Source organism: Salvelinus namaycush, chromosome 14, assembly GCF_016432855.1.
Source record: "Salvelinus namaycush isolate Seneca chromosome 14, SaNama_1.0, whole genome shotgun sequence".
Lineage (NCBI taxonomy): Eukaryota > Metazoa > Chordata > Actinopteri > Salmoniformes > Salmonidae > Salvelinus > Salvelinus namaycush.
Window position 1 is genome coordinate 35,791,832 of NC_052320.1, and position 144,179 is coordinate 35,936,010.

Genomic DNA, 144,179 nt, shown 5'->3' on the forward strand with positions numbered 1-144,179 from the left:
ATGATTATGGCAGCGATTCTGATCTAGCCATAAATGAATATGTTGTGCCACTGGCCTGAGACGATTGAAGTTCAATGTATAGCCTAGATGTAGACTAGTAGGCTCACATTAACTAGCTAGCTAATTTAGCTGGTTCATTGTTGCCCATGCGAGGAAGTTAGCCTAGCAAGCATTTTAGCTAGGTAGCATATGACAGCAAAAACTTAAAGCATACTGTATGACAGAGCCATAGACCGTTTTGCCAACATGAAAGAGAGGAGGATGGCATTGGCGTTCAACTAGTCTACAAGAATGGTCAGTCAACATTTTTTGTTTTACTTGTTCGCGCACACACACACAGACGGACAGAAATCAGTACCATGGACAGCCACAGGATATTTAGCAACATTGATTGGACTTTATTGTTTTTGGTATCTCTTAAGTTTGTTTTCAGTATATTAAACTAAGCATATATAGCCTTGTTGATTTGATGATGTTTAAATATTTAAGTGTAAATGGTGCTGGAATAGAGGAGGCAGTGCTCCTGTGGTCTTTGTGCTGACTTGCGGTAACTCTGTGGCTCTAAATCAGTAGTTGTTCAGTAAACTGTCTAAAACATTAACTTGCTTGACCATGCTGACGGTGATATAACTGTTTGTACTCAATATATGCTTTGCGGACTTCACGAACAGATGCTGCTCTCCGGTTTTGTGATGAAACAAACGTGAATTTACTCCGCCACTGTGTGACTGATGCATTTTTTTTGTCACGGCCTTATTGTATATTACAGTGACATATGGACTAATGGGTTATAGGGCAAACAACGCAATTATCATAACATAGGTTATAATATGGCTTTTTTACTGGCTTGGCTTCCTCAGTGATTTTACCCACGCACCGCTACTGGGTTGCGGATGAATGGGACGTACCAGCCCGGTACAGTTGTAACCGGGATTCATTCGTGAAGAGCACACTTCTCCAGCGTGCCAGTGGCCATCGAAGGTGAGCATTTGCCCACTGAAGTCGGTTACGATGCCAAACTACAGTCAGGTCAAGACCCCGAGGACGACGATCACGCAGATGAGTTTCCCTGAGACAGTTTCTGACAGTTTGTGTAGAAATTCTTCGGTTGTGGGGTCTCAGACAATCCCACAGGTGAAGAAGCCGGATGTGGAGGTCCTAGGCTGGCATGGATACACGTGGTCTGCGGTTGTGAGGCCGGTTGGACATACAGCGAAATTGGAGGCAGCTTACGATAGAGAGATGAACATTCAATTCTCTGGTAACAGCTCTGGTGGACATTCCAGCAGTCAGTATGCCAATTGCACACTCCCTCAAAACTTGAGACATCTGTGGCATCGTGTTGTGTGACAAAACTGCACATTTTAGAATGGCCTTTTATTGTCCCCAGCACAAGGTGCACCTGTGTAATGATCATGCTGTTTAATCAGCTTCTTGATATGCCACACCTGTCAGGTGGATGGATTATCTTGGCAAAGGAGAAATGCTCACTAACAGGGATGTAAACAAATGTATGTAAAAACAGTTGATGTATCTTGTGTCATTGGGGCTAATCAGCTGTAATGATAGACATTTTAGAAAATTCAACAACTACTCTGTCTGCACAGCTTCCCAGGCAACCACCACAGCAGGAATGGTGTGATACAAAAAAATCTGCCTTCCCAAGGTAAAGAAGGGGGATATGCTGTGAAGCCTGTGAAGACAAACCCAACATACTGTAAGTCAACTCAATTCAAATTGTATTTGTCACATGCGCCAAATACAACAGGTGAAATGCTGGGTGAAATCCTGGATGGCAGGAAGCTTGGCCCCAGTGATGTACTGGGCCGTATGCACTACCCTCTGTAGTGCCTTGCGGTCGGAGGCCGAGCAGTTGCCACACCAGGAAGTGATGCAACCAGTCATGATGCTCTCAATGGTGCAGCTGTAGAACTTTTTGAGGATCGGAGGACCCATGCCAAATCTTTTCAGTCTCCTGAGGGGGAATAGGAGTTGTCCTGTCCTCTTCACGACTGTCTTGGTGTGTTTGGACCATGATAGTTCGTTGGTGATGTGGACACCAAAGAACTTGAAGCTCTCAACCTGCTCCACTACAGCCCCGTCGATGAGAATGGGAGTGTGCTCGGTCCTCCTTTTCCTGTAGTCCACAATCATCTCCTTTGTCTTGATCACGTTGAGGGAGAGGTTGTTATCCTGGCACCACACTGCCAGGTCTCTGACCTCTTCCCTATAGGCTGTCTCATCTTTGTCGGTGATCAGGCCTACCACTGTCGTGTCATCGGCAAACTTAATGATGGTGTTGGAGTTGTGCTTGACCATGCACAGTCATGGGTAAACAGGGAGTACAGGAGGGGACTGAGCACGCACCCATGAGGGGTCCCCGTGTTGAGGATCAGCGTGGCAGATGTGTTGTTATCTACCCTTACCACCTGGCTTGTCACCAGATGCGCAATTGAGAGCATCGAGTCGGGCTGTATCACCGCCTGGTACGGCAACTGCACCGCCCACAACCGCATGGCTCTCCAGAGGGTGGTGCGGAAGGCACAACGCATCACCGTGGGCAAACTACCTGCCCTCCAGGACACCTACAGCACCCGATGTCACAGGAAGGCCAAAAAGATCATCAAGGACAACAACCACCCGAGCCACTGCCTGTTCACCCTGCTACCATCAGGTGCATCAAAGCTGGGACCGAGAGACTGATAAACAGCTTCTATCTCAAGGCCATCAGACTGTTAAACAGCCATCAGTAACACAGAGAGGCTGCTGCCTACATACAGACGTGAAATCATTGGCCACTTTAATAAATGGATCACTAGTCACTTTAATAATGCCACTTTAATAATGTTTACATATCTTGCATTACTTATCTCATATGTATATACTGTATTTTATACCATCTATTGCATCTTGCCTATGCAGCTCATCCATATATTTTTATGTATATATTCTCATTCCATCACTTTACTTAGATTTGTGTGTATTAGGTAGTTGTTGTGGAATTGTTAGATTACTGTTAGATATTTCTGCACTGTCGGAACTAGAAGCACAAGCATTTCGCTACACTCGCAATAACATCTTCTTAACATAACATAACATAATAACATGGTTATGTGTATGTGACCAATACAATTTGATTTGACCAAGAATCCACTTGAACAAACCACATTTCTATTAAAAGTGTAGTTTATTTTGGTGTGTGATTCATGTTGCGTTATACCTTATTCCCATGACCTGTGTGAAAATAACTTCTACTCCTTGGTCACTTAAAGACTGACTGAACATTGCTGAAGGGCTTAAGCTACATTCTCATGTGACCCACTAGAATCAGCCATGCCAAGCAGCAGTCAGTCTAGACAGGGGCTTGAGCCAATCAAAAGTTGTTTTTGAATCACCTCATACAGTAGGTGTTCTCTGCAGACCGAGGTCAAATAGATAAATACTTGCACTTGATTTGGCTTGCCTACAATGGAACCAATGAAATAGTCCCAAAAGTGCAAACGCCAAGTTAATTGAGCGCACTTCAAATACAGTATTGGACCTAGGTCTGGTGCTTTGATGGTTTTGGTTACATACAAGATGTTGATGAGAGACTGATGAAAGCTGTTGGAACAATGATTAAGGATCTGTCGTTTGTATTCCTCAAACTGAAAAAAAAACTCTGGAACACTAACTGCTGTATATGTTGTATGGTATATATTGAAATTGCGTGTGACCACTGAGAAACAAGCAACTTATTCAACTAGCTAAAACCTATTCAAACAATGTTACAAATAAACCTTGACTGTTGAACTATCTGACCTGAGCTATTTCCTTGCCTCGTTTTCTTTTCTAAACTGTTGACTGATCACTAGCAGGTCTGTCACTATGGGGATGGTGGGAAGTGAGAGTTGCTTGTCTGTTTGATAGCTGGGAAATTATTATGAGATTCTCATCAAGGATAGCCAAGGCATCAGCAAGTAGGTTATTATAGTAAATTGACAAAATGTACAGTATTTAGCACTAATTATCCAAGTTGAACAATACGGTCCCTGTACCTGCTATGTAACATTACACATTGGCCAATAGATGGCGATATAATGCCACATTTCTCCCAGCCATGTAAAGGGATTTGTCTGGCATTTCTGATTCTAACTCAACAGACACAACTACGGAAATCCAGAGAGGACATATGAATAAAAATAAATGGTTCCCTCATTATGTCGAGATCACAACTTATTAACTCATGATCACGACATAACAAAAGTTGTTTTGTTGAGATCACAAGATCATTTTCTGGTGATCACTACGTAACAAAAGTTGTTAAGTCGAGATCACAAGATAATCACAAGTACTACGCATTAGCCATTAGTTTGTTCAGTTGCATGATAACCACTTCATCAAGGAGCCCTGTGGCTGCGTAGATCACAAATGTTATTTATTTATTTATTTATTAAGATCCCCATTAGCCGACGTCAATGGCGACAGCTAGTCTTACTGGGGGCCGACACATAATAACAAATACATTACAGACAAAATGCTTTACAATTTACATACATTTAAAAACAATAACATGTAACACAATGCGGGGCATTTAAGCCCTGAACGATGCCTGCCAGGCATCACCGTCTCACAGACTGCGTGCCGCCCAGATCAGATCAGCCTGCCAGGAATAGAGTGCACCAGTCTTGATCATATACATAATGCACTGACTGCTAGGAGCTTTACCTATGAAACAGCCTACAAGTTAGGATCCTGATTTATCAGCTTCTGAGACTGCTATTGAATCTGATCAAGCTCTGAGGCTGAAATTGAATCTGATAAGCACTATGTAAATATTATTCAAAAAAAAAATTGTCACTGGCCTACAAACAATACCCCATAATGTCAAAGTGGAATTGGTGTTTTTGGAAATGTTTACAAATGAATAAAATATGAAAAGCAGAAAAGTCTTGAGTCTTGAGTATTCAACCCCTTTGATATGTAAATGACATATTTCTGCATTTCATTTTCAATCAATTTGCAAACATTTCTAAAAACATGTTTCCACTTTGTCATTATGGGGTATTGTGTGTAGATGGATGGGGTAGGAATACTTTCTGAAGGCACTGTAGCGGTGTTGCTTGCATGCGATTGGCTGTGGTCTTGGGGGTGGCATACAGCCTGGGAGACAGTGTTGCCTGTCAGTCATCACTGAGGGCTTAAAATCCCTACAAGGGCTTAGATTCCCCAAGAGCTCTTAGGTCAAGGTAACGGACATTTAGCTTGCTAACATTCTAACTTATGAACTGACAATGAGCTCCAAACACAAATGAAAGCATGATGCTAGCATGCCATACTGTCAATCTATTATCAATGCATCCACTCCTGTTCATAGAGTTTATCTCGTGATCTCTACAAAACAAACTTGATTTATGTTGTGATCATGCGATAAATAAGTTGTGATCTCGACACAAGGGCTTTTTTCCCCCTTCATATGTCCTCTCTGGACTTCTGTAAACAACTCGCATAGATAAACATTTCAAACATTAAACAAATACTTATCATACATGAAAATCAATCATCCTGTAACACGCCATATCAAGGTACAGAATTGTAGTGTTCCCTAAAGCGATTTTGTGAATTGTCCAGTCTTTTCATGATATGGGGTTGACACCACTGATGGCATATTGGGAGCACAATAGAATGGTAAATGCAGAATGGATGTCGGTGATGAAATCCAAACCCATTAGTAAGTCTGGCTGTGTCCACCTTATTCCACTGTTTGGTTCTCTTTCAATCAACAAACAAACACAGTCATGAATAGCCAGGCCTTACTGTCACACTATATACACAGACTGCTGGGACCCACATTACCGTAACGACAAACCCTAAAGCCTTGATTCTAAAAAAAATAATAATAACAAGGAGCGCTGTGAGCCAATTGGAAGGGTCCAAAACATCTGCATCCCCATCTGTCACTGTCAATTATTCTCAGTGCTGCATCATTTTTACCCAGTAAAAAACAAAAACAGAGCCTGTGCCAAAAGATGAACCTCCCCAGGGAATGAATGAATCACTGTTTTACCATAGAGATTAACCACTAGTATTATGTAGCTCATTTTACAGGGCTTGGGAAATATTGTTCAGAACGACACTGTTGTTGTAGCATAACTATATACTCTTTGGCTATTGTACTACTTTATCCACCAGAGGGAGACTGAAGGCAAGACTCTACAAGTGGTCGGTTAATCTGAGGATTTGAAGTCAGCCAGTTCCAATGTGATCATGGCAAATGCTTTAACTATGCCTCTGAGGTAAGGGAGACCAGGAAAAGGCTGCATTATATTTGCCATACAACCTGTTGCATACATGTGGGAAAGCCATCCATGAATTGGCTCCGGTGATTATGTGGGGAGATTCTTAACACAGTTGTAAGAAAGGCCACAACTAGGGTCTGTTTGATTTGGCCCATATAGGCCAAATATGGTCAAAATATATAGGGCCTAAATAGACAGGGCCTACCTGTTGGGCCCCAATAAAACAGACAGGGCCAACTACAGGTAATACAAATACTGTTGTCTTGAAAGAAATACAAATACACTGTATTCTTATTGAAATGCATTGACCAAATATATATATCGATTATAATACAATTGTGTTCCCAATTCCTTCCCTTTGATATGCTTGGTGCGCCACTCTAAGGCCGTGTTCGAGAGCATCAAAACCATGATATTTCATGGGTAAATTTTGACCGACAGTGATCTACAAACAATACTGAGTAGCTATTTGAGTAGTTATTTCTGATGCACGGTGATTTGTAGATTAGTCCATCTTTACTCGCCTTTAAAGCCGGCTGCAATATCGAACGCGCCCATTCAGACAGACGTCACTGGTCAGCGTCTGTCGCCCCTCCTTTATCGTCCTCCGCTGTGCACGCCCCTTCGGCCTTAAAACGAACGCAATAAATCCTTGCGTGTCATGAGTCTTCGAGGGGATTGGTCAATCAACCGTGTCTTACGTTCATCCCTGTAAAGTGACCACGCCCCCGAAATAACGCTCGTGTGGTGGAGCAAAAAAAAAAAAAAAGAAGAGCCTCAACTGTAGGCAGAAACGGATTTACCGAATATCACAAGTGACGATACCCAACATACCACATTTTTATTTTACGTTTTTTGAAACACTGGGTAATTTGGATTCAAGGTAACGTCTAGGTTGTCCCTGACGCTCCTTGTTTACAGGAGCTTGGGATACGCCGGTTTCGGATTGTCTGAACTGTCTGCAATCGTAACATCAGACGCTTCTAGCTAGCCAGCTAGTTTAGTTACGGGTAGCTAGCTAAAGTAACGTGATCGATTAGCTATAACCGCCGTTTTTTATGCGTACAATACTAAGTCAGCCGTCGTATTTAATTATATGTTCTAGTTAGTTTCTTTAATCGGAACAAACCGGTTAGCTAACCTGGCTAGCTAAAGTTAACTGTTACTTTGGAGGGTGGGACTTGTGAATGTATCATTAATTATATGCTAAATTAGCTGGATAGTTTGCTAGCTGGTGTAACAGTAGTAAGTAGCTACGTTGTCTGTTCGCTAGTTAGTTTAACTCAGATTGGATATAATTAGTTCGCTATCTAGCTAGGTACATTTTTCCGTGCTGTTGATATTGATCGGCTATACCATTAGCTGGAGGGGTTGAGTCGCTACCCTGGCAAGGAGACGGGCGAAAAAGAGGAGGCGAAATACAGAGAACAGGGAGGCCAGCGAGGGAACCAGCTAACGGTCGTTATCATTTGTGCTAACGTTTACGGGTCAGCTGTCATAAAAGCATCTAGCGAGCTATCTAACTAACGCTAACTTACCCAACTTGACAGCTCAGTCAGATATCATAAACTAACGCTAACGTCACTGGTCATATTTCATTCTTTACACAAGACCGACCTCCCTTCGAAGTGTCACTATTTGCTTGGACATTGTGTTAGCTGGCTAAACTAAGCAACCTCTCCAGTGAACTGCTCATCAATGTCAGCAGGCTAACCCAGTTTCTCTGAAGCTATTACCAGTGTCAGCTATCTCACAGTAGCAGTAGTTAACTAGCGTGCTACACATGGACTGATAGAATTCGTAGCTAGCTACATTTATATTTTTGTAAGAAAAACACAGTATACCTGAACATATTTGTAGTTAGGTAGCGCCATCTAAACACAGTCATGAGTATCGAGATACCGGTGGGATTGACGGAATTGCTGCAAGGCTACACGGTGGAGGTGCTTCGACAGAGGCCACCGGACCTGGTGGAATTCGCCGTGCAATATTTCACGCGCTTGCGGGACACCAGAAGCCAAGATGGGGCGGGTGCTGCTGTCAAGCTCGGGAAAGGAGTGATGTTTGATGGGGAGCCGATGCAAACCGAGTCAAATGGAGACGAAGACGGGTCCGACGAGTCTGATTTCGAGCGTAAGTTACTGCCTGATAAGGCCTTTCACCTAATATGGCCCAGACTGAATACGATCATGCTTAGTTGGTCATTTGAAACAGATGTGATAGAGATGAGTACAGATTGACTAAAAGTCTGTACTTCAGGACTGTAGTTGGAGAGCCTTAGTTAAACTAGTTAGTCTTATGACTGCAACTGTCAGTGACATCCTATAGGCTACACATGTTATCTTAGATCCCACTGCTGATCTTATTTGGTTGTTTAATTGTTTTCAATGATGACATAAGTGCATGCACCACAGACGCATGCCATGAAAAACATATTTACATAAAAAAGATGCGGCCAGCTAGTGTCTGCCAGCCCTGGCCGGACATAAGATACCATGTTTAAGTTGTATTGTCACATGCACAAGTACAGTGAAATGCTTAACTTGCAAGTTCTACCCAACAGTGCAGTAATCAATATCAAAATATTATAACTTATTCAAAGTAAAAATAGTGCCTATAGTAATCTACACCCCATTGAATAGTTTCACATTTTGTTGCGTAACAAAGTGCAATTGAAATGGATTTTTAACGGGTCCTTATTACATAAGTAATTACACTGTAACAAGTATTGTAATTATTTGTAATAATTCATAGCTACACTGTAATTGCAGTCTAATTATAGTGGTGTAACAAAGCATGTTACCATGCTTGTTACAAAGTGTAAAAGTGTCCTATAGCATCCCAACTCACAATATTTCTGCCTGCACAAACCACGTGATAATTGTTAGCCAATTGATAACCTACCACCTCCCTGACACAACTCTGCAATAAGGGCTCTGGAGTCTTGATGGCAAAAACGGAGCCAGAAACTATTTTTTATTTTTGTTATACTTTAAATTGTTGAATCATTTGACTGTGCATTTGACAATGGGTCGATTTATTTAATCATCAATTACAATTTTGACACATTCAAAAAAGTTATGGTTAGAAATGTGAGTCATTCGTGCTTGACAAATTGTATGCCTATAAAGCTTGGTTGAATAATGGTTTTAGGGCTGACACCAATTAGTTGACTGGTCGATTGTTAGGCTGTTGGTCGACCGAGATTGTTTTAGTCGAGCAGTTATATATATACATACATACATACATACATACATACATACATACATACATACATACATACATACATACATGCATGCATGCATCGGAAAGTATTGAGACCCCTTGACTTTTTCCACATTTTGTTAGGCTACTGCCTTATTTTAAAATTGATTAATCGACACACAATACCCCATAATGACACAATAAAAACAGGTTTTCAGGAAAAGTTGCTAATTTATAATGAATAAAAAAAACTGATATTACATTTACATAAGCATTCAGATTCTTTACTCAGTACTTTGTACTGAGGCAGCGATTGTAGCCTCAAGTTGTCTTTGGTATGACGCAACAAGCTTGGCACACCAGTATTTGGGGAGTTTCTCCCATTCTTCTGTCCAGATCCTCAAGCTCTTGTCAGGTTGGATGAGGACCGTTGCTGCACAGCTATTTTCAGGTCTCTCCAGAGATGTTATATCGGGTTCAAGTCCGGGCTCTGGCTGGGCCACTGACATTCAGAGACTTGTCCCGAAGCCACTCCTGTGTTGCCTTGGCTGTGTTCTTAGCCACTCCTGTGTTGCCTTGGCTGTGTTCTTAGAGTTGTTGTCCTTCCTTTTGGAAGGTGAACCTTCGGCCCAGTCTGAAGTCCTGAGCGCTCTGGAGCAGGTTTTCATCAAGGGTCTCTGTATTTTGCTCCGTTCATCTTTCCTTCGATCCTGATTAGTCTCCCAATCCCTGCCGCTGAAAAACATCCCCACAGCATGAAGGTGCCAGGTTTCCTCCAGACGTGAAGCTTGGCATTCAGGCCAAAGAGTTCAATCTTGGTTTCATCAGACCAGAGAGTTGTTTCTCATGGTCTGAGATTCTTTAGGTGCCTTTTGGCAAACTCCAAGTGGGCTGTTATGTGCCTTTTTACTGAGGATTGGCTTCGGTCTGGCTACTCTACCATTAAGGCCTGATTGGTGGAGTGCTGCAGGGATGGTTGTCCTTCTGGAAGGTTCTCCCATCTCCACAGAGGAGCTCTGTCAGTGACCATCGGGTTCTTGGTCACCTCCCTGACCAAGGCCCTTCTTCCCCGATTGCTCAGTTTGGCCAGGCGGCCAGCTCTAGGAAGAGTCTTGGTGGTTCCAAACTCCTTCCATTTAAGAATGATGGAGGCCACTGTATTCTTGGATCTTCAATGTTGGAGACATATTTTTGGTACCCTTCCCCAGATCTGTGCCTTGACACAATCCTGTCTCGGAGCTCTACGGACAATTCCTTCGACCTCATTGCTTGGTTTTTGCTCTGACATGCACCGTCAACTTTGGGACCTTATATAGACAGGTGTGTGGCTTTCCAAATCATGTCCAATCAATGAATTTACCACAAGAATTTACCACAAGACTCTAATCAAGTTGTAGAAACATCTCTAGCATGATCAATGGAAACAGGATGGACCTGAGCTCAATTTCGAGTCTCATCGCAAAGGGTCTGAATACTTATGTAAATAAGGTAGTTCTGTTTTGTCTTTCTAAACCTGTTTTTGCTTTGTCATGTATAGATTGATGAAGAATTGTATTTATTCAATTTTAGAATAAGGCTGTAACGTAATAAAATGTGGAAAACGTGACTGGGTCTGAATACTTTCCGAATGCACTGTAACCTTGCACGGGTTTCACTGTTGAGGAACAGTCTCAGTTTTGGATGAGATTCCTTGGTACAGAATAAATAACCTCGCACAGAGAAGCACAAGATTGAACTGAACAAAATGTTCTAGAGTTTTCCGCCTTAGTTAACACTATCAACGTTTCCCTTTACTTTGGGAATTGTGATAGAGTCAACGCAATATTAGCCACTTTCAATGCAACATACCGAAACAAAACGAACTATACAAGAGATTTTGTTTTAGGCAGAACATATCGGAGTAGGATTCAATTGTGTGAACATGCTCGACCCAGCCTGTACTCTACGCAGACCGGTGCGGCATAACCAATCAGAGCTGCAGGACTTTATGCAAATAGACCATTGCTATAATGGATTTGTGCCATTCACTTTGAACTGGACTGTGTTTACAGCATGAGCGGTCGTGACTAGATGTGCTTGTTTTGATATCAAAGCCAGAGCTGCATGTAGCCATGTGTGCACGTTTGTTCATATCCTTTGCTAATTAGTGAGTTATTAGTCCAGTCCTAGATCATTTTCAGTCAGCAATGGGGGAGTGATTGTTTCTTACAAGGGCACAAGACATCTTTGAAACGTGAGTCGGGTAAAGATTTTTTTTTTTAAATTCTTTTTCTTAAAGGGGCAGTTTTGTATTGAGACGGGCTTGAATAAGCCCAGTAGCCAATAGGCAGAGGGTAGCATCGTTTGTCTGATTCTCTCTAATAATGGCATGTGAATAATAATGAATTTTATTTTTGTAAAGTGGTTTCTTGCATCAAACAACACAAACCTTTTAGTCACCTCCTTGTCTGAAGGACAAGTGGATAAACAGGTTACAGTCAAGCTCTGCATACTTTTTTTCCTTTCGAAAGTCTCATGGAATGTAGGCCTACATTGAAAACCACACATTGGCTGCTACTGTAGGCTGAATGATAAAACAGCTATTTCCACGTTAAAATGTTATGGGATGTGTTTTCTCCATTGTTTTTTATGGCAGGCCACTCTGGCAGCCACAGTAGCCTACTTGACCACTTTCTGAAACTGTAACTTAATGTGGGTACAGCTTCAGTTCACTGTAAACGCACGCTGGAATTTGCACAAGTTTCACAACATTCAAGTTTGCGCTCAGCCAACCTGAAATTTGCTCAGTGTTGAACAAAAATTTGAGGGAGCATTGATCTGCACAACTCGCTCGAAATAACGACCACCTCAAACAAGCCCACGTGTTGACATCGACATCATGTAACAAGTGTGCAAAGAACGGGGTCGAGAAAGTCAAAGTACAAAATCCAGACATTGCAGTGAAAGAAACAGTGTTGTAGGTCCAAAAACGTCAACACGGGAGAGCGAAAGTACGTTTTTGTTTTTGACGGGCTTGCCCATTAGTCTAGCTAGCGTATTACCTAAAACAGAATAGACTTTCCATGCAATCGGGAGTTCAACTTTTTTTTATTAGCTAGCTAGTTTTCTAACCTTGGCTAGCTAGTTAAAGGTGGTGAAATAGCTAAAGGTTGTGGAATATGGTATGGTTGCTACTCTCTAGCTAGTTAACGTTAACTGGGCTCGATGGTCTTACCTTCCCTGAACCTTGTTCTCAGGGTATCCATTACCCAAGGTTATTACGTGAGACACACCCAGCATCTTAACACTAGCTTGCTAGCTAGCTACTTGTGTCAATACACTTAGTTCATTTTCAATGCAGGTAACTTATTTATTAGTGTTAGCAAGGACTATTATTTTTAGCTGGGTAACACCACAACTAGCTAGCTATATGCCTAAACTATATAAATCATGATGATGATAACTAGATGTAATGTAGTGTCTATGCTAAATTGTCATACATTTATCTTCTCTACCACAGATTCCCACAAGGTCTGACTCCAGGATAGGAAAATGCTTACAAGAAAGAAACCGATGAAGACCGAGTCAGATAGAGTTGTCGATTTCCATTTTTACTTGTAATGTAAAAAGGGAAGAAAAATACAATCCCATTTTTCTAAATCTACACTACCAGTCAAGGGTTTGGACACACATACTCATTCAAGGGTTTCTTTATTTGTACTATTTTATACATTGTGGATTAATAGTGAAGACATCAAAACTATGAAATAACACATGGAATCATGTAGTAATCAAAAAAGTGTTAAACAAATCAAAATATGTTTTATATTTGAGATTCTTCAAAGTAGCCACCCTTTGCCTTGACAGCTTTGCACACTCTTGGCATTCTCTCAACCAGATTCATGAGGTCACCTGGAATGCATTTCAATTAACAGGTGTGCCTTGTTAAAAGTTCATTTGTGGAATTTCTATCCTTGTTGCATTTGAGCCAATCAGTTGTGTTGTGACAAGGTAGGGGTGGTATACATAAGATAGCCCTATTTGGTAAAAGACCAAGTCCGTATTATGGCAACAACAGCTCAAATAAGCAAAGAGAAATGACAGTCCATCATTACTTTAAGACAGGAAGGTCAATCAATCCAGAAAATTGCAGTCGCAATAACCATCAAGTGCTATGATGAAACTTCCTCATGATGACCAACACAGTAAAGGAAGACCCAGAGTTACCTCTGCTGCAGAGGATAAGTTCATTAGAGTTACCAGCCTCAGAAATTGCAGCCCAAATAAATGCTTCACAGAGTTCAAGTAACAGACACATCTCAACATCAACTGTTCAGAGGAGACTGCGTGAATCAGGCCTTCATGGTTGAATTGCTGCAAAGAAACCACTAGTAAAGGACACCAATAAGAAGAAGAGACTTGCTTGGGCCAAGAAACCCGAGCAATGGACATTAGACCGGTGGAGTTCTTTCCTTTGGTCTGATGAGTCCAAATGTGAGATTTTTGGTTCCAACCACCATGTCTTTGTGAGACGCAGAGTAGGTGAACGGATGATCTTAGAATTCAAGGCACACTTAACCAGCATGGCTATCACAGCATTCTGCAACGATACGCCATCCCATCTGGTTTGCGCTTAGTCCCACTATCATTTGTTTTTCAACAGGACAATGACCCAACACACCTCCAGGCTGTGTCAGGGCTATGTGACCAAGAAGGAGAGTGATGGAGTGCTGCATCAGATGAACTGCCCTCCACAATCGACCGACCTCAACCCAATTGAGATTGTTTGGGATGAGTTGAACCGCAGAGTGAAGGAAAAGCAGCCAATAAGTGCTCAGCATATGTGGGAACTCCTTCAAGACTGTTGGAAAAGCATTCCAGGTGAAGCTGGTTGAGATAATGCCAAGAGTGCAAAGCTGTCATCAAGGCAAAGGGTGGCTACTTTGAAGAATCTCAAATATATTTTGATTTAAAACGTGTTTGGTTACTACATGATTCCATGTGTTATTTCATAGTTTGTATGTCTTCACTATTATTCTACAATGAAGAAAATAGTTTAAATAAATAACTCTTGAATGAGTAGGTGTGTCCAAACTTTTGACCGGTACTGTATGTGACCGGCGCAATGTTCCAAATGCCCGTATCGCAAGAATCAAGTATTATTTTCGTTTTTTATGATTATTATTTATTTTTGGTCTCGTCTCCTTCGCTCCTTCTGTGAGCACTATGGAATTTCTCACTCGTACACAGACACCAAGACCCCTCCCCCTGCCACTTACAACAGCAAAGACGAAAGATCACTTCTTCCTCTCTGACAACAAGCATTTTCAACTCGCTATTTGCATTTGAGGTTTGGTCCAACAGCAACAGTATCAATGAATATGATTCTGGGAAAATGTATGCTCAGTTTCTGCTGCGTGCGGCATTGCGGTACTGCTTGCTGCATTTTAGCCACAATACTATTATGTGCTAGCTGTCTAGTCTGTGTTTTATGAATGTGGTCCATGTGGTTGTGGAAGGCTTATATTTAGCCTAGGTATAATTTTACAAGCCCTGAATTCATTAGATTGTTCCTGACTGTTTGAAATGCAGTGTATTGTCTGATAATTGTACAACAAAGCTTATTTAGTTCTTTGCACTCAGGGAGGGGGGCACCGTAGAGTTGTCGATTTGATGGAGAGGTCTTTGAGCGGGCAGGCCTTCCCCGGGAGGAAGAGCAGCTCAGTCTTGTTGAGCGTGAGGTGCTGGGCCCGACATTCAAGCTGAGAATTCCTCTCTTGGCGGAGAAATGCATAACACCACTACTTTCAGCCCACTGACACGCTTGGACATTTTCTTAAAATGTTATTGGCATATCATCAAACTTGACACTGAGACGGGATAATCACGTTTTGTATCTTGTTTATTGTGTAAGCGACCGTAGCTGCAGTAATATTCAGCGCCATACTTAAAGTGGCGATTTGCTACATCTATTTATTGACTAAATTCATGATATATATACTCATTGATTCTTAAAGAATATAAATGCCTCTTGCGCTGACTTCAATTGTCTTACCCAAAATATGCTTGTTTGACTTAAACACTTACGCCGGGTAGCCTCAAAACATGGTTAAAACTGTCATTTTGAATTCATGGATGGTCAGTCCTTGGTCCATAGTTCTGTATGAATTTGAGTGGTTACATTTCTCTTGCCCTTAGGAGTGACCGCTTTATTGTTTGAACTGCAGTTTGCCCCTTCAAGCTAGTTAAAGGTGCTACAAATAGGATTTCTTAAAATGTTTGCGTTGTAATTTCAGAAAATGACCATATATCTGCAGTAATAGTGAAATTATGTTTTAAAGTGTTACTTACCCGCCAGTGTTGTGATTGTCTTGTGTTATTCGCTTATTTATTTCTCCTGCTAAAGTGGCATCTGTTGTCAAAACGGGAGAGCTGTTTTGACTATTTACAGTGTAGAAATCGCTGTAATTTCCTGGTTGCTAAAATTCTACGCTGTTTGCTCAATTTCAGTTTATGTGAGAAAACGAGCACTGAATAGTGTAGGGAGTCATTGTACTGTCTAAATCCCTGTGAAATATATTTTCAATAACAACAAAAAAACATTTTACAGCTGGGAACCAAATCCATCATGTTATGGGGAAATGGGATGAGGGGAAGATTTTGTTTTGAATGCAGCATAGTCCTGTCTCAATTCACCTAGCTTCCACATAGTGGAGAAATTCAGAGAAATTCTAAGTGTAGCAGCTTTTTTAAAGGAATTAAAATATAGTTTTGAAAACAAACTGTTGCCTCAATTCTATTGTCATCGAAGTAGAAGTGCCATTAGGGCTCGTTTGAACCAATAGCCTCCTAACATTTTTGCACATTTCGTTCTTTCTTCACTGACCTTGTTTTATTATTCCGAGGAGGGCGAAATTAATGAATAATGGTATATTGATGTTTAATTTTTTTATAATTTTTTAAATGTTGCTGAGAGACAGAAGAGGAATAGATGGGCTGTAAAAGATGGGGGGAGGATAAGACTGGCTGTATAGAGAGAGAGCCTGTAGGAATAAGAAGAACAATTTACACTGGCACTTCATAACTTGTCTGAGTGCATTACAAGGCCCTGTGAATAGAGGAGAATCACCTGAATGAAAACATGACAGACTGCAGGCGATTGTCAGGACACTTTGCAGCTGGGTTGCTGTGACCAGATTTTGTATCACAGGGGTCGTGTTAACCCAGAATTATGTTTTTCACACAGAGAAAAAAAAAAAAAGATGACAAGCATAAGAAATATCTTGCTGCGTTTTGCAAACGCTGGTCTAAAATGATTCTTATTGTAATTTCTGCTTGACTTCTTCACACTTTTGTGCTTCAGTTGCACTTCTCCACTCAGATGAGAAATCTTTGCTCATTGGTCTAACAGCCAAATTCCGGCATTCACGAACGGGCATTCTATCAGCAGACAGCGCTCTGACTGATGGGTAGCTACTTTTCGTGACAAATGTCAGTCACTGTACTCATGTGGAATGGACAGAGATTGGGCTTACTATAATGCCTAGCCCTAGTGTGCGTTATTGCCCCTATGCCTTATTGAAAACGGGGGCAGCAGGATCGAACGCATGCAATGACATGAGAATAGATGACTGTTTTCAAGCATGATTTTGTGCCATTCACTGAAGTAAAGGAGCAAATGTGGTCACTATCGGTTGTCCCGACAGGTGACCTAATTACCAGGCCCGACTGTGCATGTAGGATAATCTAATGGTTAGCATCCCTCGATACCCACACTCTAAACTGGCTTTAAAATCGCTCCCCGTCTCCATGTGAGCATGAATGGGGAGGCAAACTTCTGCATGCAGTTTACTGCTGTATTTTCAGCCACGTTTTGATAAGCATCTGAACTGTTGGCACTTCCTAATTCCCTGTGCATCTCCTGTGGCAGGAAACTGAGGGAAAGCCCACCCTCGCTTTTATTTGCAGTTCATACGGCCCCGCTCCCATGCCAGGTTGTGCATTATGAAGTCCCCACGTTGAGCACGAGCAGTCAGTGTTCAGTCACTTGTTCATGGATTTTATGCGGCTTGGCCCGCTCTACGCTGAATGATATGGAAACCATCCTCTTTCATCATTCTAATTACACTGAACAAAAATATAAATGCAACATGTAAAGTGTTGGTCCCATGTTTCATGAGCTGAAATAAAAAAAATCCCAGAAATGTTCCATACGCACAAAAAGCTTTTTTCTCTAAAATGTTCTGTGCATATTTGTTTACATCCCTGTTATTGAAAATGTTTTCTTTGCCAAGGTAATCCATCCACCTGACAGGTGTGGCATATCAAAAAGCTGATTAAACAGCATGTTGCCAGATAATTGAATGTTCATTTCTCTACTAATAGATCCCTACATCATTTTAGAGAATTTGGCTGTACGTCCAACCGGCCTCACAACTGCAGGCCACGTGTAACCACGCCAGCCCAGGACCTCCACATCCGGCTTCTTCACCTGCGGGATCGTCTGAGGGGAGGTGGGGTGGTGCTGAGGAGTATTTATGTCTGTAATAAAGCCCTTTTGTGGGGAAAAAAGTCCTTACTGACTGGGCCTGGCTGCCAAGTGGGTGGGCCTATGCCAACCCATGGCTGCACCCCTGCCCAGCCATATGAAATCCATAGATTAGGGCCTAATGAATTTATTTCAATGGACTGATTTCCTTTTATATTTTGGGGTATTTTATTAGGATCCCCATTCCTGGGATCCACATGAAACATTGTACAGAATGAGCTAATACAGAACATCAATAGACAAGAACAGCTCAAAGACAGAACTACCTACATTTTTTTTAAAGGCACACGTAGCCTATATATCAATGCATACACACAAACTATCTAGGTCAAATAGGGGAGAGGTGTTGTGCTCCGAGGGGTTCCTTTATGTTTTTTTTTAAAGCCAGGTTTGCTGTTAATTTGACCAATATGAGATGGAAGGTAGTTCCATGCAATTAGTGCTCTATATAATACTGTACACTTTTTTGAATTTGTTCTGGATTTGTGGACTGTGAAAAGACCCCTGGTGGCATGTCTGGTGGGATAAGCGTGTGTCAGAGCTGTGTGTAAGTTGACTATGCAAACAATTTGGGATTTTCAACACAATGTTTCTTTATAAAAAGAAGTGATGCAGTCAGTCTCTCCTCAACTCTTAGCCAAGAGAGACTGGCATGCATAGTACACTGCTCAAAAAAATAAAGGGAACACTTAAACAACACAATGTAACTCCAAGTCAATCACACTTCTGTGAAATCAAACTGTCCACTTAGGAAGCAACACTGATTGACAATAAATTGCACATGCTGTTGTGCAAATGGAATAGACAAAAGGTGGAAATTATAGGCAATTAGCAAGACACCCCCAATAAAGGAGTGATTCTGCAGGTGGTGACCACAGACCACTTCTCAGTTCCTATGCTTCCTGGCTGATGTTTTGGTCACTTTTGAATGCTGGCGGTGCTCTCACTCTAGTGGTAACATGAGACTGAGTCTACAACCCACACAAGTGGCTCAGGTAGTGCAGCTCATCCAGGATGGCACATCAATGCGAGCTGTGGCAAGAAGGTTTGCTGTGTCTGTCAGCGTAGTGTCCAGAGCATGGAGGCGCTACCAGGAGACAGGCCAGTACATCAGGAGACGTGGAGGAGGCCGTAGGAGGGCAACAACCCAGCAGCAGGACCGCTACCTCCGCCTTTGTGCAAGGAGTAGCACTGCCAGAGCCCTGCAAAATGACCTCCAGCAGGCCACAAATGTGCATGTGTCAGCATATGGTCTCACAAGGGGTCTGAGGATCTCATCTCGGTACCTAATGGCAGTCAGGCTACCTCTGGCGAGCACATGGAGGGCTGTGCGGCCCCACAAAGAAATGCCACCCCACACCATGACTGACCCACCGCCAAACCGGTCATGCTGGAGGATGTTGCAGGCCAGTACATCAGGAGACGTGGAGGAGGCCGTAGGAGGGCAACAACCCAGCAGCAGGACCGCAGCAGACTCTGTCACGTCTGTCACATGTGCTCAGTGTGAACCTGCTTTCATCTGTGAAGAGCACAGGGCGCCAGTGGCGAATTTGCCAATATTGGTGTTCTCTGGCAAATGCCAAACGTCCTGCACGGTGTTGGGCTGTAAGCACAACCCCCACCTGTGGACGTCGGGCCCTCATACCACCCTCATGGAGTCTGTTTCTGACTGTTTGAGCAGACACATGCACATTTGTGGGCTGCTGGAGGTCATTTTGCAGGGCTCTGGCAGTGCTACTCCTTGCACAAAGGCGGAGGTAGCGGTCCTGCTGCTGGGTTGTTGCCCTCCTACGGCCTCCTCCACGTCTCTTGATGTACTGGCCTGTCTCCTGATAGCGCCTCCATGCTCTGGACACTACGCTGACAGACACAGCAAACCTTCTTGCCACAGCTCGCATTGATGTGCCATCCTGGATGAGCTGCACTACCTGAGCCACTTGTGTGGGTTGTAGACTCCGTCTCATGTTACCACTAGAGTGAGAGCACCGCCAGCATTCAAAAGTGACCAAAACATCAGCCAGGAAGCATAGGAACTGAAAAGTGGTCTGTGGTCACCACCTGCAGAATCACTCCTTTATTGGGGGTGTCTTGCTAATTGCCTATAATTTCCACCTTTTGTCTATTCCATTTGCACAACAGCATGTGCAATTTATTGTCAATCAGTGTTGCTTCCTAAGTGGACAGTTTGATTTCACAGAAGTGTGATTGACTTGGAGTTACATTGTGTTGTTTAAGTGTTCCCTTTATTTTTTTGAGCAGTGTATTTATATCAGCCCTCTGATTACAATTAAGAGCAAAACGTGCCGCTCTGTTCCGGGCCAGCTGCAGCTTAACTAGGTCTTTCCTTGCAGCACAGGACCACACAACTGGACAATAATCAAGATTAGACAAAACTAGAGCCTGCGGAACTTGCTTTTTGGAGTGTGGCGTCAAAAAAGCAGAGCATCACTTTATTACGGCCAGACCTCTCCCTATCTTTACAACCGTTGAATCTATATGTTTTGAACATGACAGTTTACAATCTAAAGTAACGCCAAGTAATTTATTCTCAACTTGTTCAACAGCCATCCCATTGATTACCAGATTCAGCTGAGGTCTACAATGATTTGTACCAAATACAATGCTCTTAGCTTTAGATGTTCAATACAAGTTTATTACTGGCCACCCATTCCAAAACAGACTGCAACTCTTTAAGGGTTTCAGTGACTGCATTAGCTGTGGTTGCTGACACATGTATATGGTTGAATCATCAGCATACATGGACACACATGCTTTGTTTAATACCAGTGGCAGGTCATTGGTAAGAATAGAAAAGAGTAGAGGGCTTAGAGAGCTGCCCTGCGGTTCACCACACTTTTTACATTTTTGACATTAGAGAAGCTTCCATGATAGAAAACCCTCCACGATATGGCAGAGGTTGAAAAGCCATAACTCGTTTTTTTCAACAGGTTATGGTCAATAATATCAAAGGCTGCATTGAAATCTAACCGTACAGCTCCCACAATCTTCTTATCAATTTCTTTCAAGCAATCTGTAATTTGTGTCAGTGCAGTACATGTTGAGTGCCCTTCTTTATAAGCATGCTGAAAGTCTGTTGTTAATTTGTTTACAGAGAAATAGCATTGTAATTGGTCAAACACAATTTTTCCCCAACAGTTTGCTAAGACCTGGCAGCAAGCTTATAGGTCTGCTGTTAGAACCAGTAAAGGCCGCTTTACCGCTCTTGGGTAGCGGAATTACTTTGGCTTCCTTCCAGGCCTGAGGACAAAGACAAAAAATATAACAGATAGGAGTGGCTATAGAGTCAGCCACCATCCTCAGTAGCTTTCCATCTAAGTTGTCAATGCCAGGAGGTTTGTCATTATTGATCGATAACACTTTTTCCACCTCTCCCACACTAACTTTACAAAATTCAAACTTGCAATGCTTTTCTTTCTTTTATGCATGAATACAATTTCTCACTGTTCGTCGTTGGCATTTCCTGCCTAAGTTTGCCCACTTTGCCAATGGAATAATCATTAAAATAATTGGCAACATCAAATGGTTTGTGATGAATAAGTCGTCTGATTTGATGAAAGATGTAGTTGAATTTGTCTTTCTGCCCATAATTTCATTTAAAGTACTCAAGTTCTTTTCCATCATTCTTTATATCATTGATCTTGGCTTCATAATACAGTTTCTTCTTCTTTTTGTTGAGTTTAGTCACATCATTTCTCAATTTACAGGAAGTCAGCCAGTCACATGTGCAGCCAGACTTTTTAGCCACTCCTTTTGCCCCATCTCTTTCAACCATACAGTTGTTCGATTCCTCATCAAGCCATGGAGCCTTAACAGTTCTAACAGTCCGTTTCTTAACAGGGGCATGTGTATAAATAATTGGAAGAAACATTTTCATAAATTCATCAAATGCAGCGTCTGGATGCTCCTCATTAATCACATCAGACCAACAAATATTTTTAACATCATCCACATAAGAGTCACAGCAAAATATTTTGTATGATCTCTTCTACACTATTTTAGGCCCAGCTGGATATAGCCACTATATTGTGATCGCTGCATCCAATGGGTACTGATACAGCTTTAGAACAAAGTTTCACAGTATTAGTAAAAATGTGATCGATACATGTGGATGATCTTGTTCCTGTAGTGTTTGTAAACACCCTGGTAGGTTGATTAATAACCTGAACCAGATTATAGGCACTGGTTACAGTAAGAAGATTCCTCTTGAGCGGACAGCTTGATGAAAACCAGACAATATTCAGGTCCCCAAGAAAGTAGACCTCTCTGTTTACATCACATACACTATCAAGTATTTCACACATATTATTTAGATACTGACTGTTAGCACTTGGTGGCCTGTAGCAACACCCCAAAAGAAAAGGCTTTAGATGTGGTTGCAGGTTCACTTGGCACAACACTTCAATAACACTTGACATAAGATCTTCTCTAAGCATTACAGGGATATGGCTCTGAATATGTGTGTGTGTGTACAGCAACATCTCCCCATAAGAATTTCTGTCTCTTCTATAGATGTTATATCCTTGTATTGCTACTGCTGTATCATCAAATGTGTTATCTACAGTAAGTGAGTCTCAGAAATGGCTAATATATGAACGTTATCTGATGTTAGCAAGTTATTGATTTCATGAACCTTATTTCTAAGGCTACATATATTAATATGGGCTATTTTCAGCCTTTTCCTGAGTAGCTTATCAGAGATGGGCTTAATACTGAAAAGAGCAAACAAAGCAAAAAATATTTAAAAAAATATATTCAGCAGTCCATTAATCAATTGGTCTGTGTGTGTGTGCGTGCGTGCTGCGGGGTTTAAGCTACAAACCCATAGGCTTGGCTCTCTCATCCTTCCAGGCTTCTGGGAGGTAGGGTGGACAAAGCCTGTCATAGCGGATGTAAGCAATGTCCCCAGGGCCTCTGGCAGCTTTCATGGCTGGGATCAGTTCTGTCCTCTTCTGGCTCACAGCTTCAGGATAGTCCTCGTTGAGGAAGATATGAGTTCCTCTCAAGTTCTTGGCTCTTTCCAGAACACCTACCGTGTCCTTTAACCTCAGGAACTTGACCTCTATCGGCCTGGGTCTATCACCTGGGCCGGGGGTGGGTTTTCCAGTTCTGTGGGCGCGCTCCACCTCAATCTTCCTGTGGTCCATCTTCAATTTCTCAGAGATCATTTCCCTCACTTTGTCCTCAGACTCTGTCCTGGTCTCATGTGGAGATTCCGCAGTTCTGTCCACAACAATGTTCCGCCTTGATTGTCTCTCGAGATAAATCAGATCTGTCATTGTTATCATTGATTCACACACAGAACTGATGTCCTCTCTCAATGACTTACAGATTGCTGTCATCTTGCCGTTCTCCTGTTTCAACTCATCGAGCTGACCCTGGGAGAACTGCAAGCTGTTCTTCAGGTCCTGGACCTCTCTGGTCAGGTCTTCTATTATTTTATTAGTGGAATTCACCAGTTTTTGGACAAAACACTATTTTCTTGTTGTTGTAACAACTGCTTGTAGGTTTCTTTTTTACTTTTCTTTTTTCTCTCTTTTTTTCTCATTTTAAAAGATCCTACACGTGTGATAGAGAGACACCACTGTCCTCAACGGTACTCCCGCCGGCTTTGGTCTTTGTCATGGTAGCTAGCAACGTAGGTTACGCTGTTACTCCTCATAGTTCCAGACAGGGCAGGTCACGGAGAAGATTGATAACAACAAACAGCAGGGATCTCGACAGCCACAAACCCGGGACAATGAACTATAACTCGGTAGTATTTATATTTTTGTTCAGTGTGCTGTACATACTGTTATGGAATGCATAATAACCTATGACATAGCTAACAATGAGACTGCAAAAAGTGTTAACTTGTTGCATGCTTTGATAAATGCCTCCACTGATGTAGTTGATAATCTGTGGCTTTGTGCCCCAGATTGCCTGACTTTTATTTTGATACTACCGGTCCACTGTAATATCGTTAACAGTGAAATTGAAATCAAGTTTAAAACACACCGTCAAGCCTGTCCTGACTATTTTCTGGTCCTGGCTCTCACTCACTCAGGCACATAGTAGCCGTCAGAATTAACACACTCAGATTTTACTCTCCCTGCGCTGGGTGTGACGGCATAGCTTCTCGATCTGATTATACAAGGTGGTTTAGTGTAGTGTTTCCCAAATCCTGTCCTCGAGTACCCCCCCCCCCCCCCCGACAACGTCAGCTGATTCAACTTGTAAACTAATCATCAAGCTCTGGATTAATCAGGTGACTTTGTCCGGGACTACGACAAAAATGTTGTGCTGTTGGGGGGTACTCGAGGACTGAAGTTGGGGGGGAAACACTAGTTTAGGGAGAGTGGGCTTAACAAGACAGAGAGACAGAGGCTGTCAGGGTGGGGGAGTGGTGGAAAAAGTACCCAATTGTCATACTTGAGTAAAAGTATAGATACCTTTTTTTAATAGAAAGTTACTCAAGTGACAGTCACCCAGTAAAATACTACTTGAGTAAAAGTCAAAGTATTTGGTTTTAAATATACTTAAGTATCAAAAGTAAATGTATTCGCTAAAATATACTTAAGTATCAAAAGTATAAATGATTTCAAATTCCTTACGTTAAGCAAAGCAGACGGCACCATTTTCTTGTTTTTCAAATTCATGAATAGACAGGGGCACACTCCAACACTCAGACATTATTTATAAAATATGCATTTGTGTTTAGTGAGTCCGCCAGACCATAGGCAGAAGGGATGGCCACGTGTTCTCTTGATAAGTGTGTGAATTTCACAATTTTCCTGTCCTGCTAAGCATTCAAAATGTAACGAGTACTTTGGGTTGTCAGGGTAAATGTATGGAGTGAAAAGTACAATATTTTCTTTATGAATGTAGTAAAGTAAAAGTTGTGAAATACCTCCAAAAACGACTTAAGTAAAAAAGTATTTAAAGTACTACTAAGTACTTTACACAACTGGGGTGGGGTCACTGGAAAGGTGCTGGAGCCGAGGGAACTAATCGCCTGGCTCTCTCTAACAAAAAGTACCGATATATGTATGGTATTTTAGTAGAGTAGGCATAATATGGGCTATAATCAGTGTTGGGGAAGCTACTGAAAATATATTTTACCAAGCTACCAATTACCTAACACTTGAAGTTAAGCAACACTAAAGAAAAATATAGTTTACTTAACTAAAGTTACTCTGAAAAAGTAGTTCACTACATCCAAACTACGTCATGATACATTTTCATATCTAAATCTGAAATTTCATAGACTACAAATTGCAAGAACAGATCACTCTAGACTCGGATGTTAACAGAATGTGTAATTTAGCCTATTAAATACAAACTGTTTCAAGGGAAATTCTTGACTACTTCACCATATTTTTGGCCCCAAAAAACTAGTGGAGTGCCATTTAGTTAGCTACACCGCTACATTGCAAAAAAGTGATTAACTACCTAAAACACTGCAAAATGTAGTTACATCTCAAACACTGGCTACAATACATGAAAATAGACATGGAAGATGTCTGACAAACATTTTCCAGGTTTTTGTCTGAAATGACCTTGTCTTGTCAACACAGAGTGAATACTGTCCCGGCCACAACCTCGACCCTGTCCTCTCTAAACCAATTAGAGTGGGAATAAAGTGGACAGGCAGCGACCTTGCCTAATCAGACAGTAGATAAGCGCAGGGGTTCAGTAGTAGTTCACTAAGGGTGTTTTCACATATTAGCCTCTTTTTAAAATAACTGATCTGAATCCTCTTTAAAACTCTGTGGTAAGAAAGAAAGCTAAATAACTCTGTTCTCTTTATGCCCCCTGTCAGTTCACTCCACCTGTTTGGTTGTTCAAGTCTTCTTTACATTCACATATCTGTTTAGAAAGGAACCTAGACCTTTTTCCAGCATTCACTCAATGCACTGTGGGTTTTTACAAAGTGCAGGACAAGCCATTTCATCAGAACGTGTTATCGGACAGCTAGATATACCTACTTATATTCTGGAAGCTAATAGATTGCGTTTTAGTTCAAATATGAGACATCATTTTAATCAGATGATACTATTAACATGTAAATGCATATGAATTCGGAGGGCAGAAATGATTAAATATTAAAGCGTTAGACCTCTCACTAAAGGCATCAGTCATACAAAAGTTATACTTAAATCCAAACTGGTTCTCTAGCAAATTAGTAAGAATGTTTCACCCCATGTTCAAGAATGGCCTTTTCCCCTTTATTTAGATTACAACCGCTCACTTTCGGTTATTTGAAAATGAAATAATATCCAAAATATGGTTATTTTTTTAAAGAAGCCATAGAAAGTTGGTTGCAATTTCAGTTTAATTCACCAGAAAAGACAGAACAAATAATACAACAAATATTGTGGTTGAACAACAATATACTAATTGATAAAAATAACTTTTTCAATAAAATGTTTAGAAAAGGTATAATCTTTGTAAATTATATCATAACTCCACCAGTCCTACGTATGTCACACATGCAGCCAACACAAATAAATGGAAATGTCTGCTCTACCCAAAATTACAACCAACAAATTGCAGCATTACTGCAAAAATGGAAGAGGCAAGTGGAAGGGGGAAAAAGTAAGGAACTTGTCTGTCGGCCCTGCATTAAAGACCAAAAATGGTTAAAAGAAAATTGTGATAAATAAAAAATATACCAGTTTCATTTCAGGACCAAACAATTGACAGCTGTGCTATATAGATTGCAAAATAGTTGGGAAGAGATTTTCGATGTACTGATTCCATGGCACATGATTTATGAGTTGACACGCAAAATGACGCCGGATTCAAAACACCTCAAGTCCTCAACTGGCAGCTTCATTAAATAGTACCAGCAAAACACCAGTCTCAACATCAACAGTGAAGAAGCGACTCCGGGATGCTGGCCTTTTAGACAGAGCTGCAAAGAAAAAGCCATATCTCAGATTGGCCAATAAAAAGAAAAGATTAAGATGGGCAAAATAACAGACACTGGACAGAGGAACTCTGCTTAGAAGGCCAGTATCCCGGAGTTGCCTCTTCATTGTTGACGTTGAGACTGGTGTTTTGCGGGTACTAGACACTCTAATGTACTTGTCCTCTTGCTCAGTTGTGCATCGGAGCCTCCCACTCCTCTTTCTATTCTGGTTAGAGCCAGTTTGCTCTGTTCTGTGAAGGGAGTAGTACACAGCGTTGTACGAGACCTTCAGTTACTTGGAAGTTTCTTGCATGGAATAGCCTTCATTTCTCAGAACAAGAATAGACTGACGAGTTTCAGAAGAAAGTATCAAATCAAATGTATTTATATAGCTCTTCTTACATCAGCTGATATATCAAAGTGCTGTACAGAAACCCAGCCTAAAACCCCAAACAGCAAGCAATGCAGGTGTAGAAGCACGGTGGCTAGGAAAAACTCCCCAAAACCTAGGAAGAAGACCTAGAGAGGAACCAGGCTATGAGGGGTGGCCAGTTCTCTTCTGGCTGTGCCGGGTGGAGATTATAACAGAACATGGCCAAGATGTTCAAATGTTCATAAATGACCAGCATGGTCAAATAATAATAATCACAGTAGTTGTCGAGGGAGTAAATATCAGTTGGCTTTTTCATAGCCGATCATTAAGAGTATCTCTACCGCTCCTGCGGTCTCTAGAGAGTTGAAAACAGCAGGTCTGGGACAGGTAGCACGTCCGGTGAACAGTTCAGGGTTCCATAGCCGCAGGCAGAACAGTTGAAACTGGAGCAGCAGCACGGCCAGGTGGACTGAGGACAGCAAGGAGTCATCATGCCAGGTAGTCCTGACGCATGGTCCTATGGCTCAGGTCCTCCGAGAGAGAGAAAGAAAGAGAGAATTAGAGAGAGCATACTTAAATTCACACAGGACACCGGATAAGACAGGAGACATACTCCAGATATAACAGACTGACCCTAGCCCTCCAACACATAAACTATTGCAGCATAAATACTGGAGGCTGAGACAGGAGGGGTCAGGAGACACTGTGGCCCCATCCGATGATACCCCCGGACAGGGCCAAACAGGAAGGTTATAACCCCACCCACTTTGCCAAAGCACAGCCCCCACACCACTAGAGGGATAGCTTCAACCACCAACTTACCATCCTGAGACAAGGCCGAGTATAGCCCACAAAGATCTCCGCCACGGCACAACCCAAGGGGGGCGCCAACCCAGACAGGAAGATCACGTCAGTGACTCAACCCACTCAAGTGACGCACCCCTCCTAGGGACAGCATGGAAGATCACCAGTAAGCCAGTGACTCAGCCCCTGTAATAGGGTTAGAGGCAGAGAATCCCAGTGGAGAGAGGGGAACTGGCCAGGCAGAGACAGCAAGGGCGGTTCGTTGCTCCAGTGCCTTTCCGTTCACCTTCACACTCCTGGGCCAGACTACACTCAATCATATGACCCACTGAAGAGATGAGTCTTCAGTAAAGACTTAAAAGTTGAGACCGAGTCTGCGTCTCTCACATGGGTAGGCAGACCATTCCATAAAAAAAGTACTTTGTTTCTGGCCATTTTGAGCCTGTAATTGATCCCACAAATGCTGATGCTCCAGATACTCAACTAGTCTAAAGAAGGCCAGTTTTATTGCTTCTATAAGTCAGGACAACAGTTTTCGGCTGTCCCAACATAATTGCAAAAGGGTTTTCTAATGATCAATTAGCCTTTTAGAAAATGATTAACCTAGATTAACTAACACAACGTGCAATTGGAACACAGGAGTGATGGTTGCTGATAATGGGCCTCTGTACGCCTATGTAGATATTCCATAAAAAATCAGCCGTTTCCAGCTACAATAGTCATTTACAACATTAACAATGTGTACATTGTATTTCTGATCAATTTGATGTTATTTTAATGGACAATTTTTTTGCTTTTTTTTCAAATACAAGGATATTTCTAAGTGACCCCAAACTTTTGAACGTGTGTGTGTGTGTGTGTGTGTGTGTGTCAACCTTCCCAGCTCTGCAGATTTTGCTGCAAAGAGGCAGAGTCATTAGATAATTTATTTTGGTACTGTCCATATGTAGCTCGTTTTTGGTCACAGGTCCAGGAAAGGCTGAAGAAATGCAACATTTTACCTGGAGCTAACTCTGCAGATAGCAATACTGGGTCATTTGAAAAGTCATAGTCAATCGATCAATAAAAGAAATGCTAAAATAATCATCTTTAATTTAAAATCTGTAGAAACTGTGAGAATAGAAAGGTTCAGGAGTGCAGTGAAGCATCACAACACAGTTGAAAAATATATGGCAAATAGAAATCCAAAATGGATGGTGTTAAGAGATATATGGTAGGGGTTGAATGAAGCTGAAGGGTGGGACAAATGACAACAAGATAACAATTGTAAAAAATAATCTGTAAAATGTATATAGGTTCAGAACTGGATGGATATCAAAAATAAAGGAAGGCCAGGACTAAAAACAAACCTAAAATAACTATTATCAAATAGATTGTGTCTGTAAAATGTATATAGCTTGTTTCAGCTGGAAGTGGAAGCCTAAGTGTTATTGTTTATTAGTTTACTCCAATTAGGGGAGGGGTGGTAGGGTTTGCAGGGAATAATAAAGGAAAATATAGTTTAAAAGTGTGTGTGTTTTTACACCAAAAATATATGGGGGATTGTAAATGATGCAGACAATTATATTGATGAAAGCTGCAATATTAAAATTGATCCACCACCTAAGAAAATAAAAAATATATATTTTTATTATTGGTAACAGAATAGACAGCAGAAAAAAAAACAGCAGATTAAGTAATCCTGTAATTGAAAATTATACACCCAATGTAGGCTACTGCCCCTTTTAAGAGCTAGAATTTGTTTTGTACCCTATGTTGTGATTCTCACCAAATATGTTGTCTTCTCACACTATTCATACCCTACAATCGAATAAACAGCTTATGAAGCACTATATCCCATACCCACCTAGGGCTCTATCAAAGGCACTTCAATCTTTTTGTCTTGCCCGTTCACCCTCTGAATGGCAAACCTACTCAATCCATGTCTCAAGGCTTAAAAATCCTTCTTTAAAGCTGCAATATGTAACTTTTTGGGCGACCCAACCAAATGTAGTTATAGATCGCTCATTCTCAATGAAAGCGAGTCTATGAAGAGGTAGATCTGTTCTATGTGCGTTATTTATATGCTTCCCGTTCATAAGTTTCAGTTTTGCAGCTTTTACTTTCGGTTTGCTATACCAATTTCAAACAGCTGAAAATACAATATTTTTGATTATGGGAGAGGTATTTCACAGCAGTTTAGATGGTAGAATGACTCTCTACACTATACTAGCTTGTTTTGTCACGAACTGAAATTAGAGGAACTATTTACAATTATTTACAATCAGCAACCAGGCAATGTCAGAGTGATTTCTGCGTAGTGAATGTTTAACCAGTCTCCTCCCCTTCATCTACACTGATTTTGAAGTGGATTTAACAAGTGACATCAATAAGGGATCATAGCTTTCCCCTGAATTCACCTGGTCAGTCTGTCATGGAAAGAGCAGCTGTTCCTTAGCTGAGTGAGCGTAATCATTAGCTTTTTTTTCTTTTTTTACTGGACTGAGGGCCTGCGTCTGAGTAGAGGGAGGGAGCAGCGGTGAGGCTGCCTCTCACCGGACTCACCGTCCCTCCGCTCTCTCTCCCTTCACTGAGAAAAGGGGACACAGTCTTCCAGCTGATGCGTTATTTCTGCCCCATGCACCAATTCATGTCGTTAATCCGATTTCCAGATAAAGTGAAATATTGCTCCATATAAAAGAGACAAGCCGCTAATATAAAATGCAAGCTTATCGGAACACTGTAGCACACACCTTGTAGGGAGAACGCACATTTTATGGCTTATAAAAGTGTTGACAGTGCTGAATAACAACTTAAACATGAACTCACTCATAGAAACAGCAGTGCCTAGCTCTCTGGTGTTGGGAGTCTGTGCCATTTATGTTACCATGTGTCCATTTACAGTAACAAAGCCTTTCTACTTGTGCTTAAACTTCACAATTGAAAGCGTGTTAACCGGTGGTCACCAACCGGTTTTATGTTTTTGAAATCTCACGGTGTCAACTATGCTGTGCACTCTGCTTTCTTTTACAGTCTATGGCTCGAGGTAACTGTCCCGACACAGTGATCTGAGCGATCTGATTGGCCAGCGGTAGGCCTGTAGGTGCACTTGATTTGCTCTCTGGGCCTGCCGGGGTAGGCGGAGTTCTACCTTCGGACACGTGAAATGGTTCAAAATGGGAACACTTTGCCTTCCCGTCGCTAGGGCTGCTGAATCAAGTGCACCTACCGCCAAATGTTAACGTGTGGCTTTATCGTTGGTTTCTTTACAGAAATGTTTGGCGATCGACTAGGAATGCCTTGGCGATCGACCGGTCCATCGTGATTGACCGGTTGGTGACCACTGGTTTACACGCTTTCAATTGTGAAGTTTAAACACAAGTAGAAAGGCTTTGTTACTGTAAATGGGCACATGTGAGTCAGTGCTGTTCGTCACCACCACCAGGACTAGGTTTGAACATGGTGGTGCGTCGCTGCTCTTTCTCTGCCCACGCAACAAGCTTCCACTTGACTTAGGCTATAGTCGACCAATGTGGAGTTGTTACATCTTTGGCCAAAGTCCTAGCTAGTGCATCTGCCATAAAATTGGCACCCAGACCTCTCTGACATGAAGGGGTTAACAACGCAAGCACTAAACAGGACAGGGCCACTTCCTTTTAAGGACTTTAGTCTGGAGAGGGAGAGTTAGATAGGGGGAGGGAAATGTGGAGTGACGAAGAGCGAGCGTTGGGCATAGTAAAAGAGGCAGATTGACAGGGAGAGAGGGAAAGCCGGAAAAGACACGGGGAGATATATATATATATATATATTTTTTTTTTTATCATTAATTTCCTTGAGTACAACAGTTGAAGACGAGCTGAAAATTCGGAGTAATCTCTTGTACTTCAGCTTGTAGTGGAAATCCTCTCACAAAAGAGCAGAAAAACGAACAGCCTGTGTGTGGAATGTGTGTGTAATGTTCTCTGTCACACAGTGGTAAACTTGTGGTGGGTGTGGGAAAAGTAGGCAGTCGAGTACATGTTTTCCCAGCATTTGGCCTGCCCTTTTTCCCAGCAATTTCACCGACATACCATACATTTTTCCCCATACTAGCTGACTTTTCTTACTATTGCTGATTTTGCTGGTAGCTACGTTATTGAGGAAAAATGTACTTACTATGACTGTGATATGTGGTTGTCCCACCTAGCTAGCAACCTTAAGCTGAATGAACTGTAAGTCGCTCTTAGTCTGATAAATGACCAAAATGTCCAATCATTTTCAACAGTCCTTGCTTAGCATGGCTCGTTGTAGCGTGTACAGGGCCTCTACGATTTGGTAGCAAAACAACAATTTATCACTGGCTTTTGTGTACAAACTCAGCATCCACAGATGACTCTCACATGACGAGAGGTTTCTGAAGCGGCGTGAAACGCAAAACACGGTGCATATTCACTCGCCGTGATCACTTATCCACGCCTCCTTGCCACACCACCGCCTTGATGTTCAGGGAAAATGGTGGATTAGACTGTGTGTGTGTGTGACTGGATTTACTCAGCCTAGTGACTAGTCTATACAGTGCTGTCAGTGCTGAGCGGTGCAGTTTGGGGAGGGGCCACATTGACTGGTGACGTCTGTAAATGCAGCACATTATTGATAGCACAGAGGACTGAAGGGGTGAATGAAGCCAACTGCAACGTTCCTTGACCCATCGTCGTCAGGGCTGTTTGGAGTCACGTATGCGTTAAACACAGAGATGTGTGTAATGTGAGGAAAAACAGCAGGGCTGAAATTGGACAGGACTCGCTGTTAAACAGTGGCAATTGTTACCGAGGTAGACTATCCTGGCTAAATAAATACAAATGACAGGGCTATAAACGTACAGGGGAACACACACACACACACACAGCTGTGCCCTCTTGAGAGAGTCAGTGAGTGCATGCATGTGTATAAAAGAGTAACATAGTGAAGTATGAGGTAAGGCTAACCTTGTCTCCTTGCGGCTTGGGCCTCACTGATCACTGGTTAAGAGGTTGTGTCAAAGCAATCCGCTTAGCAGATGTCCAGCATCCGCACAGAGGAGCATTAGCAACAAGCCTGCAGACACAACCATTTCTGCGTCCGAAGTGGCACCCTATTCAATATGGCTGATTTTTTGGGGGGAAATAGGTAACCATTTCAGACTCAGCCAATGGCTCGCCTTCCAGCTGGTCTATTGCCGCTGTGCTGCCGCGTATCTCAGAAGATATCTTAATCCATAGGCTATAGGCTACTTAAGGGATAATCGACGAGCGGCTGTGCGTTCCCTGGAAAATAGTGCATGATGCGGAAGGTGCGTTCCACGACGCGTTAGCAGAGTGGAACTGACCTTCCACGGAGTTCCATTGTTTTCCAGAGAACGCATAGAGCCCTGGAGTTGATTATGCCTTTTATACCATGGCTATAAATGAACATATTTCAAATCCAATTTTATTTGTCACATGCGCCGAATACAACCGGTGTAGACCTTACAGTGAAACGCTTACTTACAAGCCCTTAACCAACAATGCAGTTTTAAGAAAAAATAAGTGTTAACGTATTTACTAAATAAACAGTAAAGAATAAATGAAAAAATTTTTATAGAAAAATTACTAATAATTAAAGAGCAACAATAAAATAACAGTAACAAGGCTATATACAGGGGGTACGGGTACAGAGTCAATGTGCACGGGCACAGGTTAGTCGAGGTAATTGAGGTAATATGTACGTGTAGGTAGAGGTAAAGTGACTGCATGGATAATAAATGAGAGTTGCAGCAGTGTAAAAATGGGTGGGGTCAATGCAAATAGTCCGGGTAGCCATTTAGTTAGCTGTTAAGTCTTATGGCTTGGGGGGTAGAAGCCTTTTGGACCTAGACTTGGCGCTCCGGTACCGCCTGCCGTTTGGTAGCAGAGAGAACAGTCTATGACTAGGGTAGCTGGAGTCTTTGGCCATTTTTAGGACCTTCCTCTGACACTGCCTGGCATAGAGGTCCTGGATGGCAGGAGGCTTGGCCCCAGTGATGTACTGGGCCGTACGCACTACCCTCTGTAGTGCCTTGCGGTCGGAGGCCGAGCAGTTGCCATACCAGGCAGTGACGCAACCAGTCAGGATGCTCTCGATGGCGGAGCTGCAAAACCTTTTGAGGATCTGAGGACCCATGCCAAATCTTTTCAGTCTCCTGAGGGGGAATAGGTGTTGTCGTGTCCTCTTCACGACTGTCTTGGTGTGTATGGACCATGACAGTTCATTGGTGATGTGGACACCAAGGAACTTGAAGCTCTCAACCTGCTCATCTACAGCCCTGTCGATGAGAATGGCGGGGTGCTCTGCCCTACTTTTCCTGTAGTCCACGATCATCTCCTTTTGTCTTGATCACGTTGAGGGAGAGGTTGTTATCCTGGCACCACACGGCCAGGTCTCTGAGCTCCTCCCTACAGGCTGTCTCATCGTTGTCGGTGATCAGGCCTACCACTGTTGTGTCGTCAGCAAACTTTGCTGCTAGAAATGTGTTAATTTGCCAATAGAAATGTGACAACATCCACCGAAGTAGCTAGCAAGTTTACTTACAAAAGCTGCCTTGGTAACCAAACAGACTTGCTAGCGTAGCTAACCAAACCGTCATCCTAGCTTGCTATTATGAAAATCGAATTCACCAATAATGTTTTCATTTCGACTTTTGCTTTCAAAAGCAGCTCAAAAATTGAACATTTAATTATACCGTGCGTTTCTAAGGAAATAATGCACACTTAAAAATGAGGAGTTTAACAGTGCCATGGTATAAATCTTATTAATGTAGTGGTTCCTGTGGTCATTATACACTTCTCCAGGCATTGTGAGATCTGATCATCTGAGCAGTGTGACAGCCTTGACTACAATAGACTCATTTACAGTTGTATACAGCCGTGGCAGTATCTGAGAGCGAGAGAGAGCTCCCAGCCAGTCTAGCCGCCTCCGTTCTCCCCATTGCTTTCATGGCTGGCTTCGCCCCATTGGCAAGGTCGGCCATGTTGGTTTGGAGACACGGATGCCCCTATCCTGCCCTGTCCCCGCGGTGCTCTAACCACAACAGTATGCCAACAGAGCGTGTTCTGACTTAACCTCCCCCTGTCCCCTCCTAGTCTCTTGCCCTACAGCCTCACAACAACATTTCCCTTCTTAATGTCCTTGTGTGTTCCTGATCTGCCCAATAGGTTTCATTGACACTGGTTGCTACTTCACAGTCCTGTCTTTATTAACAGTCGCTCTGTCTGCTCATATAAGATAATGCTCTGTCGTGTCCATGTGGTGCCAAGAGATAAACACTTGTCCAGGCGTTGTGAGATCTTAGAATCTGGTAAGAACGCAACCAGCGAGAACAACCAACCACTAACTGTACCCATGTTTGATGACCAGGTCACGCCCCCCCTCCCCCCGTTTGCAATGTTCCACTCCACATCAACGAAGCCACGCCCTCTGAGCTTGTGGTTGCCGAGGAGACACATGAGGCGCACCTCTCCCTCCCCGGGCTGCTCTTCATATGACCCAGTGCTTATCAGACAGGCCTTGACTATAACACGGGGGAGTACGTGAGAGATAAACAGGGAGAGGGGGGAGAGAGAGAGGAAGAAATGGACCAAGAGGGAGAGCGAGAGACTGACAGATAATGAGTGGGAGTGGGGATTGAGAGGTGAGAAAGCAACATTGAGGGAGGGGTGAGGGAAGCCTGCTCAACTAACAGCAGGGCAGTCCGTACACAGCCAGTCTGGTCAATATTCACACTATCCGTTATCACCATTTTGTTTATGCTCTGTACACAAGAGTGGGATGCAACAAACCACTCACACCGACGGTTCTTTGTTTGGAAGCGCTCTCTGACTGCTCCCCTTCTCCTCTGCTCCTTCTCCTCTGCTCCTTCTCCTCTGCTCCTTCTCCTCTGCTCCTTCTCCTCTGCTCCTTCTCCTCTGCTCCTTCTCCTCTGCTCCTTCTCCTCTGCTCCTTCTCCTCTGCTCCTTCTCCTCTGCTCCTTCTCCTCTGCTCCTTCTCCTCTGCTCCTTCTCCTCTGCTCCCTCTCCTCTGCTCCTTCTCCTCTGCTCCTTCTCCTCTGCTCCCTCACATGGGCAGGCTGAGTAGAGCAGTGCCACGTTGATCATCTTCAGCTCTAGCTGCAATTAGCAGGGCCAGCAGACAGTGATAACGTGTAATAGAAATCAATTTAGACGTCAGCCAGCGCAGCATATGAATTGCAATCGTGATAGAGGGGGAAAATACCGGGTTAGATAGAGGGTTAATCTGGCACTAAGGAAGAGGTAGTTTCAGGGGGGGGGGGGGGGGGGGGTTGTTATGGCAATGAGGTCTTCCTTGTGTTTTGTTGTCAAGGCAACTTCAGGCACTTGATATCCCCCATACGTGACGACAGGCAAGAGCACTTCACACACTCTCCTTACAAACCCCGCAGCACACGCAAATACACATGTCCTTGCACAATGGCACACTTAGTCTACACTCGTTCCCGTGGTTCCCAGAAATGCACTTTAGTATAATGATTATGACACCCTGAAACAACCATTTATGTTAATATAAATCAATACACATAATAAAACGATACCGATTTGAAAACGCATAAAGTAGCCTAGGACTAGCCTGCTGTTTCACCCTTCCCTCTCACATGTTGAATCACTTATTTAACTTTATGCCTGGCCAGCTGATGCCCTTTGTGCCAGATTCTGGCGAAGGCCACCCTGGCCGTGACTTTATCTAACTGAAGTGAAATAACGTTATTTAATTATAAAATAAAAAAAGTAGTTTAGTCATGCATATATTTCCTAAAATCCCATTCTACTCACCATTTTCAGTCAGTGCTCAGGGTTTGGTAAGATGAGCTGATCGCTGATCAGTTTTGCCTTTCGGATCATAATGAATGGGATTTTTGTTTTAAATGGGCCTGCACTGTTGGCGCTCGTAACATAACAATTTCACTGTACCATGCATGTGACTACTGAACTAATCGAATCTACATGGACAAGAGGGGACCTGATCCTAGATCAGCACTCCTACTCTGAGACACTTGAAACATACGGGCCCAGGTGTGTGACTGACTGACCTGAAGACGGACAGATCTAGGGCAACGGCAAGAATTAAGGTCCTACTCCAGTCTCCTTTTCACCTGATTTACTTATTGGCAATTCCATGGTAGCAGAGTGACGCTGACTCTGATTTTCCACTTAAGTGTATACTTTACAACCAATGATTGTATAGTTAAACAAACCATACAGCTCTATGCACAAGGACGACTTAAGAAATGTTCCCTGAAAATGTTATAAAAACACATTTGCTTGAAGAACAGTGCGGCTGCAACGTTTGGTAACAGAATGACCGCACAAACCGTAATTCTGTTACCGAACTTTGCGTCTGCACTGTTCTTCAGACAAATGTGTGTTTTGTAAAGTTTTCTGTGGAAATTGTATGGTTTGCAAAGTTAAACAATCATTTTTTTTGTTTTTTTGACATGCATTTTAAAGTGGAAAAACCTGAGTCTCAGCATCGCTCTGTTACCGTGGAATTGCCCTTAAGAAAAGCACATCTCAGTAGGTGTTCCAGGTATCCTCATGGGCAGGGTAGGAAATGAACTAGCCACTGTGGCAGGTAGAAAGAAGAGAAAAATTGAACCAAAAAATCACTAAAGGATGAGAGTGCTTTGTAATGTGTCTAAAACAAGAAATGTATTGCTAGTAAGAAGTAGTAATGTGGTATATTGCTCAATTTCATTTTTGTGACCTGAATATGTCAAACTAAATCATTTAGATACAATAGTAAAAACAGAAACAGTTCTTCAAATGAACATCAAGACACGACAAAGTACCTACCCTGCCACAAAATGCTGAGCGATACGGCTAGGCTATGTATTATTATAGTTCAGGGCTCTACGCTTTTATGAGCACAATTGAAGTATTTGGGAGTTTTTAATGAGGAATGAAATGTTTTTTTTGGAGTGGTCCATGCTCAATCAATCTCAATGTACCCTCAACTATTTGAGACATTAGGTGAGACGACAATGTTTAGATGCCCATTTAAGGGGTGGGCCGTTACCACGGTAACAGGGCATTCTGTGTCTGTCAGAGGATAATCACAGCAGACAGTTGCAGAAAACACAAACTAATATTGGAAAAACAACCTAGCGTGTGAACAAAACGATGTAACTAGCCAAGAAACACGAGGACATAGTCACACTTAAGTAGCCTTTTGGGTCAATTCAACCAATGTGGGCTTTGGATAAAAATAAATGAAATGTTCCCAAATGCTCTGTGATCACTCGCCGACGTGGCTGCTGAAATATATTCTTACCCAACAATGTCTCAATCTACCCACATTTGGGTGGCGGGTGTTAACCCTGGGGGTTGGACTTTTGTTCTCTATTGCTCCTCTATTGTTCCCACAAGCAAGGGGGAGGCCGTACAAATTTATAGCACCAATTGCAAAAATGAAATTGTAGGACGTAATGTCATACGAAATGGGTGACGGGACCACTTTTGGCTCGGGAGCACCACTTTCAAAACCACTGGCTGAAATGATCCCGAAGTTGAAGAGTGCAACTGTAAGTGTGTGTACTTTACTGTATTTATACTTGGGACATTGCTTTTCACAAAATAGCTGGAGGATGTCTGTAAGCTGTAGACCATGGGCCCTAGGGAATAAACTATGAAGTGTGTCCCAAAGGGGAAGGTGAGGGGGTTGAAATGTGTGCCTCTACATCGGGCCTGCGTTCACATGGCCCAGTTAATGGTTGCTGACAGCTTGGTAATAGAGTGTGAAGGGAGACAGAGGATGGGAACCCTGGGCTGTGATATTGACACTGTCCTGTCGTTTGCCCCCTCACGGACCCCACAGTACACACACTCGCATCACAGGCCTCTATCTCTCTCCCTATAGGAGCTTTCCTCCATTCACTCATTAAACGTTCATATTCACAACCGGAGTACACTGGATACGTATTCAGGATCAACACTGGCCTTCCAGGCAATCCATGTTCCGCTGTCTGTCCGACCCTACTGTCACAGCCCTAAGAGTCTGCGTCTAAGACACCCACGCAACAGGCTGTGCGTTGGGAATTTGGGAAATGTGTGGGTTTGGTGGTGTGCTTTCTTCTTTTGTGTGATTTTTCTATTTGGTCTGGCTTTATAGCAGTGTAGAGTGTGAATACGTAAATGTATGCGTGTCGGGTCTCCTTTCATGTGTTTGAGTTGTTTCTCTCTGCCGGGTTCGAGAGCGCTCCGCTAGCACTTATGTCAGAGGTCGGAACCACAGGCTCTACAGTTGCAGCGGCGTGTGAACTGTGACCAGGAGAGAATGCTCACTGTTAACTCTCCCTCTCTCTTTCCCTCCAGCCCCTCCCCCCAGCAGATACAACCGCAGAGTGTCAGGTGAGTTCTGTTTGACGTCACTACTCCCTAATGTAATCTGCAGCGGCCACGTTTTGCATGTTAAGTAGGTGTAGCTAGAGATCTTTGCTCTGGTGTAATCTTACTGGCCCTTTAAATGCCTCCTTGGTGTTGACACTAAGTTACTACTGGCTGTCTTAGTGTATCACTATATGCTGATAACTTCTCAGGGTGTGTCACACTGGTATTAGTTCCCCGAAGTGTGCTTTACAATGTGTTCCCTCGTTGTGACTAGCACAGTGAGGAATGCCTTACTATGACTCTTTAGGTGTTTGTTACAGTAATATTGTTGCCCCAGTATGTGTGTTACAGTATAACCCCCCCCCCCCAGTTTGTGTTACAATCTAAGTGTTCCCCCACTAGTGTGCGCGGAGGCCTTTAACCCAGATGACGATGACGAGGTGGAGGAGCCGAGGGTGGTGCATCCCAAAACAGACGAGCAGCGTTGCCGGCTGCAGGACGCCTGCAAAGATATTCTACTGTTCAAGACCCTGGAACAGGTATGAAGACGAGACAGACGCACCGTAACCACAGTGACAGGAAACCCCTTCACTTTATTAGAGTTTATGATGAGCCACACAGTCTCATGCGCTTCGGTTCTAATAGGTTGTAGTTCACATCAGCACATTCACAGCCTAATAGAACACTCATTCAATTCTAAAGCATTGAAATGAATCGGTCAGTCTTTTGGGATAAATGGTTACTGCTATTTAGTTAGTTTATTTCCTGGTACACTCGGTAATGCACAGTAATACACAAGCTGCCAGACGGGCACAACTCGCACCTTCTGTCAATAACCCCCGAGAAGTGGAATCAATTAGCATAATAAATCATCGGCATCAAAATCCGTCAGTTTAAGCTAGAGATGGTATCTTTTTTGTTGTTGCACGATGTCGCACCTGCGGTGAAAGGTGGCAGAGCTAGAGCGGTGTTTGTCAGAAATGAGACATCCCGAAAATCGATCTTCTCACGCCTGTAGAGTCTAAACGGTTTGGCCCCTCTGTGGAAAGATGAGACTCTCTGTTTTGCACTACGCCCCCCCCCCCCCCCCCCCCCCCCGTCATAAGCGTTACACAACAAGTCGGAAATCGCAAATTCAACAATGAGTGGTTTGGAAGGAATCCAAAAATATGTCTAGTATGCTACTACATACAGTAAATGATGTAATATGCCAGGGATCTATGTATACTGTAGCTAAGAAAGTAATACTAAGTGTATGTTGGGTAGTAAGCTGTTAGAAGCCCATGTGTCTCACCCTTAGATACACTGTTCTGACCTGGTGGTGCACATGTAGCCTATAGCCTGATTTAGAGAAATGTCATTGAATATTGTAAGAGTTTTCATTGTCTGTTTTCATGCCCCCATTATTTCAAATCAAATATTATTTGTCACATGCACCATATTACAACAGGTGTAGACCTTACAGTGAAATGCTTACTTACAAGCCCTTAACCTTCAATACAGTTTTAAGAAAATACCACAAAAAAAGTAAGAGATAAGAATAAATAATTAAAGAGCAGCAGTACATAACAATAGTGGGGCTATATACAGGGGGTATCGGTACAGAGTCAATGTGCGGGGGCATCGGTGTCGACGTAATTGAGGTAATTTGTACATGTAGGTAGAGTTATATAAGTGACTATGCATAGATAATAACAGAGAGTAGCAGCAGCATAGAAGGGGGGGGGGGGACAATGCAAATAGTCTAGGTTGCCATTTGATTAGGTGTTCAGGAGTCTTATTACTTGGGGGTAGAAGCTGTTTAGAAGCCTCTTGGACCTATACTTGGCGCTCCGGTACCACTTGCCGTGCAGTAGCAGAGAGCAAACTCTATGACTAGGGTGGCTGGAGTCTTTGGCAATTTTTAGGGCCTTCCACTGACACTGCCTTGTATAAAGGTCCTGGATTGCAGGAAGCTTGACCCCGGTGATGTACTGGGCCATACGCACTACCCTTCTGTTGTCATCAGCAAACTTAATGATGGTGTTGGAGTCGTGCCTGACCGTGCAGTCATGAGTGAACAGGGCGTACAGGAGGGGACTGAGCACGCACCCCTGAGGGGCCCCTGTGTTGAGGATCAGCGAGGCAGTTGTGTTGTTGCCTACCCTCACCACCTGGGGGCGGCCCGTCAGGAAGTCCAGGATTCAGTCGCAGAGGGAGGTGTTTAGTCCCAGGGTCCTTAGCTTAGTGATGAGCTTTGAGGCACTATGGTGTTGAACGCTGAGCTGTAGTCAATGAATAACATTCTCACATAGGTGTTCCTTTTGTCCAGGTGGGAAAGAGCAGTGTGTAGTGCAATAGAGATTGCATCATCTGTGGATTTGTTGGTGCAGTATGCAAATTGGAGTGTGTCTAGGGTTTTTGGGATAATGTGAGCCATGACCAGCCTTTCAAAGTATTTCATGGCTACAGATGTGAGTGCTACGGGTCGGTAGTCATTTAGGCAGGTTACCTTAGTGTTCTTGGACACAGGGACTATGGTGGTCTGCTTGAAACATGTTGGTATTATTGATTCAGACAGGGAGAGGTTGAAAATGTCAGTGAAGACACTTGCCAGTTGGTCAGTGCGTGCTCAGAGTACACATCGGGGTAATCCGTCTGGCCCTTCGGCCTTGTGAATGTTGACCTGTTTGAAGGTCTTACTCACATCGGCTGCGGAGAGCGTGAGTCGTCTGGAACTTCTGATGCTCTCATGCATGTTTCAGTGTTACTTGCCTCAAAGCAAGCATAGAATATATTTAGCTTGTCCGGTAGGCTTGTGTCACTGGGCAGCTCTCGGCTGTGCTTCCCTTTTATAGTCTGTGTTCCCTTTTATAGTCTGCAATGGTTTGCAAGCCCTGCCACATCCGACGAGCATCGGAGCCGGTGTTGTACAATTCGATCTTAGTACTGTATTGATGTTTTGCCTGTGATGGTTCGTCGGAGGGCATAGTGGGATTTCTTATCTTCCTGGTTAGAGTCCCGCTCCTTGAATGCGGCAGCTCTACCCTTTGGCTCATTGCGGATGTTGCCTGTAATCCATGGCTTCTGGTTAGGGTATGTACCTATAGTCACTGTTGGGACCACGTCCTCGATGCACTTATTGATAAAGCCAGTTACTGATGTGGTGTACTCCTCAATGCCATCAGAAGAATCCCGGAACATATTCCAGTCTGTGCTAGCAAAACAGTCCTGTAGTTTTTAGCGCCTGCTTCATCTGACCACTTTTTTATTGACCGTGTCACTGGTGTTTCCAATTTTTTTCTTGCAAGCAGGAATCAGGAGGATAGAGTTAGGGTCAGATTTGCCAAATGGAGGGAGAGCTGTGTTTGCGTCTCTGTGTGTGGAGTAAAGGTGGTCTAGAATTATTTTCTTCCCCTCTGGTTGCACATTTAGCATGCTGATAGAAATTAGGTTAAACTGATTTTAAGTTTATCCTACGGTTTTGACATGGTGTACAGGGAGAATAATGTAAGAACGGCCCATTTTAGAATTCTGTCGCTGTCCATTTCAAAAGTGCTGAACAAATAGGAATGTCGAGTACGTCCGTCTTAGCTCACTCATAAAAATTATCATCGAAATTACGGCTTGCCTCTTATCTGCTCATCAGTCCCTTATGCCGTAGTTTGTACATCTCAATTGTTACACTGCATTACACAAAAAGTATGTGGACAACTGTTCGTCGAACATCTCATTCCAAAATCATGGGCATTAATATGGGGTTTGTCCCCCCCTTTGCTGCTATAACAGCCTCCACTTTTCTGGTAAGGCTTTCCACTAGATGTTGGAACATTGCTGTGGGGACTTTCTTCCATTCAGCCACAAGCATTAGTGAGGTCGTGCATTGATTTTGGGCGATTAGGCATGGCTCGCATTCAGTGTTCCAATTCATCCCGAAGGTGTTCAATGGGGTTGAGGTTAGGGCTCTGTGCAATCCAGTCAAGTTCTTCCACACCGATCTCAACAAACCATTTGCGTATGGACCTCGCTTTGTGCACGTGGGCATTGTCATGCTGAAACAGGAAAGGGCCTTCCCCAAACTGTTCCCACAAAATTGGAAGTATATAATCATCTAGAATTTCATTGTGTGCTGTAGCGTTAAGATTTCCCTGCACTGGAACTAAGGGGCTTGAAAAACAGCCACAGACCATTATTCCTCCTCTACCAAACTTTACAGTTAGCACTATGCGTTTGGGCAGGTAGCGTTCTCCTGGCATCCGCCAAACCCAGATTCGTCCGTAGTGAGTGTTGCAACCGAGGACAGATGATTTTTATGCACTACATGCTTCAACATTCGACGGTCCTGTTCTGTGAGCTTGTGTGGCCTACCACTTCGCGGCTGAGCCGTTGTTGCTCCTAGACGTTTACACTTCACAAAACCAGCACTTACAGTTGACCGGGGCTGCTCTAGTAAGGCAGAAGTTTGACAAAGTGACTTGTTGGAAAGGTTGCATCCTATGACGGTGCCACGTTGAGTCACTGAGCTCTTCAGTAACGCCATTCTACTGCCAATGTTTGTCTATGGAGGTCGCATGGCTGTGTGCTCGATTTTACCAGGTGTGGCTGAAATAGCCGAATCCACAAATTTTGAAGGGGTGTCCACATACTTTTTTATACTCTGTACGTTACAACCTTATTCTAAAGTTGATGAAATAGTTTTTTCATCATCAATCTCTCATCCTCATCAATCTACACACAATACCCATAATAAAAAAGCAAATTTCTTAAAAATGTAAAACTGAAATATCACATATACAGACCCTTTACTCAGTACTTTGTTGAAGCACCTTTGGCACCTGTATTCGGGGAGTTTCTGCCATTCTTCTCTGCAGATCCTCTCAAGCCCTGTCAAACCCTCCCCTAACCTGGACGATGCTGGGCCAATTGTGCCCCGCCCTATGGGACTCTCAATCACGGCCGGTTGTGATACAGTCCTGGATCGAACACGGGTCTGTAGTGGCGCCACTCGGGAAGCCCAAATATTTATTTTTCAACAAAAAGTTCAGTAATGGACCCATGTAATTCCAGTTGATATTGCGAGGGTTGTTTTGTTTGCGCAATGCGCTGTCTGCGCGTCGGTATATTGTCTATAAGTGAATCCTCATGATTGTATTTTCCTTACGTTTTAGACCACATAGGCCTAATAATATACTTAAAATGTTAGGCTGAGTCTCTCGCTCTCAATTTTCAAATCAATTCAGTAGACTTTATTGACATGGCAAGTTAAATTACTTACATTGTCAAAGTATACATATAACAAAAAAATTGTGAGACCAACAGCAATAAGGCATCAATAGTAGTAGTGGAAATGTGATTACCATTAACAGCAACTACAACAACAATATTAAAGAGAATAGCAATACATTAAAGCAATAGTAGTAGACCCGTCTCAACATGACTGAGAAGCCACATGACAGGATATGAAAGCCAAAACAAAACCAAAATGGGAAATATTACATTGCACTTTTCACTGGCTGTCCCTCAGGTTGTGGCAGGAGGACACATATTTGGCTGCCAAAACTGCACATTTTAGGCGCTTCACCCAATAAATATATTTTTCTTCACGTTTTTCTACTTTAAAATTCTTTGTACTGATAGTTTTGGGAAATAAGTATTGTCTTAAGTCTGAGTATTTATCACAGTGTAATAGAAAATGCAACTCTGTCTCTACTGCTCCCCTGGAGCAGAGTGAGCACAGCCTGTCCTCTCTGGGCAGCCAGGTTTGTCTGTGACGACCGGTCTCTATAGCCAGACTGTGCTCACTGAGTCTGTACCTAGTCAGTGTTTTCCTCAGTGTTCTGTCTGTCACTGTGGTCAGACAGTCGGACACCATGTACTGTCTGTTTAGAGCCAAATAACATTGAAGTTTATTTCGATTTTTTTGTTGTCTTTCCAATAGGTGATATATTTTTATTTTTGCTTTGTGATGATTTGGTTGGGACATATTTTGTGTTTTTTCTCTCTGTGTGGTGACTTAAAGAAGAGTCAAGTTAAGGCCTCAACGTCTTGCTACATCTACCGTCTTGCTACATCTTTCTGTCGGTGTCCATTTTGAAAAGTGCTGAAGGAATAGGCCTACCTTGTCGTAGCTCATTTGCTTGCACTTTCTTATACTTAGCTCTAAGTGTTAATGATCTAAAAACAAACATTGTGAATTTACTGAACATAAATGTAATGGTTGTGTATGGTTCAAAAGTCGGCATTTGTTATTATTGAAGGAGAATGTGGTTCTTATCAAGTTACACGAATCCATAAGGAGTCAGTAGAAACCATTTTTATTTCGGCATGTCAGCCGTATCAGCTATGGTTTTTAGAAAGGCAGTAGATGAGGCCGAATGAGCTGTTTCGCTGCCAGACGAAGCCCAGCTGATCAGATGTAGCGGTGGTAAGGATTCCCTCCACGGTGCTGAAGGGAAAGCACTGCTGTCGGAACAGCTTTTATCTAGGCCCTAATAGTTTTTGGGCACCGTTTGTCACCATTATAGTGCAATTAATGTGTTGTGTTGTGTAGTGGCTTTGCTGGCATGCCTTTTTGTTTTAAAAAAATTGGTTGAGTTTGCCCCTTCAAGATTTTCATGCTAAAATTGCCTCTGAATAAGGCCAAATTCTGTTTCATCAAATCTTTTTTTAAATATATTTGTTTGATACCTAAAGGGGGCCTACAACTCCAAGTCAAATAGCTAAATGATCCTTGGTATGACAGTCTTAAAACAATTCCATATGTTAGCTTAGTAGAACTCACAAATGCGAGTGAAATGCACTTTGGAACCCTGACCTCCTGCCAACGTGGCTAGTGAAATGGACATCTACCCGCCAAAATCTACCTGGATTTGGCAGGTGGCGGGTGTTAATCACCCCCTCCTGCCTGCCTGGCCTTCCCCTCTCCCCCTCACAGGAGCAGTTCTCAGAAGTCCTGGACGCCATGTTTGAACTGCGCGTCCAGCCCCAGGAGCATGTCATCGACCAGGGAGACGACGGAGACAACTTCTACGTTATCGAGAGGTGTGTGTGTGTGTAGTTACTTAGGAATCGTAACAATCAAGGCATTCACTAGAAAGCAGCATTCATAACAAACACACCCCCACTCATCTTCCAACAGGCCCCCTTGGGCATGATCCTCTAGTTGTTTTGTCTGCCGTGCGTCCTGGGTCTAGGCTCTATGTTTGTGTCCCAAATGGCACCCTTTTCCCTATATGGTGCACTTTCTTTTGACCAGAGCCATATGGCCTTGGTCAAAAGAAGTGGGCTCCATCGGTAATAGGCTGTGTCCCAAATGGCACCCTGTGAGTGGGCTTATTCTCTCCGCACCTTAAGCTCCCTCCTCAGTCATGCTAGTGCCTCAGCCTGGGAGGCTTAGGTCTAGATGCACGTCATAAGCATGTTAAACCAATTCCCTCCCTACGCTCTGCCTTGCAAAGCATCATGGGAAACCCTTTGGTCACCTACATGGCCAAGTAATCATCATACTAATCCCCCCTCCCCCCCCCAAAACAAAGTTAATGCTCCACCGGCAACCACAAAGTAAATTCCCAGAACTGAACTCGTAGTACTCTTGGTCCCCCACCCCCTCCCCCCTGGTTGGTCAATCCCAAGAGTGGTACGTAATGGTCTTAAAACAACAGCTCCAAGCTACAGATGAGAGATTTAGATCAGTGATCAACTTTATTGTAGATGAAGTGTAGTCTGCATGGTTTCCAAATATCTCATGTGTTTGAGTTTTCTAATATTATTAGACCGTTCTTAATTTCTCTTTTGTCTCTCTCTACTCTCTCGCCCCTGTTTTCTTTCTCTCTCTCCTTTCTTTCAGAGGAATCTATGACATAGTGGTACTGATTGATGGCGTAGGGACGTGTGTGGGGCAGTATGACAACAAAGGCAGCTTCGGGGAATTGGCACTGATGTACAACACCCCCCGCGCTGCCACTATCATCGCCACCCAGGAGGGGGCGCTCTGGGGCCTGGTGAGAGAGACACACCCACACTGCCCTGACCCTTGACCTCTAATTCACACTGCTGTGCTCTACCACAGCACCTCCCTGTGGACACCAGGGAGAATAACACAGTGGCCATATATTAGAGATACATTATGTTTTGAGAAAAATAGTGGGGAGTTTTTAGACACCATTGCGAAATTCAAGTTGACAGTTCAAGGAGTTGGTCTTATGGGTGCACTCTGTCATAGGCCTCCCCCCTTGCTTGCGAGAACAGTAAGGGACATGAGGAAAGGCCCATTCCCCTACTTTTTCCATGTCCTGAGAACTCCTGCACCAGCTACTGAAATGCACCTTTTGTTAAAGGCCGAGTGCATTCAAACACGTGATATACCTGTGTTTTTATATTTCCACACTGCGGTTGGAATAATACTGTGAAATTGTGAAAATTATGATAAAGCCCTTTTAGTGTAAGAGCTGTTTGAAAAGACTGCCTTTAATTTCAGCCTCTTTTAGTGGGGTGATTTCGGCCTACATCACCAGGCAGTAAATAAGTTAATAGACCAATAAGAAAGAGCTCCAAACCTCTCGGCCAATAACAGCTAGTTTTAGTTTTCCCCTCCCCACTCAGACAACTCCCAGACCACTCCAAAACAGTCCTAAAATTGCCCTTTGCTAAGAAGCAATTTTAGTTTATTTTTGTCTATTTTAATTGAAAACAATCACAGTAAGGTACTTCATTGTTACCCAGAAATGATTTGCTACTGAGAGAAAAAAGATTTAAAGACAGCTGCATTGGACTTTGAAGTGAATCGGGTCAAATCAAATGTTATTGGTCACATACACATGGTTAGCAGATGTTATTGTTCACATACACATGGTTAGCAGATGTTATTGGTCACATACACATGGTTAGTAGATGTTATTGAGAGTGTAGCGAAATGCTTGTGCTTCTAGTTCCGACAGTGCAGCAATATCTAACAAGTAATACCTAACAATTCCACAACAACTACCTAATACACACAAATCTAAGTAAAGGAATGGAATAAGAATGTATAAATATATGGATGAGCCATGTCAGAGCGGCATAGACTAACATGCAATACATAGTACAGAATACAATATACACATATGAGATGAGTAATGCGAGAAATGTAAACATTGTTAAAGTGACTAGTGTTCCATTTATTAAAATGGCCAGTGATTTCAAGTCTTAAAGTGAAACATTAGGTGCTAGGGAGGCTGGAGTGGGTCTTTAACGTGTAGTCGATAGGTCTTAGATTTTGTGCTTTTGAGATTCTTTGAGCTTTAAGACTCATGTAAATGAAAAGCGCGATAAAAGTTGAATTAATGATTTATTGTTTATTATTAGATCATGATTGTAAATGTTCTAGAAGATTAGTAGATAGATATTATAGGATATGACGGCAGATCTATGCAGAACTTTCCCCCACTAGAAATGTATAACATAAGAAGGAAATAGCTGGTTTGTGTGTAGCATGTGTCGGTGTGATTGAGTGTAATCCTGCCTGTTTTTGTGACCGTGACCGATGCTGTCTGTGACACTACCAGGACCGGGCCACGTTCCGTAGGCTCATTGTGAAGAACAATGCCAAGAAGAGGAGGCTGTACGAGCAATTTGTGGAGTCTGTGCCTCTACTGAAGTCTCTGGAGGTGAGGAGGGGAAGATGGACAGTGATACACGTAGCACTGAAATGGCCACCTTGCCTTTGCTTTTCCTTATCAAACCTCTCTCCCGCTCTTTTACCTCTCTTAGTTATCCGAGAGGATGAAAATTGTGGATGTATTAGGAATGAAGACGTTTTCCGATGGAGAACGCATCATCATGCAGGTAGGACGTTCTCCGTTGTTAAGGTACTGACGGTTGTCTTGGCATTACTGTAAAAGCTGGCTGGTAATGAGGACCGCGAAGAGTCGTAAATGTGACGGTCCCTGTTGGTTTGTGTTGCGGTGTAGGGGGACAGGGCAGATTGTTTCTACATCGTGGAGACCGGCGAAGTGAAGATTATGATGAAGAGCAAAGTAAGTCTACTTCCTCCTTTTCTCATCCTCTCGTTTCTGTCTGTGCCTCATCACCAGATAATGTCAAAAAAAAAAATAGCTTTGTTTTATGTTCAAGTCACCCTGTTTTTTCTTTTCTCTCTCTCCTTTTTTCTCATATGTACTACATAACAAACCTGCGCCCAAAGACAAAGATGGTATGACTAATCATTTGAATAATAATACAAGTTGAGCACAGCGATCCTTTTGGGGAAAAAATCAAACAATTGTGATTCGAATCTGTATATTTGTCATTCATAATCCACAAAAATGTTTTCATTCTATTTTCGCTAGCTAAGTAGCTATGGTTCCTAACGTTAACTAGCGCTAGTTGGCTGTACCTGCGCCAAAACTCCTTCTCATCCTAATAACTTCTCCATCTGATCACTTCTTAGTAAATGGTGAGCCAACCATTTTGTTTCCAGCACTTTTATATAAGACCGAACGGTGCAAGACAGAACATTTCCAGATCCTGTCTACCTTCTGCTAATGTTTTTTTAAACATTTTTTTTAATGAACATTTAGTTTTCATAACGCATTGCTTGTGTGCTGCTTTTAGTGTCTGTATGTCCGTTATTGTGTATTAATTGGCGTTGTATGTATTAGTTGCTGCAGTCAAATTTCCCCTTTCGGGATCAATAAAGTAATTGTTCTCAATAGTGAGTTTTCTCATGGATTGTCAGGACTTGGGTTCAAATACTATTTAGGGTATTTCAATTACTTTCAAAATGTCTTAGAAAGGAAGTCTTGATTTTCTACAAGTAGCTGAATATTGGAATGTATTTCAAAGTACACTTGGAATGTATTGGCATGTATTTGAGAATACAAATATTTAAATACACCATGCATTCAGCTATCTATAGGAAGTTATTTGTAGCTGATTTGGCCACATTATTTGAAAATACTCAAATACACAGAAAATAAGTATTTAAATTAAAAAATATTTGAACCCAGGTCTGACTCTGTCCCTCTGCAGCAGACATGGCCTATAGCCTAGTGAACAACACGTTTGGGCTTCCTTGGTGCTCGTGCTCTATGCTAAAACATAATTTTGTGAATATTTGAATCGGCAACCAACGATTCGAATCCGCTACATATTATTCAAATCAGAGTAAACAAATAGAATCCTCTTTTCTGCCCCCCCCCCCCCCCCCCCACACACACCTCCTCTCTCCCCCAGACAAAGGCGAACCAGGAGGATAATGTGGAGGTTGAGATCACCCGCTGTAGCAGGGGTCAGTACTTTGGGGAGCTGGCCCTGGTCACCAACAAGCCCCGCGCTGCATCAGTGTACGCTGTGGGAGAGGTCAAGTGCTTGGGTAAGGCCCCTCCGTACATTTACAGATATTTGTGTGTGTGTGTATTTATTTTGACACAGAGACACACACATGGGTGGGAGAGAGAGAGATTTTCTGTTTGTTGTGTCTCCCTGAATCCCCCCCCCCCCCCCCTAAACGCATAGCTACACAGCTGTTTCCCTTAGAGGTACTCGTGATCATGTTCAGCTCTCTTATGAATTCAAGTGTTTGCACATCTCACAATTCTCCAGGCGTATGGTTAGGGTATCAACATTGTCATGTGAATTACATAGCAATATCTGCACACTTTAGTGTGCTCCACTATAGTTTTATTGCAGTGTTTTGACTGGAAGGTCTGGAGTGTTTAAGCATTGCAAAGAACGTTCGGAAATAAACTATAAAGGAGGATACGCTACAACAGGGTGATATTCATTAGTGCACACCGTAGTGAAGCGTTTTGCAACGGAACATGAAAACAAGTTCAGGATGTCCCTCCCCATTTCGGGCTGTTTGCTTCCGTTTTGGTTCTTAGATTGACACCTGGGTCATATTCACTATCTGTTGTGCAGCTGTGTGAGTGATGCTGTCTCTGTGTTTTTCAGTAATAGACATTCAGGCGTTTGAGCGTCTGCTGGGTTCCTGTAAGGAGATCATGAAGAGGAACATCACCCACTACGAGGAGCAGCTGGTAGCTCTGTTTGGCTCCAGTATGGACCTGAGAGACTGACCACCCTTCTCTGTGCCTTACACAAGCAAATTTACATGAATGAAAAGACACACACACACACATTCAGACACACCCACTTACATAGTATAAGTACACCCTGACACACAGATTTTCTAGCTCAACACTCCTTTATAAGCGCACTAATAGGTGTACACACTTTCTACTCACCCTGAAATATCACACACCCTCTTACAGTTGCTTGAACCTGCTTCAGCCTCTTTGTTTGAATTGAAAAAGCAATGTCCCTGCTGATACAACCCTGCCACCGCCACAGCACAGCAAGGACATACTACACACACGCACTCAGACACTCAGACTTGTCCTTTCTCTCTCACAGATGCACACACACACACACACACACACACACACACACACACACACACACACACACACACACACACACACACACACACACACACCAACAAACCTCCGCCAAGGACCCATGCACACACATAGGCACCACCCACACTTTCAAATACAGACACCTGGTGAAAAAGAAAATACATTTAAAAAGAGAGCAAAATAAAAAGTCAAAAAATGCACACAAAAAAAATGTAAAGGTTTAAAGAGAAGTTTTAGAATAATTTTATGAAGATAAACTGAAGGTTTGATAAAATATGATTTAAATAAAAAAGTGTTTCTTTGGGGTTGAGTCCTTTCTGAAAGCTCTCCTACTGTTGTTGATTGATTCAGTTAGTGCCGGTGATTACCACAGAGGACCCTACGTTTCAGGGCTATTGTTATCATTAATTCACACATGTTGTATTGATTAATGTATTATTATATATTCATTATTTTGTTTTACTTTGACCAATTCAGATAAAGCACCATCTCCGACAATGTCCAACAAAAATATAGTGCTTATTTCTCCTTGATCATTCTGAATGAGTTGTCCTGGATAAGAATAAAGCAAACATTTTTATTATATTGCTGTGTCAGTGTGTTGGTTGTATTGGGGAAGATGGGTGAAAATATACATTTATTACATGTTATGGTTTCCAGATTATGGAAGAGCCGTTGTTTGATATGGGGGGAGGGGGGTCACCCCTATTTAATCCCTTACAATAAATATGCTATGACCCATTTTTAAACCTTTTTATTTAACTAGGCATGTCAATTAAGAACAAATTCTTATTTACCTCCTACCCCAGACGACGCTGGGCCAATTGTGCGCCGCATGGGACTCAATCGCAGCCAGATGTGATGTAGCCTGGATTCGAGCCAGGGACTGCAGTGACACCACTTGCACTGAGATGCAGTGCCTTAGACCGCTGCGCCACTCGGGAGGCCACATGGAAACGAGCTCACAGCCAAAGATTTTCTAATGTATTTCCCGACGGAGTGCATGGTATCTCTCGATACCACTTTCAGCAGGAGAAGCGTGAAACCCTGAAAATGTAGGTATTAGTTGTGGCATTAGGCTATAAGAGCATACATTCTTTCACAATTGCTTTGCACTTTAACCCAATACAAACGTTGGCAGTTAGGTCTTGGATATTTGGAAATATGTTGAAAGAAAGGTTCCTGGATGAGTGCTTGAGGTCGTGGCGTCATTTAGAATAGTTTGTGTTTCAGTGCACTTTAAGAAACAGACTACCGAACCAGCACGATTTATGTTGCCTTTGATGGCGTTCACAGAGATGGCCTCAATTATTTATTGCATTCTGTACTGTAAACGCAATGCATTTAGGACAAAAACGGTTACATTATGTCAAGGCGCTGTCACAATTTTTTTTTAAATCGGCCATATACCACAAACCCCCGAGGTGCCTTATTGCTATTATGAAGTGGTTACAAACATAATTACATAACAGTAAAAATACATGTTTTGTCATACCCGTGGTATACAGTCTGTTATACCACGGCTTTCAGCCAATCAGCATTCAGGGCTCGAACCACTCTGTTTATAACAGACCGTATACCACGGATATGACAAAACACATATTTTTACTGCTTTAATTACATTGGTAAATAGTTTATAATAGCCATAAGGCACCTCTGGGGTTTGTGAAATATGGCCAATATACCAGAGCTAAGGGCTGTGTCCAGGCACTCTGCGTTGCGCCTTAGAACAGCCCTTAGCTGTGGAATATTGGCCATATACCACACCCCCTCGGACCTTATTGCTTAATTAGACCATGTTTCTCATTATTTGACCCAATTGTATGTTTTATTTCCCAACACCCAGTTTTAAAGACAAAAATTCCATACCTGCAGCTTAATCAAAACCTGTATCCACATACATTTAGCAGTGGCTTTATTGTAAAAGACCATATAGGGTACAGATCATAATTACATCTTGCCACTAAATTCCATGTTATTTGGAAAAGTATAGGCCCACAATTTAACAGTGCTTGTTTAAACATCTAATTTGTAACTATGTATCAGCAGACAGTAACCCACTAACAATTTACTGGAAGAATCAGCTCTTGCTATCTTTGTCACTAAGGAAGTGTGTTATTTAACACTTGATGAGATAATGAGTTTGCGGTTGAGCTACTGTCATAACTCATGTATTGCCTGTTTTATGTCTACAGTAGTATGTTCAGTGTCATGTCATCCTCTCTGCCTGCCCGTCACTAGTCCTCTTTGCTAGCAGAACTTGGCACCAGGTAAGATGCTAGCCATTGCAAGGGCATGCTGTTTCTTTTGACATTTTATTGGCTGTAGGCCTAGTATAGTACAAATATGTTTTTTAAGCATAGCAGCATACGTTTTCCCTTGGCCCATGTCTATAATATGTCATGCTCAGCAAATACACTGCATGTAAGGAAGCGTTTTCCCTAACTCTGTTGTCGGGACCCTAACGGGTGCACGTTTTGGTCTATGCCCTAGCACTACACAGCTGATTCATATAATCAAAGCTTGATGATTAGCTGATTATTTTAATCAGCTGTGTTTGGGAAACGCTGATTTAAGGGATGTTCACAGCTACCCAGTTTTGCAGCCTGGTCTCATAGACAAGACGTAACATAGTAAAGTAAATCCTCAATGCTCAAATTAGTATAATATGTTACATTTGGTATGGTTACATAAAACAGAAGGTTACTTAACGCAAAAACGAAAGGAAGGTGGGCATATAACGCGAACGTCTAGCAACCCAAAGAGTATGCGTATTCGAATCTAATCATGGACAACTTTAGCATTTGAGCTAATTAGCAACTTTTCAACTACTTGCTACTTTTCAGCTACTTTGCAACTACTTAGCATGTTAGCTAACCTTAACCCTAACCCCTAGCCTAGCTCATGTTAGCCAGCTAGCAAACATGGGCATTAGCCACATAGCTAACGTTAGCCACAACAAATTGGAATTTGTAACATATTCGTTTAGCAAATTTGTAATACACTGTACCTTTTGCAAATGAGTAATATATTGTACTTTTTGCATATCGTAGCACATTGTACGAATTGCAATTCGTAACATATTGAACGAATTCCAATTCGTATCATATCATACAAATTCTAATTCATAACATATCAAACTAAATGGATGATGGATATCCACAAATGAATACATGCCATACGAAATGTAACATATCATACGAAATGGAGTGTCCCACACTTACGCATAGAATTATATGAAATGCTCTGAGACCAGGTTGAGTGTTGTGTAAGGGAGCCACAGATTTTGATAACATACCAGATCATAGACTTATGTCAAGTCATGAGTTTGTCTGAAAGAGCAATTTGCAAAGTTGTAAAGGATGTTGCTCTGAGAAATGATAAAACTAGTGGAAAATGTGCAATGTCATCATTCTAGCAACATTTCTAACAATGCTATTGAGATATTGGAAATATAATAGCATTGATATAAATGAGGAGTAGACTACATTATGAGCTTTCTATAATGATAATATTACTCACATCATCTTGTATTTTAGCTGATGTTCTGTACCAAGAAATGACCACAACCTGAATGAACATATAAAGATGAAACATATTTTCTCACTTTTACTTGAGTTTATCTGCATTGTTGTTTTCGCGGTAATGTTTTAAAACTAAGTTGGTTTTAGTCATACAACACGACTCACAGTTCATTTTTAGAGTCATAAATTGACAAGCTGGCAGCCACAGGTCTGGATGAATCAGATATTCTCAACTAGTCCAGTCAGCTTCTCTTTTCCAATCACCAGGGTGAGGAGAGGAAACATGCTTTCCTCAGTGGTTAATTCGATTGGTAATGATGCAACACCCCCCCCCCCCTTTTCTGTGGAGAACGTTATGCACATTACAGCAACATGTATCTCAAAAATGAGTGGGTTAGGTGTGATTCCACCTATTATCAAGAAACACTGTGGAGCAATGGCTTCCCCATTTCTGTCCGAGAGAGATGGTATGCGGATTTAACAGTATAGCTTCCGTCCCTCTCCTCGCCCCTACCTGGGCTCGAACCAGGGACCCTCTGCACATCTCAACAACTGCCTCCCACGAAGCATCGTTACCCATCACTCAACAAAAGACGCGGCCCTTGCAAGGGGAACAACTACTTCAAGGTCTCAGAGCGAGTGACGTCACCGATTGAAACGCTATTAGCACGCACCCCGCTAACTAGCTAGCCATTTCACATCGGTTACACTTATACTGGTGTTATAGACACGCTGGCATGTATGTGGTGTGTAGCTCTACTGTAGGTACAGTGAAACATGGTGTCCTTTGACCCTCAGTGTCAAAGACAAGAGGCGAGCAGAGAAGGTCACAGGGGAGGGAAGGGATGAAGAAAGCGAGATTAAAAATCTCTACTTTTATCCTGGCTGATGTGGGTATTATTTCACCCAGCAATGAGCCCGTGGATTGTCAGTAAAGACCAAGATCAGTGCAAGAATAGACTGCTGAGGCTGTGTCTATGATCTATGATGCCTATCTACTCTTAGGGGTCATATTGGGTGTCTATCAAATAAATGCTGTGTAATAAGTAACTGTACTTTGTGACACTCCGGGGGTATTTAGTAGTTACCAGTGCAGTCGTCTAATGACGTAACCAGGTGCATGTGCATGAAGATGGATCCCTTTCCTCTGTGTGTTCTGACCCTGGCTGTCCCCTGTTGTCTGGGGGGTCAAAGGTGTGTCAGGGGGAGGGATGGTGGGTGATCCCTCTGCACCAGCGCCCGAACCTATTGGAGCCCTGTGCTGATTTGGTGAACAGCAAGTGTCAGCGGAGCCGCGGTGCCCGGGTCCACGCCCTCCAGAAGTCTTGCCCTGTGGCCCTGGTGCTGCTGCAGGGCTCTGGGAACAGGGATGGTGGGGATGAGGAGAGCCTTCTGGGGCACGTCCGGCTGTCCCGCCTGGTGTTCCGCACAGGGAGCCTCTTTGTGGAGTCAGTGATGGTCTCCAAGGCCCAGAGGGGGAAGGGCTACGGGCGTATGCTGATGCAGGAGACAGAGCGTTAGGCTAAGACCCGAGGGTTCAAGAGGCTGTGTCTGACCACCCATGACAAGCAGCGGTGCAGAACGCTGGGGTCATGGGTTCCTTCATGCCCATGGATGTGCAGGAGAGGTTCTCCGGGCTCCCAGGGACAGACAACACCCAGGGTGAAGTACAGGGAGGCCCACCACTACCCCAGCTCCCTCCTTCCTCTGGGGCCTCCGCTTCCTCCTCTCCACCTAGTGTTCCCCCTCTTCCTCCTCTTTCTAGTCTTCCTACTCCTCCAGCTCATCCTCCCTTTATACCCCCTCCTCCACCTCCTCCCCTTCCTCCCTCTGCTCTATCTCCACCTCCTCCCTATTGTCTACCTCCTCCACCTCCTCCTCCCTCTATTCCTCCTCCTTCTCAGTGTCCAGCCCGGCTGGTGGTTCAGACCCTTGAGGAGACACCCTACAGAGAAGTCTAAAGGAGTTCCTATCTTCTGGACGCACAAGGACATCTGAGTTTGAGGGCCTGGCTGACCACAGGCCATTCACCCATGTCACTCAGCCTCACACACACATGCTCAGGACAGAGGTCAATGTTCATGGGGGAAAGCTCAGTCCCTCTGGCCTATTTAGTAGCACATCCTGTAGGGTTTGACAGACTGAGACGGAAGGATATTTTATGGGTCTGGCTGGCGGTCTGGTGAACTGTGTAGTCCCTAAGACCTAACAGAGATATTCTTGCTGCTGTAGACGGAGAAAATACCAAATAATACCAAAGTTCCAAAGTAGTTTTTCTTCTTGTCGTTTAAGAGAAAATGTATGAATTTAACGGTTAACTAAATAATTATCACTGGAGCTATATTTTGTGCCTCATGTTTCAATCGTTTTGGGGTTGAAATAAAGAACTGTGTATTTAAGGGTCTTGTTATGTGTTTTCTATGAGTCACCGTTTAAGATTGCTAATTGCTAGTGATCAGCTGATGCCACCCTCCTGGTCAGGCATAGGCTCCCCTGGAAGCCCTGAGGGTGGCGAACCAATACCCCACTGCCACCCATGCCACTCCTGTACTGTCCTATGCCAGACTGGCATTCGCCCACACCCTCCACTTACTCAACAAGGTCAAGTACTGTGTTTTTACAGAGTTATAATCACTTCTGAAAAACCCACTACCGCTGATGCTCTTATGTTCTTAATATTATACCGTCTTTGATATAATATCTGGCAGAATGTACTATTCTCCTGGATGATATGAACCTAAGTTTTAGGTAAAGTAATCATTCATCTGGGCATGTTGACAGTGACATATGGGCACACCTGGCAGGAGATGCCAGCACACGCCAGGAAAGATATTCTGTCCATTTCAGTGTGTATGTATTTTTGTGTGTGTGTGTGTGTCAGTGGAGGCTGACAAAAATGGCCAGAACTGAGCAAATGAAATGGCATCAAACACCTGGAAACCATGGAAACCATGTGTTTGATACCATTCCACTGATTCCACTCCAGTCATTACCACGAGCCCGTCCTCCCTAATAAAGGTGCCACCAACCTCCTGTGGTGTGTATGTGTGCGTGTGTGCGTGCAGACGGACCTGGAGCACACACTGGGAGAGAGTGCAGCGCTGGGGAAAGCAGGAGCAGTGCTGTGGGGGGAGCTGAGGTTCGCTAAGTCAAAGATCAGATCCTAGAGACCTCAGTCTGTGCATGTACATCCACAATAATGTACATTTATTGTACGCATACATACCTCTACAGCCATTATTACCTTGACTGTGTATGCAGTTCAGTTTCTATTAGATTATCTTTTTGTATTTGTAAATTAATCTCTCTCTCCCTCCTCTCGGCAGTGTCAGTGTGTGATACTGAGGGACTACATTCCTTCTGAACTGGGAGAGTACATCAGCACCCTGAAGAGAGGGGTGCAGCGAAGAGCGATGCCATGGCAACGATTGTTGTGCCAGACCACATGATCCTCCTTTCTGACCCCTTCTCCAACTTCCTCCTTGACCCGTGTCATGACCTCAGTCGCCTTCTCACTAACTTCCTGTGCCAGTGCTATCAGGGCTGGGCGGGTGAGGAGGGTCAGGAAAGGATAGCCTCGATCACTAATACTTAGGTGAGGAGTGTCAGGAAAGGATAGCCTCGATCACCAATATATAATATAATAATACCTCTTTTGTTTATTTAGTTGGTGTACAGTGGCATCATTGCAATTCCACCAAGTGTATCAAATTGAGAACAGTGGCAGTTGCCATGCTAAGGCACTTCCTCGGCGTACTCATTAAATACAATTCAGTTCCACTCGTGACATGTTGAAGTTGTGATAGTCAGACAGACTTTCCCAAATCGACACAGTGTTTCAGTAACAAAATGGGTGTGACATTTCATCGTACATCTCCTGTCAAATGCATAAATGCAAAAGAATACCACTTCTAAAAGTTAGATCACATGGGCATCTCCAACCTGAACCATGTCTGTATCCCAGTGCAGTTGTGTGAGTACATTCATTGTCAGTTCAAGAGTGCGGTTCCTATAGATGCTATAAAGTGTTCAGAACCCTGCCATTCATACTGTATGAGTATCTTCTTTGTGTCATATGTCTACCAAATCAAACAACGTATAAATATCCAGTATAAGGAAACATTCTCGGTGGGTTTTATAACACCTGGGCTCTGCTCATATGGGAGTAGGGGCTAGGGGTTGTTTCTGGATGGGCCCAAGTTCCAATACCATGTGCAGGGAAGGGATTTGACTTGATGTTGGTGTAACAGTCTCATTGTCCATGGGGCCTGTAGGACAGGTCCCTCGGGGGCCAGGGGGTGAAGAGTGTTCCTTTCAGTGACCTCTGCTCCTCAGAGTCCTCCCGTGATGGCTGAGAGGTTATGGCGCAGTGCCTGTAGCTCCTGGATGAGTTGGGAGATCTCTAGGGCTGCAGCCTGTCTCTCCCTCACTGCCTTAGTCAGGGACCGGAGAGTGCTGCCCTGCTGCACTGGAGGGGGGGGGGGCGGGACGCAGAAACACAGTCACACAAAGGGACACCAAGGCAAAACGTGCAGGCACCATTGGATTGAGAAAGAGCAAATGAATAGCTTTTACCTAAGAAATAGAAGATAAGAAGTAGCATCAATAGCATCAGTGCTATCATGGTGTATCGAAACGAGGTGGGCGTCAACAGGTCTCGGAACGTCCTCTGCCATCGACTTGTCATTGGATGCCCCGTCTGACAGACCACCGGTCTGTCCCTGAGATGGAGGTTCCCATTGGTGGAGGGAGCAGGAGGAAGAGGAGGTCGTCTGCTGCCTGAAGAGACCATAGAGACAGTGGAGATTATGGCGACTATAACCAATGGGGAGCAATGAGCAGCATATTTCAGTGGTGCCTTTGGATGCAAGTCCATAGCTGCATGATACAGCACGGCAATGTCTAGTACCTTTGTGGTTGTATTCTGGGTGGGTTCGGTGTAGGTCGTTGATGGACTCCACGGAATGTAGCTCGATCTCAGTTAGGTCCCGATCACTGATCCGGGTAAAAAATACTGGAGTGGTAGGGGATGATACTGAAGTGATAGGGGATGGAGGGGGTTTTGCCATTTCCCCTTGAGGGAAGGAGGGAGAGAGAGAGAAGAGGGCGACAAAATTGAACCCACTTGGCCTGTCATGGACACCAGGTTTCTAAATGTTATTGCTGAAAATCTATATGAAACTGTTATCTGAAACGTGGAATTTGGACTCAGGGCTAAGACCAGTGGAGAGTTGATTGAGAACAGGCCCTTTGTCCGACTGGGAGCCATTTTAGCCATGCAGCCTAGTTGATATCAGAAGAAATGTACTGTACAACAATGCTATAAGCACACTAAGCTGCTACATATTGGCATGATGGCATTGATAGGCAGGCACTATTATTTTGATGATGTAAGAGACACATTAAATACTTTCACACACACAAAAACACATGCATGATTCATCAAACCAAGCATATCTACTCCTTTTTCTATTCTGGTATCCGGGCTTCACCCAAAAACTTTCGGGACACAATATCCGCACAATCAATCAAATGTCCAGCTAGTGCCATCCACCAAAATCAGAAACCTTGCGTTCTACCCTCTCTCTGTTCTTACCTTCTGTTAAGATGAAACAGGAGAAAGAAACTGAATTCACGTGTCTCTGAGTGTGTCTCCACAAGAACAGAAAGCTGCTTTCAATACGTCCCCAATACGTGTCGACAGCGAATGATGGAAAAGGTGAGGTGAATGCAGGACCATGATACACGCAAACAGAATATTAATCCACAGCTGTATTAGCCTTCTGAATAGAGTCCATGTTGAAATACTGCCTCGTCACACGGAAGTGAGTCCAGTCCCAGTGTTTTGTGTCTGTGTCTTGTGACCCCGAACCCTGCCCTGTTCCCTGCTGCTAGCCCCTACCCTAACAGCTTCGACCCTAAAATAGAAGCTGGAACTAAGGTGGTATTAATAGCTGCCACTGGGCCATAGGATCATTCAATTATCCAACAGGGGCAGAGGAGATACAGTAAGCAACAGAACCCAGAGCAAAGTGAAAGGTCCCCGAATAGACTGCTTTTTAGTGTGTTAATATGTTATTCATATGCAATTCAACAAGTGATCCAATGCCAGTGTAAAGCTAATAGTTTATCTATTCAATGTGAGACACACCAGGCTATATTGAAGTGGATGAGTGGCTTCCTTTGGAGCAGTGGCTTCTTCCTTGTTGAGCGGCCTTTCAGGTTATGTCGATATAGGACTCGTTTTACTGTGGATATAGATACTTTTGTACCTGTTTCCTCCAGCATCTTCACAAGGTCCTTTGCTGTTGTTCTGGGATTGATTTGCACTTTTCGCACCAAAGTACGTTCATCTCTAGGAGACAGAACGCGTCTCCTCCTGAGCGGTATGACGGCTGCGTGGTCCCATGGTGTTTATACTTGCGTACTATTGTTTGTACAGATGAACGTGGTACCTTCATGGGGTTTGGATATTTTTCCCAAGGATGAACCAGACTTGTGGAGGTCTACAATTTTTTTTCTGAGGTCTTGGCAGATTTATTTTGATTTTCCCATGATGTCAAGCAAAGATTCATTGAGTTTGAAGGTAGACCTTGAAATACATCCACAGGTACACCTCCAATTGACTCAAATGATGTCATTTAGCTTATCAGAAGCTTTTCCAAGCTGTTTAAAGGCACAGTCAACTTAGTGTATGTAAACTTCTGACCAACTGGAATTGTGATACAGTGAATTATAAGTGAAATAATCTGTCTTTGGACAATTGTTGGAAAAATTACTTGTGTCATGCACAAATTAGATGTCCTAACCGACTTGCCAAAACTATAGTTTTTGACTTCAACTGACCTCAACTGTATAAGATTTCGATATATTTTGTTATCAAACCTTGATTTTGCTATCAAACCTTGATTTTGTTCTTATTTTGATGCGTATACTATTGCAATCTGACATAACAGTGATCATGTTTTTCTTGCTCCATGCTTTTTCCCTCTCTTATTTGTGACACACTTGGTCATGCAAGTCAAATCTACATCTGTCCCAGCAGAATGCCCCCTAGCGTGCACAGATGCCCTCACTTGACTGGCTGCTACAGATGAGGATTTTATTAAAAGCATGAGAGTAGTGGCTTCTGTACGGGGATTATTGATAGCCCTGCCTCACAACCATTATCTCTAGAACTAATCTATTTGAATGAACAATCCATTCCATTCATAGTCCCGATTCTCAGTTCTAGTGAGATTTCATTTCATAATTTAGGCTGCTGGAGATTTACTGTCAAATGTTAATAGAATGTAATGTCTTTCTCCAAGGCTACAGTAGCCCACTGCAATTCAGGGTCCTTCACTGAAATCTTCCTAGTATTAATAGTATCCCTGTGAAAAAGTTAGGGGTTGAGTACTAGTTTTAAGTTTTAAGAGTGGCATGTTGTATTTTGTTTAGACCTTGTTTACACCTCTCACTGCTATTTACCATTGTAAAGAATGTAGGTAGGACTGTTGTTCAATTAATAAGAATAGGTAGGTAGGCATCCTGAACACTGAGCACATCGTACCTATCAAGCAGTAGAGATTAGCAGTGTTCGTTTAGACTGCAGAGAGAGAGAGAGGTGACTTGGACTTGTTTCGCAAAAGACCTGTAAGCAGGTCGAAAACAGCCCCCAGAGTGCACTGCTCACTGCCCAGTGATAAGAGCAAACAGTGGCCGGGTTAAAGGTGACACTAGTTGCAGTAGAGTAGTCTACGTAATAAGCTGGGTGTATTTATTTATTTCGCGCACCAGACTCATACTGTACACTGTGGCTGATGAAAGAGACAAATTTATCACCAACATTATTACTGTTATATATGTTAGGACTATTGCCTGTATTTTTTATGGTTATGCTATGGTTATGATGATAACATTCATCTTTTCAGTCAGACCTGCTGCTGCCCTCCACCCAGTTATGTGTTCTCACCTACAATTATATGATAATCCGTTGTATGTATCAGTTACATGAACTTCCATTACTCTTACAGGACTGATAACATTACAGTAGTGGCATTATAGCAGTGACAACGAGTCGTACAACAATGACGAGTGTTTTCTTTCTGAGCCAGGCATCTGGACCAGGGAGGTAAAATGGTGGAGTTTGCTGGCTGGAGCATGCCTGTCCAGTACAAAGACAGCCACATCAACTCCCATATGCACACTCATCAGCACTGCTCCATCTTCGACGTCTAGCCACATGTTACAGGTGAGAGGGATTTCACTATGCAGATTTGGGAACTGTCAGATACCCGGCGCATATTGTATTGGCTACAGCATCCATTTTGTGTCTCTCTATCAGAGCAAAGTCCATGGGAGAGACAGAGTGGAATTCATGGAGTCTATGATTGCTGGAGACGTAGCAGAGCTGAAGGACAACCAGGTGAGAAAAATGTCTGACAGGAAAGGCACACACGTGCATGCATGCCCACACACAGACACAAGCACACATAACACACACACACACACACATTCTCCTCCCACTTTTTTCATCTCCAGGGCACGCTCACCCCCTTCACCAATGACAAGGGAGGAATTAATGATGACCTCATCGTCACCAAGACAGACCATGGCTACCTCTACGTGGTGTCCAACGCTGGCTGTGCAGACAAGGACTCCGCCAACATGAAGGTCAGTAGTCCGCAGACATCCAAGTCTCGGATGGACTTGTAATGCTTTGATAATATGTCATGTCTGTATGTGTTTCGTTTATCTGATACTTTCTGTGCTTGCTGTAGGCTAGACTGGCCGAGTTTAAAGCTACTGGCCATGATGTGGATCTGGAGTTTCTGGAGGAACGTTTGATTGCTGTTCAAGGGAAGTTCTCTTATGGCAACAGTTCTACTCGATATGTTTATATCGGAAGGTTCCACAACGTTGTGCCCTCCTGAATGTGGCCCTGTGTTAAAGTAGTGTTTGACCTGAGTCGCATTCATTAGGCACCAAATGGAAGAAAACAGACTGAAACAGGGTGCGAGTAACTGAACTTGTCCAATAAGAAACACTTGTTTTCGTTTTCCATTTGAAAAACATTTTGCTACAGTGTGCACTAATGAATACAACCCTGTACATGTCCTCCTCAGGTCCCTGCAGGCTGACCCGCTGTGGCTACACCGGAGAGGATGGAGTGGAGGTGTCTCTTTCACTCTTTCTTAGTACTTCAGTAAAGGTGGATGTTCTTGTGTGCATTTCCTTCAAGTATCCTTTGTCTGAAAGCAGTAGGCCTTTGTACACAAGAATGTGTTTATTTCCCTGTGAAGCAACCTTTAAAGTATTAGACATTTCCTCCTCCTCAGATCTCAGTGCCTAAGTCTGGCGTGGTGGCCCTGACTGAGCACCTGTTGGCCAACAGTGAGGTCAAGCTGACCGGACTGGGAGCGCGAGACAGTCTGAGGCTGGAGGCAGGCCTCTGTCTCTATGGCAACAACATCGATGAGACTACTACCCCTGTGGAGGCAACCCTGTTGTGGACTAAAGGTGACTCCTCAAAATTATACACTCCCCTATAGAGCATATTAGTGTGTGTGTGTGTGTGTGTCTGTGTATGTTTGTGTGCGTGTGTGGGTCTGTGTGTGTATGTTTGTGTGTGTGTGTGTGCATCAGTGTTTGTGTTAGTGTATGTCTGCGTTTGTGTCTCTGTTTGTGCTCATTGGGTTGTTTGATGGACTTGCAGGAAAGCGGCTGCGTCAGGCGAAGGGTTTCCCCGGTGCGGAGATCATTCTCCCCCAGATAAAGGCGAAGACAGCGAGGAAGCGTGTGGGCCTGATGTCCACGGGACCCCCTGTCAGACAGCACACCCCCAACCTCAGCCCAGAGGGAAAGGTCATAGGTCAGTTAGAGGCTCTCTACTAGCTACGACAAAATACAAGAACAATCTATGTATTTTCACTGTGGTGAGGTTTGAATAATCATATGTAAAAATGTTATCATACCTACTTAGGATCAGGATGCCACGCCTGATTATTTCAGTTATCTTTCAGTAGGCCTACACTGTAGTGTTATTTAGGCCCAAATGTGACACTGTTCCATTGAATTGCAGCTGTGTGTGGATTGCTGTTGAGATTAGATTCGACTTTCATTTCATCCGTTTTTTTTCTTCAGGTGAGGTCACCAGTGGTTGCCCCTCCTCCTGCCTGAAGCAGAACATTGCCATGGGTTACGTGGATGCGCCATACGCCAAGAATGGAACTCCCATTCAGGTGGAGGTGAGGAAGAAGGCAGTGAAGGCGGTGGTCACCAAGATGACCTTTATGCCTACAAACTACTACTCTGGCCAGTAGATCTGTCTCTCAATGGACAGCCAGCTTATGCGATCAGCCTGCGTGCCAGTGGACAGTGACCTGACTAGACAGACCTTCTCCCACTGACCACCAGAGATCAGTCTATCAGAGCAATGCTGCCCCCTTGTGTTTACCTCGAGCAGTGACACTCAAACCTGAAGGACTGCAAGGCTTCTTTAGCAACAGAGAACGGGTTATGAGTGTGTGTGTGTGTGGCCTTGCCTGCAGCCACAACTCAACGCAACTATAAACACAGCTGAACCTTTGATGATGAGGCTTTTCACTCCTGTTATCTGAAGCGTGTTAATGGTCCTCAGACCACAGTGAGTTGTATGAATGAGCCATACGGTTGGAAGGACAGGACAGGGAAATCGCTGACTCGCTGACTGGTCCTCAAAAGCAGCATAACGTGCTATGTAAACCAAGAGACAAAGCAGGATGTCGCTTGAACAGGACTAGTGTGCAAAACTTGTTTTCTCCTTTCTAATACTAATTAGATGTTGAATTTAAACGTGCATTTTGCAGGCTTCGTGACCCAATGACGTGTGTGTTGCATAAATGTTCACTAATTACTAACTTAATACTATATATCAACAGGACCAAACTCTCCATATGATTCCAAATTGTGATATTATATGTCATTAGGCTTGTACAGTGATCTTAGTTGTTACATTCCCAACAAACTGAAACGTAACAATACAATACACGGTGTGTAGTGGAGGGTAAACGCAAGTAAACGCAGCTCATCCCCTTCTTTTCCCTTCAACAAATTATCCGCCTTTTACGGAAAAATTCATTGAAGGTAAAGAGACCTTTACTTTTTTTCACAGGGACCGGCGATCAGTTTACACACCTATTTTTTTCACCACTACATCACTGATGATATGCAGTAACATGGCCAAAAATCTTACAAGAAAGCTTTAGAAACTAGAAGTGGGACTATTGTAAAGTAACTTAGAGAGGTGCTCGTGGTCTTGCATCTCCACTGTACTACTGAAATATGGTCTCATTGTTTTGGGACGTGTGAAGGCCTTCATTTGAATAGCTAGGTAATTATGTCGTTTTCGTATCTAGCACCCTTATATTTTCCTTGTAATATAGGGTGTGATTCACAATATAATACACCTTTCCCTTTGTTGTGGAATGCCTTAACATTTGTAGAAATTGCTTTGCATTTTTGGAGGTCACTATTTTCATGTCATCATATGACTCCACTAGATCGAAGTTACATATTATCTTTCACTGATCTCATTTGCTAAAATGTGCTCATTAACTGCGAGTACGATTGCCATATTTGTATGGACTATATTCACTGTTTATTCATGCGTTAGTCAATGGAGATTGATTAATGCACTGAGATTGTGTTGTTTATAAATTATTCTATAAATAATTAAACACGATAAAAGGCACAAAATAAACCAATAAATTAGTTTCAAACTGCTAGTGTTATTTACATTCCTCACCACACAAATCCTCAGACAGACAATCCAAACGGCTTTATTAAATGTATGGTATTGTGGGCACTGTAGCTTAATCGAAGATGAATTCATGCTTTGGGCACTTGAGCGAGAATCATCATATGACTACAATACCCAACTTCGCCTACAATATCTAAAAAGAGGTGGAGCATGTCCGGTCTGGAAAGCGGTTACTGAGGAGAAGATGGTGGAATTTGAAACAGTAATGTGCTCGATACTCTGTCCCAAACACTTTGACAAATATTTTCTATCTCAACCTGGCATTAGATATCGGCTACCCGGAGACAATCACAGATAATATATTCTGAAACATTGAAGAAAACGACATTCATCGAGTTGTAAGAGCTAACTCAATGATATTGTCTGCCGTGGTGGCTGAAACGTGGTGCCACTGAAAACACGACGTGGGTGTATTGTTAGTTTGGCTAGCCAAGTTTTGGCTATATTTGTTTTGGAAATCTGGTGTCATCGCACAAACTAAGAACTTGAATATCATCTGGGATTGTGTTCAAAAAGACTGACACCGGTGGTGCCCTGCTGACAATTGGAAGGGAAGTGGTGAAGAAACCTGACTGGCGACATGCCAAGGAGTAAAAAAGGGAAACGTGGTTCGAACAAGTGTAAGCTAACTGCTAACCTTTTTTTTACCAACACACGATCATGTGTAGTAGAAGGGCTAATATCTTCTATACTGGACAAACTAAGATGGCATAGCTAGTTAGCTAAGTGTTGTGCAACTGCCAGAATTGATCAGCATATGGAACAAAGTTACTAGCTATTACAGTATTTTCTTATTGAATGTCAATTTCTTTGATAGTAACACATAACGGCTATAAGACATATCTGTATGCTATGCATTTTTTTTTTTTGCATTCCTAGCTAGCCAATTTATCTTGCTTTAGCTAACTTGGGTTTGTATAATTTACCACTTGATCATTCAAAGTGACATTACAACATAGTGTAACATAACGTTAGTGGCAAGTCTGCTCTAAAGCTAGACAAGCATGAATGGTAAAACGCTTGTCCCTGAGATAATTTTTAGCAGGGTTCGTGTCAGTCTCTGAAAATGTCTCAAGTGAGGTCATTTGCCTGTGATGGGCCAACACGACTCGAGCCTGGTCCTTTGACCGGCAATGCTGTCACATTTCACACGTTTAGATCGGAATGCGGGACATACAGTTACAATGCTTTTGTGTACTGTGTGTGCGCTTTTCGTTATACCTATTTTGTGCCGACCACATGTTTGCCAGAGCTTGTAGCTATATAACTAGCAGGGCGTTCTGCTCGCCGCCCCTGGTAAATTGTGGTTTGATGTGGGTAGTGCACATCACATGCTGACGCAACACATCCCTGGTGGACTTGGCAGAGATTTCAATTGCGTACTCCTCACGTCCTCGTCTCTTTCTCAAAATCCATTGGAGGAGAAGATCAGAGGGGAAGGACCTCCGGCTTTCTCATCCAATGGATTTTGAGAAGGATATGGAGGGGGAGAAGAGGCGCATGCCATTGGGTGCTTCCCTGTGTCAGATTGCTGAAGCTGAAACTCAGTTTTGCCCGATGTACAGGTGGCCAAATGTCAGTAGTGTGGTGTAAACCTCCAAATTATGGATCATAATTAACTTATGCTCAACTAGAATGCATTAGCTAGCCATCTCCCAAGTAAAATCCAGGTTTATCACAAACACAGACTAATCTCATAGTATATATTACACTTACACACAGAACTCTCCATATGACAATACTAAAGATGGCAGAATTCATCTTATTGATGTTCCATTTATGAGAATTATCAAACTGTAGAAAATGTTCTGACGGGTTTACAGAGAAGACTGTCTGGGGGAAGCAAGAGATACATTTCTGAAAGCAACATGAGGAGGTTTAGTCTCTGTCTAAAAGTCTCTTCCTCCACCCATGGCCAACTTGCTATCCATCCACCCCTCCCCTCTCCACCTGAACCCCTTTTACAGGCTCTCTCCGACATGAGGTTCTACAATTGCAGCTGTCAGCCAAGGGCCCCCTGTCTCTCAAAGGTAACGCAGCAGAGCGCCAACCCCTGGCCTGCTTCAAACCTTATTCCTCATTTGTCACCTGGACCCATTTTATGCCTATGACCATCTGTCAACTATTCCTGTTTGACCATCACATCCCAATACTTCCCCATCCACTTAACACCTCTTTACCATTGGACGTCATTGTCACAATTAATATGGTCTTGCATGGCCCATGACGTTACAGGTGTAGTAGCTGCTTTCAACCATTCCTAACTATAGCTGTGTTCAAATACCCATACTAGCATAGTGTATACTACATACTTAATGGGTATATACTACATACTATATACTATTAGTTCATTTTAGTGTACTGTAAACCATCGGTGTCATTTCAGTTGAGCGTACTAGCGCTTCGCCTGTCTACCTGGAAGTTGATGCTGTTGCTATGCAACCTCTTGCTAGCTTGTTAGCATAACAAATGACTAGCTAGACATTTTATGATTTCGTGTGGGTTCGTAAATTCAATCTGGAGTGCCAGAGTGCGTTTGTAAATCCAGAGCGTTGTCAGATTGTCCGTTTGTAAATTCAGTGTTTCGCTCTCTGGCTGAGGAGTAGGGTTAATCTGAGCTTTCTGACCTCACAGCGGCAGTCAAGCACCCAAGCTAACTGGCTAACGTTGGCTAGCTTGCTAGCTATTTCCAGACACAAATCAGAGAACAGAACTCACTCTGACCACTTTACTCGCCCTAGCAGAGCTGGTTAGACTGTTTGTTATCCAGAGTGTTGGTGACTGTAACTACCGTAACTGTGCTGCTGGCAACAATTTAATTACGCTTTCTTTTGCCAACGTTTACTGACATATATTCAATGGGTGTTGAGCGTTCGTAAATTCATCCGTTATTCTGCACTCTGGCACACACAGAAGAGAGTGCTCTGAAATTGGAGTAGATAGCCAGAATTAACAATGTCCATTGAGAACGCACAACGACTATACCACTTAGCTAAGAATGATGTGAATAATCAAGTCAATAAATGTTGGTTAGTTAGATTTATAATTAATATACTGCCTGGCAAGTTCAAATTATTAGTAAAAGAAAAGTTCAAATTATTAGTAGTCAACTAGCGTTAGGTAACTAGCTAACAACATACCGGTACATATTACTGCTGTAAAGCTATGTGGTTCATAAGGATGGCGTAGCTAACAAATTCAGCCAACAACGTGTAACGTAACTCATTTGAAAAGTCATTACTTTATTACATTGCTCAACAGTTTCTTAACATTTGTCATAATTAGTTATAGCAATGAATTTGTATCCATTCTCTCGTCAGACTTTGGCTGCACAATTTCTGCCGGTTTCTTCAAATCGGAGAATTGTGAAGCCATGCCCATTTGCTGAAGAAATGCATTATGGGCCCTAAAAGCACGGAAATGGTGTCCACTTGCTTGTGTACTTCATATTTTGGCGAATTTAGTACAACATCCGGGAACTTTTGGCATACTAACTATATCCATATTATGACCAATTGAGTACTACATACTCAATTTATGTCACGAATAGTGTGGTTAGTATGAGTATTTGAACACAGCTCTTGTCTTCTGGGAGTTGACTGCTGTATGTTTTTCCCTGCCTATCACCTCAGCTGGTCTCATGTCCCAGGATTCCCAGCATTCTCTCCCCCTATGTCCTGCTAACGCTGTATCACCAGATGGATACTCCCAGCTCCACCCTCCCCTCTGCACCCCACCCCTCCCCTGATTGTGATGCCATGTTAGCCAACTCACTGACCTCACTCTTCTCATAGAGGCTTCATTCAGAATGCTGCATGGCACTCTCTCAAAACCATAGCATTACCATTCGTCAGCTTTCCTATCGCATACACCCTGTGTTGTTTTGATGCTCTATGGTTCAGGTTCTTTCCTCAGAGAAATCTGTTTGTAATTCCAGTCATGTTGTGATGTGCCAGAATCTGACTTAGTTTTTTTAACCTTGAGCAGCCGGGAAGTTGCTTATGAAACGCTGCGTTAAAGACCCAATTGGCCAAGACTAAGTCTATATGTGGGCACAGGAAGCCCATGCTGGTATGTGAGAGACAGTATGGTCCCCAGTAAGGGGGGGGGGGGGGGGGCGTGGTTACGACAATGAGGTCCCGCCCTTTCCTCTCACTGGACGTATGGAGAGAAGAGAAGCCCTGCCACTCAAGCGCCTCCCCTTGGCATGACTGAGGTGCACTGCAGTCAGTTGTGGAAACGTTGAGTGATTGCTATGGGCTGACACGTGCATGGTGGTTCGGAACACAGGCACGCACTCCCCAGGGGGGGGGTCAAGGTTGCGCACCAGTAAGTCACGTGACTGATAAAGGCCCACTCAGGATCACTAGGAACAGAGTGGTGAGGTGAGTGACACTTATTGAATTAGATCAATGGCAGTCATTGTAGAATAGAAACTAAAATTAATGGACGTGTTTCCTGGAAGTCATTGTTTCTCTGGACTTCATAGTAAATGTGGTCATACTATTTTATTTTTAATTGAACCTTTAACTAGACAAGTCAGTTAAGAACCAATTCTTATTTACAATGACGACCTACCCCGGCCAAACCCTAACTCGGACGACGCTGGGCCAATTGTGCGCCGCCCTATGGGACTCCCAATCACGTCCGGTTGTGATACAGCCTGGAATCGAACCACGGTCTGTAGTGATGCCTCTAACACTGAGATGTAGTGCCTTAGACAGCTGCGCCACTCGGGAGCCCATATTATATAAGCCTGGAGGTACTATTATACTATTATATACACTACAGTACTGTTGTCATCAGCTCATGCCTCAAAGTTCCTCCTGTGTTTTTACCCAAGTTATTCTCAGACATGTCATTTTAAAGGCTTCCCCTAGCCCTAGAGCCATTGAACAGGAAGGGGATTGAATCGCTGGATTCCCTCCGTCCAGGTCTGTCAGCCCGGTGAACTTTCCTCCAGTAAAGCTCTCTCTGATGGGGCAGGCCAGATGACTGGCTGGGCTTGTGGGACAAAGATATAGGTAGAAGTGTGTGGGGGAGGTTGGGCTGTGGGGGGGTCAGCCTGGCCAGAACTGGGTTAGGCTCCCATGCTGGCTCAGGGCTTTCTAATGTTGTCAGGATTACCGTGGGCCAGTCACATAGTCGTTGCAGTGACCCGGACGGTCATTGTGTGGGATGGGGGTCAGGCAGGTCGTGTCAGTGTGACCCAGAGGCTACAACCTCACTGTGGGACATGGAAACTATGGCCTCTTCGGCGAACAGTACTGTAGGAAGAGGACAGGTCATACCTGTGTCAGGGCCACTGAGGTCATGGATCTCATTGATATCCATAAAGCCCTCCATGGTAGACGAACTGTCAAATCAAGATGGAAAATTACAAGTCAAATGTTATCCAATTTACCAGAAATACTGTTGATTTAATCGAAGCGCATGTACAAGTTGAAAGACTTGTGAGAGCTTGGCCTGAAGAGCCGTCCCTCACTTTGAATTCAGGCAGGAAATCAACATTTGCCCAACAGTTGGTATCTGTAGTACAGCAGCAGACAGTGCAGAACCAGTCAAATGTTAATAATGTAATGGAGACTATGGTGTTTCTGCCACCTGTCAGGTTAGGGCCACAGTCCGGTAGCTGTGCTACTGGCAGTGCCAGTCGACTCAAATCAAAGGTTATTCATTTATTGCATTCACAGATTTGCAGATGTTATCGCGGGTGCAGCGAAATCCTTGTGCTTCCAGCTCCAACAATGCAGTAATACCTAGCAACAAAACCAAAAAATACACATAATCCAGAAATATTCTATAAATTACATAGGACGAGCCATGACCAGAATACAGTATATTACGTGTAGTATGTAAACATTTAAGTGAGCAGTGTTCCGTGACTGTATGTACATAGGGCAGTAGTCTCAAGGTTCAGGGCAGGGTACTGGGCGGAGGGCTGCTAGTGTTGACTGCTTGACAGGCTGATGGTCTGGAGATGGAAGCTGCTTCTCAGTCACTCGGTCCCGGCTTTGATGCACCTCTGTCTCCGCCGTCTAGATGTTAGCGGGGTGAACAGGGCTTTGCTCGGTAGCTGAGGTCCTTTTGATCTTCTTGGAGGGCAGGCAGTGTGCCTCCGGTGATGCGTCGGGCTGACCGTACCAACCTTTGGGGAGACCTGCGGTTGCGCATGGTGCGATTTGCCGTACCAGGCGGTGATACAGCCTGACGGGATGCTCTCAATTGTGCATCTGTAGAAGTTTGTGAGGGTCTTAGGGGCCAAGCCAAATGTCTTCAGCCTCCTGAGTTTGAAGAGGCGCTGTTGGGCCTTCTTCACCACACTGTGTGAAGGGACCGTTTCAGGTTGTTAGTGATTAGCACACCGTGAAACTTGAAGCTGTTGACCCTCTCCGCTGCGGCCCCGTCGATGTGGATAGGGGCTTGCTTTCTGCTGTCTCCTGTAGTCCACAATCCTTCATTTTGTTGAGGGTGAGGTTATTGTCCTTCCACCAGTCTGCCAGGGCTCTCATCTACTCCCTGTAGGCAGTCTCGTCGTTGTTGGTCACCAGGCCTACCACTGTTGTGTCGTCAGCAAACTTGATGGTTTTGTTTGAGAAGTGCGTGGCTACGCGGTCATGGGTGAACGGGGTGTACAGGAGGGGGGCTGAACACACCACCCTTGTGGACACGCCACCCTTGTGGGGCATCTGTGTTGGGGATCAGTGTGGTTGCCTACCTTCACCACTTGGTGTCAGACCGTCAGAAAGTCCAGGACCCAGTTGCACAGGGAGGGGTTCAGACCCAGGGCCCTGAGCTTAGTGATTAGCTTGGAAGGTACTGTGGTGTTGAAGGCTGAGCTTTAGTCAATGAACAGCATTCTTACATAGGTATTTCTCTTGTCCAAGTGGGATAGGGCAGTATGCAGTGAAATGGCGATTTCATAAACTGGTTTGGGAATCAGTCAGCCCTGGGCATGTTAGAGGTGGGTCACGAGTTATGAGAATACATCTATAATCATACAATTATTTCTTAGTTTGGGCCTATGGAGGACGATTTGGGTCACGGGTGGACGGTTAGTTTCTCATTGGTATCAAGCTGAAAAAGTTTAAGAACCCCTGGTCTAGGATGTAAGGAGGTGTTTATGGTCCCTAACTCGCCTCTCAAAGCACTTCATAGTGACGGACGTGAGTGGTGCGGGGCGATAGTCATTTAGTTCAGTTACCTTCGCTTTGTTGGGCGCAGGAACAACGCGACCAGCATTCCCAGTTTAGCTACGTGGATGTGCTCGTGTCAGCACCGGGGGCAGAATAGACCCTGCTCTCTATAAGGAGCGGTTCCTGGGATATCATTACTGACGGACACCAACAGCTGAGCCACTGACAGACGTGGTTCACTTCGAGCTCACTCTTCTTCTCTCCTCCCCTGCCCCCCTCCGGTCCCTCTGTCCTGCTCTCACTTCCTCTCCTCTCTGTCCTCAATTCTTTCTCTCGTTCTCGTAGGCGGGAGGAATGGGGTGAAGGGTGAGTCGGGTGCCAGTGATGATGAGCTGGCGTCTGACGTGCTCAGTCACTACAGCAGCGCCAGCGAGAGCGCCTCGGTCGTGGACGAGGCCACTGGTGGGTACACACACACACACACACACACACACACACACACACACACACACACACACACACACACAGGGGACAGCATCATTGCCTTGTATCTTGTCCACCACAGGGGGAGGTGGTGAACCAGTAGATGAACAGACTGCCCAGGAGGAGACGGAGGACAAGCTGAAACAATGCATAGATAACCTGATGGACAAAGGGTGGGTGTCACAGGATTTGATGTTTTTACGAAAGGACTTATTGTACACATTCTAACTGCACAAAAAACGAAAGCCACTGATGTTGCTAGTACTTGTCTAAATGGACATTAGGAACATGCGGTGCCTTCAGAAAGTATTCAAACCTCTTGACTTTTTCCACGTTTTGTCGTTAAAGCCTGAATTTGAAATTGATTTAATTTACCTTGTTTGCCATTGGCCTGCACACAATACTATCCCGTAATGTCAAAGTGGAATTATGTTTACAAATGAATAAAAAATGTAATGTCTTGAGTCAATAAGTATTCAACCTCTTTGTTATGGCAAACCTAAATAAGTTCAGGAGTAAACATGTGCTTCAAGTCACATAAGTTGCATGGACTGTGTGCAATAATAGTGTTTAACATGATTTTTGAATGACTACCTCATCTCTGTACCGCACACATACAATTATCTGTAAGGTCCCTCGGTCGAGCAGTGAATTTAAAAAATAGATTCAACAACAAAGAACAGGGAGGTTTTCCAATGCCTCGCAAAGAAGGGCACCTATTGGTAGATGGGTACAAATATTTTTTTTTTAAAGCAGACATTGAATATCCATTTGAGCATGGTGAAGTTATTAATTACACTTTGGAGGGTGTATCAATACACCCAGTCACTACAAAGATACAGGTGTCCTTCCTAACTCAGTTGCCGGAGAGGAAGAAAACCTCTCAGGGATTTCACCATGAGGCCAATGGTGACTTTAAAACAGTTGAAAGGCTGTGATGGGAGAACAGGATGGATCAACAACATTGTAGTTACTCCACAATACTAACCTAATTGACAGAGTGAAAAGAAGGAAGCCTGTATAGAATAAAAAATATTACAAAACATGCATCCTGTTTGCAATAAGACACTAAAGTAAAACTGTAAAAAAAATGTAGCACGGAAATTGACTTTGTCCTGAACATAAAGCATTATGTTTGGGGCAAACACAACACATCAGCGTGGTGGTGGCTGCATGGTGTTATGGGTATGCTCGTCATTGGCAAGGACTAAGGAGGTTTTAGGATAAAAAGAAACGGAATGGAGCTAGGCACAGGTAAAATTCTAGCGGAAAACCTGGTTGTCTGTTGCTTTCCAACAGACACCAGGAGACAAATTCACCTTTCCACAGGACAGTAACCTAGGACACAAGGCCAAATGTACACTGGAGTTGCTTACCAAGACGACATTGAGTGTTTTTGAGTGGCCTAGTTACAGTTTGGACTTAAATCTGCTTGAAAATTGATGGCAAGACTTGAAAATGGAGGTCTAGTAATGATCAACAAACAACTTGAGAGCTTAAAGAATTTTAAAGCTAATGTGCAAATATTGTACAGTCCAGGTGTGCAAAGCTCTTAGACTTACCCAGATAGACTCACAGCTATAATCACTGCCAAAGGTGATTCTGACATGTATTGGCTCAGTGGGTTGAATACTTATCTAATCAATAGATTTTTTTTTTTTTTTTTTTTTTTACAAATCTTCCAATGAGAGTATTTTGTGTAGATCGTTGACAAAAAAAATGACAAGTCCATTTTAATCCCACTCTGTAAAAAGTCAAGTGGTGCGAATACTTCCAACGATGGTGTACGATTTGTCCTCTCGTAACGACAGCATTAGGCAGAGATGTGTAGACGTACTGACGTGGTCCTTCCTCCCGTCCCGCTCAGTGCAAAGACGCGCCTGGCAGCCCTAAGCTCTCTGGGAGGGGCCTTTTCCTCCAAGCTGCTCTATGACTTCCTGATAGAGCGGCGCCTCACCGTCAGCGACTGCCTGGAGAGGAGCCTGCGCAAGGGTGAGACACCACAGCACTGTGTGTGGGTTGTGGTCTATGAATTACGGTGGTAAATATAGTCAAACGTACATCACTTTAGGTGGTGCTGGCCTGAGTAAACACTTGAAAAGATGATTAGGACTTGCTCTACCATACCTTTTATTTGGCTTGAAATGTAACTATTTCTATCCAAAAATGGACCTTCATCGAGTCTGAATTTAGGCTCAACGAATTCAGTTAATCTTCTGATTGACCAAGTCCTGCGATAGCCTGACTTCTCTTGTCGAGCTTGTAAAATGGGATCTTACCCCTCCACCCTTTTCCATCCCTCTACTCTGTTTATGTCCCTTCTCTCCGTTCTTCTCTCTCAGGTGGTGGAGAGGAGCAGGCTGCAGCGGCCACAGTGTGTGCCCAGCTGTGTGTGCAGCTCGGCGGGGGGGACGAGGGCGAGGAGGGTTTCAAGATCCTCCGGCCCGTCCTCAGTGCCATCATGATTGACGGCTGTGCCAGTGTGGCCGCCCGCCAGAGTGTGAGTGTCACCATTGGCCTTCGTCACACTCCTGTTGTCGACGGCCGTCTTTCCACTAAGAGTGCCTTCTTTGTAAGTCGCCGTTTTTAAAAGTTGTTCATCCCTCTTCCTCTTGCAGTGTGCCCGAGCGCTGGGTATGTGCTGCTACGTTTCTGCTGCGGAAGACGGAGAGGTGAGATTCTCTAGAAATCCTTTTCATTCTATTTCTCTGTAGCTGTAAAAGAGATGTAGTATGGAAAATCAAGATCCAGAAATGGAGTCTGAATGCATGGTTAATTCTCTCTTTCTCTCTCTCTCTCTCGCTTTTTGTCTCTGTCATTATTTTTTCCTCTCTCCCTCTGTGGCAGGACTTGGTGAAATCCATGAGTCACCTGGAGAGTGTGTTCACCATGTCGTACCCCAACCGCGAGGGCACCCTGCCCACCCCCAATGCCGGTGCCCCTGGGCTCCACAGCGCCGCCCTGCATGCCTGGGCCCTGCTCGTCACCCTCTGCCCCGCCTCCCGCCTCACTGTGCTGCTGGACCTGTGAGTGACACACACAGACCGACAGGGGCTGCGTCTCAAATGACACCCCCGTTCCCCATTTAGTGCCGTAGTCCTGCCCTGCATATTTGACTATAGAAGTGCACTGTATGGCCACGACATGGGGAATAGGGTGCTATTTGAGACACAACCGGGATCTGAATATATAACCTGCCACATTGCTCAGCTCACGTCCTCGGTCTCCTCTTGTGCGCAGACATCTACCCAAGCTACAGGCCTGCCTGGAGAGCAGCGACGTGAACTACAGGATAGCTGTGGGGATGACCATAGCCTTGCTGGTTGAACTGGGAAGAGATATAGACAGGGTATGTTTTGCCTAATGAACAACCAGGGGCTGTATGTGTCAAGCATCTGAGTAAGAGTGCTGATTTAGGATCAGTTTTGCCTTCTAGATCACAATGAATATGATTACATGGGGGGGGGACCTGATCTGAGATCAGCACCGACGTTCTCTGACACTTTGTGAAAACAGGCCCTGGTTCTACTCGCTCAAACACAATATGGAGGCAATGTAGAGCCCGTGGAGAGGAAGTGGGGGAAATATCCCCGCTGATTCTTGTTTTTCTGTGCAGGAATTTGAGTTTGAAGACAGCGACACGCTGTGCGAGTGCCTGAAGGGCCTGGCCACCGACGGGAACAAGCACCGTGCCAAGAACGACAGGCGGAAACAGCGCACCATATTCAGAGAGGTGTTACATTACATAGAGGTGAGGGACCACGAGTCACCCTGAGAACGTTAACCGGTGCAAGGTTCTAACATTGCTCGAGGGTTTTTAAATCACACCAGATCAGTCACTGTAACTGGAGACCATTGGTCAGACAGTGAGAGAAATGTGTAATGTTGGATTTTTTTGAATGCCATTTTTGCCCAACGTGGTGCAGAATGAGGACTTCTCCGAGGAGAACATCCGCTTTGGTGTGGAGGGCATCTACATCGACAGCTGGATGCGCAGGAGGGTCTACGACGCCTTCAAAGAGGTGCTGGAGTCTGGAGTGAGACACCATCTTCAGGTTTGATCAAACGTCTAGGTCTATACCTGTGTTGGTAGGATGTAGTTGATATCTTTGCTATAAAGAGACTATCTCTGCAACCAGAATGTTCTAATCAAGTCTTTCTGGAGGTTTGTGATGCTTGCTTGCCTCCTTATTTATCCTTTGGAAATGGCTAGTTGTAAATGGTGTGCCTGGTCTTGTCTCTAGTTTAACCCGCTGCTGAGGGACATATTTGGCCTGGGACCCCCCCAGATACTGGACTCGTCTGTCAAATCCAGCAAGATCTCCCGTTTCGAGAAGGTGACCCCCATGGCCTATGACTGTTTCCAAACACACCTCCCACCAGCACATAACCCTTTGTCATGAAACCACGACCACTGACAAATACCCACTTCACCTGACACATACCTGTTCAACAACCACATGGTGCATTTCATGTGAGATCTCCACTGTCTAATTATACTGAACAAATATATCAACTTAGCATGTGACAATTTCAAAGGTTTTACTGAGTTACAGTTCATATAAGGAAAATCAATCAATTGAAATGAGTTCATTAGGCTCTAATCTATGGATCTCACATGACTGGGCAGGGGTGCAGCCAAGTGGGTGGGCCTTGGAGAGCATAGGGCCACTCATTGGGGAGCCAGGCTTAGCAAATCAGAATGAGTTTTCCCCCACAAAATAGCTTTATTACAGACAGAAATACTGTTGAGAAGCCCCCCACTGACGATCCACTACATGAAGAAGCTGGATGTGGAGGTCCTGGGCTGGTGTGGTTACACGTGCTCTGCAGTTGTGAGGCCGGTTGGACATACTGCTAAATTCTCTAAAATGACGTTGGAGGAAGCTTATGGTAGAGAAATGAACATTCAATTCTCTGGCACCAACTCTGGGGGACATTCCTGCAGTGAGCATGCCAATTGAAAAATCTGTGGCATTGTGTTGTGACAAAACTAAATTTTAAAGTGGCCTTTTATTGTCCCCAGCACAAGGTGCACCTGTGTAATGATCATGGTGTTTAATCAGCTTATTTATATGCCACACCGGTCAGGTAGAAAGATTATCTTGGCAAAGGAGAAAGGCCCACTAACAGGGATGTAAAAAATAAATACATATGTTTGCATAAAATTTAAGAGAAATAAGCTTTTTAGCGAATGGAAAATGTCAGGGATTTTTTATTTCAGCTCATGAAACATGGGACCAACACTTTACATTTTGCGTTTATTTTTGTTTAGTGTAAATGATTGTTGGTTAAACAAAATGTACTGGTCCGTTTTGATTTAGCAGTACCATGAAATGTTATGAGTTTGCCTAGTCTTCACAGGACTGCCCTCCATATTGGCATTCTTTATTTTGAAGGGTGTAAGTCTAACCTGTTGATTTATTTTCCTCTCACAGCATCTGTTCAACTCGGCGGCATTCAAAGCCAGGACTAAACTAAGGAACAAAGTGAGGGACAAGCGAGCAGATGTGATGTGAGGAATTGATGGAACGTGCCGTAGCCATATAGGACGAAGACCGAGGAGAAGAATACTGGGGTGTATTCATTGAAGCGAAAGGTCTGGAATGTTGGAGACCAATGTGATGAATAGAGCTGACATGATTTCCTATACAAAATGACAGACAATCCTGTCTGTTCTACACAGTACATTTCTATAGTGAACCTTCTGTAACGTTGCACCCTCCTTCCTGTACAGCCCCCTGGCCCAAATTGTCATCATGCCCCCTACCCTTCGTCTCACAGGACCCAGTGGCTGCTGCCAAACCAGGGACTTGGCAGACAATGCAAACGTGTGTTTTTATTTAATTTAACACCACAATAAAACTGACCTATGAGATGCCTGAAAATAAAACAAAAAGGTAGTTTATTGTACCATTTTTAAAATTAATATTTTGGATGAACATCTAAACCATTTTTGGTCATGTATTTTACTTTCTAATTTATTGAAAGTGGGAGAACAGTATGATTTTTAAAGTAAGTTATTTTTAGACTTCAAATATGGGAAGAAGACTAAGAGAATTAAGGTGTCATTTTTCATGTATATTTTTATGCAGGTTGGTTGTGCATAATAATGCATATGTATATACAAATGCATATGTATGTATTCAAGGAGTGCATTGAACAATGGAGATGTATTTTGACAAGCAATGCTATGTAATAACCCAAAGGGTTAGGCAAATTAATTGATTATGGATAAATGAAATGTAATAAACACTCACACCAAGGATGTATCTGTTCATTATTTTGGGTTTAAAAATATATATTTAAATGTTCACATTGTAATGCAGATACCAAAGGCAAGGCATGAAAAGGTACCAATTAAACTCAGCAAAAAAAAGAAACGTCCTCTCACTGTCAACTGTTTATTTTCAGCAAACTTAACGTGTAAATATTTGTATGAACATAAGATTCAGCAATTGAGACACTCAACAAGTTCCACAAATGTGACTAACAGAAATTGAATAATGTGTCCCTGAACAAAGGGGGGGGTCAAAAGTAAGTCAGTGGCCACCAGCTGCATTAAGTACTGCAGTGCATCTCCTCATGGACTTTGCCAATTCTTCCTGTGAGATGTTACCCCACTCTTCCACCAAGGCACCTGCAAGTTCCCAGTACATTTCTGGGGGAAATGGCCCTAGTCCTCACCCTCAGATCCAACAGGTCCAGATGTGCTCAATGGGATTGAGATCCGGGCTCTTCGCTGGCCATGGCAGAACACTGAAATTCCTGTCTTGCAGGAAATCATGCACAGAACGAGCAGTATGGCTGGTGGCATTGTCATGGAGGGTAATGTCAGGATGAGCCTGCAGGAAGGGTAACACATGAGGGGGGAGGAGGTCTTCCCTGTAACGCATGGTTTTGAGATTGCCTGCAATGACAAGCTCAGTCCGATGATGCTGTGACACACTGCCCCAGACCATGACGGACCCTCCACTTCCAAATTGATCCCGCTCCAGAGTACAGGCCTCGGTGTAACGCTCATTCCTTCGAAGATAAACGCGAATCCGACCATCACCCCTGGTGAGACAAAACCGCGACTCGTGTGAGAGCACTTTTTGCCAGTCCTGTCTGGTCTAGCGACAATGGGTTTGTGCCCGTAGGTGACGTTGCAGGTGATGTCTGGTGAGGACCTTGCTTACAACAGGCCAACAAGCCCTCAGTCCAGCCTCTCAGCCTATTGCGGACAGTCTGAGCACTGATGGAGGCATTGTGCGTTCCTGGTGTAACTCGGGCAGTTGTTGTTGCCATCCTGTACCTGTCCCGCAGGTGTAATGTTTGGATGTACTGATCCTGTGCAGGTGTTACACGTGGTCTGCCACTGCGAGGACGATCAGCTGTCCGTCCGGTCTCCCTGTAGCGCTGTCTTAGGCGTCTCACAGTACGGACATTGCAATTTATTGCCCTGGCCACATCTGCAGTCCTCAGGCCTCCTTGCAGCATGCATAAGGCATGTTCACGCAGATGAGCAGGGACTCTGGGCATCTTTCTTTTGAAGTTTTTCCAGAGTCAGTAGACAAGCCTCTTTAGTGTCCTAAGTTTTCATAACTGTGACCTTAATTGCCTACCATCTGTAAGCTGTTAGTGTCTTAACAACCGTTCCACAGGTGCATGTTCATTAATTGTTTATGGTTCATTGAACAAGCATGGGAAACAGTGTTTAAACCCTTTACAATGAAGATCTGGGAAGTTATTTGGATTTCTACAAATTATCTTTGAAAGACAGGGTTCTGAAAAAGGGACGTTTCTTTTTTTGCTGAGTTTATGTATCACTGTGGGATTCAAATGGTGGGATTGGATGGGGCAGGAGATGTTTATTTATTTTTTATGGTTAGTGCTATCTGGGATTCTTTGGACCGCCCTATCGTTTTAAATGTAATCTTCAATGGGATGACGTCAGAGTTGGGGTGAAATCCCAAGGCGCCATTAATCACTTCCTTTGTGAATCCTACAAAATGTGTTGCTGCTGCCGCCTTGCGTTTGGTCTCTTCCATCAGCCCCTGTATGAAATGGTATCGGCCGTCGTGTCGACATGGAGTTCCTGGTAAAAGACAACTATTGTTATTTTTTTCAGAGATTTATAAGTACCACTTTAGCTCAAAATGGACATTTGTGTTCCATCTATGTTTATCTTAACATTAGTTTCTCTAACCTTTAAAATGAAGCAGATACATAATGTTCGTTTGTTGAACGCATGCAGTCACATGGCTTTAATATCACCTGTAATCGATTAAAGTGATTAGTTAGCTAGCTAATGCACTGTAAAAGTGTTTTCAAAAACAGTTGACAGTTGCATGTCTAACTAACGCTACTGCACCTAGGCACGAATGGAACCCGATGCTATCAGCACTCTGTACCGCGAATATAGTGGGTATCCCACCCCTATTTCTGCCTTCGTGACGGCGAATGACTACATGGCACTATTAAACGGCACGAGTTTCACTTTATGTACAGGTGAGACACTGTGCACACACACAATAGAGATGCATAGAGATCGCAACGTTGTAACTGTCCACTATGGTGTCTGTGAGCCCGCAGGTAGCGCCCGAGGCCATCACCATTTTGAAGTAGTCAATTTTCGTCTGCTTCTGAGTTGGTTAATTAACTAACTGAAAGGGTATATTTTTCATTTGACCATTTAACTTGGCAAATCAGTTAAGAACAAATTCTTTTTTACAATGACTGACTGTAATGTAACCAGAAACAAATAGGGTGTGGGGTTTCTCGCTTCCTCTTCTGTCTCTGCTGCTACCATAGAGATACATAGAGGACTCATCTTTGTGTCTGTGCCATTATAGCAAAGATTTCTATAACTAACCCAAGATGGACCAGAGTATGTCATATCCACCACTCTGGTCATTCAGGTTACCCCTATACAGAGCTCTGGACATTCAGGTTATGCCTATACAACGCTCTGGTCATTCAGGTTACCCCTATGTAACGCTGTGCTCATTTAGGTTAGTGGTTTCCATTAGCGTCGGCTGTACAGCCTGTTACTTTTCCACTTCAATTAACTATGCTACTTTTTTACACATAAAGTCCACGAGCACTCTCCCACTAAAATTAATTACATTTACGTCATTTAGCAGACGCTCTTATCCAGAGCGACTTACAAGTACATACATTCATACTTTTTTTTGTACTGGCCCCCCGTGGGAATCGAACCCACAACCCTGGCGTTGCAAGCGCCATGCTCTACCAACTGAGCCACACGGGACCTTATGATATGATATGCATCTTGTAGCGCGTGTCAGTCAAAGTGAGTGACGAGAGGGAGACACTGCTGGTTTGACAGTCTGCTGGTTTGACAGTCTGCTGCCTGTCCCGCCTCTCTGTACCTCCTGGGTGTGTGTTGTGTTACACTGTGCTTGCAGTCACATTTCTTTACAAGGAGGGAGAGAGCACAGAGGACGGGCTCACTGTAATGGCTGGAATGGAATGAATGGAACAGTCAAACATGTGGTTTCCATATGTTTGTGTTTGATACCGTTACATAAATTCCGTACCAGCCATTACAATCAACCTGTCTTCCTGTAGCTCCTACCAGCCTCCTCTGGGAGAGCATGATGCTCCTTCATCGTCTGTGAGTCAATTTGCACGTCCCATATAATGTGTTAACGATGAGTCGAAATCCACTTAGTACTTTATTTTCTGGCACGTTAATTTATTTTCTTTCTCATGCTCATTGGCCATTTTAGCATGTAAATCTTGGTGGGGCAAACTCCCCCCAATTTTTTTTGTCATTTCCAATTTGAACAAATGAATCATAGTGGGCAGAACAAGCAAGGACGTGGGCAGAGCCAAGCATGAGCTAGTAAGATCCTATTGGCTCGCTCTGGTATTTATTTGCATATTTCCTTTAAGGAACGCCTACTTTGTGATGTACGAGTGTGCAATAACTCAATTCACCCCTGCACTCCTTCTAAACAATTTGTATTTTGGCAAAGGGTAAAGTCTACAAAATGCAGTCCACTCTGTTTGTTACAGATTCTAGTTTTGGAAACAGAAAACTGTATGGAGATCAAATGTTTCATTGATGAGAATATTTGCATAAATTTGGCCAAAATCCATCTCGCTCCATCTTTTCCAGTGCCGGCCGCTGGGCTTCCTCATCACCATATTTGGTAATACGTGGAAACGCCAACCGGATGCTTCACATTTATACATCCAATGAGAAATTTGGCTCATTGTTCTATCTGTGACAATAGCGTCTATCACCGCATGGGCAGCACCATTGAGGCGATCTCCATTTTGAAGTAGTCTATTTTCTTCTAAACGATTGGCTGGATCCCTCCTGATGACCTGGATGGACATGACTCCGACAGGGTCAGCAGGAGTGATCAGCCAATTAAGTTGGAAGTACCACCCAGTTGACGACGTTAAAATGGCGGGAGCCCTCAATGGCGCCTTTTGGTTACTAGAGGCCTTCATCATTCTGAAAGTCGTCAGTGGTGCTGCCCATGCTATAACAGGCTTTTGGGCATTAGCCCTCTATACATCTCTATCACACACACACACACACACACACACTAAAGAACACTGAACAGTAGACAAATTGGTACCCATAAAACATGCACACAAGCAGTTCTCCCTGATTTTATGATATTTATAAACCTGGAAGTGTATTTTGTTATTTTTGACTGCACGTATGCTATTATGTTTGCTTGGTTGGAAAAAATAGTTTGAATTACTTTGAATGTATTGATAAAAAAAAGAAATCAGTTATTAACCTCTCCTTCGCCTGCACCTATCAGAGTGGAGTCAGATTGAGAGATTCCGGGGAGCCAGACTGCACTATGCCCAGCAGTGGACACTGATTCAAAACTACAGTAAAGAGACCGACATAGACATCCAACCACCAAGCCCCTGCAGCCTTTTACACGGCGAGTAAGTAGACAGACGGACAGATTAACACTCCCCCACCACTCATTCTCCATCCCAGTGTCTGGTGCTGATGACGTAATGTGTGTAAGATTTATATAGTGGAGGTATTTATTAAAGATACGATAGGTCCTTCTCTAAGCTGCCATTTTCAATGCTTTCTTCCTTTCTACTCAAATAGATTGCTGAGTTCCTATTCCCTGTCTGGAGATCTGAAGGCGGTTGTCAGGGAAACCAGCGGTCAGGTTGCGGGACAACAGTTCCTAGAGGTAAGGATGGAGTGGTCTGTGTGTCGGTCATCATCTGGCAAAATTCCTTCACCCACCCTGATACGGTGCATACTGGTTTGCTTTAACTTTTATAGGGTCTGTTCATTTTCAGGTGTGGAGCAACAGCGGCTTAAAAAAGATCCTCCATCTCACAGCTCTCAACAAACACGGGAGAGTGTATGAGGATGGTAAAGGCCTTTTCCTGGGTGGTTTTAATGCCTACGGTGCTCTGAGTATTCTGTCTGATGCTAGACCTGTCCACTGTGGACCTAATCAGGGCCATTTGCTTGAATTCATCAGCCACACTCTCTCTCCATGTCGGTCTGTCTTTGGCTCTTGTTCGCCGTCTGCCTCTGTCTGTATGTGTGCAGGTCAGTTTGGCTCCCTGGCCTGGTCTACATGTGAGGGCAGGCTGCTGTATGTAGCCGAGGGGAAAAGGTCTATAGGAGAGTCATACGCTTCAGCCTCCATCCCATCAGCTGGAGAGCCAACAGCAGGGCCCTCAGGAGGCCCTTCTGAGAAGGTATCCGAAACACCCTGATCACTCTATTAATTGTCTTTGTATGTTTATCCATACATTCAGTTGGATGTATTCTTAGTGACATTCGGTTGGTTCTGGAAGTACTCTTAGGATGGCTGCTATGTTGCGTAAACATGATCCAGTCTTATTTTATTTTTTCATGGCTTCAACACCCTTCCTTTCCCCTGTTGTGCGTCAGGACAAGAGTTTGTACTGGGAGGACTGGGGGGAAGGCTTGACCAGTAAAAGTGTCCCAGTGCTGTGTGTGGCCGACGTGGCCAAGGGCACGGTAACAGTGCTGCAGGGTGTCCCTTCACACGTGTCCCCAGGCCAGGTGAGCACACACACACACACACACACACCAATAAAGGCATTAGCTGAGCATCCTAAGGTATTTGCAACTTCACTGGAAGCATCACCAGTCACATGACATGTCTTGTAGTCATGTAATTCTATGTAATATGTTATGCCATGAAATGTAATGTGCAGTAATTGTTGTCATGCTGTCTGGTTAACAGTGTCTCTGGGCCCATGATGGCGAGTGTTTGTTTTTTGTGGGCTGGTGGCATGAGCCCTTCAGACTGGGCCTGAGGTTCTGCTCCAATAGGAGGTAAGGAGCAGCCTGTGTAGTCTATGTTTACGTCATCTCACTAATGAATATTCCAGAGTAATAGACTGATCAAGAGATGCCCTTGTGTGTTATTTTAGAAAGACTAAAATGAGAACTTCTGGTTTCAGGTCAGCTCTGTTTTGTCTGGACCTGGAAGGAAACTGTGGTGAGTGTTTTCTGTGTTCTTGGTTGGTTCATTGTCATGGTAAACAACTTGTTAATTCACAGCGCATTAACAACAAAGCTTCTCTTTCCTTGCAAACCTGTAACCCCTTGTCTCTCCTTACACAGAGTGTCTGTCTGGGGACACCAGCTCCGTCTCGTCCCCCCGTCTGAGCCCTGATGGACGCTACCTGGTGTACCTGGAGGGACAGGTGTTTGGCCCCCACAGCCAGTGTCTCAGCATGAAGCAGGTGAGTCCCCAGCCCGACCTCCAGCCTCCCAGACCCCAGTCCAGACCCCTGCCAACCGCTCCCAGCCTAGCCCCTAGTCGTCAGCGTTACCTCCAGATCCCCGCTCCCAGCCTAGCCCCAAGTCCTCAGCGTTACCTCCAGATCCCCGCTCCCAGCCTAGCCCCTAGTCTTCAGCGTTACCTCCAGACCCCCGCTCCCAGCCTAGCCCCAAGTCCTCAGCGTTACCTCCAGATCCCCGCTCCCAGCCTAGCCCCTAGTCGTCAGCGTTACCTCCAGACCCCCGCTCCCAGCCTAGCCCCAAGTCCTCAGCGTTACCTCCAGACCCCCGCTCCCAGCCTAGCCCCAAGTCCTCAGCGTTACCTCCAGACCCCCGCTCCCAGCCTAGCCCCTAGTCCTCAGCGTTACCTCCAGACCCCCGCTCCCAGCCTAGCCCCAAGTCCTCAGCGTTACCTCCAGACCCCCGCTCCCAGCCTAGCCCCAAGTCCTCAGCGTTACCTCCAGACCCCCGCTCCCAGCCTAGCCCCAAGTCCTCAGCGTTACCTCCAGACCCCTGCCCAGCCCCTTCATTAAGGAGCCGTTACCGCCTTATCAGAAAGAAGCAAGCATGGTCTGGAGGTCAGTGGGGAGTGCTGCTTATGCTTCGCTGGTGGTATTCTGCGCTGTTATATCCTTCCCTTCTCTCGGTCCACAGTATGACCTGGAGACAAGGAATATCTCTGTGCTGGTGGACGTAGTCAATAGGCCAAAGAAAGGTACAGAATTTGAATAACTTTAACGCAACATTTTGAACTTGACATAGAATGGCACCCCATTCCTACTGCACTTTCCATCTCTTGCTTCTCACACATTTCCTTCCCCGCGCTTCCCCCCCCCCCCCCCCCCCCCCCCCCCCCCCCCCCCCCCTTTGTCTGTCCCTAGATGAGTTTGCTGGGCTGTATGAGGCCCTGCCACCTCGTTGCTGGGCGTCAGACAGCCAGAGAGTGGTCTTCAGTAGTGCCCGGAGGAACTGGAGGGTATAGTGTAAACATGTCCACAAGCGGCCGCAAATAACTTCGTACTCCATGATCTCACTTTCCCCATCTCTCCCTCTCTCACAGGACCTCTTTGTAGTGGATAGGGCCACTAGGAGAGTAACCCGCATCTCTGACTGTAAGCTCTCCTCTCCTTTTATATGATTATTAGTCTGAGGTTTTCTTCTCGAGCCTCCAACTGAAACTAGTCCGAGCTGTAGCAAACCATTCAATCTTTCTCTCTTCCCTTTAGCTGAGAAATTTGGGAGCTGGAAGCTGCTCACCATCCAGAATGACCTCATGGTGGTCCACTGTTCCCATCTGAATGAGGCCCCACGCCTGGTAATACCTGTATTGTGGGCATTCGTATATCGCTCTGGTCATTCAGGTTACCCCTATACAGAGCTCTGGGTGTTCAGGTTACGCCTATATAACGTTCTGGTCAGTCAGGTTATCCCCATACAACGCTGTGGTCATTTAGGTTAGTGTTTTCCATTAGCACCGGCTGTCGGCCATACAGCCGGTTACACACATTTTCAGCCGGGTACTTTTTCCACTTAAATTAACTATGCTACTTTTTTACAATTCACAAGTCCGGGAAAAAAAGTCCACTGAGCCCTCTCCCACTAAAATGAATGATATGCTTCTTCTAGCGCCTGTCAGTCAGTAAGTGAGCGATGACAGGGAGACACAGCAAACTGTCAAACCAGCAGTCTGTCCCGCCGCTCTGTACCTCCTGGGTGTGTTGTGTACGCTGTGCTTGCAGTAAAATGTATTTAATTTCAATTTGCACGTCCCATATGTGGTAATGATGAGTCGAAATCCACTTAGTGTATTTTCTGGCACATTTATTTTCTTTCTCGTGCTCAGTGGCGATTTTAGCATGTAAATCTTGGTGGGGCAAACTCACTCAACTTTTTTCCGGTGCGTGACACTAAACACTACATTAATTGCACTGTAACGGTGACCGACTTTGCCCACAAACGGTTACGACCTACATAAAGCTGTCCCAACAGCAGAGCTTTCTTTTCAGCACCACAGAGTGAATCCTTACCACTGCTACACCTGGCTATCAGCGGAGTCTTGTCTGTCAGCAAAACCGTTCTTTCAGACACATTTACTGCCTTTAAAAAATAATGGCTGATATGGCTGACTTGCTTAAATAAATGTGTGTCTGAAATATCCCAGTTCTGAGTTTCCAGTTGTGAATGCTGCAGAAGTAATGCTGGATTGACAGCATGGCCTATGTATTCAACCTTTTCTGGCCCATCGTGTTCAATGTTTATCCTTTTAAACACCCACTCCACTGAATAGCAGGCTAGTAATTGCTTTGCAACGCTTGCAGTTAGCCACTGATTCCTTCCAAACCACTCATTGTTGAATTTGGGATTTCCAACTTGGTGTGTAATGTTTATGTTCAATGGCCAACGAGCACCAATAATTTATCATAAATTTCTCTTCATAATTTCTCTTCATATGACAAGTATTTGCCAGTAGATTGTCGACTTAATTCATGATGACTGCTAGCTAAGATTTTGAAAGTATGATGTTGACATGATCAGTACAATCAAAGCTACGGTAGATCATTTTATCTGTGGCCAATGACCTTGAGCCTTCTTGGATGGGCACTTCTAATGTAACTCAATGGCTGCGTTTCAAACATATAAAAGACACACCCTCGTCCACTTACCCTAGCCTTATGCCCTTGGGGGAATCCCCGCGGCCATATTTGTCGTTGGTCCAAATGATTAGCCAAGCAAGGGAAGTTTGCAACGTAAGCCCCTCAGCCCTCGTTTTTAATGGAATCTGCGGGTGTGCAATTATGTTCACTTCGGGGCCTGAAATGCCCCATAATTCAATTCGTGATGATTGTACATCCGCTAAGAAAAGTCAGCCAAAACCTCAAGGTCAATATGGAGTCAACAGTGTAAGTAAAAACGAATGTAAATAAGTTAGAAATTGTGCTGCTAATACACAAACGCGTCTCGTAAACATGTTTTTGTTTTGTTAGCTTTTGGAAATTGTAGAAATAAAAAATGTTACTTCAGAAGTTCCAGCTAGGCAGGCTAACGCTAGTTAGCTAATCATTTGATATCATACAGTAGGCGTATATTAATAATTATATATGTAGACATGCAATCATAATTGACTGTAAAGCATATAAAGCACACACAAGCTGCCGGTGGCTGAAAACACAATCATCGCGGGATGAACGAGTGATGAATTTCTGGGCAGGGGCGGTCCATTTAAAAATCATTCCTTCCTTCCTTGCCCTGCAAGTGTGTACTCGTCAGACGTCATGATGTGTCCTCTTTAATTTTAGGTTTGAGGGGAAAGGATGTGCCTGTCTGAAGTGTTTGGAATGCAGCCTATGACGGCACCCAGGGGGCTTGAGTTTTCCATCTCTACCTGTAGATTTTGCCTTGACGTAATGTCCCTATGAGCCAATCACGGCGCAACTAGGGAACACGTTTGTGTTAAACAAAATCGCCATGGAAACGCATTTCATGTGGTGTATCAAGCAAGGTGGCAGTAACTGCCGTCTAGGGTCAAAGATCATGTCAGTGTAAATAAAAACGTCTTAGTAAGACAACCACATCTCCAATGATCATTTGGCTGGACAATAAAACAACTGTTTAGGCCTTTTTTTTTTTCAGTTTCACTCCATGAGCATTTGCTACTGATTTGATTGACGAACAACAAGCTTGACTCTTATGAATGTTGTCTAACTGAAAAAATCCATCTCATATATCCTTGCCATTCATAAACCATACAACGTAGCTGTATGTCCATGGTATCGCATCGGGACAAGTAAACCTAAAGTTCTCGTTTGTATTTTCGATATGAACTCTTATCAGGACTTGACAGACAGTGACGTTAAAGTGAGTGACTCGTCAGTAGCCTATCGCATCGGTAAGAGGTCATTTGGCTTCATCAATCGCATACTGGTAGTTTTTTTGGTGATTTAACTGCAGATAAATGATAACATTCGATGAATATGGTGAATCCTCACTGCAGAAAAATGGGTAGGCTAGTGAAACGATAGCCTCACTCTGGTCCGAAAGAAAACGTATTGAATTATTTCAAAAGCTAATGATGCTTTTGTTATTTTCAAAAATGTTGCTCTAGGTCTACTGATTTTAATCAGTGTTGACAATGGAGTAGTCAACTGCTGCTTTCTGTGTAACAAAGCCTATGTTAAACACCTGCTTCATTCTTCAATTATACCTGGATCGCAGATCACTGAGAAAATGCCTCAAGGTAAATGTATGCCTATGGAAGTCAACAAACTCTTAAAAGATTAATTAAGAAGAAATCTGTGGGTCAGTTCATTTAAAAGAATTTCAACAAGTGTTTGCAACTCTCTTTGTGAATTGTCATTTATTTAAAAACTTACTATTTTAGAGCCATTTTTACATTTCAAAAAGTGCCCATCATGCAATTTCTTTGATTTAAAATGTAACTTAAAATATAAATTAAGATAATTGTCTATTTACTTAATTTTTCTGTCTTTATAAAATACATAATTTTAAGAACAAACATTGTGGCAATTCATATAGTAAAATTCTTTAATCTCAAGAGAAGACAGGATATATGTTTTAAAGGTTTATTTTCTTACTTAAAAAATAGTCTTGATCATCTAAGCCTAGACAATATTTAATAAAAATTCATACATTTTCAGTAATTTTAATTTTTAATGCAATACCACAAAAAAAATTAAATTTGGGTGGTCAACTCAAAGTATTCAATAATTTCGCTGAGTATTTTATGATGGAATCAAGGCATTACAATGTATTAGAGGCCACCAAAATAGAGCTTGTTTCCCAGAAAATGATTAACCACCTGGCCCGGGTGATCCCTCCTGGCTACTTTTATATTTGGTTAGCTACTCCATGTGCTTGTGGAAAACAGAGGTTACCCCCTATACAACACTGTGGTTATTTAGGTTACCCCCTATACAACACTGTGGTCATTTAGGTTACCCCCTATACAACACTGTGGTCATTTAGGTTACCCCCTATACAACACTGGTCATTTAGGTTACCTGGTCATATACCATCACGTACAGTTGCAGTATAATATCATATATGCATTGTGTTATTGCAGGCAGTGGCTTTTCTTCCGTTGGCTGGGGGGGAGGGGGATGTGTCCTGGGACCCTCTGGGCGAGTCGTGTCTATGTGGTGCTATCGTCAATGTTCTGGACATCAGCCCTACGCCCCAGGAGGAGAACCCAGAGTACTGTGAGTCAGTCAATAGTGGTTTAGAACTTGTCTGGTTGCCATAACTATGTCTTTGAGAAAACAATACAATTAAGTTGTGTCTCTTATGCAGCTGGCCTAGACTTCGGGGCCCTGCTGGTTACGTCAAACCACCTTCTGTCACGCACCAAGGTCCCTCTGGTGGTGTTTGTCCATGGTGAGAGAAACCTCTGGAGAATCGAGGTCCTGGGCCCGTATTCATAAAGCGTCTCGTAGTAGGAGCGCCGGTCTAGGATCAAATCTTCGCTGTATATATTTAATTTGTATAAAAACTGATCCTGGATCGGCACGCCTATTCTGAGACGGTTTTATGTATATGAGAACTGATCTATGAAAGATCACGGATGACTCACTGAAGCTTATTTGTGTTCTTTCCCAGGTGGGCCGCATTCCCAGTTCTTTGCAGAGTGGAATGTCACTACAGCAGTTCTGGTCAAACTGGGCTTTGCTGTACTCATGGGTAAGATAGTGGACTTCCTCCTTGGCTCACACCCACACACATTGGTATCCACTGATAGAATATTGTTTCTCTCTGTGTTTTGTAGTGAATTACCGGGGTTCCACTGGCTTTGGCCAGGACAGCATCCTCTCTCTGGCCGGTAACATCGGCAGCCAAGACGTCAAGGATGTGCAGGTACCGAGTGAGCTCTGAGCTGAAAATATCTACAGCCTGAGCTTTCAATACAACAGTGTTTCTCAACCCAGGGTGCCAGTCAGGTTGCTATTTGTGTTCCAACTCAATACTACTAACACATCTTGTTCAACTAACCTCTAACTATCATTCCCAGAGGGCTGTACTAACTGCCCTTGCTGACCAAACTGCTGAGAAGCTCTTAACCCTTGACCCTGATAAAGTGGTGGTGATGGGTGGGTCCCACGGGGGCTTCCTGGCCTGCCACCTGATTGGCCAGTACCCAGACTTCTACAAGGCGTGTGCCGTCAGGAACCCAGTCATCAACGCTGCCACCTTACTGGGAACCAGTGACATCGTGGACTGGTGAGACTTGACACTCTCTCTGTCCATGTCTCTGTCTATCAGTGTATAGGACTGAAGAGTGGAGACTAAAACACAAATTGAAGTGCACTAGTTGGGGGATGGAAAGTGTGTGCACTGCATATTTAAGAGACTGTAAAAATTACAAAAAAAAAAAAATACAAGTACTATGCAAATACAATGTGATTAATTGGTTGGTTGATGAATAGTTGTCCTGTGTCTCCCTCTACCTTTCCTAGGCGTTACTCTTGTGTGGGGCTGCAGTACTCTTATGACCAGCTGCCCACCCCAGAGGCTCTCACCACCATGCTCCAGAAATCCCCCATAATCTACGCACCTCAGGTTTGAGGTTCATGCACACAAACACACCTCTATAGCTGTCAATGAGACAAGCATATCATTTGGTTTCCTCTGTCTGTGTCCAGATCAAGGCCCCAGTGCTCCTGATGCTGGGGGGTAAAGACAGGAGAGTGTCGCCTCACCAAGGTTTGGAGCTGTACCGCTCTCTGAAGAGCAGGGGCTCCCCCGTCAGGTGACAACCGCTTGTTATATTATCAGTCATCCTGCCCACGTGAAAAAATAACTACAGATTACTATAGAATACCACAGTACTTACAGTACTTACTATAGAATTTGGCTCAAACTCATTAAGAAGGAAAGAAATTCCCCAAATTAACTTTTAACAAGGCACACCTGTTCATTGAAATGCGTTGCAGGTGACTACCTCATGAAGCTGATTGAGAGAATGCCAAGAGTGTGCAAAGCTGGCATCAAGGCAAAGGGTTGCTACTCTGACGAATCTCAAACTTAAAATATATTTTGATTTGTTTAACACTTTTTTTGGTTAAGTACCTAACGGAAGCAAAACAAACAAACAGGGAGGGACTACCTGAACTTGTCCAATATGAAATCCTTTGTTTTCCTACGTTGTCCGCTAATGAATACAACTGTGCTTCCCCCTGCAGGTTGCTTTGGTTTGCGGAGGACGCCCACTCTCTGGCTCGTGTGGACACTCAGGCTGACTGCTTTCTCAACGTGGTGCTGTGGTTCCAGCAGTACCTCCACCTGCACTGAGCCTCTACTGGTGTGACTGGGGACACGCACAAAGAACAACTGTGGAATTAAGACAGCCACACGTGTGTGCTGTTCTCCCTTTGTACATTTCAGTGGTTACCAGGTTTATCTGGTTTTGTTTTCTATGGTTGCATCATGTTATGCCAGCAATAAATGTTTTGTTGAATAATGACAACCTTTTGCGTTGATTGTAAATTGTGCACAACATTCCGTGAGCTCCATGAGGCAATGGATGATTTACTTAACTGCAGATGTGGGATTCCTGTGGATTTGTCTGGAAAGCATCCAAAACACCAGTGTTAGGGACGCTACTCTAAAAATCTAGTTTGCCATGCTACCCATTACTTCACACTGGAAGATGTTAAGCTATACTAAAGCAAGACATAGCTGACTTAACTTTTTTTAAATCCAAGCACACATGCGACCCTTGGAAATGAATTTGCTTTGGCATTAATCATGCAAACCTATGATCTTCTATTTCCTAACCATGGAATTAGTCTACTGCACAACCAGAATGGAGCGAGCATGCCATGTTTTTTGAACTCATACGAGGCTGTTCATTTGTCTATTCAAACAAACCCCATTTCAAAGGAAACAAACACATTAAGATTAGGTGTGGCCAATTAGTCGGCACAGCCAACATACCTGAACGTTACTAAAGTTTCACGGAAAGTTTTTTTTACATTCCGAGGACACAATGTATGTTTAAAAAAAAAACTTAGAACGTTACGAAAGTTTCTTTGTTTTTATGGGATGTTTTCTTAATGTTCTTGGGACAATTTGAGAACATGACTTTACATAGAACCATGAGGAAACCTGTAGGAAACATACTGAAATTTCCACAGAACGTTGTTTCTGAGCATTCTCTGAACTATTCGAGAACATTCCCAATGTCAGACCAGTTGGAGAACGTTCCTATAACATTACCAAAATTAAATGTAACCTTGAACTTTTAGGGAACGTTCTATTAAAGTAATGACATTTTTTTGTTAAGTCCCTTAAATGTGCTGAGTGTTCCAAAGCCAAATGACTATCCTGCACCATTCCCAGAAAGTTGTGGGAAGGTTGTATTCAAAAATAATGATAGGACAACCACATTCTCACCAAGCTCTAAGAAACATATGGTTCCCAGAACATTATGTGCTAGCTGGGTAGTTTACTGCATCCAAATTACTTTGTGCTCATATGAAAATCAGAAATGTCATAGACTACAAGACATCACTTTGTGGTCATATGTTAAAAGAATGTGCAATTTATCCTATTAAACACACAAAACATGTTTCAAGTGAGAATTAGGCAGGTCGGTAACACTTTACTTGACACTCCGTGTCTTAATACTTTGACACAACAGCTGACATAACTTGTCATAATATGGTCAACAGAGTCATGACCAATATATTTACACCTGTTGTGACATATTGCATTGTTTTGTGGCTGTTACTGACACCTACATAAGAGTGTCAAAACCCACATTTATTCAAATTAGTTTTCTCCCTGCCAAGAAGTTTCTTTTCATTTGAAAGTTTGTTTCTTATGAAATCCTTTGTTGTAATAAATTCTTGAGTCATGTTTTTTTTCTCTCCATATTTTAATTAAACTTGTAGGAAATCAACTTTATGAGACTTTCATGAAGCATATTGACCATCCTGTGTCACTTTACTTGGACTTATGAAATACACTTTATGACACAGTCAAGAAGCATTGTGACCATCATATAAGCCTATCACGTACATGCCCTCTGTCAGACATCAGTCAAAAAGAGGGTGTCTTGTCCAGCTCCTGAAATCTGCTCCTGCATTCATCCCGGTCATCAGCAACTGAGCTTTGGGGTAGGTGCATGTCTGACAATGTGTGCGCAATTACAATTTAATATGGTCAATAAAAAAATAATGACGAAATGTAATGTTTTGCCTTGTGTGGTAGGTTGCGTAGGTGTCATAACCAGACATAAAATAATGCAATATATGGCACAACAGGTCTAAATGTGTCATGACAGTGTTATAACAGCTTATGACAAGTTATGTCTGCAGTTATGACATGATTATGACTTTCAACGTGTTATGACTCTGGGTGTCAAGTAAAGTGTTACCGGCAGGTCTGATGCCGAAAAAGAAACAAAAGTATTGCATATTTTACCCATATTTTATTTTTGTGATAACAAGTAGGTTAGCTACACCCCTACATGGCACAACAAGTAATTAACTACTGAATTTAGTTCCCTACTCCCCAACACTGCAAAACACCATAGTCAACGGTAGACGGAAACATATACCTGCCGTGTTCAGACAACACTCACTCCCACAAGGGAACAGTAGCACCTCTACAGATAACGTAACATACACAGGGGACACAACCACACCTTCATAGATACTATTCACACTCGGTATGAAGGTAGAACTGACTCTCTCTCCATGGTAAAGTAGTCTGTTTCAGGCAGATGGTGTAGAATCCAATACTTCAGTCCTCCTTTAGTGAGATTGAAAGAACCCAAAACAATGTGAGACAGAATCTGAGGATAGGAGAAAAAAAATGCAGTTTAAAAAATGTACTCCTGTTTTAAATTTTCCTCATGATAAATCTATTTGAATATGAATTTTTCTGTTACTGTAGGGCTAAAACAGCAATACCTCTAGATTACTATAATTTATGATGGGTTGAACCCAAGCAGCCATCGCTTAACCATATTTCACGGTCATCTGTAAACATGTGATTCTGGTTAATAATCTGATCTATCCAACCGGATCTCAATTTACCATCCTGTGGAGTACAGTGCAGTTCTGGTATCCACCACCAGAGAGCAGTAGTGGGTGGTGGTGCTGTTGGCCATGGCAGCATGGCTAAGTCATCATTGTGTCCTCACCTCTGCTGTTGATGTTGGCTGGTGTCAATACTGAGCAGAGAGGTTGCAGTAGTACCCTGATGGCTAAAACATAAGATCAGAAACCAGTAGAGAGAGAGAGAGAGAGAGAGAGAGAGGCAGGCGGAAGGAAACACGAGCACTGTCGGGGGGCAAGAGTGGACCCAGTGGCACAGAGCGAGAGAAGTGGGCCGATCAATGGTATTTCAATGGTGGCCTGTGGCCTGTGTGAGGGCTGTTTCTGTACTGTCTGTTGTGTGTCATGTGTTGATGTCATGGTGTCTGTTTGTATACCTCCCTGCCTGTTACTCATTGTTTATCAGAATCTTAGTCTGTACCCAGTTAACACATTTGGTTCCTTGGAAATTGTGGGAGCAACGTTTTTGGTTTCCCATTGGTTCCGTGAACGAAGACATACGTTTCCTGACGAGTAAACTGAACTTTTTAAAAAATGTTCTGAGAACGGAAGTGAACATTTCTCCTGTTCTGGGAACGTACATTTTTAGGTTGCAGGGAGGTTCTGAGAACGTTTTACTATGGTTCCCTGAAAGTTTTCATGGGATGTTTTATTAACCTTCTGAGAATGGAAATCATAGGTTATTTGAAGGTAATTAAATAACGTACTTAGAACATATTTTAATAACACTGCTATGTTAGTTTGACTGTTTTTAATTCCAAGCGCAGATAGGACCCTTGGAAATTAATTTGCTTCGGCATTAATCATGCAAACACTTTTTGTATTGAGGCAGTGAGATTTGAACCTATTACTTTCTATTTTCTATTCATGGAATTAGTCCACTGTGCCACCAGGATAGAGCTAGCGTTCCGTGTTTTTTTACATTTTTATTCATACAAAGCTGTTCATTTTAGTCAATTCAAATAAACCCCATTTCAAAGGAAACACGCACTCATTAAGATCAGGTGTGGCCAATTAGTGGGCGTGGCCAACACACCTGAACACAACTGTGAGGATGTACAACATTCTTACTAGTGTTTTCTTGTGGTTTTTATGGAAAGTTTTCTTAATGTTCTGAGAACATGACTTTAACTAGAACCACGAGGAATCCTGCAGAAAAACATTACGCTGAAGTACTGAAATTCACACAGGAGAACGTTGTTTATTAACGTCCTCTGAACGTTCTGAGAACATGACTTTAACTAGAACCACAAGGAATCCTGCAGAAAAACATTACGTTGAAGTACTGAAATTCACACAGAAAATGTTTGTTTCTTAATGTTCTCGGAACAATTTGAGAGCATGACTTGAAATACAATCATGAGGAAACCTGTAGGAAATGTACTGAAATTCCCACCTAAGAAACATATGGTTCTCAGAATGTTATGTGCTAGCTGGGCAGAAATCTGTGGAAATGACCACAGGGTCTCCCTACACAACTCCACACCACAGTAATCTGTTCCATTGTATTCTCTACTTATACACCAACCGCACTGTCAGAAATACTGTAGAGTCAGACACTCCTGTGTGTGTCTGGGAGAGTGGGCTTCGCCGAAGGGCCTGTGTGACCATAAAGCCTTAAAGGCCAGTGTGATGGGAACTGGGCAGCAGCAACCTAGTTTAATTCAGGTTCACAGCACTGCTCTGTGAAGACTGGACCTTTGACCAGCTCCCTGTAGCTCATCCACACATCTGAGGCCTAACCCACTGTGAGGTCAGAGGTCATACATAACAGGATGCCTGTGAACCCACACAGCCTTTGGTCCAGCTGACCAGGGTCACCAGGTGGTCAGCAAGACCAGTGACCAGTGAGTGCCAGCCTCACGATAGTTTCCTCTGACCTGAATGTAGCATCTTTCATCTGAGGGACATAGAGGATAGATGGATCATATAAGGTTTTTAACAGCAAGAGCGAGAGCCATGTGTTAAGAATTTCCAGACGGAGAATGAGAGATTCTCAGCTTTGTGTTCAATAGGTCAATAATGGGTCACATACTTTCTCTTTCTCTCTCTCTCTCTCTCTCTCTCTCTCTCTCTCTCTCTCTCTCTCTCTCTCTCTCTCTCTCTCTCTCTCTCTCTCTCTCAATTCAATTCAATTTGCTGTATTGGCATGACGTAACAATGTAGATATTGCTAAAGCTTACTTTGGATATTTACAATATGAAAATAATAAGAATCAAAATTGTCAACGGGACAACAGTAACAACAATAACCAAGGGTCAAAATAACCATACATTGAACAATAACAATAAGCATACAGTAGAGTACATGTGCAGGTTGATTGGTCTGTCAGACACTGTCCCTCATCTTATGGCATGCAGCAATGTAGTGCGCTGCCAACCCACAGCTCTCTGCGTCCTCCCCCAACAGGACGTGTAGCCTACTCTCATCAGAGAGGGTTTCATATTTCGGGAAATGACACTCTCTAATTGTTTTATATGTTTTACATTTTGTCAGGAAATGCAGCTCTGTCTCAGGTTCTGCTGTTGTGCAGTGGTTGCACAGCCTTTCCTCTACAGGGAGCCAGGTTTTCCTGTTTCTACCCTTCCCAATGGCAAGGCTGTGCTCACTGAGCCTGTACTTTGTCAAGGATTTTCTATGGTTTTGGTCAGTAACCATGGTCAAATAGTTAGCCACGGTGTACTGTCGATTTAGGGCCAGATAGCACTGCATTTTGCTTTGTGCTTGTGCTTGTGTTTCCCAATAAGCAATGTAGTTTTGTTTTTACTGTGAAGTAATTTGGTTTATTCTGATTGATTAGGTCCTGAGGCTTCAGTGTGTTAGTAGAACAAGTTTGTGAACTCAGCCTCAGGACCAGCTGGATGAGGGGACTCTTTTCTTTGCTCAGCTCTTGGCATAGCAGGGCTTGGTAATGATATGAGAGGGGGTCACTGTATTTTAGATGTTTCCAAAACGTAAATATTTTTTGAGTTTTTATTATTAGTGGATATTGGCCTAATTCTGCCCTGCATGCATTGTTTGTAGTTTTCCTCTGGACATGTAGGAGAATCTTACAGAACTCTGCATGCAGGGTTTCAATGGGGTGTTTGTCCCATTGGGTGAAATCTTGTTTTGCAAGTGGACCCCACACCTCGCTGCCATAAAGTGCAATTGGTTCAATTACACATTCAGTTAGTTTTAGGCATATTTTAATAGGTATTTCAATTTGAATAGTTTTTTTAATGGCGTAGAATGCCCTGCGTGCTTTCTCTCTCAGTTCTTTCACTGCCTCATTAAGGAGTCCAGTTGAGCTTATTTTTAAACCTAAGTAATTGTAGTGTGTGCAGAACTCTATATATTTTGTACCAATTGAGAACTTTGGTCTAATTCCCTGAGATCTGGATCTTCTCTGGAAAATCATTATTTTTGTCTTTTTGGGGTTTACTGCCAGGGCCCAGGTCTGGCAGTACTGCTCTAGCAGGTCCAGGCTCTGCTGTAGGCCATGTGCTGTGGGTGACAGCAGGCATAGGTCATCTGTGAAGAGTAGGCATTTATCCTCTGAATTGTGCAGACTAACACCAGGGACCGAGGATTTTTCTATAATAGTGGGCAATTCGTTGATGTAAATATTGAAGAGTGCAGGGCTCAGATTGCAACCCTGGTGAAGGCCCCGTCCCTGGTTAAATAATTCTGTTATTTTCTTGCCAATTTTAATGCTGCACGTATTGCCAGTATACATTGATTTAATTATGTCATATGTTTTACCCTCTACACCACTTTCAATAACTTTGTAGAACAGTCCTGTATGCCAAATAGAATCAAAAGTTTTTGGAAGTCGGTAAAGCAAGCGTATATTTCGGTAATATTTTGGTGGACATGTTTATCTATCAGGGTGTGTAGGGTGTTAATATAATCAGTTGTGCAATGTTTTGGTATAAATCCAATTTGGCTTTTACTCAAGACATTGTGCTTAAAGGAAGTTCAGAACTCTTACATTTATAATACTACAGAAAACCCTTCCCAGGTTACTGTTCACACAAATGCCTCTGTAATTGTTAGGGTCAAATTTGTCTCCGTTCTAAAATATTGTCTTTTATAGCTTTTTCTAATCCATTCAACTTCTCATGAATTTGGTGTTGTTCTGTGTTTGTGTCAATTTGAACGATGTTGTAGAGTGTTTTAAAATGGGTTGTCCATATGTCACCATTTTGTATCGCTAATTCCTCTTGTTTCGATTTTTTAAAGTTTTTTTTCCAATTTTGCCACAAGTTGTTTGTGTTTATGGACTCCTCAATTAATGTCAACTGCTTGCTGTGCTTTTTTGGTTTCGAGTGTACGTTTATAGAGTTTTAAAGTCTCACAGTAATGAAGGTGTTATTCACCATTATTTGTGTCTCTGTGCTTTTGGTTGGATAGTGTTCTAAGTTTTTTCCTTATAATTTTACAATCTGCATCAAACCAGTTGTCATCTGTGGTCTTTTTTGTTTATTTTTTTATCAATTTTAATTGTGCTTCTTTTGCCGTTTGCCTGAATATATAGTTGATGTTTTTTACCTTTAGATTGATGCCTTCTTTACTGTGAGTGAATGTGGTATCCAGAAAGTTATCTAAGAGTGTTAGGATATTTTGGTTCCAGGTTGCTTTCTGGTATTCTTCTGTGCTGTTTTGGGCCCGTCTGTATGAATTTCTGATGTTGTACAGCTTACTGGGCTGTGAATGTGTGGTTGTTTCCATGTCTGTTCTTTTGAGGAACAAGGTTATTTGGCTGTGATCAGACAGAGGTGTTAGTGGCTTGACAGTGAATGAGCTGAGAGAGAAAGGGTCAATGTCTGTAATCATATAGTCTACTGTACTCTACTCTCCCTCTCTCTCTGGGGCCTTTTGGAGTTGGTGCTAGCTAGGGCCACTTCAGCCCTCAAGGCGATGCTAGTAGCCAAGGGGAATGGATACATACAAGATGGAGGGGTTTTAAGAAAGCTCTCCCACACAATCTGCAGTTGTAGCTTTGAGAGAAGCCCCAGCCCCCTCAACTCCTCTCCAGTTGTGTTCTTCAGTCCTCTTCTTACCCTCTCCAGGTCCACATCAACGAGACTGAGACACGCCGTCGATAAAGGACAAGTCGCCTGCGAAGGAGGTGAAGTTACGTTGATGAATACACACACATGTGTTCTGAATGCATAAACTCTATGGGATCTCCGCCAAAACATACGGATGTCAGATTGTCAGTGACGTGAGTACCCACTGGGCAGAAACTGGTGGAATCAACGTTGTTTTCACGTCGTTTCAACCAAAAATCAATGTGATGGCGTTGAATCAACGCGGAAAACTCCCTGGATTCACAAAAAGTAATCAATGTAAAAGGGCATTTTGTATTTCTTTCACCGTACTTTTACCCTAACATGCAATGACATTGTGACATTTTTGGTTGATTTCGCGTTGAATTCACCATAGTTGTAAATCAAAACTAGATATTGAACCGACGTCTGTGGCCAGTGGCTAGTGTTCCGTAGGGAAGTGTTGAAAACGTTGAGCTGGAATGCACAGATTGTCCGACTCTTTCCCCCTGTCAAACTGTCAGCGTACGGGGATTAACACTTGTCCTCTCCCACCAGTACAGTGGTGGGCTGAATACTCAGTAAACAGCAATTATGTTTGGAAGTGGGAAACAGAGGGGAAATAAGAACAGAGGTCCAACCTTGACCTTCACACTTGTTTATGTGGATGAGTTTATGAATTACAACTGCTGTGGTGGACTTATGCATTTCTCACGCTTGGAGCGCTCTGGAAATGATTATAGAATTAGTTATGCGCGAGGAAACGGTGGATGGAGAAAACAAAATGCAAATGCAAACTGTTTTTCGTTCCTCATGTGCAACAATGATAGTGATTACGAGTAGGCGTGTGTGTGGGTATCTGGCTGAGAGACTGAGGCTAGCAGGGGTAACCGCTCTCAGGGGAATAGGAAACAGTGGTATGGGAAACAGCTGTAGTAAACTCCAGATTATTCTCGGTGCTCTACCTTGAGTGCCACCTCCACTCACCTCATTTATCCAAGCACGCACGCACGCACGCACGCACGCACGCACGCACGCACGCACGCACGCACGCACGCACGCACGCACGCACGCACGCACGCACGCACGCACGCACGCACGCACGCACGCACGCACGCACACACACACACACACACACACACACACACACACACACACACACACACACACACACACACACACACACACACACACACACTTGAGAAGACCCTTTGGTTGGTAATGTGTCGCCACTTGGACTGTGTCTCAATGCATAAGTCCATTACCATTGGGGGAGGCCATCTCTCACACACAACCCTAGGTAAAGAGGGTTCCAAAATTTCCCCTCTCACGCCTCTAAGAGCATCCTCACTTCACATGATGAAATGTGCAGAGGCTCCCCTTCAACCCATCTCTCTCTTTCCCTCTTTCCAGGGAAATACTGTACTTACCAGAGAAAGAAAATAAGCGTGCATATTTTGTCAACACACACAATTGACATTTCCTTTCAGCAGCGGTGTGTTTTGTAAAAGAAGGTGCTGAGAGCGACTCGGGTCTTGGGGTTGTGGTGCCAAGTGGGAAACCAAAAGGAGACCGCAATAACAAACCCGGGTAACGTGATCGCCCATCGATACAGGGCCAGAACCTTAAATAGAACCCTGGGAGAAGCAGGTCTGGTTTGGTTTGCTGTGTGCGTTCTCTCATCACTGCCAGGTCTCCAGGTCAAGGAATCAAGTTAGAAAAATGTTTAAAAGATCCTGAGGTATCCCTGACAAGTTTAGACTGGGAGCTGGTGTGTGTGTGTGAGAGAGAGAGAGAGACACGCACACACACACACACACACACACACACACACACACACACACACACACACACACACACACACACACACACACACACACACACACACACACACACACACACACACACACACACACACACACACACACACACTGCACATCATATCTGACTTTAGGAAGCTCCCTCAACACATCCATCCCTCTGTCTGTAATGTTTGTGCTGCTTTCAAGGTTTCCGTCAGTAGATTTGAGGAGCAGCTTTGTGATTCTGGGTCTGACCAACACAGCTAACTGTTAGCCATCCCTCAGCATTGGGCCTTAATGAGCCACGCGGGGTTAAAACAAACAGAAGAGGTTTAATAAGAACACTGATCCACTGTTCTTTATGTTGGAGGCCAGTTCAGCACTATAACAGGAAGGACTCTGTGTAATTATATGCAGTAGTTGATTATTTTTCTTGTCTTGATTTCATTAATGGCCTTTAATTCAGGCCGGCTGCAGGGCTCCGATGTGAGATGAGCTGTGTTTTAACTCTGGCTCCCTCACCACGGCCTGGTGCCCAGAAATCTCTCACTCCTTCTCTCACTCGCCCACTTCCTTTTCATCTCTCTCTCTCCTTACTCTCTCTCTTTCCTTACTCTCTCTCTCTCCTTACTCTCTCTCTCTCTCTCTCTCTCTCGCTCCTCTTATTACTTCCTCTCTTTCCATAATTACTGTACATAAGCATTTTTCATCTGTTAATGGTTATTCGGGATTAGATTTGTTTGGCTTGGGATGACAGGATTTCCCTGTGCACATATAGTGCAAAGTATTCAGACCCCTTCACTTTTTCCACATTTTGTTACGTTACAGCCTTATTCTAAAATGGATTAAATACACATTTTTCCTCATCATTCCACACACAATACCCCATAATGACAAAGTGAAAACAGGTTTTTAGATATTTTGCAAATGTATTAAAAATAACAGAAATACCTCATTTACATAAGTATTCAGAGCCTTTGCTATGAGAATCGTAATTGAGCTCAGGTGCATCCTGTTTCGATTGATCATCCTTGAGATGTTTGTACAACTTCATTGAAGTCCACCTGTAGTAAATTCACTTGATTGGACATGATTTGGAAAAGCACACCTGTCTATATAAGGTCCCACAGTTGACAGTGCATGTCAGAGCAACAACCAAGCTATGAGGTCGAAGGAATTGTCCGTAGAGCTCCGAGACAGGATTGTGTTGAGGCACAGATCTGTGGAAGGGTACCAACACATTTCTGCAGCATTGAAGGTCCCCAAGAACACAGTGGCCTCCATAATTGTTAAATGGAAGAAGTTTGGAACCACCAAGACTCTTCCTAGAGCTGGCCGCCCGGCCAAACTGAGCAATTGGAGCAGAAGAGCCTTGGTCAGGGAGGTGACCAAGAACCCGATGGTCACTCTGACAAAGCTCCAGAGTTCCTCTGTGGAGATGGGAGAACCTTACAGAAGGACAACCATCTCTGCAGCACTACACCAATATAGCTTTTTTGGTAGAGTGTGCAGGTGGAAGTCCTTCCTAGGTAAAAGGCAAATGACAGCCCACTTGGAGTTTGCCAAAAGGCACCTAAAGGACTCTCAGCCCATGAAAAACAATATTCTTTGGTCTGATTAAACTAAGATTGAACTCTTTGGCCTGAATGCCAACCGTCACATCTGGAGAAACCTGGAATCATCCCTACGGTGAAGCATGGTGGTGGCAGCATCATGCTCTGGGGATGTTTTTCAGCAACAGGGACTGGGAGACTAGTCAGGATTGAGGGTAAGATGAATGGAGCAAAGACAGAGAGATCCTTGATGAAAACCTGCTCCAGAGCGCTCAGGACTTCAGACTGGGGCCAAGGTTGACCTTCCAACAGGACAACGACCCTAAGAACACAGCCAAGACAATTCAGGAGTGGCTTCTGGGACAAGTCTCTGAATGTCCTTGAGTGGCCCAGCCAGAGCCCGGACTTGAACACCATCGAACATCTCTGGAGAGACCTGAAAATAGCTGTGCAGCGATGCTCCCCATCCAACCTGACAGAACTTGAGAGGATCTGCAGAGAAGAATGAGAGAAATTTCCCAAATACAGGTGTGCCAAGCTTGCAGCGTCATACCCAAGAAGACTTGTAATCACTTTCAAAGGTGCTTCAACAAAGTACTGAGTAAAGGCTCTGAAAACCAGTTTTTGCTTTGTCATTATGGGGTATTTTGTGTAGATTGATGAGGAAAAAATACTATTTAATCAATTTTAGAATAAGGCTGTAATGTAGCAAAAGGTGGAAAAAGTGTAGGTGTCTGAATACTTTCTGAATGCACTATATAGCGGCAGGTAGACCAGTGGTTAGAGAGTTGGGCCAGTAACCGAAAGGTTGCTAGATCAAATCCCTGAGCTGACAAGGTAAACATCTGTCGTTCTGCCCCTGAACAAGGTAGTTAACCCACTGTTCCTAGGCCGTCATTGTAAATAAGAATTTGTTCTTAACTGACTTGTCTAGTAAAATAAAGGTAAAACAAATATATAATTGTGCCAGGAGTGATTGTGTCTGTATGGAAGGTAGGTTTGTTACTGTACCATGGGGTGAAGAGGTACAAATTAGGGAAATATTAGGAAGAAGAGAGAGAGTAGGACGAGATGGAAGCGTGCAAAGATGAGAGATGAGGAGAGGAATAACTAACCAACTGCAGAGCACAGTTGAACACATCCAACACATCAGCACTTTGCCACTGAGGCCAAATCGTAGTTCAAACATCCAAGACACCCTGCCCTACCTTTCCTCCTGACTGGTTTAGCGAAGTGTGTGTGTGTGTGTGTGTGTGTGGGTGGGTGGTGTAAGTATTTGTGATAGCTGCTATGTGTGTATGGTAAGTATTTGTGATAGCTGCTATGTGTGTTTATGGTAAGTATTTGTGATAGCTGCTATGTGTGTTTATGGTAAGTATTTGTGATAGCTGCTATGTGTGTCTACGGTAAGTATTTGTGATAGCTGCTATGTGTGTATGGTAAGTATTTGTGATAGCTACTGTGTGTGTGTGTATGGTAAATATTTGTGATAGCTACTATTTAAGTATTTGTGATAGCTGCTATGTGTGTTACTAATTGCTCTAGTCCTAGGGAAAGGTTTTTAATAATACCCAGTAGCCATGATTGTTTTGTCAGACAGAGAGAGGGGAAGCGGGGGTGTAAACAGGGAAGAGACTCAGGGGGTATGCTAATTTGGTATAGAACAAACCTAACCCACTCTATTAAATTAGTCAAAACATGAACATTTTACATCTGGCTAGAAATGAATAAGGAAATAATCTCAGAGAAAAATGTCCTCACTTGTGCTACCTATATCCCCCTAATAGAATCCCCATACTTTAACGATGACAGCTTCTCCATCCTAGAGGGGGAGATCAAACATTTCCAGGCCTAGGGACATGTACTACAGTAGTCTGTGGCGACCTAAATGTCAGAACTGGACAAGAACCTGACACTTAGCACACAGGAGGACAAACACCTACATGGAGGTGACAGTATTCCCCCCCAAATATACCCCCCTAGACACAACTATGACAAAACAACCAACAAAAATGGGTCACAACTCCTGCAGCTCTTTCGCACGCTGGGTCTGTACATAGTCAATGGTAAGCTTTGAGGAGACTCCTATGGTAGGTACACATACAGCTCATCCCTTGGCAGTAGTACTGTAGATTACTTTATCACTGACCTCAACCCAGACTCTATCAGAGCGTTCACAGTCCACCCACTAACACGCCTATTAGATCACAGCAAAATCACAGGCTACCTGAACAGAGCAATACTCAGTCATTAGGCATCAAAGTCAAAGCAACTGCACAATATTAAGACATGCTATAGATGGAAGGAAAGCCGTGTAGAAACCTACCAAAATATTATTAGGCAACAACAAATTCAAGTAATTTTAGACAACTTCCTGGACAAAACATTTCACTGTAAGATATCAGTTTGTCTCTGTGGATGGTTTGTTCTCTGACAAATCAACTGTAAATTTCGGTGTTCCTCAAGGCTCCATTTTTGGACCACTATTGTTTTCACTATATATTTTACCTCTTGGTGATGTCATTCGGAAACATAATGTTAACTTTCACTGCTATGCGGACGACACACAGCTGTACATTTCAATGAAACATGGTGAAGCCCTAAAATTGCTTTCTCTGGAAGCCTGTGTTTCAGACATAAGGAAGTGGATGGCGGCAAATGTTCTACTTTTAAACTCGGACAAAACAGAGAGATCTTCTGTTGAATCAATTAAATTAATCTTGATGGTTGTACAGTCGGCGTTACTCTGGACCCTGATCTCTCTTTTGACGAACATATCAAGACTGTTTCAAGGATAGCTTTTTTCCATCAACGTAACATTGCAAAAATCAGAAATAATGTGGCAGAAAAATGTATCCATGCTTTTGTCACTTCTAGATTAGACTACTGCAATGCTCTACTTTCCGGCTACCTGGATAAAGCAATATAATAAACTTCAGTTAGAGCTAAACACAGCTGCTAGAATCTTGACTAGAACCAAAAAATGTGATCATATTACTCCAGTGCTAGCCTCTCTACACTGGCTTCCTGGCTGATTTCAAGGTTTTACTGCTAACCTGCAAAGCATTACATGGACTTGCTCCTACCTATCTTTCCGATTTGGTCCTTCCGTACATACCTACACGTACGCTATGGTCACAAGACTCAGGCCTCCTTATTGTCCCTAGAATTTCTAAGCAAACAGCTGGAGGCAGGGCTTTCTCCTATAGAGCTCCATTTTTATGGAATGGTCTGCCTATCCATGTGAGAGACGCAGACTCGGTCTCAACCTTTAAGTCTTTATTGAAGACTCATCTCTTCAGCAGGTCCTATGATTGAGTGTAGTCTGGCCCAGGAGTATGAAGGTGAACGGAAAGGCACTGGAGCAACGAACCGCCCTTGCTGTCTCTGCCTGGCTGGTTCCCCTCTCTCCACTGGGATTCTCTGCCTCAAACCCTATTACAGGGTGCTGTGTCACTGGCTTACTGGTGCTCTTCCATGCTGTCTCTAGGAGGGGTGCGTCACTTGAGTGGGTTGGATCACTGACGTGATCTTCCTGTCCGGGTTGGCGCCCCCCCTTGGGTTGTGCCGTGGGGGAGATCTTTGTGGGCTATACTCGGCCTTGTCTCAGGATGGTAGGTTGGTGGTTGAAGATATCCCTCTAGTGGTGTGGGGGCTGTGCTTTGGAAAAGTGGGTGGGGTTATATCCTGCCTGTTTGGCCCTGTCCGGGGGTATCGTCGGACAGGGCCAGGGCCACAGTGTCTCCCAACCCCTCCTGTCTCAGCCTCCAGTATTTATGCTGCAATAGTTTATGTGTTGGAGGGCTAGGGTCAGTCTGTTATATCTGGAGTATTTCTCCTGTCTTATCCGGTGTCCTGTGTGTATTTAAGTATGCTCTCTAATTCTCTCTTTCTTTCTTTCTTTCCTTCTTTCTCAGAGGACCTGAGCCCAAGGACCATGCCTCAGGACTACCTTGCCTGATGACCCCTTTCTGTCCCCAGTCCACCTGGTCGTGCTGCTACTCCAGTTTCAACTGTTTTGCCTGCGGCTATGGAACCCTGACCTGTTCACCGGACGTGCTTCCTGTCCCAGACCTGCTGTTTTCAACTCTCTAGAGAGCAGGAGCGGTAGAGATACTCTGAACGATTGGCTATGAAAAGCCAACTGCATTTACTCCTGAGGTGCTGACCTGTTGCACCCTCTACAACCACTGATTATTATTATTTGATCTATGATCTATCACACATCTATGAACATTTGAACATCTTGGCCATGTTCTGTTATAATCTCCACCCGGCACAGCCAGAGGACTGGCCACCACTCATAGCCTGGTTCCTCTCTAGGTTTCTTCCTAGGTTCTGGCCTTTCTAGGGAGTTTTTCCTAGCCACCATGCTTCTACACCTGCATTGCTTGCTGTTTGGGGTTTTAGGCTGGGTTTCTGTACAACACTTGTGACATCAGCTGATGTAAGAAGGGCTTTATAAATATATTTGATTGATTGACTGTAATAGTGAAGGTGCAAACTTGGCGGTAGAAAGCCTAAACAATATATTTGACCTCTCAGCTTCCCTATCAAATCTAAAAATGTAAAGCAGACAACCTAAGAAAATGAAAAACAATGACATATGGTTTGATAAAGGATGCAAAAACCTAACAAAGAAATTGAGAAACCTATCCAACCAAAAACAGAGACCCAGAAAACCTGAGTATACGCCTTCACTATGGTGAATCACCAAAACAATGCAGAAATACACTACGGAAAAAGGACCAGCACGTCAGAAATCAGCTCAATGAAATTGAAGAATCAATAGAATCTAACCACTTCTCAGAAAATTGGAACACACTAAACAAAGAGTTATCTATCCAAAATGGAGCTGTATGGATAAACTACTTCTCCAATCTTTTTGGCCCTATAACAGAAGAAACAGCAAAAACATATACATGATCAAATACAAATCTTAAAATCAACTATTATCATACCAGAACCCACTAGATTCTCCAATTACATTAAATGAAGTACAGGACAAAATACAAACCCTGTTGATGGTATCCTAAATGAATGATAAAATATACAGACAACAAATTCCAATTGGCTATACTTTAAACTCTTTAACACCATCCTTCGCTCTGGCATCTTCCCCAATATTTAGAACAAAGGACTGATCACCCCAATCCACAAAAGTGGAGACAAATTTAATCCTAATAACTACTGTTGGATATGCGTCAACAGCAACCTTGGGAAAATCCTCTGCATTATCATTAACAAGGCGAGACCCAGATGCAGACACAGGAGGCAGATGGTTAGAGTGTTACAATGTTAAATAATCCAAAGGGGTAGGCAAGAGAATGGTCGTGGACAGGCAAAAAGGTCAAAACCGGATCAGAGTCCAGGAGATACAGAGTGGCAGACAGGCTCGTGGTCAAGGCAGGCAGAATGGTCAGACAGGCGGGTACAAAGTTCAGAAACAGGCAAGGGTCAAAACTGGGTGGACTAGAAAAAGAGAATAGCAAAAGGAGTACGGGAAAAACACGCTGGTTGAATTGACTAAACATACAAGACGAACTGGCACAGAGAGACAGGAAACACAGGGATAAATACACTGGGGAAAATAAGCGATACCTGGAGGGGGTGGAGACAATCACAGGAACAGGTGAAACAGATCAGGGTGTGACATTAACACCAGACTCGTACATTTCCTCAGTGAAAACAATGTACCTGGCAAATGGAAAATTGGCTTTTTACCAAATTACTGTACGACAGACTACGTATTCACCCTGTACACCCTAATTGACAAACAAACAAAACAAAGGCAAAGTCTTCTCATGCTTTGTTGGTTTCAAAAACACTTTTGACTCAATTTGGCATGAGGGTCTGCTATGCAAATTCATGGAAAGTGGTATTTGGGGAAAAACATACGACATAAAATTAATATACACAAACAACAAGTGTGCGGTTAAAATTGGCAAAAAACACACACATTTCTTTCCAGAGGGCTGTGGGGTGAGACAGGGATGCAGCTTAACCCCCAACATATATATCAATGAATTGGCACTAGAACAGTCTGAAGCACCCGGTCTCACCATACTAGAATCTGAAGTAAAATGTCAACGTTTTGCTGATAATCTGGTGCTTCTGTCCCCAACCAAGGAAGGCCTGCAGCTGCACCTAGATCTTCTGCACAGACCAAAATAATGGTGTTCCAAAAAAGGTCCAGTTGCCAGTACCACAAATACAAATTCCATCTAGACACCGTTGCCCTAGAGCACACAGAAAACTACACATACTTCGGCCTAAACATCAGCGCCACAGGTAACTTCCACAAAGCTGTGAACGATCTGAGACACAAGCCATCAAAAGGAACATAAAATTCGACATACCACCAGGATTTGGCAAAAAATACTTGAATCAGTTTTAGAACCCATTGCCCTTTATGGTTGTGAGGTCTGGGGTCCGCTCACCAACCAATAATTCTCTAGAATGGAACAAACACCAAATTGAGACTGCATGCAGAATTCTGCAAAAACATCTCCTGTGTACAACGTAAAACACCAAATAATGCATGCAGAGCAGAATTAGGCCGATTCCCACTAATTATCAAAATCCACAACCAACTTAAACGAAGCGATTCTTAAACCTTCCACAACAAAGCCATCAACTACAGTGAGATGAACCTGGAGAAGAGTCCCCTAAGCAAGCTGACACAAACAGACCCCACAGAACACCAGGACAGCAACACAATTAGACCCAACCAAATCATGAGAAAACAAAAAGATAATTACTTGACACATTGGAAAGAATTAACAAAAAAACAGAGCAAACTAGAATGCTATTTGGCCCTAAACAGAGGCAGAATACCTGACCACTGTGACTGACCCAAACCCAAAGGAAAGCGTTGACTATGTACAGACTCAGTGTGTGATAACGTGCGTCTCGGTGAGAGGTGTAGGAGTCAGGCGCAGGAGAGCAGGGATTACTGAGAAGCGTGTTTAATATAATAATTAATTATACATAGTCCACCAATACAAAATTGGCATAGATCTGTCTATATAAGGTCCCACAGATCACAGTGCCTAAATAGTGAAAACAAAACAGAAACTCGTGCCAAGCACGGAGGAACAAACTCAGTTCCGAAAATAAACTCCACGTGCGTAATAACGAGAACAAGAAACATCAACGATAAACGAGCGCAAAATACCCACAAGCTTAATCCCGCACGAAATAAGGCAGGTAACAGGTGCCCTATATACACACAGAAATAAACGCAATTGAAACCAGGTGTGAAAAGGAACACAGACAAAACAACCAGAAAAGGAAAAAGGGATCGGTGGCGGCTAGTAAACCGGCGACGCCGAGCGCCGAGTGCCGCCCGAACAGGGAGAGGAGTTACCTTCGGTAGAAGTCGTGACAGTACCCCCCTCCTGACGCGCGGCTCCCGCAGCGTGACGACGCCGGCCTCGAGGACGACCCGGAGGACGAGGCGCAGGGCGATCCGGATGGAGGCGGTGAAACTCCCTTAGCATAGGTGGATCCAGTACGTCCTCCACCGGCACCCAGCATCTCTCCTCCGGACCGTACCCCTCCCAGTCCACGAGGTACTGAAGACCCCCAACCCGACGCCTCGAGTCCAGTATGGACCGAACTGCATACGCCGGCGCCCCCCCGATGTCCAGGGGGGGCGGAGGGATCTCCCGCACCTCATCTTCTTGAAGCGGACCAGCCACCACCGGCCTGAGGAGAGACACATGAAACGAGGGGTTAATACGGTAATAAGGGGGGAGCTGTAACCGATAACACACCTCGTTTATTCTCCTCAGGACTTTGAATGGCCCCACAAACCGCGGACCCAGCTTCCGGCAGGGCAGGTGGAGGGGCAGGTTTCGGGTCGAGAGCCAGACCCGGTCCCCCGGTGTGTACACCGGGGCCTCGCTGCGGTGGCGGTCGGCACTGGCCTTCTGCCGCCCTTCGGCCCGTTTAAGGTACTCGTGGGCGGCCTCCCAGGTTTCCCTTGAGCGTCTCACCCAATCGTCCACCACAGGAGCCTCGGTCTGGCTCTGATGCCATGGGACCAGGACCGGCTGATAGCCCAACACACATTGGAAGGGCGACAGGTTCGTAGAGGAGTGGCGGAGTGAGTTCTGGGCCATCTCTGCCCAGGGGATGTACTTCGCCCACTCCCCTGGCCGGTCCTGGCAATACGACCGCAGAAACCTACCCACATCCTGGTTCACTCTTTCCACCTGCCCATTACTCTCGGGGTGAAACCCAGAGGTAAGGCTGACCGAGACCCCCAAACGTTCCATGAACGCCTTCCACACCCTGGACGTGAACTGGGGACCCCGATCAGAAACAATATCCTCAGGCACCCCGTAGTGCCGGAAGACGTGAGTAAACAGGGCCTCCGCCGTCTGTAGGGCCGTAGGGAGACCGGGCAAAGGGAGAAGACGACAGGACTTAGAAAACCGATCCACAACGACCAGGATTGTGGTGTTGCCCTGTGATGGTGGCAGATCGGTCAAGAAGTCAACCGACAGGTGTGACCAAGGCCGCTGTGGAACGGGAAGGGGTTGTAACTTCCCTCTGGGCAGGTGCCTAGGAGCCTTGCACTGAGCGCACACTGAGCAGGAGGACACATAAACCCTCACGTCCTTGGCCAAAGTGGACCACCAGTACTTCCCACTAAGACATCGCACCGTCCTACCGATCCCCGGGTGACCAGAGGAGGGGGACGTGTGAGCCCACCAAATTAGCCTGTCTCTAACCTCCAGCGGAACGTACACCCGTCCCGCTGGACACTGTGGTGGAGTAGGCTCAACACGCGATGCTCGTTCAATGTCTGCGTCCACCTCCCACCTCACAGGTGCCACTAGACAAGAAGCCGGGAGGATGGGCGCAGGATCGATGGCCCGCTCCTCCGTATCATATAGTCGGGACAGTGCGTCTGCCTTAGCGTTCTGGGAGCCTGGTCTATAGGAGATGGTAAACCTAAATCGGGTGAAAAACATGGCCCACCTTGCCTGACGAGGGTTCAGTCTCCTCGCTGCCCGAATGTACTCTAGATTACGGTGGTCAGTCCAGATGAGAAAAGGGTGTTGAGCCCCCTCAAGCCAATGTCTCCACACCTTCAGGGCTCTGACAACAGCCAGCAACTCCCGATCCCCCACGTCATAGTTTCGCTCCGCCGGGCTGAGCTTCCGAGAAAAGAAAGCAAAGGGGCGGAGCTTCGGTGGCGTACCCGAGCGCTGGGAGAGCACGACTCCAACCCCAGCCTCGGATGCGTCCACCTCCACTATGAATGCCAAAGAGGGGTCCGGATGCGCCAGCACGGGAGCCGAGGTAAAAAGAGCCTTCAGGTGACCAAAAGCCCTGTCCGCCTCAGCCGACCACCCCAGACGCGCCGGCCCCCCCTTCAGCAGTGACGTAATGGGAGCAGCCACCTGCCCAAAACCCCGGATAAACCTCCGGTAGTAGTTGGCAAACCCTAAGAACCGCTGCACCTCCTTTACCGTGGTTGGAGTCGGCCAATTACGCACGGCTGCAATGCGGTCACACTCCATCACCAACCCCGATGTGGAAATGCGATACCCAAGGAAGGAGACGGCCTGTTGGAAGAACAAGCATTTCTCAGCCTTGACGTACAGGTCATGCTCCAACAGTCGCCCAAGTACCTTGCGCACCAGAGACACATGCGCGGCGCGTGTAGCGGAATAGACCAGAATATCATCGATGTAAACCACCACACCCTGACCGTGCAGGTCCCTGAGAATCTCGTCTACAAAAGATTGGAAGACTGCTGGAGCATTCTTCAACCCGTACGGCATGACGAGGTACTCATAATGGCCGGATGTGGTACTAAACGCTGTCTTCCACTCATCTCCCTTCCGGATACGCACCAAGTTATATGCACTCCTGAGATCCAGTTTTGTGAAAAACCGTGCTCCGTGAAATGACTCAATCGCCGTGGCAATGAGAGGTAGCGGGTAACTATACCCCACCATGATGGAATTTAGACCTCTATAGTCAATGCACGGACGCAGACCTCCCTCCTTCTTCTTCACAAAAAAGAAACTCGAGGAGGCAGGTGAGATGGAGGGCCGAATGTACCCCTGCCCCAGAGATTCAGATATGTATGTCTCCATAGCCACCGTTTCCTCCTGGGACAGGGGATACAAGTGACTCCTGGGAAGTGCAGCGCCTACCAGGAGATTTATCGCACAATCCCCTCGTCGATGAGGTGGTAATTGGGTCGCCTTCTTTTTACAGAAGGCGATAGCCAAATCGGCATATTCTGAGGGAATGCGCACGGTGGAGACTTGGTCTGGACTCTCCACCGTTGTAGCACCGATGGAAACTCCTACACACCTGCCTGAGCACTCCTTCGACCACCCCTGTAGAGCCCTCTGTTGCCACGAAATCCTGGGGTTGTGACGGGCCAACCAGGGGATCCCCAACACCACCGGAAACGCAGGAGAATCAATGAGGAAGAGACTAATTCTCTCCTCATGACCCTCCTGCGTGACCATACCCAGTGGAGCCGTGGCCTCCCTGACTAGCCCTGACCCTAATGGTCGGCTATCTAAGGCGTGCACTGGGAAGGGTTTGTCAAGCTGAACAAGGGGGATCCCTAACCTGTGCGCTAAACCGCGGTCAATAAAATTCCCCGCCGCGCCTGAATCTACTAGCGCCTTATGCCGGGAAAGAAGGGAAAATTCAGGAAAAACAATCCATACATACATGTGACCAACAGGGGGCTCTGGGTGAGTCTGGTGCCGACTCACCTGAGGTGTCCGAGCAGTGCTCGGCCTGGCGTCTCGACTCCCTGGAGGACCCCCCCAGCACCGGTCAGCAGTGTGCCCTCTGCGACCACAGCTGGCACAGGGAAGGCCCTCTCCTCCGGTCGCCCTCGCTGCAGCACCTCCTAGCTCCATGGGTGTTGGAGTGGTGGAGCTGGGGGATGGAACTGACAGAGCCCGATCTGGACGTCCGCGGGTCGCCAGCAAGTTGTCCAACCGAATGGACATGTCGATCAACTGGTCCAAGGAGAGGGTGGTGTCTCTACAGGCCAGCTCCCTACGGACGTCCTCACGCAAACTACACCTATAGTGATCGATCAAGGCCCTGTCGTTCCATCCCGCGCCAGCGGCCAAGGTCCGGAACTCTAGAGCAAAGTCCTGAGCACTCCTCTTCTCCTGCCTCAGATGGACCAGCCGTTCACCCGCCGCTCGACCCTCAGGTGGGTGATCGAACACGGCCCGAAAGCGGCGGGTGAACTCTGGGTAGTGGTCCCTCGCCGAGTCAGGATCGTTCCATACCGCGTTGGCCCACTCCAGGGCTTTACCTGAGAGGCAGGAGACGAGGGCGTTCACGCTCTCACCTCCCGAAGGAGCCGGACGAACGGTTGCCAGGTATAGGTCCATCTGGAGTAAGAACCCCTGGCACCCTGCCGCCGTCCCATCGTACTCCCTCGGGAGGGCGAGTCGAATCCCACTGTGCTCAGGCAATGAAGGAGAGGGTAGTGGTACTGATTGGGGTGGTGCTGATAAAGGTGTGGGAAGGCCACCTCTCTCCCATCTCTCCATCGTCGCCATCACCTGATCCATGGCGGTCCCCAGCCGGTGTAACACTGCCGTGTGGTGTTGAACTCGCTCCTCCACGGACCCTGGGAGTGCGTCTGCTCCTGCTGACTCCATATATGGTGCGGGATTCTGTGATAACGTGCGTCTCGGTGAGAGGTGTAGGAGTCAGGCGCAGGAGAGCAGGGATTACTGAGAAGCGTGTTTAATATAATAATTAATTATACATAGTCCACCAATACAAAATTGGCATAGATCTGTCTATATAAGGTCCCACAGATCACAGTGCCTAAATAGTGAAAACAAAACAGAAACTCGTGCCAAACGCACGGAGGAACAAACTCAGTTCCGAAAATAAACTACACGTGCGTAATAACGAGAACAAGAAACATCAACGATAAACGAGCGCAAAATACCCACAAGCTTAATCCCGCACGAAATAAGGCAGGTAACAGGTGCCCTATATACACACAGAAATAAACGCAATTGAAACCAGGTGTGAAAAGGAACACAGACAAAACAACCAGAAAAGGAAAAAGGGATCGGTGGCGGCTAGTAAACCGGCGACGCCGAGCGCCGAGTGCCGCCCGAACAGGGAGAGGAGTTACCTTCGGTAGAAGTCGTGACACAGTGAGCATAGCCTTGCTATTGAGAAAGGTTACCGTAGGCAGACCTGGCTCTCAAGAGAAGACAGGCTATGTGCACACTGCCCACAAAATGAGGTGAAAACTGAGCTGTACTTCCTAACCTCCTGCCAAATGTATGACCATATTAGACACATATTGGGTGAAATACCACAGTGTGCAATCACAGAAGCAAGATTTGTGACCTGTTGCAAATCGGTCCCTCTCCTTGTTCGGGCGGCGTTCGGCGGTCGACGTCACCGGCTTTCTAGCCATCGCCGATCCACTTTTAATTTTCCATTTGTTTTGTCTTTGTTTTCTACACACCTGGTTTCTATTCCCCAATTACATGTTCATTATTTAACCCTCTGTTTCCCCCATGTTTGTGTGCGTGTTTGTATATAATGTCCAGGTCGTTACTTGTTGGCTGGTATTGTTTGCCTGGTTCGTTATTACGCCCGTTATTTACGAGTGACCGGTAATTTCACGCACCTTCAGTATTTGTTTTATACTGGTGCTGTTCGTGGAATAAATTACCTTGTACACTCATCTCTGCTCGCCTGCGCCTGATTCCATGCACCAGTTACCCACAGCCTGACAATTTTCCCTTTTTTACTTTAACTATTTGCTCATCGTTACAACACTGCATAATATAGACATAATTTGACATTTGAAATGTCTTTATTATTTTGGAATAGATAGTTTATTATCTATTTCACTTGCTTTGGCAATGTAAACACGTTTCCCCTGCCAATAAAGCGCCTTAGAGAGAGAGAGAGAGAGAGAGAGAGAGAGAGAGAGAGAGAGAGACTACGTGGCTGACCACCCATGTTGAAAGTTTAATCTTCACACTGTCAGTCTGCCCCGGTAACGTTGCAGTATCCATCCTGTAATTGGTAGATTATGCCTCGGTGGTTCTTAACTCCCAGTATGAAGAATCAGTCAGATTCTTAATAAACACGTCCATCCAGCCACACCACATCAGAAGAACCTAGATCGATGAATAATCATTTTCCGAGACATACTCACTGAGTCAATGGAAACAGACAGTTTGACAGCTGAGTACTATGAGCTGGCTCATAGAAATGAAAGGGTTGTTTTGGTTGGAGAGTGGAAGATGGTTAGGATTGAGACAATTAGTAGCTGAGATGAGGGTTTGTTCACCGGGCCAGTGTTTCTCCATGACACATGGAAGGAGAGGAATAAAAACATGACACATTCAGACACACTCTACACCCCAAGCCTTTTATGTGGTATTTTATTCAACCAGCTGACGTTGTGTTGGAATCATTTATCAACCTGAGCTTTTCTTGGACGTTACAGTGCTGAATTGGAACAGAAGCGTCTTGGTTTCAAGCCCAGGATTAAGGCCTATAGCTGCGTTTGATATACTCGTGGATGTCATATCTGGAAGTGTTGTGGAGATGTACAGATCTTTAGATGTAGTGCTTGATTGGGATATTAGAGAGAGTACCTTCATTCATTGTTCTTTGTTGGCTTTCATATTTCCTCATATCTGGCCCCACTACTTTGTTTACACATATAATGCACTGTATGGGAGTTGTTAGAGCCACTTTGTATGTTAAAAGAAAATGTTTTTGGTTATTTTATTATCGTATAGAAACTGTTTATTGTACTGTATATGGAAATGTGTATTATTGTTATAATGACACCTGCAAAAATCACTGAAGCTGGAGACTCATATCTCCCTCACTAACTTTAAGCACCAGCTGTCAGAGCAGCTCACAGATCACTGCACCGGTACATAGCCCATCTGTAAATAGCCCATCCAACTACCTCATCCCCCATACTGTTATTTATTTTGCTCCTTTGCACCCCAGTATCTCTACTTGCACACTCATCTCCTGCACATCTATCACTCCAGTGTTTAATTGCTATATTGTAATTATTTTGCTACTATGGCCTATTTATTGCCTTACCTCCCTTATCCTACCTCATTTGCACACACTGTATATATACTTTTTCTATTGTATTATTGACTGCATGTTTGTTTATTCCATGTGTAACTCTGTGTTGTTGTTTGTGTCGCACTGCTTTGCTTTATCTTGGCCAGGTCCCAGTTGTAAATGAGAACTTGTTCTCAACTAGCCTACCTGGTTAAATAAATGTGAAATATAAAAAAATAAATAATAATAAGTTGCTAATTATGGGTTTGCTATTAGAATGGCATATACTGTAAACGGGTTGAAGTTCAAAAGACGGCATCAGACTTCAGTTGAGCTTGATTAGAACAGGTGTTAGGAGCTTTCTATTGGAAAATGCCCAATTATACTTTTTTTTTTAAAATTTAACCTTTATTTAACTAGGCAAGTCAGTTAATTAGGGTTAGGCGTCCTGTTAACGGGACAGTTGTAAATCATGCAGTGCCTTGTGTCACGATCGCAGATTTTAGAGAAACAACAAATTTCGGTACATATAAGTATCTTATATCGGCTGAAAGCTTAAATTCTTGTTAATATAACTGCACTGTCCAATTTACAGTAGCTATTACTGCGAAAAAATGCCATGCTACTGTTTGAGGAGAGCTCCTAACAACAAAACACTTTTTTCACCGCGATAGGTTTGATAAAATCACCTCTGAAGGTGAAATGTGTACTTACATTCTGAAATCTTGCTCTGATTTATCATCCAAAGGGTCCCAGAGATAACATGAAGTGTCATTTAGTCAGATAAAATAATTTTTCATGTCCTACAAAGGTCCATATAGCATGCACGATCGATTTTGTAATTCCACTCGTTCAATTTGCAAAGAAAGGAATCTGTGAAAATCTAACCCTAAACCTTGTTTCAACCAGTCAAATCACGTTCATATTTATTCCTCAGAGATCCTAGAACGTAACCAGACTTCACTATATCATTAGGGGTGTAGTATATCCTATAGGACACCAAATTTGGTCAGAAAGCGACGCCTTCATGGCACGCTGATGACGCGGCCGTTCTTCACTTGATTGACTGTATCTTTCTCAAATAAGCACCAATCGGGGTCAAACAAAGCTAGATAGATAGCCAATGAGCTGGGCTTTACGGGAGTATAAACCCTGTATCTGTCGTAAAATGTAGCTGCTAACCTTGTGCGACAGCAACCCTTTTCCTTTTGGACAAAAACTATAAGAATATGAAGTTATGAAAACTGGGTGTTTTGCAAATGTTGAACTTATAATATGGCTACTAATACTGGAAAAGCTAAATCAAAGTCCAAGTATACAGATTTGACGATATTCTTGCAGAAAAATGTAATGTGAATGTGAATGTCTCCTTCACGATTTGCCATAATGTACCTGGGTGACTTCACGCTAAAAGTCATGTAGTTTGCTCATACTTCAAGTTATCTGTCTGAAACTTTGCTCACACACTGCTGCCATCTTGTGGACACCATCGGAATTACAACCAGAGTGATGGCTAGATTTGGGGCCTTTCTGTTGCATTTCAAAGATGGTGGTAGAAAAAGAAAATGGTAGTTTTTTTCTTTGTATTTTCTTCTACCAGATCTATTGTGTTATATTCTCCTACATTCAATTCACATTTCCACAAACTTCAAAGTGTTTCCTTTCAAATGGTACCAAGAATATGCATATCCTTGCTTCAGGGCCTGAGCTACAGGCAGTTAGATTTGGGAATGTCATTTTAGGTGAAAATTGAAAAAAGTGGACTATCCCTATTAAGAACACATTTTTATTTACAATGACTGCCTACCCCGGTAAAACCTGGACGACGCTGGATTCGAACCAGTGACGCCTCTTGCACTGAGATGCAATGCCTTAGACCACTGTGTCACTTGGGAGCCCCTTATGCTACACCTTCTTTGTTTTCAACCCTCGTTTCAATGCCGTTTATACCGTTTCACATTGTGCATTTATATCTTTGGATTGACTATTTGATTTAAAGCTATTCATCTACTTTTACCTTATAATTTGTGTACCTTTTTGAGTCTGTTTGCCATCAATAAATGCCATTCTGTTAATTCTTACCTAGATTCCATGTTTGCTTTAACATTCACCAACAAAGGAATTGTGTGCCAATGATTTTTGTTGCAACCAAGAACCACACTCTCAATACTATCATTGTAAAGGTGTCTAAATGAAGTGGCTATTAGAATATTGGACCATTGGTTGAAGCCGCTGCATTAGTTTCAAACGTTCTGCCTTATGCTGCACCTTCTGTGTTCTGCCTTCAATCTGTGCTTACATCCTCCACGTGAGCCTCTTCTCATTAACCGCTCAATATCAGTCCTATCATATCATGCATCATTCACCCCCTAATATGAGAACCAACAACTATTCACCAACCTCCCAATAATAGTCCCCCCCTATCATACCCCTCACCCCCACTCCATACATCCCTATGTCAGAATGTGTTTATATCACCCCACACATTCCAGATGAGCTCTAGTGAGCTTAACCAATGAGGCTCCTGAGGCTGTATAGCATCATGTTTCTGACTGAAGGCGATGAGTAGACTTCGGGGTTTCGCTTATCATTACAAAACCAGGAAATCACAACCCGCCCTCCCCTGTCTCCGTCACTAAGTATGACGAGCCGAGCAGCGAGCAGCGATCCGCTCCTCCTATCCTGTGTGGGATGCACGGGTCCCTGAAATGGGGGCTCGTTTAACTGGTCTGGATTTACTGGTGTCCAGGGCGCTCTTTAGCGTGCGGTGCGCTCCTCTGCTGCTCTGTTTCTCTGCACTCGGCAGGGGAAGGGAAATGTTAGTGATGACTTGACGAGTGTTTGTGTCTCTGGGGAGGGCCTGCATAAGGCCTGAGGGGGCTTTAACTCCTGTCTGTGTCAGAGGAGGAATTGGACATGATTATACGCTCGATTAGACTGCAGAGCACTCCACTTTTAGCTCGGGGTGTGCTGTTCTCCTCCTCGCCACTCACTCACCCGCTGGACCTGGCCAGGAAGTTGTGTGTGTGTGTGAGGCTCGACCCCCTCTTTTACGTCCCAGACTATGTCCCCTCTGGGTACACACACTCCAACCTCTCTGTGACGCTGGGACACGTTCGGGTTCAGGTAACCTGGTCAAACCAGCACCACACAGGATGTCTGGGCCCCACCAGAGAGAGGGGGAGAGGGGAACACTGCTGCCCAGGGGAGAGTGCAGTATGGGGGGGTTCAGTGGAGGAACGATTCTGAGGCCATCTAAGCATTCCCCTCTATTACAAAACAGTAACCAGCACCCCCATTGTTACCCTCCATCCACAAAACCCATCCAAACACCCGGCGTTTCACTTAATGCCCCAACAAGGACTTCATAATGAAAAGAAATCTGCGGAGAGGAGAAAATAAGACTGCAAGAAGCTCTGAATGTGTTCTCAATTAGCAGACTCCATCAGAAACAGAGCTCAAAAACAGACAGGGGGCTAGACCTACTGAATCAAGTCAGATGTATTTTATAAAGCCCTTTTAACATCCGCACAATGTGCTTCACAGAAACTGACATGAAAAAGGAAGGATTATGAAAGGAGAGCAGAAAAGAAGGGAAGAGAGGAAAAAGAAAAGGGCTGGTTTCCATGTTGTGATGAGCTTGGGCCCCAGGCATGCTTTTGAAAGCTTTTAATGATTTAATTTACAGAGTTGGGGACTGTCAAAAGACCTGGCTGAGTTAAAAAGAGCATCTGCTTTCTAAAGAGAGGCCTGTCGGGCTTTCTCTTGAATACTCAAACAGCAGTCTTCACAAGTGCGTGTGTGCGTGCGCGTGTCTGTGTTTGCGTGTGCGAATGTGTGTGACACACTGAGCAATCAGTTCAACAACTGAAACTCTGATGGTTGCTACATTGTCTCTGTCAACTCTTTTCAATACCATGTCATTTTCCCTTCACCCTCCACTGTTCTCTCCATCTTTCATTCAGTGTTATTTTTCAAAGGCGCAATTCTTCATCACCCACCCGGCCCCATGCACAGACACTTGCATGCCTTTCCTAGACCTAGGCTTTGACAGTGAAAGAGAAGCGGGGGGGTTGAGAGTTACCATTCAGTGGCTGTGTTTGGTGAGTAGTTCAAAGGCAGCATGTGACATTCCATCCTGTGTTCTGTGAGTTGTCTGACTGCCAGAGCTTCACAGCCAAGACAAGGGCAGCTCAGGAGAAAGGCCTCTGCCCTTTTATCTCTCACTTTCTCTCTTGTGCTCGTTTGTCCCTGGGATGTTTCCTGTCTCTGACAAAACCGAGATGCTAGTTCTCGGTCTCAAGAAATGAAGAGATCTGCTGTTTGGTAGGCCCGATCCCCGACAACGATGAGACAGCCAATAGGGAGGAGGTGTGTCCACATCAACAACAAACTATCATGGTCCTAACACACCAAGACAGTCGTGAAGCGGACACAGCAATGCCTTTTCCGCCTCAGGATACTGAAAAGATTTGGCATGGGCCCTCAGATCTTCAAAAACTGCTCGGCATCAGACTGCAAAGCGCTACAGAGGGTAGTTTGTACGGCCCAGTACATCACTGGGGCCAAGCTTCCAGCCATTCAGGACCTCTATACCAGGTGGTATCAGAGGAAGGCCCTAACATTTGTCAAAGACTCCAGACACCCAAGTCATAGACTATTCTTTCTGCTACCATTGCAAGCGGTACCGGAGCGCCAAGTCTAGGTCCAAAAGACTCCTTAACAGCTTCTATCCCCAAGCCAAAAATGTGTAAAATGGCTACCCGGGCTATTTGCATTGAACCCGTTATTTTACGCTGCTGCTACTCATTGTTTATTATCTCTATGCATAGTCATTTTACCCCTACCTAAATGTACATATTACCTAAATTACCTCGGCTAACCTGTACCCCTGCACATCATTGGTAGTCATTGCAGTTTAAGATGAAGGAGGACGATTTTCTTTTTCATGAGCATGGCCTTATTTCTATTACAGCATATTGGATGACTGTCATTCATATTCCATTCACCCAGTTCAATGTAACAGTGATAGGCTTAGGCTACTACACGATACTCAAATTTTCCCTATACCCATCATGAGGTTGCTACAACCTAGCCTATGAATGAAAGTTTCCAACTCCAACAAGGCGAGAGACAAATTTGAGGTGACAGACTGTGACACATGGACAGACAGTGACACATTCACTACATCTAACTGATATATGGTGTAATCATTAGTCTAACAGTTGCAAACAAGAGTTTCTATTGGACAAATTCAGATATGGTTACCACCGTTTTGTTCCATTTGCTTCCGTCTAGGAAACTTTTTTTTCATCAGAATCGGAGGAATGAATACATCCCTGATCATGTGCAAACACAGTTCACTTTAATAGCAGCCACGTTGTATTCCTTCTTGCATCTATGCGCTCTCCTCCTCTCACCTTGTCCCTTTGCTTGTGAACTTCAATGCACAACACATCCGTTGTATGTGACCAGACGAAAAAAACTTTCCAAGCCAAACCATATTATAACCACTACACACAGCCTACATCATTGTCACCATATTAGCTAAAGTAACGTCATGGTCAACATGGCTAATAGAACTAACACTTTAGTATACCCGCTACAATCACACAGTAACGTTAAAGTGTACAGTCAGTAAGCAGTTTAGCACTTACGCAAAAAATGTGTACAACCAAAAGCTTACCTTGACTTGGAAGAGTTCCAGTGCTGTGTTGGATAGTCATAGCCAGCTAGCTAACATAACATCCCTCTGTTTGAGCAGGGTGTTTGAGTAGGCAAAACTCGCTAGCTAAGCATTTGCTAGCTAAGTAAGTGAAAAAAAATGAAATCTCTCTCTCTATCTCTCTCTTGCTTCTCTTTCATTTTGGAAGAAATTAATTTGTTCAAAAGTGTTCACTATTGTCTTTCTCTCTCATTGAGTCAACTACTCACCACATTTTATGCACTGCAGTGCTAGCTAGCTGTAGCATATGCTTTCAGTACTAGATTCATTGTCTGATCCTTTGATTGGGTGGACAACATGTCAGTACATGTTGCAAGAGCTCTGATAGGTTGGAGGACATCCTCCATAAGTTGTCATAATTACTGTGTAAGTATGGAAGGGAGTGAGAATAATGAGCCTCCTAGGTTTTGTATTGAAATCAATGTACCAAGAGGAGGATGGAAGCTAGCTGTCCTCCGACTACACCATGGTGCTACCCTACAGAGTGCTGTTGAGGCTACTGTAGACCTTCATTGCAAAATAGTGTGTTTTAATCAATTATTTGGTGACATGTGATTCAATTTAGTATAGTTTTATCTAAAAATGATATGGTTTTTATATTTGAAAATTGTATTTTTTCACTGAGGAGGATGGTCCTCTCCTTCCTCCTCTGAGGAGCCTCCACTGCCGCACATTGACCTGTTACCGGTACACCCAGTATATAGCCTTATTATTGTTATTTTATTGTGTTACTGTTTTTAACTTTAGTTTATTTAGGACATCTTTTCTTAAAACTCGTATTTTCTTAAAACTGTTGGTTAAGGGCTTGTAAGTAAGCATTTGTTGTGTTCGGCGCATGTGACAAATACAAATTGATTTGATTTGAAGCTATCTCTCCTGTAGCTCGCTGGGATAAAACCTCTCCGTGAAGACGATATTGAATGAAGAGCTCTCAGAGTAATACACGTGTTGCATATGATACCTAATGCGCTCTCCTTCAATAATTGATCTTATACTCTCTTTGTGATTTCATTACTTCAGACTGAGGCACCTGGGTTGTGTGTGTGTGCAGGTTTTTGGGATTGAGCAGTGCAGCTGCACTCACTCCCTCACTACTTTTTCTCTGAAGGAGAAAGTTTCCCCTGTGTTCTACTGTAGGTAGCGTAGCACGGCCAACATACGTGTGTCTCTGTGAGACCCCCAGAAGCAGTGTTTCCGCTGCAGTCCAGATGGAGGGAAAGAAAAATAAATCACGCTTGACAGCTGCTAAATTGTAATTAGGAGAGAGAGAGAGCTTTCCCAACGTGGTTACGTGATCCTCCATACTGTACCGGGAACAGAAGGTAATTGGCCTCGCGTGCTTCAGGGCCGCTATAGTGGACCTGTATGAAAGTCACCCTCCATCACAGAGCCATGCAGAGAGGCAGACATGATGACACAGACACAGGGTTTACTGTAGATGTCACTGACTGGGTAGACAGTGATGAGGGAAGAGACTTGGATGGAAAGCTTGGGAATGAGAATACGTGACATATTCTTGAGCATGGGTCTGAAGGGGTAGTGTGTTTCTGAATGTCAGGTGTGTGTGAATTTTTGCGTGCGTGGGGTTCTATAGCGAGGACAGGAGGACTTACCCGTGACGAGTGGCTATTCCCCACCCGATGATGAGTGTGTGTGAGTGCTCGTTGATCAGCAGTGTGTTTGGATGGGAGCTCTGTGGAGTGTGTGAGGGGCGACAGGCCCGAGGACCAGGCTTATGGGTAATGTATGGGGGTCGTAACCTTTAACCCTACTGCTATCCGAGTTGTCTTCTCCTTGTTACCACGAGAGCTTAACACTAACCAGTGTTACACACACACACACACACACACACACACACACACACACACACACACACACACACACACACACACACACACACACACACACACACACACACACACACACACACACACACACACACACACACACACACACACACAAACCCCATGGGTAGACTGACTGACATGCATTCTGGGGGATTGTAAACTTTTATGTGACCGTAAAAAACCTATATAACATCCAGAAATGTTGTGATTGTGTGCAGGTTTAGACAAAGCTGTTGTCCAGCTGTACAACCTTTACTACACAGTAAGATGAATGAATGTGATTCATGTTGTCTTCCTCGTTATAGAGTTGAGGTCCGGTGTGTAGGCCTGCACTAGCTTTGCGGCGGCACCATTACCAAAAAAATGCGTCAAAATCTTTAAAAAAAGGAGTAACGCATTCATCGATGACTCTGATAGGCCTATCATTGAGTCTTAACTCTGTGAATTAATCAGAAGCCAGAGTGGAGGCTTCCTTAATGATTTTTCACACGTCCACATGTTAGCACTATTAGACCATGTGAAACCTGATAGGACTTCTTCTATGCAGCCAAAATGCATTAGATGTTGAATCAAGCCCTCAGTCTAAGTAAGTAAGTAAAGTCTAAGTAAAGTGTTCTCAGGACATTAGTGGCTGGATCAGGGTGTGCAATAGGGAATAGTTGCTTCATAGCACATTCACTCACTCATTCGCATACAGTTTCCTCTCTCTCAGAGGTGTGTGTAAGAGCTACGTGCACTTTGGTACGTACGCGCGTGTGTGAGAGAGAGAGGTACGTGCATTGTGTGTGTGTGTGTGTGCATTTTGTCGGTGTGTGATTTCCCCTCTGCCATGATATTGAAGAGGGACTGACCACATCACAGGCCTTGTTTGAAGAGCCCTGCGGGGGGAAAAACCCCAGAGACGGCAACCTGTCTGTGCACTTTGAACCTAACGCCAAATTCCATCTTTAGCCGGAGTCGCTGACAGTCGAAATTTACTTTCCCTGTTATTAAAAGTGCTTCCTGCTGAGGTTTAACTGTTACATAGAAACAATTAAAGGGACAGAAGCGTGACTGCAGGAGGATGGCGAGAGGGAGGGAGGGGTGGAGAGGGGGATGAGGGATGGGGGATTGAGGGCAAACATGGGGAAAAGAAGGGAGGGACAGGTGAGCGGGAGTGTTGGAGAGATGAAAAATCTCTTGTTTTGTGTCCCTCTCACACACACAGGCCACCCTTACAGGAATATCAGGCCATAGCTCAGCGCCTCACTCCCTGCACACCCTCTTTCCTCTCATCACTCTTCCCCTTCTCCACTTTCTTCCTTTTCCTCTTTGTATGTCTCTATCCCTTTCCTCTTCCTTCACTGTGGTGCATTGTGTTCTGGACTGTCCCGTTGGGAGGTTCATGGCTTAGGTCTCCAAGCTGAAGTCCGAGGTAGGTTGGGGGACTGTGATGATGTTAGGATAGGGTTGTAGTTTGGAACCATGATTTGGCTTCTTTGGGATATTAATGTCCAAGGAATACAATACTGAGTCTCAGTTCAGCTGTAACATTGATACTCTATATTCCATTATCTTCACAATCTCTCGCTCTCTCCCTTTCTCCCTGGCTTTGGATCCTCAACCATAACACCGACAGAGTAGAATAGTGTGATTCAGCGCTGAAACCAAAACCTCCTGATAAAGACTTTTACGCTCACAGTAGCTAGGTTTCCATCCAGTTGTCGGACAGATTTTCATGCGAATATTCCAAAAAACTGCATGATGGAAATATGGGCACTTTCCCACCAGTGGTGTGTTTCCACCAAACGGACCTGTTGCAGATAAAAACCAAACACCTTGTCATCGCATGACTCCAAGTCTACTTCGATATGACGGTTATTATATCACATTTGCGCATAAAGGTGTTTTCACCGCCATTTCTGGAAAATAATGAATTGTACAGACACAAAAAGATCCACCACATCGAACGAACACGTTTTCTGTCGGCATTTATGAACTTGTACCGAAACCTCCGGTTTCCATCACAGCTGTCATCTTTTTTTTAAATATGGTATGCCAGGGTTGCCATGTCTTCGATTTTCCTACAATTGGGCTACTTTGAAAACTATGTCACAGATGAAAATGTATTGGCTGCAGGTCATGGGTTTTTGGGCTCCATCTAAATTGCACCGTGGCCGCCATGACACTATTTTAAAAACATATTTCACTGTGACCTGCTGCTGCTGACTATCAGGCAGTGAGGCAGCCTGTTTCTGCATGAATGAGTGGTGGGTTAGGGCTGGAGGGGTGTGTGTGTGTGTGTGTGTGTGTGTGTGTGTGTTGAGACTGAGCGCTGCAGCAGGCAGCTGAGTCTCCTGAGTGAGAGGAGACAGAGTAGCACACGCACACATCCTGACAACTTTTTACCAGTTTACCAGGCTATTTATACTGAACAAAAATACAAACGCAACATGCAACAATTTGCAGATGATATAAGGAAATCAGTCAATTGAAATAAATTAATTAGGTCCTAATGTATGGATTTCACATGACTGGGAATACAGATGTGCATCTGTTGGTCACAGATACCTTAAAAGAAAAGGTAGGGGTATGGATCAGGAAACCAGTCAGTATCTGGAGTGACCACCATTTGCTTCGTGCAGAGAAACACATCTCCTTCGCATAGAGTTGATCAGACTGTTGATTGTGGCCTGTGGAATGTTGTCCCACTCTTCAATGGATGTGCGAAGTTGCTGGATATTGGCGGGAACTGGAACATGCTGTCCTACATGTCGATCCAGAGCATCCCAAACATGCTCAATGGGTGACATGTCTGGTGAGTGCGGAAGAACTGGGACATTTTCAGCTTCCAGGAATTGTGTACAGATCCTTGCGACATGAGGCTGTGCATTATGAATGGCACGACAATGGGCCTCTAGATCTCGTCACGGCACTCTGTTCACAACATTGACATTAGCAAACCACTCCCCCACACGAAGTCATACACATGGTCTGTGGTTGTGAGTCCGGTTGGACATACTGCCAAATTCTCAAAAAAACGGTGGAGATTCCTGTAGTCAACATGCTAATTGCACGCTCCCTCAAAACTTGAGACATCTGTGGTATTGTACTGTGTGACAAAACTGCACATTTTAGAGTGGCCTTTTAGTGAGAAATGCTCACTAACAGGGATGTAAACACATTTATGCACACCATTTGAGATAAATAAGCTTTTTGTGCGTATGGAACATTTCTGGGATCTTTTATTTTAGCTCATGAGACCAACACTTTACATGTTGCATTTATCATTTTGTTGAGTGTAGATTGTCATTCCAACCCTATTTCCATAAAATATAGGCTATTAGCGCCCTAGAACTGATGCGGATCAAGAAATAATGGTGACAAAGCACAAGAAAATGACTTTAGGTGCTCTCGAGCGCATTAGATAAATTCTCTCTGAGGTGGTTTAAACTGCATTCTAATGTCGACTTTGTTTATGGAAAACCATATCAAGCGAAGGGTAATTAAAAAATAAAATAATTTATATTTTTTTCAAATACGTTTACCCTTTTTTCTCACCAATTTTGTTGTATCCAATCGGGAGAGGCAAAGGTCGAAAGCCGTGAGTCCTCTGAAACACAACCCAACCAAGCCGGCACAGCTTCTTGACACAATTCCCACTTCATCCGGAAGCTAGCCGCACCAATGCGTCGGAGGAAACACTGTGCACCTGGCAACCATGTCAACATGCACTGCGCCCGGCCCGCCGCAGGAGTCGCTGGTGCGCGATTGGACAAGGACATCTTGGCCAGGTCGCAGTTGTAAATGAGAACTTGTTCTCAACTGGCCTACCTGGTTAAATAAAGGTTAAATAAAAAAATACAAAAAATCCCTGCCGCCAAACCCTCCCCACGCTGGGCCAATTGTGCGTCACCCCATGTGCCTCCCGGTCACGGCCGGGTGCGACAGAGCCTGGACTCGAACCCAGAATCTCTAGTGGCACAACTAGCACTGCGATGCAGTGCCTAAGACCACTGCGCCACTCAGGAGGTCACGCATGCTCAGCTCTTGGGTCCCGAGCGAGGCGCGGGTGGAAATTTGAAATTGAAGTTATGGAACTCCCTCTGGGTTATAGGTAAAAGTTCACAAAAGATCTGACATTTAAATGTGAATGGAGAATGATACATTTGCATCTGTTAGCCTATTAATTGCTATGCCTATGTAGGCTACTGTAGCCGACCATTTTATACAATACATATGTTGAAATGACGATATCACTGGAGTCATTGCAAATCAATTTGTGCCACTTGTGTAGCCTACCTGGAGCTGACAAACTGATTTAATAAACATCCTATAACTTCAGCTTATTGTTGTTGTAGCCTTGTGTTATTACGCAATTATTAATCGCCATGTTTAGTTAAAACCTCTTGAGCCTATGGGGGGGTGCTATTTCGATCTTGGAAAAATTGGTCCCCAAATTAAACTGCCTCGTACTCAATTCTTGCTCGTACAATATGCATATTATTATTACTATTGGATAGAAAACACTCTCTAGTTTCTAAAACCGTTTGAATTATGTCTCTGAGTGAAACAGAACTCATTCTGCAGCACTTTTCCTGCCACTTTTCCTGCCTCTGTTCCCAGGTCAGTTTATAAGTCCCTGTGAACGCTGTGGGGCTACAAACACTGCATACGCCTTCCTCTAGATGTCAGTAAGTGGTGACAATTTGAATGGAGTCGATTGCGCAATCTGGGACCTTATATTAGACCCTGGAGCGGAAGTACCTTTCTTTTCAACCTTGCGCTCGACGCAGAATGGACGTCGGACTGGCCTCCTTCCAAGCTTTGGTTTAGCCAGTTCTATATCCCCGGTCATGTTTTTATTCGTTATAGGTGTTAAAGACATCATAAGGTAGTTAATTTAAACCGACTTATAGCAATTTATATCAGTTTATTGCGATTTTCTGGCATTTCTTTGTGACGCACTTTCAAGAGTTGGACACTTTTCCGGTACATGCCGAACGTTAGTGGCCATTTCGACAGGACAAGAGGACATCTTTCGACCAAAAGACGATGGTTCTGGAGAAAGGACACCTTGCCCAAGATTCTGATGGAAGCTCAGCTAATAGTAAGAACTATTTATGCTGATAAATCGTTGTTCTGTTGAAAAATGTTAAATGCATAAGCCGCCATTAATTTTTGGGTAGCTTCGCTTTAGCGCACCCTGTATTGCGCAGTAAGGTTAATTTTAAAAATGTAATTCAGCGATTGCATTAAGAACTAATTTGTCTTTCAATTGCTGTCCAACCTGTATTTTTTTAGTCAAGTTTATGAATAGTTTTCGATAAAAATAGGTGTCTTTCCAAGATGGCGCCGGACAGATTGCTTGAGTAGTTGGAAACTATTTTCATTTTATAAGCATGATTTGTGCCGCTAAATATGCACATTTTCGAACAAACTCTATATGTATTGTGTAATATGATGTTACAGGACTGTCATCTGAAGAATTCTGAGAAGGTTAGTGAAAAAATTAATATATTTTGGTGGTGATAACGTTATCGCTCTTTTTGCCTTGAACCAATGCTGGGGTAATGTTTGCACATGTGGTATGCTAATATAACGATATATTGTGTTTTCGCTGTAAAACACTTAGAAAATCTGAAATATTGTCTGGATTCACAAGATCTGTGTCTTTCAATTGATGTACGCTGTGTATTTTTAAGAAATGTTTTATGATGAGTAATTAGGTAATACACGTTGCTCTCTGTAGTTATTCTAGTCGAGTTGTGATGGTGGCTGCAATGGTAAACTATGATTTATACCTGAAATATGCACATTTTTCTAACAAAACATATGCTATACAATAAATATGTTATCAGACTGTCATCTGATGAAGTTTTTTCTTGGTTAGTGGCTATTTATATCTTTATTTGGTCGAATTGGTGATAGCTACTGATGGAGTGAAAAAATGGTGGAGTAAGAAAAATTGTGTCTTTTGCTAACGTGGTTAGCTAATAGATTTACATATTGTGTCTTTCCTGTAAAACATTTTAAAAATCAGAAATGGTGGCTAGATTCACAAGAAGTGTATCTTTCATCTGGTGTCTTGGACTTGTGATTTAATGATATTTAGATGCTAGTATTTACTTGTGACGCTATGCTAGGCTATGCTAGTCAGCTTTTTTACTGGTGGGGGTGCTCCCGGATCCGGGTTTGGGAGGAACTAGAAGTTAAATGAAATTGGAAGTTATCAATTGTGATCATGTTCACAATTCTATCGCAACTGTCGATTAGCTGTTAGAATGCATCAGATTGAAGGTAACAGTCAGTCAGATTAAGCTACAGGTAAAAACAGCAACAAACACTGGCTGTTGTTGAAAAGCATATGCTTATCCAGTTCATATCCAAATTATAATGTTTGTTTCAGTGATTTCAATTACTACCCCCGTCCTGAGTAGCCTATTCCAGCGGGCTAACGGGCAACAGAAGCGCTCCTTACTTTGAAATCGCCTCGCTGTTCATGTTGAATAAATGAGTCTGTCAATTTGAACTAAGCGAGCTGCTAAATCGTTCATATCACATCTTGTCTAGGCTATTGTAGAATATCTGAAATTATATGTAGGCATGTCTGGGGCTGTAGGTTACCTGCATCTAGCTAACCAAACCATGGCAAAGTTGAATTACACTCATAAACCCAGATGCAGAAGGCCTAATCAATCCCGCAAATATGCCATTTATAGCGGTTTGTAGTCTTAAAATCTGGCACATAATAACGGCACAATTGCCAGAAAATAGCCTAACATTCGTTTTTTGAAATAAGGGCGAATTATCTTTTCGCTTGCGACATGTTCAAATGCCTTTATTAGTCACATTAGCTCGCAAGAATGATTCTTTTGATGGGAAACCCTATTTTGCTTCTTAGGTCGTTAGAAGGTAAGCCGAGACTCCTTAATTTGCCCGATAAAGTTATGGAAAAAGGGTTTATTGGCTAAATTTGGCAACTCCTCTCTTGCTGTGCAATTCTTTTGGAGGGGGCTAGTTTTCAGGCCTTGTGGGTGGGTTTTGGGTAGTCATTGGACTAGAATTTTTGCTTGACCTGGCAACCCTGCCTTTACTGGAAATGTGGTTACTGGCAGATAAATGCTGGGTGCTTTTTCATTGTTCTGCAGGACAAATAGGAGTTGCATGCTAGCAGAGCCAGGAAGACAAAGAACAGCAGGGACACACGTTCCTCATCCTGTATGAGCTATTTTTTTAATGTTTCGTATAGTGTTTCACAGTTGTTTCCCCTCTCTTGTAAGTGATTGAATTCTACATTGCATCTGTTGCGAGTGTGTTCTCCCTCCGTGTCTCCACCCAGTCCATATAATGTAGGAGGAGAGCTCCATACAGAGCAGAGGCTGGCTGGGTGGAAATTAACCCCAGTGAAGGGAGGTCCCTGCGGGCTTCAACTCTCAGTACATAGATGCAATTTAAGAGTAATCACCAGGGGAACAGAGGTAACGCAGAAAGCACAACCCAATAAAGGAATGAGAGGAGGATGATGAAGAGGGGGAGAATGCTGCCTGCTGATTGGTCGGGAGGGGGGGGCAGTTATAGGGCAAGGGGTGGGGCTCCGGGTGTCAGAAGGCAGGGATGGGGGAGAGTGGGGGGGAGGTTGACAGAGAGCAGCGTCCCGGTGGAAATGGGGATGCTGATGGTAATGAGGGTTCAATGGGTAATAAAGAGGGCAGGAGAGAGGGAGGAGGGGGTCAGACAGGTGCTGGCCACATGTACGCTACAGAGAGGTACTGAAGTCCCCGACACACGCTGACCAAAAGGGAATAGGGGCCTCTGGTCAAGGCTGTGTATGGTGAGTGTGTTTCTGCAGCAGACTTGTGGAGGAGTGTCTGTGTGACACAGAGTGAGACCTACAGGGGTCTCTAAATTCCGGTGTTTCTGTTGGGAGCCATCTCAGTTATTTACCCCGGCCGCTCATGCATTCACTCGCAAGCGCATGCACGTGCTCTTACATCGCTATGACATCTCAGACTGAGTATTCCCGTGTGTGTGTCTGTTGATCTCAGTCAGTGTGTGACCATGTATGCACGTGCACTGTATGTGTGAGCCTGTACGCCTTTCCGTATGCACATATGGTATTTGCGTGCAACGCTCATGTGTTGATGGACGTGTAGGCTGTGGAATGCATGCTGGTGCTACATGGTACCCACGCACTGCCGGCCATGTCGTGCTAGCCTTCTCAGCCAGCACCTCTACAGTCTGGCCTGCAGCTCACAGAGAGGACCAGAGCAAGGATCCACCTATAGAGACCCAGAGACCCAGACAGAGAACCCCAGGGAGAGGTTGTTGGCCTAGGAGAGTCACTCCTTAGTGGGGTCAGTCCCAGAGGTCTCCCTAATTAGCCTGCTCGTTAGCCTGAACTACACCTACTGTCTCAGAGACTTGCAGTGCCTTTCTGTACACACGGACCTGTACAATACACACATTCACACCACGACGGGTGAAAGTAAAACCAGACCAGTTTGAAATGTCATCTTGTTAAGTGTGTGTGTGTGTGCGTGCGTGTGTGTACGTGTGTGTAAGTGTGTGTGAGTGTGCGTGCATGTGTGCCTATGTACTGTATGTGTGTGTGTGTGTGTGTGTGTGTGTGTGTGTGTGTGTGTGTGTGTGTACACTGCTCGACTTAAGGAGAGTGTGAAAAGCCTTGGACCTGTTTCGGGCAGCTGTGAATGAAGGGTGAGGATAGACCACAGGCGGTTGATGCTGCATGCTCTAACTCGACGCGGAGCAGCAGGATGGGAGCCAAGTCAGCAGACACATTCCTCCTTCAGCTACTAGGAGAAGGAGAGAAGCTGTGGTCAGGCATGGCTAAATGTAGTGATACCTTTCATAATGCAGAGTATGCCTGATCATTATAGAAATACGCACCGTGGTTTCACCCACAAATACGCACACACACACACACACACACACACACACACACACACACACACACACACACACACACACACACCTACTCCCCCTCTATGACTGACGGATGTCAGGGTTTGATTGCGGGTGGGGACTGTGGTTGCGGAACAGCAGCTCTGAAAGGGAAGCGGAGAGGGGAGACTGAGGAAAGCCAACTGGAAAAGTATGTGCTTCGTTACCAGTCCAAGTAGAGGTGTGTGGTCTCCCCCGCTCTTACTTTGAGTTGTCTACTCCTCAAAGCGAGTAGGTTGACTGTTTACCTTTCTCCTACAGCTCACATCAGAGAGAGAGAGCGAGAGAGGGAGAGAAAGAGAGAGAGAAAGAGAGAGAAAGAGAGAGACAGAGAAAGGAAGAGACAGAGAGAGAGAGAGAGAGAGAGAGAGAGAGAGAGAGAGAGAGAGAGAGAGAGAGAGAGAGAGAGAGAGAGAGAGAGAGAGAGAGAGAGAGAGAGAGAGAGAGAGCAAAAATTAAAGAATAGAGAGCTCAACTGCATTCCCTCTGGTTGTGACCTGAGTAACAAACTGATCTCTCAACCAGAGGTTGTCTGTGACAGGGAACAGTATATGTAATGGTATATGTTTCTGTTTATCTCAAATCGATGAATTACTGCATTCGTGTTTTTGACTGTCTCTCACTCTTTCCTCTCATCTCCCCTTTCTCTCTCTCCTCATCCAGTCTTTGCGTGTGGAGAAAGTTATGTAAATGAAACTGAAAAAAGGCCTCGCTCCCTTAAAATATGCAGAAAACGTGCATGAATGTGTGACGGCCAAGCACAATGGAGATATGTGTTTTTATGGGATGAATGGAGTGAATGAATCAATGAAGGAGGAAGGAAGGAAGGAAGGAAGGAAGGAAGGAAGGAAGGAAGGAAGGAAGGAAGGAAGGAAGGAAAGAAGGAAGGAGAGACAGAATAAAGGGGCGCCTCTCCTCTGGGAATGCTGAGGGTCCCAGGATTAAGAAGGAACCAGAGGGGTCTCTTTGAGGCAAGACCTGCAACCCACAGTGAGGCACTGAGGGCTGGGGAGGTGGATGAGACATGAGGTTCAGGACAGCAGAGCGTTACGAAAGGCAACCAGGCGCCACGGAAAACCTCCCCACACAATGCAGAGGGCAGGCCAGTGTCAGGTGGAACTCAAGCCCCTGGTTGTGACCAGGCCTGTGGGTGTCTCTGACCCTCTTCTCTGGGGCTGGGGAGGTCCTGGGAGCGGACAGGCTGTCTCTCTCAGCAGACCCTTTCTCTCCTTCAGCCAGAGGTCTTCATCGCTCCTCCAGGATCCAATCAGTGGTCTGTTATTGGACGCGTTTCGCAGAACATCTGAAAGTGGGGCCTCGCCAAAATGAACACACTTTTCACATGTGGTTGCTCTATATTGAGTTATATGACAACTCATGCTGAGATACCCATTACGTCACCATGCGATATTGCTCTCTACAGCACTTCATCACCACTACCTTTACTGACAGTTCAGCTTTTGCCACTGGATGTTTGCCTGTGATCGTAATATGGTTTTTGAGTATGGGAATAGGCACTGTATAACTGTATCCATGTTGCTGGTCCTTTCCATCCGTGAGGTCCCTGAGCTGGTGCTGAGTGGCCTTGTGAGTGCCAGGTACAGGGGACGGATATGAGAAAGGGTGTCCCTGTTATGAAAAAGGGGTTTTGGGGGTTGCTTCATTCTCAGACGACAATAGCCCCTTTGTAGTACTTCAGGGGCGTGTGTGCATTTGAGTGTGTGTGCGTGCGTGCAGAGCGGTGACCAGTGGGCCCATGATGACAAACAGATCTACACGAGAGAAGGTGATTGGATCCGACCAACGACCAGCCAGAAGTTGACTCCGCAGAGCTCTCATCCAGACCTATAAATCCGTGTGCGTCTGAGGGAGCAGGGGGGAATGTATTCTCCATCTCGCCTTTCTCAACCCCTTCCAACCCCCGAGCCAAGTGCGCCAGAAATGGATCGGACAAAGCAAAGCCAGGAAAAGAAAACAATCTGTACACACACCCATTCTCTGTGGACCGACCTCTAACTTCTGTCTCCACAGGTCACTGTGGAGGAACTGGAAGGGAGTGTGGGCCTGGCTCGGGGGTGAGGGCCTGGCTCGGGGGTGTGGGCCTGGTTCGGGGGTGAGGGCCTGGCTCGGGGGTGTGGGCCTGGTTCGGGGTGAGGGCCTGGCCCGGGGGTGAGGGCTGGATCATAATAGTAATGATCATATAAATGCTCCCTCTGAGCCGTGTGGTTATGAGGTGAACATTCATTCAGAGAGGGAGCTTGGCTGAACACTGGACAGCTTTACGGTCAACGAGGCAGGCTAAAGTTAAGCTAAACTGACCTGAGACCTAGCTTTTTGAATTGACACAATGTAAGGACATGGCTGGGAGAGGAGGGGCAGGCATGAAACATATTTATTTTTGTAGTATTTTTTAAATAATTGTTTTTACCCCTTTTTCTCCCCAATTCCGTGGTATCCAGTTGGTAGTTTACAGTCTTGTCTCGTTGCTGCAACTCCCGTACGGACTCGGGCGAGGCGAAGGTCAACAGCCGTGCATCCTCCGAAACACAACCCAGCCAAGCCGCACTGCTTCTTGACACAACGCCCGCTTGACCCGGAAGCCAGCCGCAACAATGTGTCGGAGGAAACACCGTACATCTGGCGACCGTGTCAACGTGCACTGCGCCCGGCCCGCCACAGGAGTCGCTAGTGCGCGATGTGACACGGACATCCCTGCCAGGCAAACCCGACCGTAACCCGGACGACGCTAGGCCAATTGTGCGCCACACCATGGGTCTCCCGGTTGCGCCTGGCTGCGACAGAGCCTGGACTCGAACCCAGAATCTCTAGTGGCACAGCTAGCACTGCCATGCAGCGCAGGCATGAAACATCTTGAAGACTAAGGCATGATAGATGTTGTGGATTTAATTTAATTTGGTGGAGCGTGTTTAATGTGAGGTTCGGTGTCAGAGAGAAAGACAGAGAGCTGTGTTTGATGGAGGGGGGAGATGGGGGAGATAGATAGGAGTTGGGTGTGGCTGACAAGGCTAGTTTATCATCCTCAGCCTGTCTCTCTCTGTCATCTTTCTCGTTCTCTCTGATAATCCCTCTGTCTCATCCCTCTCTCGCTGAAGAGGAGGAGTGGCACGGCAGGCAGACAGACACACCCGTTATCGCCTCACAGACGACTGCTGGAATGAAGGGAGGAGGGGAGGGTGGTTTGGGGGAGGCAGGTGGGGGTGAGGTAGGATTAAAGGGATGGAGATATAGAAGCAGAGGAAGACTTCTCAGAATCAGACCACAGGGGATGGGCTGGGCTCTTTTTAGGATGAACATTCCACAGGTTTGGGGTTGTGGGGTTGTGTGTGTGTGTGTGTGTGTGTGTGTGTGTGTGTGTGTGTGTGTGTGTGTGTGTGTGTGTGTGTGTGTGTGTGTGTGTGTGTGTGTGTGTGTGTGTGTGTGTGTGTGTGTGTGTGTGTGTGTGTGTGTGCTCGCATTATGTGTTATGCATGTCGGTATGCATGGGAAATTGATGGCCAAGCCCCAAACTTGGATCGTAACTGATTACCTCAGAAGCAGAGTATGGAAGTTTCTCCTCTCTGACTGTTTCTCCATTACCCAGCTACACTGATGCGGCTCGATAGACCCTCTGCTGATCTGTCTCCTAGAACCCATCCTCCTCCTCCTCCCTGGCATCCAGCAGTCAAAACAGGACATATTTAATACCACAGTCAACAACCTGAATGGGACATGGATGGGACATGCGTTGGATGAATACACTGAGATCGTAAGCAGAGCATGCGTCGGCACAGCAACCATGTTTGCTTTTATGGCACATAAATCTGCAGGTTCTGTGTAAACACTCAAGTGAAGACTTAGTTTGCATCAGAACCTGTAAATTTATATGACACGGACATCTGTGCTTTCAAATTTTGTTGTTCCCTCCAGCAGCTTGACATATAGGAGCGCCAGTGTGAAGATAAATCCTATACATTATAGATGTTGAATCGGTTCCTTAAGGATTTCTTCCGGCCTTGACATGTTATCAGTCTGTGTTGCTGTCAGATGAGGTGAAGGCCTGATTAGTCCTGGGCCTAGATCGGGACGCCAGGCAGAAGAGGGGCAGCTCTTCCTGGGGTTGACGATAGGACAACTGGGGATCCCATGGGGCCTGGAGCTGGGGGATGGCCCAGTTGCCCGTCACAACGAGAGGCTGAGGAAGAGAAGACGGCTCTCAGCCCCGACCGGAGAGACAGCGCGCTAACAAAAAGGTCATCCTTCATGCACAGGTAAATAGGTATTGCAGAGGCTCTGTGCATTCCTTACCTGTCAAGTGCCATTATGTGTGCTGTGTCCTTTGCGTGCGGTGACGGTGGATTTGTGTCCGTACCGCCTAGACATCCCGCATAGCTGCAGAGGACTGCGATTTCACCTATTACATGACAGGCAGATTTCAATATACATTTTATACACCCAAAAAAGTGTATTACAGATTATTCGAAGGGTTGAATGCTGGATCGCTATTGGTAGGTCAGTGACCCCATGCAAAGGCTCTCTCCTTGGTGGCAGTTGGAATGGCGGTTGGGATGGAACTGAATTCCTATAAAACCAACGTGCTCACTCATGCTAACATTTTACACACCTCTCTGTATAGTCTGTGTGCAGCTCAAATATGATCCCTGCACTTGGGATGGCACCTCCACCTTCACAGCCCTATCCCCCAGGCCGTGTCCATGCTCCATAGGATGGCTCCTCCACCTTCACAGCCCTATCCCCCAGGCCGTGTCCATGCTCCATAGGATGACTCCTCCACCTTCACAGCCCTATCCCCCAGGCCGTGTCCATGCTCCATAGGATGGCACCTCCACCTTCACAGCCCTATCCTCCAGGCCGTGTCCGTGCTCCATAGGATGGCTCCTCCACCTTCACAGCCCTATCCCCCAGGCCGTGTCCGTGCTCCATAGGATGGCTCCTCCACCTTCACAGCCCTATCCCCCAGGCCGTGTCCGTGCTCCATAGGATGGCTCCTCCACCTTCACAGCCCTATCCCCCAGGCCGTGTCCGTGCTCCATAGGATGGCACCTCCACCTTCACAGCCCTATCCCCCAGGCCGTGTCCATGCTCCATAGGATGGCTCCTCCACCTTCACAGCCCTATCCCCCAGGCCGTGTCCATGCTCCATAGGATGGCTCCTCCACCTTCACAGCTCTATCCCCCAGGCCGTGTCCATGCTCCATAGGATGGCTCCTCCACCTTCACAGCCCTATCCCCCAGGCCGTGTCCATGCTCCATAATATGGCTCCTCCACCTTCACAGCCCTATCCCCCAGGCCGTGTCCATGCTCCATAGGATGGCTCCTCCACCTTCACAGCCCTATCCCCCAGGCCGTGTCCATGCTCCATAGGATGGCTCGGTGTGTGTGTGTGTGTGTGTCAGATGGATGGTTCTGGGGCTTAGAGCGTAGCTGGAGTTGCTTAGCGGACATGTGATACGTGGTGCGGGGGGCAAGGTCCAGCCTGTGGCCACCTCTCCGTGAGGCAGGCAATCAGATACCACATTCCTCCAGCTCCCTTCCCAGGATCCCCGGGACCCAGGGAGCACGGCTGCAGGCGTTGCCATGGCGGTGAGGTGACCCCGCTCTTTGAGAGGGGACAGAGAGAGACAGAGGGCAGGCTTCATTAAAACTCTCCTGGACCGACCCTGCCCAGACACACTCGGGGGGAGAGAAAGATAATCCTTATATAATGTGCGTGCGTGTGTGTGTTTTGATTACAATGGTTCGATTTCAGTGCATGTGTACAACCTGTGTGTATATGTGTGTGTTATACATATATGGCATTACACACTCTCTCTCTGTGTGTGTGTGTGTGTGTTTTACCGTAGTGTGCCAGTCATTCAACAGGCTGTGTGTTTCTGCCCTTAAGGCTCCACTAACTCACAGGCTGCCAATCACAGCTGTCAATCAGCTCTGAGAAGCAGGGAGAACATTATCATTACACTCCATATCACAGCACACTGCCTCTACACACACACACGCACACGCACACGCACACACACGCACACACACACACACACACACACACACACACACACACACACACACACACACACACACACACACACAGGCAGTACAACAAAACCCAACTCGGACTGGGACGCAACCAGCCACTTTTCCCATGCAGACAGACAGAGGATTTAGCTGGGTTTAGTCCAGGGAAGCTTTTAAGGGTTGAGCAGCTGTGGCTCAGTAATAAAGATGTACCATCATCTCCCCTACCTTCCCTCATCCTGTTTCCTTCACAGAATGATCAGGCTTTTACAGAGATGATTTGAAAGTGGATAGTACCCCATCGACTCTCCCCCTCCTTCATGTGTTTATTATCCTCCATTTTATGTCTCTTCTGGAGACTTTTGGCTCACTCACTCATGACCACTGACCCCATGACCCCTGACCCCTTGACTTTTTACCCCTGACTTACTGAATATACCACAGGTGTAACTGTGACAATACTGGGTCCCAGTTGGATGGGGTTTCTCCCTGTGGTCAGAGGTGCATCCCGTACTCCCGCCCTAGAACAATGAGTAGAGGTCATTAGAAAGTAAGACAAAACATAACGTAACCTTTAACCTGAGGGAAAACCACTGGCCTAGAGAGAGCTGTAGACTTCACACTGCAAAGCGGCCGTACTGAGCATGATCAGTTAGACCCGTCCCCAGCTTCAGTACATGTTTTTCTTTAACCTAGACACCAACTTATTTATCTGTGGACAGACATGATCTTTGTACTCCGTTAGATAGTTTTATGATACACTTCCCTCCAATCCCAGATTCATATCTTTTCCAGGTTTTGAACTTGAAACTTTCAAGTTTCCGATTGATGACAGGGTTATCACAGGGCAACATGTGTTTCCAGGGACGGGCTTGTTCTGTTTTCATATGAAACACACGCCGAACTTAAATGAGCTTTTATTTACGACCGATGAAGACGTATCTCCTCTCCCCACAGCAGGCAGGTTGCAGACAGCGGAGGAGTGCTGACGTACAAACAAAGAGCACAGACAACACACAGGCAGGGAATTGGTGTTGAAGGATACATAGTCGGTTGCTCTACACTTGAACCCTTTTCCCACAGAACACATTCCATTTATACTGAAAACCCCCAAATGTCTTGAAATGAATGATCTTGGGGGATGTTTTAGGACGTGAAAAGACTCGACTCCTTGGAACCTTTTCAAGTAACGTTACTCCATCTACCCCCTGCGGTCGTGGTCGTACGCGACACGGGGGGTATTTAGATCTGCGAGGTCACGCGGAACTCCTCTTCAAGGTCACCTCTCCCCCTCACCCACGGTCACACGTCCTGTATGTGGGGTCATGTAACCCTTTCTATGTGGTCACGTCAACTGTAGCTTACATCTGTGGTTGCCGTCACTTACTATGCTGCCCTACAAAGGCAGAACGCAGGTCCAGAAATCTTCGACCTGTTGTAATGGCCATGTTTATCATCTGATTAATGTGGTGTTTCGTTTCCTGACACAAGAAAAGGCCAGTTGATCAGAGTATATCATGGAGCATCAGAAATTGCTGTCTGTCTAGAAGTCAGATTTTTTGCAGAAGAAA

At 44.3% G+C, this 144,179-nt stretch overlaps 3 protein-coding genes, 1 long non-coding RNA gene and 1 pseudogene across 8 annotated transcripts; all 5 read left to right on the forward strand.

The window, feature by feature from the left end:
• Nucleotides 1–7,023: 7,023 nt before the first annotated feature.
• On the forward strand, nucleotides 7,024–52,410 carry LOC120059453 (cAMP-dependent protein kinase type II-alpha regulatory subunit-like). 2 transcript variants are annotated; one of them, XM_039008506.1, is made up of 11 exons: nucleotides 7,024–8,411; nucleotides 39,434–39,469; nucleotides 39,851–39,987; nucleotides 46,362–46,468; nucleotides 47,274–47,427; nucleotides 48,970–49,071; nucleotides 49,175–49,249; nucleotides 49,375–49,440; nucleotides 49,608–49,616; nucleotides 50,639–50,777; nucleotides 51,359–52,410. In XM_039008506.1, the coding sequence occupies exons 1-11, from the start codon at nucleotides 8,165–8,167 to the stop codon at nucleotides 51,481–51,483; spliced, it is 1,197 nt and encodes a 398-aa protein (XP_038864434.1). In that variant the 5' UTR covers nucleotides 7,024–8,164; the 3' UTR covers nucleotides 51,484–52,410. The 2 variants fall into 2 exon arrangements, with proteins under 2 accessions (XP_038864434.1, XP_038864435.1); XM_039008507.1 differs by lacking the exon at nucleotides 49,608–49,616 and having other exon boundaries at nucleotides 8,165–8,411; nucleotides 51,359–51,483.
• Nucleotides 52,411–52,764: 354 nt separating this feature from the next.
• Nucleotides 52,765–59,372, forward strand: LOC120058972. The gene is made up of 4 exons (XR_005478074.1): nucleotides 52,765–52,880; nucleotides 54,021–54,095; nucleotides 58,415–58,488; nucleotides 58,676–59,372. It is a non-coding gene; the product is annotated as an uncharacterized LOC120058972 (long non-coding RNA).
• Nucleotides 59,373–61,059: 1,687 nt separating this feature from the next.
• Nucleotides 61,060–67,053, forward strand: LOC120058727 (annotated as a pseudogene).
• A 230-nt stretch (nucleotides 67,054–67,283) lies between these two features.
• LOC120059454 (interferon-related developmental regulator 2-like) lies at nucleotides 67,284–81,018 on the forward strand. Of its 4 annotated transcripts, XR_005478152.1 has the most exons (14): nucleotides 67,284–67,751; nucleotides 69,099–69,161; nucleotides 74,613–74,729; nucleotides 74,833–74,923; nucleotides 76,618–76,742; nucleotides 77,093–77,250; nucleotides 77,369–77,422; nucleotides 77,598–77,776; nucleotides 77,991–78,099; nucleotides 78,367–78,501; nucleotides 78,677–78,805; nucleotides 78,995–79,087; nucleotides 80,189–80,349; nucleotides 80,488–81,018. XR_005478152.1 is itself a non-coding variant. In XM_039008508.1 (13 exons), exons 1-13 carry the CDS (start codon nucleotides 67,712–67,714, stop codon nucleotides 80,267–80,269), a joined length of 1,374 nt encoding a protein of 457 aa, XP_038864436.1. In that variant the 5' UTR covers nucleotides 67,284–67,711; the 3' UTR covers nucleotides 80,270–81,018. The 4 variants fall into 4 exon arrangements, 3 of the variants coding, with proteins under 3 accessions (XP_038864436.1, XP_038864438.1, XP_038864437.1); XM_039008508.1 differs by having other exon boundaries at nucleotides 80,189–81,018; XM_039008510.1 differs by lacking the exon at nucleotides 69,099–69,161 and having other exon boundaries at nucleotides 80,189–81,018.
• Nucleotides 81,019–82,750: 1,732 nt separating this feature from the next.
• On the forward strand, nucleotides 82,751–94,996 carry zgc:136971 (S9 family peptidase). Its single transcript, XM_039008512.1, has 22 exons — nucleotides 82,751–82,833; nucleotides 83,111–83,243; nucleotides 85,544–85,676; nucleotides 85,852–85,939; nucleotides 86,052–86,127; nucleotides 86,311–86,462; nucleotides 86,659–86,793; nucleotides 86,978–87,069; nucleotides 87,198–87,235; nucleotides 87,361–87,482; nucleotides 88,174–88,234; nucleotides 88,401–88,495; nucleotides 88,580–88,631; nucleotides 88,746–88,834; nucleotides 92,600–92,735; nucleotides 92,827–92,910; nucleotides 93,133–93,213; nucleotides 93,299–93,387; nucleotides 93,542–93,750; nucleotides 93,987–94,089; nucleotides 94,173–94,279; nucleotides 94,713–94,996. The coding sequence occupies exons 1-22, from the start codon at nucleotides 82,822–82,824 to the stop codon at nucleotides 94,819–94,821; spliced, it is 2,196 nt and encodes a 731-aa protein (XP_038864440.1). The 5' UTR covers nucleotides 82,751–82,821; the 3' UTR covers nucleotides 94,822–94,996.
• Nucleotides 94,997–144,179: the final 49,183 nt, after the last annotated feature.

What these genes read in the sequence shown, in the direction of transcription:
- LOC120059453 (XM_039008506.1), top strand. Translation starts at nt 8,165, where the DNA reads ATGAGTATCGAGATACCGGTGGGATTGACGGAATTGCTGCAAGGCTAC. An exon ending in CGACGAGTCTGATTTCGAGC is followed by an intron (nt 8,412 to 39,433) that starts GTAAGTTACTGC and finishes CTTTCCCTCCAG; the next exon opens with CCCCTCCCCCCAGCAGATAC. An exon ending in CTCTACTGAAGTCTCTGGAG is followed by an intron (nt 49,072 to 49,174) that starts GTGAGGAGGGGA and finishes TACCTCTCTTAG; the next exon opens with TTATCCGAGAGGATGAAAAT.
- LOC120059454 (XM_039008508.1), top strand. Translation starts at nt 67,712, where the DNA reads ATGCCAAGGAGTAAAAAAGGGAAACGTGGTTCGAACAAGT. An exon ending in GAAACGTGGTTCGAACAAGT is followed by an intron (nt 67,752 to 69,098) that starts GTAAGCTAACTG and finishes CCCCTTTTACAG; the next exon opens with GCTCTCTCCGACATGAGGTT. An exon ending in GATAACCTGATGGACAAAGG is followed by an intron (nt 74,924 to 76,617) that starts GTGGGTGTCACA and finishes CGTCCCGCTCAG; the next exon opens with TGCAAAGACGCGCCTGGCAG.
- zgc:136971 (XM_039008512.1), top strand. An exon ending in AGTGTCTCAGCATGAAGCAG is followed by an intron (nt 87,483 to 88,173) that starts GTGAGTCCCCAG and finishes CTCGGTCCACAG; the next exon opens with TATGACCTGGAGACAAGGAA. An exon ending in GGAGGAGAACCCAGAGTACT is followed by an intron (nt 92,736 to 92,826) that starts GTGAGTCAGTCA and finishes TCTCTTATGCAG; the next exon opens with CTGGCCTAGACTTCGGGGCC.